The sequence below is a fragment of the Leopardus geoffroyi genome, chromosome B4 (genome assembly GCF_018350155.1).
Source record: "Leopardus geoffroyi isolate Oge1 chromosome B4, O.geoffroyi_Oge1_pat1.0, whole genome shotgun sequence".
In the NCBI taxonomy this organism is placed as follows: domain Eukaryota; kingdom Metazoa; phylum Chordata; class Mammalia; order Carnivora; family Felidae; genus Leopardus; species Leopardus geoffroyi.
The window spans coordinates 75,160,622-75,293,292 of NC_059341.1; the positions used below are offsets into that span (position 1 = coordinate 75,160,622).

At 49.6% G+C, this 132,671-nt stretch overlaps 2 protein-coding genes across 11 annotated transcripts; one reads left to right on the forward strand and one right to left on the reverse strand.

Moving 5' to 3' along the window:
- Positions 1-9,081: 9,081 nt before the first annotated feature.
- VDR (vitamin D receptor) lies at positions 9,082-67,083 on the reverse strand. 4 transcript variants are annotated; one of them, XM_045462625.1, is made up of 9 exons: positions 66,721-67,083; positions 42,204-42,351; positions 31,222-31,352; positions 23,127-23,311; positions 22,726-22,846; positions 19,830-20,001; positions 13,510-13,661; positions 13,176-13,292; positions 9,082-11,881 (listed from the first exon to the last, which is right to left on the reverse strand). In XM_045462625.1, exons 1-9 carry the CDS (start codon positions 66,758-66,760, stop codon positions 11,622-11,624), a joined length of 1,326 nt encoding a protein of 441 aa, XP_045318581.1. In that variant the 5' UTR covers positions 66,761-67,083; the 3' UTR covers positions 9,082-11,621. The 4 variants fall into 4 exon arrangements, with proteins under 4 accessions (XP_045318581.1, XP_045318583.1, XP_045318582.1 ...); XM_045462627.1 differs by lacking the exon at positions 66,721-67,083 and adding an exon at positions 66,569-66,672; XM_045462626.1 differs by lacking the exon at positions 66,721-67,083 and adding an exon at positions 66,558-66,645.
- Positions 67,084-113,978: 46,895 nt separating this feature from the next.
- On the forward strand, positions 113,979-119,427 carry TMEM106C (transmembrane protein 106C). Of its 7 annotated transcripts, none has more exons than XM_045463721.1 (8): positions 113,979-114,120; positions 114,706-114,917; positions 115,798-115,861; positions 116,352-116,511; positions 116,603-116,743; positions 117,196-117,245; positions 117,699-117,752; positions 118,693-119,427. In XM_045463721.1, the coding sequence occupies exons 2-8, from the start codon at positions 114,734-114,736 to the stop codon at positions 118,787-118,789; spliced, it is 750 nt and encodes a 249-aa protein (XP_045319677.1). In that variant the 5' UTR covers positions 113,979-114,120; positions 114,706-114,733; the 3' UTR covers positions 118,790-119,427. The 7 variants fall into 7 exon arrangements, with proteins under 7 accessions (XP_045319677.1, XP_045319681.1, XP_045319678.1 ...); XM_045463725.1 differs by having other exon boundaries at positions 114,051-114,120; positions 114,634-114,917; XM_045463722.1 differs by having other exon boundaries at positions 114,066-114,194.
- The last annotated feature ends 13,244 nt before the right edge of the window (positions 119,428-132,671 follow it).

The window sequence follows — 132,671 nt, forward strand, 5'->3', positions numbered from 1 at the left end:
CTACCAGCCCCTGCCCCACTGCCCCTGTGCCCCACTGCTCCCTCCCACTATGACTTACCTGCTCTCCCCGAGCCCCCACCCCAGCTGCTCCCTACTTGGCCTTTGTTGGGGGGGTGGTATGTGGGAGGCAGGGGCTGGGGCTGAGAATGGCCCAGATGGAAACTGCCGGCATCCCAGCCCAGAACCTGGCCTGAGGGAAGCCCTGCTGGGAAGGCCCCGTGGTGTTAGGACGAGAGGTGACCTCCCACAAACAGGAAGGCCTGGAAAAGGGAAGAAGTTTCTCTGGCTTAAAAGCTATAGAACCCCCAGCCCCCGAGGCAGCCCCTTTCTGCGACCCCCAACTCCACCCCCTCACTTCCTCAGACTGGATTTTCCTCATACCTCAAGGCTGAGTCCCTGCCCCCCACTCTGTTTCCTTCAGGGCACAGGGGTATAGAGTTTCCACCGTGTGTGTGTGTGTGTGTGTGTGTGTGTGTGTGTGTGTGATTGAGAGAGAGAAGGAGGGAGAGAGAGGGAAAGAGAGAATGTGGAGAGTGTATTAGGGGATAGAAAGAGTTGTCTTCTCACACCCTCATTACCCAGTAGGGCCATAAAGCTTTGTTGCCCCCACCCCAGAATCTAGGTGAGTCAGGAGCTACGATGTGGGGGAGGCAGGGGAGGAAGAGGTGGAGGAAGAGAGCAAGGGGCAAGGAGGGGGCTACTGGAAGCCGAGTAGGGGTGAGGGGAGCTGCTGTGGTTGGGTTATCTGATGTGAGGAGCCAGGTGTGCTCTGGGGGTGGGGGAAGAGCAACCAAGAGAGGCAGAAACTGCCAACGCAGCCCGGAGACACAGAGAGGCAGGGACAAGAAAGACAGAGCAGCCCTGAATCAAGAGGAGGACCCGAGGGAGACTTTAGATCTCTCCCCATGGGGGGGGAGCGGGGGCAGTCCCTGGGACATCTGCCCCCCCCCCCCCGCTCCCTAGCTCCCAGAGAACATGCAGCCTCCTCTCAACACCCCGTGATAGAGGTGGGGGTTGCCAGGGAGTGTGTGGAGTGGGGACAAGTGTCCAGCCCTTATCCCGGAATCAGAGCAGTTGGAGACAGTTGAGGGTCTATAATCTCGGTTGGGGGTTGATGGGTGGAGGAGGCTTTGCAGGAGGAGATAATGGGGTGGAGCAGAGCCCTGGTCTGGAACAGGGTGCCCTCGAGCCAGGCATGGTCAACCGGCTCTCCTGCATCTGCTCCTCCTGCCTTGGGGGAGGGAGGGGGCGCTCCGCTCAAGCAAAAGCTGCCCTGCCAGCAGGTGCTAGAGCCAGGGGGGAGAGCAGGACCGGGAGCACCGCTGGAGTGCCAGCCCGGTCCTTGGCAGGCCCACCTGTGAGTTCCAACTTCGGCCTACTCCAGCCACGACTTGGCCACGGATGCGCGGTGAAGGGAGGGTGCTCCTTCCAAGCAAGAGGATAGCGCCAGGCACTATTCTAAATGCTATGTATTCATTCACTCGGGCTTCATAGCACCTACGCGGTTAGTATCACTATTATCTTTGCTTACAGAAGAGGATGCTCTGCTTCACTAGCTTGGCTGCTTCCCTGCAGCCAGGAAGGCAGGAGAGAGGGCGGGAGAGCCCCTGAGCTCCCTGTGTCTATGCTGCCCTCTTAGCCTAATACTGTGCTGGTTTGGGGTAGGAGGACCTGGGTATGCATTTGCTCAAAGAATGAACCAACAAGCGAGCACGGGTCCCCTCCAAAGGCCACAGGTATCCTGCCTTTCCTCCCGTCCACTCCCCTGCCACCTGGAGGCCTGCCTGTACACAGGGCAGAAGGCAGGGAGCCCCTGGGGTGGGTCCTATCAGAGAGGAAGTGGGGCTGGTCCCTTTATCACTTCTCCCCATCCCCACTCTACCCACGGCTGGCTGTTCCACATTCCCCTCCCTGCAGCCCTCGCCCCAGGGCTCCATGGTGGGAGAGGGGAAGAAATTTAAATCCGAGGGACTGGGGGTGGGGCTGGGGGTAGCTGGAGGAAACTGAGGCGACACCCTCGGAAGGGGTTTCCCTGGCACTCTGAACCTGGTGCTCACGGTCCTCCGCACCCAGGCCGGGCTGACCTGGGCTGCCAAACCTTTCCTGATGGGCTGCTTGAGCTGCCCGGCCCATCCTGCCCGTCGAATGGACGAAGGGAGCCGGGCACAGACACAGAAGGGCAGCCCTCTCCTGACCCTCCTGCTGCCGCAGATGTCCACAGGCATGGGCAGGATTTTCAATGAGGTGGGGTTGGAGCAGAGTGGCCCGGGCCTTTCTAGGTGTCCTGTAGGATTCTGTGTGCGGGTGAAAAGGGCAGTGGGGTGGCCTCATGAAGCCAAATGAGGAATGTGGGACGGGGCTACTCGTGACTTCTCCACTCTCCACTGAGGTGTGGGTGCCGGAGGAGAATTCTGCCCACTGCCTCCAGCCTCCCCCTCCTCAGATGCAGCACCTGGGAGACGAGGCCTTTCTGCCTTGAGCCCAGCTCAGGCGGAATGTGCACAACAAACCAGCTGGGAATTTGATATATGATCCATCTCTGCATTCTCGATATCAGATATCCCGGGATCTCCGATCCAGGGCTCAGATCAGGTATGTTCAGGCTTGGGTGATAACGTTGGGTCCCAAAGAGGGGTGGACTGCGGAAGCACTGACGAGTTCCCCCAATTCCTGCGGGCGCCGGAGCCTTTCCAACCACTCCCGTCTCCCGTCTCCCGAGACACAATCTCTCGTTGTCTGCCCCCTCCCCTCGCTCCCGGTGAGCAACTGAACCGAAGCGTTCCTGGTCAGCGAGATAACGTCCACCGCAGCGGGGCGTAGTCTTCGCCTCTGCCTTGGTCAATTCGGCACATGGTCCGCCGACCTAAGCTTTGGAAGCTATAAGGCCAGGGGAGATGGTCGGAATATTGAATGACAAAATGAGGATTCAAAGGACTTGAGCAGGCTAAGATGTGGGATAAATCAAGTCAGATACCTATGGATAGAGGCAAGTACGAAGTTCTGCATTTTGGTTCAAAACCAAACTGTCCACACACAGAATGAGGGGGACGTGGCAGAGGCTTTAGGGAGAGGTGGTTAGTGAACGTATGGGTTCTGAAGCCACAGGGACTTAACTTCTCAGTTTCCAAAGTTCAAGGGAAGGTGTTTAAATTTGCATAAGTCCGTTTGCATTTCATTTTCCAGCAGGGACCCGAGCAGAATTTTTTTCACTTGACGTCTGTTGTGAAGATCAGATCTTTTAGATGCTAACAGAAGGTGGGCAGCACCTTGCCTCGGATGCATTCATTCATGTGTCCATTTATTCGGCTGCATTTTTGGAATCGCTCCCTTATTCCAGCCTGGTAGGGAGCCCCAAAGGCAAAACAGAAATTTAAAACCCACTACAAGAAACACTTCATTCTACAAAGTGGGGGTGGGAGGAGGTGCACCCTTCTACCCTCTGGGAAAAGAGGGTAAAACAGCATGGTGAAGTTCCAGAAGAACGTGTGAAAGACGTGAAGCCTGAGCTGGCAACGGAAGAAGTGGTAGGAATTTGCTCAGATGAGAAAACTGGGGGGATAAAGAATGAGAGGAGGGCATGGAGGGCATAGAAGAATGTACAGTGAGGGTCTCAAAGTATAGTCTGGGGATCCCTGTGTGCCGCTGAGCCCCATTTAGGGGCTTTGCGAGGTCAAAACTGCTTTCATAATAATACTAAGGCATTGTCTGCCTTGTTACTCTCATTCTTTCACTGGGTACACAGGAATTTTCTAGAGGTTCCATGATGTGTGATATCCTAACAGATGGAATGCAGAACCAGGTATGAGAATCTAGCTGCCTCCTATTGAGCCAGACATTAAAGAGATTTGCAAACCTGTAAAACAATACCTTCTCGCCACTAAATTTGTTTTCCTTTGGAAAAAGTTTATCATTTCATTTCATTTCATTTCATTTCATTTCATTTTTTAAGTAGGCTTCACGCCCAGCGCGGAGCCCGACGCGGAGCTTGAACTCACGACCCTGAGATCAAGACCTGAGCTGAGATGAAGAGTCGGACACTTTAAAAAAAAAAAAAAATTTTTTTTAACGTTTATTTATTTTTGAGACAGAGAGAGACAGAGCATGAACGGGGGAGGGTCAGAGAGAGAGGGAGACACAGAATCTGAAACAGGCTCCAGGCTCTGAGCGGTCAGCACAGAGCCTGACGCGGGGCTCGAACTCACGGACCGTGAGATCGTGACCTGAGCCGAAGTCGGACGCTCAACCGACTGAGCCACCCAGGCGCCCCAAGAGTCGGACACTTAACTAGCCGAGCCGCCCAGGCATCCATGGAAAAAGTTTATTTTTAATAAAAAAATGTATTATTTATGTTAACTTACATTCATTATTGTTATTTAACGTTTTTAAAAATTTAATACATAGTTTAAAATTTTCTCAGTTTAAATTTCCAACATGGCAAATATTGATAGGTATAACTCACATAAACAGAAGTTCCCTGGGGGTCCTCTTTTTTTTTAATATTTATTTATTTTGGGGAGAGCACAAGCCGGGAAGGGGCAGAGAGAGGGGGACATAGGATTCGAAGCAGGTTCTGTGCTGTGCTGAGAGGCTGACAGCAGCGAACCTTATGTGGGGCTCAAACTCATGAACCACGAGATCGTGTCCTGGGCCGAAGTCAGACACTCAACCGATTGAGCCACCCAGGTGCCCCAGGGTCCTTATTTTTAATAGGGTAAGGGGGTCCTAAGACCAAGACGTTGAGAGCCACTGGCGGGGAGGCAGACCACCGAGGCACATGGTCAGAGAGCGGCAAGTGGTTGGACCCAGTAGGAGCTTGAGTTTCAACATCTGGCCGGTGACACATGGGAGGCAGACAGGCTGGATCACCGTGGGCTTTGGACCTTGCCAAAGGAGCAAGTGTCTAACGGATACTGGTAAAGAAAGACCATAACGGAAAGAAGCTGGGGACGGTATAACTAGAGTTCCATGAGTTTCAGATTTACGTGCCTATCTTCCCGTCTCTTCCCCACACTTTTCTCTCCAGCACGACTGTGTAGGTAGGGGCTAGCTTTGGCTCATTAAATTGCACACCCGCCCTCTGGTGGCCAGATGGCGGTGATGCCTTCCCCTGGCTCTAACAGCTATTTGAGGAGCAGGTGCCCACAAGTCCAGAGGCTGAGATATGGAGGAGGGGTCAGAGAGTCCCTCTGGATGAGTGGCCAGAGGGTGGGAGCAATGTCAGCTCCTAATGAAAACTTATCTGACCATCCCTCCGCTCTGCAAAGTAGTAATGATGATGCCCGGCATTTCTGAGTCACGGCTGCATCCAGGTAGCGTGATAAGCTTTTTACCCAGATCATATCGCAACAACAAACCTAGAAGTAGACACCATTTCGTGGCCCTTCTATAGAGGAATATTCTGAAGCTCAAAACCATTAAGGAACTTGCCCAAGTTCCCACAGGTAGCAGGTGGCAGAGCCGGGACAGGGACCCAGCAGTTCATGACATCGAATGTTCTGCTTGACATCTCCTTGGTGGCTTCTGCTTGTGCCGCTGGGGGATGGTCTGTTTGTAGGTCTGTCTTCTCTGATTGGACTGTACCTCTCGTGGGGGCAGTGACTGTCATTCGTCTCTGTATCCCCAGCATTGAGCTCAGTGCTTGTGCTTGAAAGCACTAAAGGGGACTGCACAACCAGGCTGGATCTCAGAGGGAACCTGGAGCCAGCATCGAGCGTGTCCAGAGGACATAAGAGCTCAACCTTGGGGGGGCTCTTGGCTAAGGTGTGTCAGATTCTCCCCTGGCTGTGACTCCAGAGGCAGTCTGGGAAGCCAGATAGCAGGTCCCTGGTCCGTCCTGCTTAGTTCCTGGCATGAGGAGATGTAAACAGCACCAGGTGCCTCCAGCAGCAGGGAGCCAGAGCCTTGCTGGATCTCAGCCACCTTCACAGAGATAAAGGCCAGAGCAGGAGATAGAGGGAGGAGCAGTGGGGGTGGGGGTGGGGGTGGGTGGGGGGGTGGGTGGAGGAGAAGCCAAGCAAGTGGCTCAAACCTGTCCCTGTAGGGCAGTAGCACCACCTAGTGGTGAAGATCAAGATGATTTGGGAGAAAGCACGATTGTTTCTAGCTGGGGAGAGGCTGGGGACACCCTCCTCCCGGAGGGACCTCGGGGACTATCAGAGAGCCAAAAGGCAGGGCCTTTAAGCCTTCTGCCCCCCTCCCCCACTACCCCGAGGCAGAGCAGCCCGCTCTGAAAGGCCCTGCCTGGTTGTACAAAATGTGAAGAACCGCCCCCCCCCCCCCAACACCGACCCCGTCCTACCTGCCCTTGGCTGAAAAGAGCCACCTAGCTCAAGGTCCCGTTAAGGTCACGCTCCCTTCCTGGAGACCGCCTGCATCCAATGACTACCTAATGCAAGAATACGAGAGCCGGCTTCCTCACCCCAACTTGGGGCAACGTGAAGGGTCGTCCCAGTTTCAGAACTCCCCATAAGGGTCAGTTGAGGCTGTGACTGAGACCGCGCGGCAGCCAGACTTCTCCCTCTCCCCGATCCTATGGGCTTCCCTGCCGCCAAAGCCGGCGACCCTGAGGCCGCTCTTCAGGAAAGTCCCTGTACTTCGCGCCGCATTGCAGGGTCCGCTTCCCCCGGAATCTGACCAGTCCCACTCTCACATATCCTGTAAGACATGTCTGAATACGGAGATTCAAAGCAGTTGTCTGGAGCAGTGACCCCCACCGGCCACTGCCCCACATTCCCCCCCGGGGTTCTCGGTCACTTGGAGCACAGGCTCCTCCGGGAGCCTCCCAGGCTCCTTGCCTGTACCCGGCACCAATCCCCGAGAGGGCATCGGCAGAATGAGGCATCCCCTTGGCCACGCTGGGAGGTGGGCCCCAAGCTGCAGAGAAACTCCAAGGCACCCTGGCACATGAAGCAGGAGCCACCGACTGGTGGGTTCTGTCTGCCAGTCCAGCCGGGCCCGTTTGCTTACACCCCCCGGGGCCGAAGGAATCCATATTTCCCAGCACACCGCCGGCCTGTTTATGCCACGTAAAGCTCTGAGTTCTCGACCCCGTGGCCTGTGAGCGTTTTCCCTTTGTGTCTTTTTTAATGGGCAGACCTGTTCACAGCAGTCCGGTTACAGCCTTGCTCGATGTCAAGGGAAGCTTCTGTATAAAGCTGTGATTTAGAAGCCTATCACCCATGGCTGGTACCAGACGGGAATGCCCTGTGCAGACGAGCACTTGCCCAATGGGTTTTTGTGCCAAGAGGGAAGCGTCCTGAATCTGCACTGTCCGTTCCCGCAGCCCTGGGGCTATGGAGCGCTGGAAACGCGGCCAGTGCAACGGAAGAGCTAAACGTCTGCTTTTATTTTACTTTTTCATGAATTGGAATTTAAACAGTCACCTCTGGTGACGTTACTGAAGAGCACAGGTATAGAACCAAAGCTTGCACTGTGAGAACTTAAAATCGCTCTATCGTAACCGTAAGGTCTGAGGGAGGCACAGACCCCCGAAGCAGGCTCCAGGCTCCGAGCTGTCAGCACGGAGCCCGACGTGGGGCTCGATCCCACAAACTGTGAGATCATGACCTGAGCTGAAGTCAGACGCGTAACGGACTGAGCCACCCAGGCGCCCCTTCTCTTCACACTTCTCCAGCCAGAGGACGCCCTTGTATGTAGCTGGTGACTTCCTTCTCTAAGCCCGTTCGTCTTTCATGACAAAACAGCCTTCAAGCTCGATCCCTAATTCTTCTCCTACTATCCCATCTCATGGCGACACGCTTTAGCCTTTCACTTGACGTCTTGTCAGATACTTCTGAAAAATTAAAGTAAATCACGTCTACAGGTCCCCAGACTAGCAGACTTATCCTGAAATAAACACACGGATTGAGCACAATTTCCCCACTCACAGATCACAGCGCGGTGTCTTTGGTCGGTTATTTTTGCTTGCTGTGTTTGGGGGGTGCTGCCTGTATCATAAACCTCACTTCCTCGGGGAGTGGAGCGGGGTGCATGGGCTCCTCCGGGTCTCCTGGGAGTCCTGTGTAGGCACAGGACTCATTTGCAATTCCCCAAGTCACCGGCACCGCATGTCGAACGCGAGGCACATTTTTGTCAACAGTGGTTTTCACTCTTGAGGCTCTCAGGTTAGTGCCACACTTGTTCGGACTCAACGCATGTGACCACGTGCTCTCTGCGAGCGGAGCGCTGTTTGACCCACCGCCGCCCATTTCTCCTTGTCAGGACCTACTTGGGGAGTGGGAACCTCCCTTACATCCTCTCTAGTAGAGAGCTGGCAAGACTGTCTGTCATTTGTCGGGCTCCTCGACTCAGTGGGAAGCAGAATAGGGCAGCAGTTAGTTAATGGCTTCTGGAGCCAGCTGCCAAGGGTTCAGATCCCATCTCTGTCACTTACCATTAGTGTGGATTTGGGCAGTTACCCCCTCTGTCAGATGGGGCTCACAGTAACCCACCTCCTCCAGGGTCTGTGGAAGGATAAAGCAAGTTGGTTTGCATAAGGCATTTATTTACAGTGGTTCTTGCTGTAAAGTGGTATGTGAAGTATAAGCCAATTGCGTTCCCATAAGCAAAGCGCTCTTCATTGGTTTATTTGACAAATTTCTGGCAAATTGTTACTGTCTTGGAAATCGCTCAAGAGACACTCGTTAAAGTCTTCTTTTGCTCCTTTATTCCTTGCACCAGATCTGTCTTACATTCCAAGCTTCTCTGTTGGCCTCCCCTGGATTCTCCAACTTGCTTCTCGTTAGCCAGCAGGACTTTCCCACGTCCCAGGATCTTGTCTTTGGCATTCTGGTGCACACTTACCCGCATTTCCAATAATATACGTTAAAGGTTTTAGACTTATAAAAGTCTGCCTTCATCCTCATATTCTAAAACAATAGGTGATAATATTTTCTCCCAATTCAGTCCTGTGAAACCTCACTTTTCCTCCAGTCTTTTCGTCCCCTACTCCTAGACTTCCCTTTGGTAGTGAGCTGGTGCTGTGGGCCCCAGAGCTGAGCAGCTGGTGTTCCCAGGGTGGCCGGTCGGGTGCCCTCGAGAAGGCAGGGGGAGAGGGGGAACTGGGAAAGTAGAGACATTACAAACACAAATGCACTTTATTGATAAGGCAACAGCATGATACAGAGCTGAGGCAGAGACCCCGTTCGGCCAGGGCCACGTTAGGGGTGGGGGGTCTGATTCACATTGAGACACAGGCTGAGGTGTCCCTCCTCCTCCTCCTCCTGATGGGTCAGGAGGGTGACAACTCAAGGAAGGAAGGCAGGGGTCCAGGATCTAGGTTTGCTGTCTAAAATCCAGACCTTCCCCTAAGGGACCAGGTTAGCCTTCAGGGGCCCGAGCTTGAGCGTGGTTTGTGAAGAGAGCACTGGTCTGGGGGTTCACAGTCCAGGCCAGCTCTGGACCCCTCCTAACTAACTGTCTGAGCTTGGCCAGCCACACTTCCTTCTAAACGTCCGTTTTCCTTAGCAAGGGAGTTGAACTAGTGTAGCGATTTTTAAACCTTTTTTCCCACTGACTAGCCAGTGAGACCAAAGTCTTCTGCAGAATCCAACCAGGCTCTCGCCCTAATTTGTAAAAGAAAAGCAAGGACAATACCAATAACTGGCGTATGGGATTTTTACAAAGTAAGTGTTTCTCCCAGAAATATCTCCTCATCAGTGGCGTCTACCACCTGCTACATTCGAATGTAGTACAAAACGGAGTCTGATTCTGGAAACGACTCACGGCTGATAAATGTCAGACTTGGCCATACAGATGGTGTTGTGCGGTAAGAAACGTGGCTCTCAGGTGCTTCCCCACTGGAAGAAACACTGGGCCCCGTGGACACGGATGGTGCTCACAGTGTGAGTCTGATTGCTCCCGGGGCTTTGGGAGAACAGAGGAGGGTGGAGGCAGCATCGACTGACAGGGACTACCCACCCCCCCCCCCCACCATTGAGATCTTGAATGCGGCTGTGCTCCCCAAACTCAAGCAGCGATCCGAGGGACCCTCTCTGACTCCCGGAAGAGCCCCGTCTGCAGTGGTCCCACACACCTATGACTCACGTACCCGGGGACCCCACCCCAGAGTAAACAGAAAAAGAGCTCCCGCCTCCTGGGCTGGGCTAGCTCTGGAAGGGAAAATGGAGTCGGAAGTTAGGTCCCCCCCCCAACCCCTTCCAGATTTGGGGGTGGTGCTGGAGTGAGAATAAGACAGGAACCAGCCCCACGTGACTCCACCCCTAGGTCCTCTCTCTGCCTAGCCCCCAGCAGCCAGCCCGCTCTCCCTCCTCCCACAACGAGGTGTTGGAGCACTAGCTCCTGGGTCTCTGGGGGATGGCAGTCTGGGAACTACGCCCAGATGGGCGGGGGAGAGCATGGCCTGGGCTGTCGGGGTCTGTCTGAGGGTTCTTCTCTTCCATCATACCCTACCAAGTGGAAAAGAGGTAGCCTGCTGACACGCAGAGGGGCACTGCTTCTCCAGACCATGAAGTGTTTGGGAAGGTGCTCCCATCTCTGCATCACACTTGACCATCCTCGGGTGAGGCTCCTCCAGCACCCATGGCCACCGGTTCTCTCTCTCCTGGGTGGGAGGTAAGGCACTGGCAGGGCAAGGGTGAGGACGCTGCTGGGCACTTCTCTGCAACCTGGGGGCAACTCAGTCTTGCCACGTGGATCGTTGGAAGGAAAGCTCTCAGCTCGACCAACCTGTTAGATCCAGGTCAAGGAGCCCTGGGCTTGGACACCAGACAGCTGTGGCCACCACCCACCACCCTCCTGTGAGGCTGGGTTTGCCTGTCCCCTACCTCCTAGGCCCTGCTCTCTTCTCTCCTTGGGCCTCTCTGCAGGTGGGCTCTGGGCTAGCGGCCCCTGCCTAGAGGAGAAAGCCCATCCTCCCATAGCGACTTCCAGGGAGACTGTTACCGTAGCAATGAGATGAAGGTGGGCATTGAAGTGTCGGGCAAGTGCCCTTTGGCCAACAGAGAGTGGTGGGGGTTGTGACCTCTGTCACCTTGTTTTTGGTCATCCTTGGCAGTGAGTCTCCTGGACAGGCCAGGGTGGGAAGGCAAAGGGAGGAGCCCCGCAGGTGGCACACTGCCTGGGACAAGACAGCACAGACTGGCAGTAGGCTGAGATGGGGGTGGGGTGGGGGTGGTGGCTAGTCATGTACCATGGGCGGGGCAGGGGGAAGGAGATCCCCACTAGGCTCTGGACATGGGGGCCTGGAGTGGGGGGAGGTACAGGTATCTCTGTCCCTGAGGAATGGGTGCGTTGCTCCTGCCCGACTGTCCCCTCGGCATCGGCCAAGCAGTCACTTTTGGAGCGGTAGGGGCATCCCTGGGCAAGGCCCCACCTTCGGCCTCTGCCCTCTGCCCCCATTTGAGTTTCTTTGTCAAATAAACAGCAACTCCTCACGACTGAGGTCCCAAGGGCTTGGGGGCAGCCTGTGGTCGGCAGGAAAGGGAGACGTGGTGTTAGGTTGGGCAGGAGATGGGAGCGGCTGGGGAGGGACGGGCGGTAGGGGAGGAGGGGTTGAACTCCAGATGGGGTGGGAAGGGCTGCCAGGCAGCAGCCTGCCCCAGGCCAGGGCACAGGGCCCCAGAGGAGCAGCACCACCCGGGTGCCCCTGCCAGCCGCCCTGGTCAGGAAATCTCGTTGCCAAACACCTCCAGCACCAGCGGTGTGAGCTTCATGCTGCACTCAGGCTGGAAGGAGAGGCAGCGGTACTGCTTGGAGTGCTCCTCATTGAGGCTACGCAGGTCAGCTAGCTTCTGGATCATCTTGGCGTACAGCAGGTGGCTGCCGGGGGGTGGGTGGCGGCAGCGGATGTAGGTCTGCAATGTGTTGGACAGGCGGTCCTGGATGGCCTCGACCAGCGCAGCATCCTGCACGCCGGGACGGTCTGTGAGTACAGGGAGACGGGGAGAAGGCATGGGAGCTCTGAGCCAGGTCCTGTAATATTCAGTCTCTTCAGTACCCCTATGTCCAGACCAACGCCCAAGCTTAGCATCCTCCTAGGTCACCCCTGTATGGCTGCTGACCTGTGACACCATCATCCTCCCTAAAGCCTCTCAGCCACTTCCTGTTGCATTTAGGATCAAGTCCTAGGTCCCATCTGGCCCTGTCTTCAGCTCAACTCTCTCCCTCCATCTCTATGCTCCATCTTTCCATCAGTATCCTGATGTGTCAAGCTCTCTGGCCTCCAGACCTCACATTTGTGTTCCCTCTGCATGGAACTTAGCTCTTGTATCTTTGACTCTTACTGATTCTTCAGGTCTTCCTCAAGAAGGCCATTCCTGATGACCCCCTACCTCCATGGCCCAGACTAAATCAAGTTCTCTCCTTCTATTATACCCTGCTATAGTATCACTTCTTTATTTTTAAAACTTTCATCACATTAAAATTAGTCATTGAATAGTAATTAATGTCTCCTCCTACACTTTGTGGAAAAGAAGTCTGTGTCCTGTTGGCTGCTGAATCCCTATGCCCAGCACAATGCCTGGTACTTAGCAGGTGCTCAATAAATCATTGCTGAGTGTATGAATGAATGAACAAATGAATGAATGCTGCATGGGCAGGGGGAGGGTATCCCATGTCCATGGGTCCCCAGCCCATCCCTGATCAGAGGCCACTTTCTTGTTCCCTCAGCATAGTCCAGACTGAGGCAGCCTGGCCTCATCACCAGTATAACATCCCCAGGACCATGACTCCCTCTTCCTCAACCTCTCTCTCCACCAAACCCAATAGACAGAAGAGCTCAAGGACCACAGCACACTGCCTCCAAAATCAGTCAGGCAAGCTTTCTGGGCAGAATCATCTATAGGCCCCAAGTTTTTGTACCCAACCCCACAGGGGATCTCAGGTAGGTCTGCAAAGTTCAGTCCAATTCACACAAGAGCAGAACCTGCATATTGGGAATATCCAGACCTGTCTGTGACCTGAGAAAACCCATTTATCTCGTTCCTCAGAGTTCCACCTATGAATCACCTATGGTCTCAGGGTCCAGGGCAGTGAGGGACCCCTCAATATACACACATCGTATGGGCTGTGCAAACCCAGCAAAGTGGGAGCTTCCTCGTCTGTCTCTCCTTCTGCTCACTCCTCCCTCCAGACTGCCCTGCTGGCCCTCAGGAGGGCTCGGTGCCTTCTATTCCCCCTTCCCAGGTCACCAAGTTCCCCACTGTTGGGCCCCATACCTGGGGAGACAATGCAGATGGCCATGAGCAGGACATGCTCCTCCTCATGCAAGTTCAGCTTCTTCAGCCCCACCTGGAACTTGATGAGGGGCTCAATCAGGTCCAGGCTGTGTCCGGCTAGGAGAGAGATGGCCAGATGCTGTGGGCAGAGCTGAGGAGCCACACACCCAAACCACCCCACCCCGCCCCCAACCTAGACTGGGCCTGTGTCTCACCCTTGTCTCCCCATTGCTGTCTAGCGCCCTCCCATGTACCTGATCAGGGCTCATGACCCCAGGAAGGGTGGAGCCAGAGTCTGGGAGCTGGAGAGGGTGGAGGTGGAGCCCGAATGTACCTTTGGTCACATCACTGATGCGGTACTTATAGTCCTGGCTGCCACAGGTCCAGGACATGTCGTCCATGAGGAAGGACTGGTTAGAGCGCAACATGATGACCTCAATGGCACTTGACTTCAGCAGCACAATCTGGTCCTCAGAAGTGAGGTCTCTGCCAGGGAGGGCAGGGAGGAGTCAGGTTACTGGTCAAGGACTTCAAGTCAGGCAAATCAGTGTATGTTTTGACAGGTGCCTGCCAGGTGACCCGCATGTGCCCTGGGTCCTCCATTGAGGAGCTGGTGGCCTGACTGGAAAGGATAAAACTGTCTCTTGAGGCAGAACGACTCAAGCCTGTGTTTGTGCACCAATGCTGAAGGTAAATTAGCTCAGCGTCTAAGGCAGGAGGACCCAGGGACGTGCCAGTGCCTCCCAGGCCTAAGCAGCCAGAGCTATTAGGGAAGACGAGCCTGAGGAAGCTGTGAGGGTTAGAGCGTGAATGCGGAGGTCTGCAGGAGGTGTGGCCATGGTCATCTTCAACGCCCCTCATGTCCTCTGGTCCTTCTCAAAAGTACAGCTCAGCCAACTCTGTCTCCAGGACATCTCTTGAGCCTTTGACCTCCTTCCCACTACGATCAGGACTGCTCTGGTTCAGAGCTCCCTCATCTTTTTCAGTTGCCTCTTATTAGAACTCTGGAATCAAGTCTCTCTCCTCCGTGTTTCTTATTGCTGCTTCAGGGAGACGTCACCTGTGTGCGGAGGAACCTTACTGCCTCTCGACCCCCTCAGGATCAAGCCCTTCCACCATCACTTGGCTCCAACCCGTCTTTCCAGTACTCCTCCCTTCGCAAACTCCAACCCTCCACTCTAGCAACTTCAGACTATTCCACATTCAATGTTGTGTGTTCTCACACCACCTTGCCTTTGGGCATGGGACAGCTCCAGCCAAGAACGCATTTCTTTTACTGCTCCACCTTACCGTCCTGACTCTGAACCCAGTGAGGTCTCCCTCGGTGCCCTCCACCCCCTGGTTACCTTCAGAAGCATTAGTGCCATTTCTTCACAGCCTGTGGCTTATGCTCCTACTTTGCTCTTTCCACCTCACCCCTTCTCTTCATATGCTTGTGTGTGGCTCTCACCGCAAGCTACTTAAGGGCCAGCACCACTTCCCAATCACCTTAGAGTTGCCCACACAATGATTATTGAACCCTGAGCACGAGACGGTCACGTCTTTACGTGCTGATGAGTCAAGAGGCCAATGACTGGTTCCACTATTCTGAGTCACGAGCTGGGCTTGCCTGAACAATGACAAGGAAAAAGCAGCACCCGCAAACCAACTTGCTTCCAGTTTTCCTTTTCTCTTCCTGACGGTGTATTTCCACCCAGCTATCTTGTGGGAGGGCAGTCATCCTCTCCATGGCCACACTTTGGTATGTGGAAAGGTGGGAAGCAGATGTTAACTGATGAGAGGGCTGCATCAACAGGTGATAGATGGTGGTTAGGATGGCCGCAAAGGGTCTGCATTGAAAAAGAAATCTCAAAGTGCTAGAGTTGGAAGGCACTTCATGGAGGCTACATGCTCCAATTCCTTCTTCTGCATTCCTAACAGATGCAGGATCCTTCCGGGGTCAGGAAGCTCACGGTCTCTGGATACAGCCATAGGGTTGTTAGCTCCTGGGTTAATAGCTTCTTCTTCTATGGAGCTACACCCACAGGAGGACACCCTCATCTATCGCTTGTACTTCTGTCCTCTCAAGGAACACAGCACCAGACTTCTCCATTAGGCATGGGGCATCCTTTAACTATTGAAAGTTACCCTGGGCCCCTGTGTCTTCTCCAGGACAGACAGCCACAATGACATGGGGTCTAGGCATCTCACCATCCTTGTCACTTTTCCCTCGATGCTCAACTCACATTTTGAAAATATAAACTAATGTCCCATTTTGGTTTTAACTCATTAGACAATAAAAGATGCTCATTATTAAATCTTTGGAAAATACAGGAAAAATATCAAAGTGAGTAAAAATTGCTGTATAACCACAATGACCCTTTTGGTGTATTTCCTTCCTATCTTTTTTTTTTTTTTTAATGCAGATACCTCTTTTTATTTTTATTTTTTAAATTTTTATTTACATATTTTAAGAGAGAAAGAAATAGCATGCACGAGCTGGGGAGGGGCAGAGAGAGAGTGAGAGAGAGAATCCCAAGCAGGCACAGATCCCGACCCAGGGCTCAATCCCACCAACCGTGAGATCATGACCCGAGCGGAAATCAAGAGTCAGACGCTTAACTGACTGAGCCACCCACGTGCCCCTGAAATCTCTTTTTAAAACATACTTGAGTTCATAGTAGTTCTGTGTCCCACTTCCTACACCATGAGCATTTCTGTAGCCCAGTTCATAATGAGTTGCATAAGATTGTATTTCATCAACATACTGCGGTTTATGTAATCAGTCTCCCATCCACCTATTTTTTGGACATTTTTGTTGCTTCTAATTTTTGCTATTTTTAGTAATTCCGTGAGGCATATTTTTTGTACATAACCTTTAGTTCAATGGCCCACTCGAAATGGATGGCCAGAAGTGAACAAACATCCCACGTGAGCCTTGCCAGAGAGAGTTCAGTGGCACCCTGCCAATTGTGATCCAGGCACGCTGCTTCTATGAAAGCAAACCTAGAACGACCTCAAATTACAGCCCAGAAATCCAGGGACTTTTTAAGTGCAATTCACGGCCAGAAGTGGGGATGGTGGTGGGCAGGGTACAGGTGGAAATAAAGGGGATATCAGCAAGAGATCTCGTTCCTGCTGACAGGCACCAGCTCAGGCTCTGTGTCTCCTCTCTCTGACCTGTGTCATATTTATACCCGGGTCAGTTTCCACACCAGTAACTGGCCGCTTCTGGGCATCTGCAAGGTGCTCTGGAGACCCACTGTCTCGTCCCCCTACCCTGGCAGAGCCCTGCCCCTCCCCGCTTGCATTCCCACAGTATCTCCAGCAGGCCTCTCTTGGCTCTTATCTCTTTATAGCAGTTGTCTCAGTGTATATCTCTTCCATCAGACACTGAACCCTGGAGGCCAGGAACTATGTCCTAGTCAACTTGTAGCCCTCACAGGAAGAAAGCTATTTGTTACAGAAATGAACAAGAAATACAGAACAGAAGGCATAGGAAGAGGGATGCACTATGACCCCAGGCCTTTGACCCAGGAAGGAGCCCCTGGGAATAGAAATGGCAGTGAGGTCAAAGGCCTCACTTTTGCCCAGAAGGCTGGGCCCCAGTTGGTTTGGCCTAGTCCCTCTTATACCTCTTGGCAATGAAACCTGGGGGTCCTCGGTTCTCAGATCCAAGATGGCTCCCGGCCATTTGGATGCCGCTCCTGATGCCACTTCCTCCATGCCTTACTTTTGAAGTGCTGAGGGAGGGAGATTTGTGGGGTGCAGACTGAGAGGTTGAGGGAGGGGAGGTGGGAAGCAGGAGCAGGCCCAAGCCCACATCACCGTGCAGTTCACACCCTACACACTCATTCAGTCCCGCCCCACTCTGCTCCCAAGTATGCGCTGGAGTCTCAGCCTCTCCCCTCCATCCCCCTGCACTCACCCACACAGAAGTCTCACTCTGCCCTCCCCACACCCTCCACCCCTGCCTACAGGCAACAGGATCAAAGCCAGGATGCAGCCACTGTTCTCTCACTTCTTGGGAAACCAGCAGAGCTGGAGACCCACCTGGGTCCCACCAAAGCCTGGGGGTATCCACATCAGTGTCCTTTCCCCTCACCCTCAGAGCTCTTGCCAAGGCCGGCTCCATTTTTACTGGAACACCTTCCATTCCGAGATTTCTTTTTATTTTTTTAAGTTCATTTATTTTGAGAGGGGGAGGGAGAGGCAGACAGAGACAGAGAGCGAGAGAATCCCAAACGGGCTCCATGATCTCAGCACACAGCCCAACTCGGGGCTTGAACTCAGATGCCATGAGATCATGACCTGAGCGGAAATCAAGAATCGGATGCTCGGGGCGCCTGGGTGGCGCAGTCGGTTAAGCGTCCGACTTCAGCCAGGTCACGATCTCGCGGTCCGTGAGTTCGAGCCCCGCGTCAGGCTCTGGGCTGATGGCTCAGAGCCTGGAGCCTGTTTCCGATTCTGTGTCTCCCTCTCTCTCTGCCCCTCCCCCGTTCATGCTCTGTCTCTCTCTGTCCCAAAAATAAATAAACGTTGAAAAAAAAAAAAAAAAAGAATCGGATGCTCAACCACCTGGGCCACCCAGGTGCCCCTCATGCTGAGATTTCTTAAGTCAGGCTGAAGAGAGAAGCCAACCCAAGCATGTGCAGGATCAATGTAACTGATTTTGGATCAATAGCTGGAATGATTCAGTGTCTGCTGCTCTATACCTTATTGTGGCCATGAATGCAGGGCTAGACTAGGGAACTCTGGAAATGAGCCTGGATATGGAAGGAAGGGGAAGACTTCCACTCATTCTTGGAGAGAGACACCAAGGGGCGGGTCATGCTATTTGTGTCAGGGCATATGTGGCAAGGGTAAGGGATAGGGGCCAAGGGCATGGGAGAAAATTGGGGGCTTGGGTTGCTTACTGCAGGGGGCTGCCTTGGGGTCACCTGGTTCAACAGATGGCTTTTTTTTAGGACAGTTTCCGCATGTGTGCAATCCCAGCCACCACTCAGAATCAGCAAACGTGAGCATCTGGACAGAGCTTCAGGGGCGCTCTCCCCCAGCTCCCCACCAGCCCAGGAAAGAGGAGCACTGCACACACGGCTCCCTGGAACTAGGGTGGAAGCCGGGTGCTACTGTGTATCCATCGGCACCTTGAAGTGTTTTTGTCTCTAGCTGTTTACACAAAACAAGACTCTGGAACCGAGAGAGTTTGCAAACCCTAACTTGAAGAGTGTAGGAGGGAGCTGGAACTTGCGGGAAGTGGAATGTGTTGTCAGTTCCAAGGAAAGGCTCTGGAGGGTAGATCCCAGGCCCAGTGCACCACTCAGCTCACAGGTGACACTCCGCAGCTCATTCCTGCCGGATGCCACGGTGACCCTGGATTCTTTGGCAACCGAAACATGCAACGCAGTAAGAGCATCTCAAGGGTGTCTCATTGCAGTAAGGGCGTTTCATGCTTTTCTCTTCTTTACAATTTTCACGTTCATTCCCAGGGGAAGAGTATAGGAGGGCCCCTGGTATCTGAGTTGCTGACAGGCATAAAATAACACAGAGCTAGCCGTCTCAGGGCAGGTACACACTGGGCAGAACTGCGTTTGGCTCTGTGAGCTGTCACCATCTAGCTGGCGATGCAGTCATTTAGACAGTAGCCGATGGCACCCTTGCATGGCAGAGAGATTCCCAAAACAATAAATAGCATGTCACATTGATTTCCGTCCAGAGCTGGCCAATGTCAGGTCTTTCTAGGCTCCCAGAATTCCAGCACTGAATCTGAGCACCGGCCTCTAGAAAGCATCTGAGGCCCCTTCTGCTGCAATTGTAATTATTGTTCCCGAAATTGATGCTTTATAGTGCACGTTAGTGATTTCTTTCTTTCTCTCCACGACATTGTGTACGTATTGCATGGCAATGCTCCAAATGATATAAATCATATGTCAATATAGATATAACTAGCCCCCCACATTCTACTGAAAGTGTCAACGCTCTATTATTTTAAGAATATTTAACACTGCACGGCCATTTAAATATATGTGCCATTATTACCAAAACAATAAAACAGGTGAATGAATGAAATTTGTAGCAATGAATCCATAACAGAGGATCTTTACTCCAGTAGAACTCCTCATACCTGTCTGTTTTGGCAAAAGGTCTCAGTATGGTTAGGAAAAGGGCTTTTCATGGAAATTGGGGTGAAGGAGGCCCAGGTTTCGTGTGCCAGGAAAACTGTCTCCCCCTGGGATTTGAAATCACTTCACAAGTCTCCTTGCCCAACCCTTTCTCCTCTCTATCACTTCATTTGGGTGTCAGCATTGGGTGTGAGAGATTAATGGAGGTTTAATTTAAAGGATTAACATGAGGGTTAGACCCAAGCCAGCTGGAGGGGACGTGGCAGTGAACTTGGAATTCTAGACCTTGGCTCTGACACATACTGACTCTAACACTAGCAAATGATCCTGGCTGGCCACTGACCCTCTCTGGGCTTCTGTTCTGTCATCCAGAAACTGTGGGAGTATGGATAGCTCTCCAGTGCTGGCCTGCTGAGTGATGCTGGATGGGCTGTACTTCCCAGAGATCCTGCTGTAGGAGGTCTGGGGTAGGGTCTGCGTCTCTATTCTGGGAAGCGGTGGACTGACCTCCAGGCCTTCTTCTAGCTCAGTCTAGGATTCTGACTCTTCTTACCTGAACCCTGGAATCATCTTGGCAAAGCCGATGACCTTTTGGATGCTGTAACTGACCAGGTCAGCCAGGTGGGGCAGCATCGAGAGCTGGGACAGGTCCAGGGTCACAGAAGGGTCATCTGAATCTTCTTCCCTCGGATCCAGATTGGAGAAGCTGGTCGGCTCCATCACATCTGAGGAAGGATGAGGAAAGAGAAAGAACTTCTTGAGGATACATGAGCCAGACACCCTCCTTCTTGGCTCCGGGAGGACCTCCTGTGCCCTAGCAGCAGGTCTGGCCAGGAATCCCATAGTGACTGCCTCTCTCCAAGGTCACTCTTCAGTCCAGGCTTCCCTCTAGGATTCCCCGGGAATCCTAGAAACTTTGAAAAGAAACTTGAAAGAAAACTTTCAAGCAGAGCAAGGCAGTGAAATCAAAGATCAAAGATGCCCCAAGAAATGAGACTTCCTTGAGCCACGATGTTACAGACCATGTGTTTCTAATGACCAAATCAAACGTGAATTTGGAACCAATGAACTTATGGAAAAGATCGTTCTAAGTTGTAGACCTCACTAGTGATTCAAGATCTACAACTTAGAACATCTACAATTTTCCTCAATAAACTAGAAACAAATGTGTTTGGTGCCAGTGTTTGTAAAGGTGCAGGGAATTAGGCAACCCTTGTGACACGGGGTGCTAAAGGAAGCATAAATTCATGCAAGTAATCTAGAGAGCTATTGGACAGCAGGCGTCTGCAACCTACAATTACGTATGCCCTTTGACCAGTAATCTCACTTCCATAAATTCATCATAAGGAAAAAAGTCTGGAATAAATGCAATTCTTCAGCTACAAGCATATGATTATCTTAATGAAACACTGGGACACAATGTAGACCAGATATGTTATTGTATATTCATACCCCAGAATACTAACCAGCTTTAAACATAATATAGAGGTATATTGAGTAACAGGAAAATATGATATAATATACGGTAAAGAGAAAAAAGCAAGCTATGTATATTGTGTACAGCATAATCCCACTGCGTAAATATACATATGCATTTAAATTTTTAAAAAGATGGGAAAGAGACATATCACAGTGCTAATGGTGACTACCCTTGGGTAGTAGGCTTAAAGATTTTACATATATAAATATATATATTTATTGTGTATATATACATTATAATTTAGTTTATATTTTCTGAATGTCTCTAATGAACATGTATTACGTTTGCTTTAAAAATGTTAACTAGTTTGGGGCACCTGGGTGGCTCAGCTGGTTAAGCATCTGACTTCAACTCAGGTCATGATCTCACGATTCGTGAGTTCGAGCCCCATGTAGGGCTCTGTGCTGACAGCTCAGAGCCTGGAGCCTGCTTTGGATTCTGTGTCTCCCTCTCTCTCTGCCCCTCCCCTGCTCATGCTCTCTCTCTCAAAAATGAAGTAAATATTTAAAAGAAAGTTAAAAACGTTAACTAGTTTGATTTATTTATTTATTTATTTAATTTTTTTTTTATTAAGTAATCTCTATGCCCAACATGGGGCTCAAACTCACGACCCCAAGATCAAGAGTCACACACTCCTCCAACTAAGCCAGCCAGGCACCCCTTTAAATAAACACATGCTATACTGAACATACCATTGGTGGGGGTGAGCACCTCAAATCAATTAACCTCTGAGGGTATCAAAACTCCTAAATAGTATGGAATTATTCAAAGCTGAATGTATAACATGCAGACTGATCCTCATTGTGCAAAATATGCCATTAAGCGACAAGAGCAGCTAAGTGGGTAGAGAAAATTAACACACGGGAGGAACCCCTACAAGACAAGGGGCTCATAGGGTCAGTCAGTCTGTGAAATGGCCACTGCTTTTCTTTAGTCCCTCATCACCTCCCTCCTGTCACTCCTGGGTGGGTAGACACAATGGTCTGGTTCCATGGCTATCCTCATCCAGCTGCACTGAGACCCCTCCCAATGCTTTTGGATCTGGGCACAGAAGCACCATATCTGAGGGTTCTAGTTCCCCAGAGGGAAGGGGCTTTCCCATCCCTGTCATTTTGCAGGACTCACACAGAGGGCAGAAGGGTTGGGTGAGAGGCAGAGGGATGAAGGATGGGGAGGGGAGGGGCAGGACGATAAGGAAGAAGGCAGAAAAGGACCATAAGAGGAAAAGCAAGCAAGTGCCGGAGGTGACAGGTCCTCCAGCGCCTTGGTGGTTCCCCCAGAGCTCCGGGGGGGGGGGGGGAGGGGGGTGCGGGGGGGGGGAGGAGGGGAGGCTATGCTCGGACCCCCATGTTCTTCCCCTCGAGTACCACCCTCCAAGGCTCTGAGGACTATAGTGTCTCGTATATTTGGAAATTGCTAAGAGAGTCGCTCTTGGAAGTTCTCGCCACAAGGGAAAGAAAACTTTGTAACTCTGTGAGGGATGGAGAGGACCTAAACTTATTGCGGTAGTCATTTTGCCACACCTCCATGTATCCAATCATTACGTTGCATTCCTGAAACGAATATAACGGTACATGGCAATTATATCTCCACTAAACTGGAAAAAAAAACAAAAAACAGAACCCCCGAGAGGCCCAGGCTCAAAATACCATTTAAAGGAACCAGGTTAGCCCCAGGGAGGGAGGCAGGGGCAGAAGCTTTAATTGGAGGAAAGAACAGAGACTCTGCAGACAGACCCCGGCTTGGCCTCCCCCCAGCACCGGCCCTTGGGCTAGTTAGCCCTCTTTTGTTTAAGAAAAAAAAAAGAAAAAGAAAAACCCCAAAACGAAGCAGGGTGGGGGGTTGTTCCGAGGACACTGGCACACAGCTACCGTGCCATCCGCAGCCAAGGGCAGATGGGCTGCGGGAGCTCTGGGCCCTCCTCCCACGCTGGCCTCCCTGGGCTCCCTGGGGGCGGCAGTGGGCTCACCGAGCGAGGCCGCGTAGTGATCTGAGCAGGTGGAAGACGAGTCCCCGGAGAGGCTGGGCGTGTGTCTGGAGGAGGGCCTTGAGGGACGGCCGCCGCCGCACGCATCCCCACGAACCGGAGGCTGGAAGGGAAGGACGGGGGATCAGAAAGGCTCACATTTGGGGGCCACTTTCCCACCTTGCCCCTGATCTCTGGCAGGAGGGGCTCTGAGGAAGGCTGACGGGAGGGGGAGGCCTCCCCGGTGCCAGAGGGACGGAGCACCGCCCTCCCCCCCCCCCCACCGCTGCCCCGGTATGGGTGGCCGTGGTCCTCCGCGCCCACTCCCCACGCCCTGGCTCCCCCTGTGGCTCTTCACCACGCAGCTCATCCTTCCCGGCCGGCCAGCCGGCGAGCAGACGTACCCGGAACTGGGTAAAGTCGGCATAGGTGGGGTCGTAGGTCTTGTGGTGGGCATCCAGCAGGATGGCGATGATGCGCTGCTGCTCCTCCGAGAGCTTGGGCCGCAGACTGTCCTTCAAGGCTTCCTCCTCCTTCCGCTTCAGGATCATCTCCCGCTTCCGCTGCACTTCTTCGTCCGTCAGGATGACTGGGGGGGGGGGGGGGGGGGGAGGTCAGGAAGAGGGATGTGAAAGCTTCCTCCAGGTGCTAACGGCACAAGAGGGGAGGGGCTGCTACCCTCACCCTTGGAGCGCACAGGGCGGGCGTGCTTCCTGCCACAGGTCCACCCCACGGATGGAAAACTGGGTTTCCCATGGTGAAAAGGCAGGTGCATGAGAGAGGAGGAGAAAGGATTTGAGAGGTGGGATGCTCAGGCATTATTAGCGAGTCCGGGTTCTCAGGAATGAGTGATATGATTCTGGGCAAACCGTGTGAACTCTCTGGGCTTTCCTCTCATTAATCAGACCAAGAAGTTTGTTCCATCATGACTCTTCTAAGGTCCCTTTTGTTGCTCCTGCCTCCGAAAAGCGCGTGTATGTGGGGTGGCAGTGATAAACCCTACCTTGAAGGATGGGCTGTTTTGAGAACTGAATGCATGCCTAGCACAGAGCGGCTGCTCATTCCGGTCTCTTCTCCCCCACCTTCATTGTGCATGATCTCGAGGGAGACATTGGGGGGGGGAAAGGTGAGAGGCACTGTGCGGCCAGTCCCAGTGTTGGAAGCTGGGAGATGCTGAAAGGCCCCTCTTCGGAGCCATTCCCACACCCAAGTTTTCAGGCATGGGACTCGGGCCGGGCATCTGATCTACTCTGACCAACTTAGAAAGACTTTGCTCTTCGGTTCCTGCAGAACAATCCCTCCTCCGGCCTGTCTAGTCTTGAAACTTCTGCCCAAGGAAATTTTCGAGGCCTCTAGAAGTCCCAAAGATAACACTGTGAAGCTCTGATTTGCAGTTCTCTCCAGCTGCCAGTGAGGGTGTCTGACAAGGGGGAGACCCCACCATCAGGCTGTGCAGGGGCCCCAGGGCCGTGCGCACCTCGCCGCGCTGGGCAGCTGCCTGGGAGGGCGGGGCTGGGAGCAGGGACACCTGGCACAGCAGCCGGGCAAACAGACCTCCCGGCCGGGGCTTGCAGAGTGCTGGCGGCGGGAGTGGGCACTGGGGCCCTCGGCCTGTAGCTACTTGCTCTGTGCTGGTGTCGCCAGCGCTTCTGCCCACAGACCTGGGGAGTTTCACAACAGCAGGGAGAGGAAGTAGAACCCCAGGGTGGGTGGGTTCTGGGCTTTAAGAAAGGCCCACTAGCCCGGCCCCCTCAGGTGGGGGGAGAATGCATGAAGCTGGTGGGAGGGGAGGGAGAGCCTAGGAGGGTGGGGTGGGCACCCAGAGCCTCGGGCACGGCAGGAAAGGAAGCCCGTGGCAAAGGATGTTGAGTTCCCTCCACAGCTGAGGTAAGCCATACTAAGAGGACCGCAGGAGGCCACGCCCAGGTTATTGACTCACCTGCCCAAAGAGCTGCCAGGCCTCCTCCCACAGAGGGTGTCTGCTCAGACTCCAAGAGGTCAAGTGGGGTGAAAGGGGAAGGAGCAGGGAGCATTCCATTCAAGGCAAGGTGCAAGGCCCTAGCCTGGGGAATCCAAGATTAGTATCTGGTCTTTCCTGCTCCCCTGAGGGGGGGTGCTCTGCCTGTCACACCAGACACCCCAGAACGTGTTTCTCAGCCTGACTAGGCTTTGATATCCCCTTGCGATTCTATGACGTCCCTCTCCCGCTCAGAAACCTTTTCTGGGTCCTTCCTGCTTACCACGGTCCAAATTAAAGTCAAGATTCTCCATGCTTTTACATCTTCCTAACTTTGCAGCGTCACTTCCCAGGGCCTCTGGACACACTGCTTGTGCTCTGGTCATGTCAAGATTGCTGACCTGTGAACATGACCCGCTCACTCTTGCCACCTCATTTCCACTTACGCTGGATGCCTGTCCAGTTGGGTCTTCTCTCCCCTGTAGCGGTGCAAGCTCTGTCTGTTCTTCAGCCCCCAGTTTACAGTCCTCTTTTACCACGAAGCCTTTCTGGATTGCCCTGATCTGCACTGTGCATTCATTTCTCGTTTCTGGGGCATGTCTACTGTCTCCCACACACACTGGCACCAAAGTATCTTCCACTGTGTAATATTTATGGTTAATACAGGCTCCAGTAAATGCCTGCGCAGATAGAACCTAAGATGTTCAAGATCTCTTTCACTAGGGGCACCTGGGTGGCTCAGCCAGTTGGATGTCTGACTCTTTTTTTTTTTTTTTTTTAACTTTTTTTAACTTTTTTTTTTTTTTTTTTTGAGACAGAGAGACAGAGCATGAACGGGGGAGGGGCAGAGAGAGAGAGGGAGACACAGAATGGGAAGCAGGCTCCAGGCTCCGAGCCATCAGCCCAGAGCCCGACGCGGGGCTCGAACTCACGGGCCGCGAGATCGTGACCTGAGCTGAGGTCGGACGCTTAACCGACTGAGCCCCCCAGGCGCCCCTGATGTCTGGCTCTTGATCTCACTCAGGTCATGGTCTCACAGTTCCCGAGTCAGGCTCCATGCCAATAGCTGGAGACTGCTTGGGATTCTCTCTCTCCTGCTCTCTCTGCACCACCTCTCTCTCTCTCTTTCTCTCTCTCTCTCTCCAAATAAATAAATAAACTTAAAACATAAAGATCTTTTTCACTAGAACCATAGGATACCTAAGGGGGTGGCGAACATCTTACACTTCCTGTGGTTTCTGCATAAAGGCTAGCCCAGCGAGGCTTCCTGGCCATGGTGTTGACTCCATAGTCTGAAAGACTGCACACCCAACACATCTACGCTGATTGTACCTACCATGTGCTAGTCATTGTCCTTTGCTCAAGAAATGATAGTGAGACGTGCACCAGCACTGCATGTACCCTAAAATGGCAGGATGGCACACATTGAATGCCAATCCACTAGATAACTGAGCCCAGCTTGCCTTTTTAATTTCAATAATTGTGACTGAAACATTTCCAAGCCAGAATACCTTGTAACAGAACACCTGTAACACCATATTACCTTTTCTTGATGATTCAGAGGCATCATCATTCAGAACAATTACTGGACTTTGCAGGAACAAGGTTATAACCTCAGAATTGTATAGGGCTGTGTCCGTGCACTATCTGACTTAGCCTGCTATGGTTTGGAGTTCTTTTTCTTTTTTAATTGAAAAAAAAATTTTTTTAACCTTTATTTATTTTTGAGAGAGAGACAGAGACAGAGTACGAGTGGGGGGAGGGGTGCAGAGAGAGAGGGAGACACAGAATCCAAAGCAGGCTCCAGGCTCTGAGTTGTCAGCACAGAGCCCAACATGGGGCTTGAACCCACGGACCATGAGATCATGACCTAAGCTGAAGCTGGACACTTAGCCAACTGAATCACTCAGGTGCACCAAGGAGCTCTTTTTTTTTTTTTTTTTTTAATGTTTATTTATTTGAGAGAGAGAGAGAGAGAGTGAGTAGGGGAGGGGCAGAGAGATGGGGGACAGAGGATCCAAAGTGGACTCTGAGCTGACAGCAGAGAACCCGATGCAGGGCTCGGACCCACAGACTGCAAGGTCATGACCTGAGCTGAAGTTGGATGCTTAACCGACTGAGCTACCCAGGCACCCCTGATGTGGAGTTCCTGTGCTACCTCACACAGCTTTCAGTCGCCCCCTCTCTGGTAAGCTCTGTGTTGTCCCTTTGTATCAGTGCCTGCCTTTCTTCCCATAAACAGCTAACTTCTAGTCTGTTGGGGAGCTGGAAATCCTGGTAATCAAGTTTTATGAAGAAAAAAATACAGTGGTAATAAAAATGGATTAAAAATATAGAACTTTTTATGTGCTGGACGCCATTCTAAATGTTTCTTAAACATTAGCTCATATATTTCGTGCTCATAAAAACCTCTTAAGGCAGGTGCTATTATCCCCAGTTTGCAGATGAGGGAATGGAGGCCCAGAGGCTATGTACCTTGTTCAAAGTCATACAGCTAACACATGGTGAAGCTGGCACTCGGGCCTGGGCAATAAGACTCTAGAATCCGTAACTGTAACCACTACTCCCTACCGCCTGTGATTACAATTGGCTCTACTTGCTTAGTGGGACTCTTGTCCTCAGCCGTGGAACACACAGAGTGTTCCAATCCGTCTGAAGAGCGTGAAAAAGTAAATAAAGCAGCAAAGTGTGTAAATGATTTACTTTCAAAGGACAAAGTTAAGAAGATCCAAGGTTAACCTTATGCCATTGTTCTTCTCAATCACTGTATCAAATAGCTACTGCCTTCCTGTGTGCGGTGCTAGCGAAGGAAATGCCGAGACCTGCCATTTTCTAACGGGGGCTGCCAATCCCCGAGCCTCCCTCCAGGCAAAATTGTCTGGAGACCGCGTAAGTCACAAGTGTCTCACATGTGCAGATGCGCATTGTGATTTATCAAATAGGTCATTGTTTAAAGGGGTTGCTAATTTCACGGGGAATGGTGCGTTTTTTAAAAATCACTTTCTCAAGAAATTGCTACCGAAAATGCCGTTACCATGACGTAGGAGGACCCATGTTTTGGAGTTGAAAGCCATTGACCTAGAATAAGAGCGAACAGGTTCTGAAAGAACATTTGATGGGCTGTCCAGTGAATAAAGCACATGAGCTGTGTTTATAGGTTTTGTGAAACCCATATGGCTCCTCTGTAGCTTCTCTGCCTTCTGTCTAGGTTGCCTGCTGAGTGCTAAAATGGCTTTGCGCACGGTGCTCCCATGCAGGACGTTCCCTGTTTCATGAAGTCTAGAACTGCGTTTGGAAGTCAAGCTCTGGAAGCGTGATCAAGTGAATGACACGGACGATAGCAGATTTGGGAGACTTTTCTGATCTATAGACCCGTGGGAGATACAGAGGTACAAATGAGCATAATGGGGAGCTAATGTATTCAACACGTATTTATTGAGTACCTATGCTGTGCCAGGAGCTGTGCTAACTCTAGGTAGAAAAGACATACATCTGTAAAAACATGCAACAAACTAACATATAGGTGTTTCCACGCAGGATAGGTCAACCAGAAGTAAGAATTCAACCATGGAATTTCTTGGGCTCCAAGGAATAAAGTCAACTAGGACTTGAAGAAAGAGAAAGGGAGTCTTCGGTGGGAACAGTCTCTTAAGCCCATCCCTTTGGGCACCTGGAAGGTGCCTGGAAATGCACAGTGGGGGAGCTCTGGCCCACTGGGGGTACCTGACGGGCTACGCCAGGGTGGAGCCCACTCACCTGGCCCTTGGAAGCGAACAGACCTAGGTCAGAATGCCCATACCATACCAACTTATTAGCTTAAAAGCATGAAATTTTAATTCCTCTGCGCTTCCCCATCTATGAAAAAAACAACAGAAGTATGTACATCTTTAGGGATTCTTATGAGAATTTAACCAGAAACTGCATGTATCTTGCACTCAGTAGGACTTCCCACACCCAGCCCCTTCCCCTTCCTGAGCTGCCTCTAGGGAAGGGCCCCCTCTCTGCCCCTGCCAGAAGGGAGCCTGTGTTTGCAGCTCCCTTCGTAGCGAGCCTGCCCGGAGGTGTCCGGGGGTTTTACAAATGTTGATACAAAATTGTCTCTGGGAGGCTGAGCCTTAAGGCAATCACCAGCCCAGGTGATAAATGAGCGGCTCTCCTAGGTTTCTGAGTTGGGAGCTCTAGGCTCAGACACTCTGACAGACTTCTTTAAGCTGGGCTAGATTGACGCAGAGAACTACAGCTCTTCCTGAAGGACCCTCCCTTAGAGCAGTGGCAAGAACGCGCCTAGTGCTAGCTCAAACTTTCCATGTAACAGGAGCTCTGGGGCCCAGACTCCAAGAGCTCAGCTCTACCAGCCCACACCTCACTCACTGGAGCTCCCTGCGCGGGCATCCTGAGATTGGGGGACACAGGGCTGCCCTGGGCATACAGCAGAGTAGGGGTGTGGGCCTACAGTGGATATATAGCAGCGTGAGGACCCAGGACTGTCCTGGGCATATAGCAAGATGGGAGCACAGGGTTGCACACCGTAGGGCAAGGACACAAGTGCCCTGGGCATATAGCAGGGCAGGGGTGCGGGATTACTGTGGCTATATAACAGGGTGGGGACAGGGCTCTGTTGGGGAAGACCGAGGCTGTGTGTGGAATGGCTGAAGGGCAAAGCTGTTGGGAGTTGAGGGGTGGGCATCCATTTCTGGATTGCTGCCCCCCCCCCACCACCACCACACGGTGTTCTTGGGGGGAGGCACTTGGACGCACCCAAGACCTGTTCATCACCATGGATGCAGAGCTCTCTTTGCGGACCAGGAGGGATCTAGAAGCAGACATGGAGACTCGCTTTCTGACTCCAGTCCTGGTAGTCTTACTTTTCTGGGTCTCAGATATTTCCGAGCGTTCGCCCTATTCCAAATGGATGCAACACCTCCTTCCTCCTGAGATCTAGGAGAGGGGCTTCTGGAACAGCAGTGAGGCTGGCACCGACCAGAAGTTCTGGGGCAGAGCCTTACTGAATCCCAGACGTGCAACCATGGTGGTTCTTGGTTGGCAAAAGCCTGAGACCCAGGCTCCCTGCCCTGTGGAGGATGTGTGCTCCTTGGGGGCAGGAGCAGGGGCTCTAAGTACCGCATCTTGTTTGTGTCCACCCTCGTGCCTCGCACAGAGGAGGCCACACTAAGCCAGCGTGTGAGAAGCTGCATGAGGCACTCAGCCTTGGCCTGCTCTGCTCCAGGATAAACACGGGAGTCGGGTGGGGCAGGGGACTGGGCTAGGAGAGATCAGCATGTCCAGGCCTGCCCGCTCCCGTGGGGGCGAGGAGGAACAACAGCCTGGAAACTTCTTCCAGAACTGTCAGTGTTGACTGGGGAGCCGGGATCAGGAGTGGAGGGCTGTGATCCCCAGGGCCAAGGAGGAGGCTCCAGGTGAGGGCCTTCATGCTGTCTCTGTTCCCCAACAACAGAGAAGGGTTTTTTTTTCCCATCAAGGAAGAAACTTTCCATCCCCTAAGCCCTATCCCGTGACTCTTCCCTTGTTCCGGACACATCTTCCCTGTACCTGCCTCCCTCGCCCCCAAAATGATAGCCCCATAGCCAGGAGAGCCTCCCGGGGTACCTGCATCTGAGCACCCCTCCTTAGCCTCCCCAGGCCCACAGCTTAGCAGGGCACAGGCCTTGTCCCGGGGCCAAGGAGGGGATCAGCGTGCAGACTGCAGACAGGCAGGGCTGAATGTGCAGGGGGCACCCATGCCCAGGCTGGCCCAGTGCCCTGGTCTCCAGGCCGGGGAGGGCCAGGCTAGCCCCTCCCAGGGTCTGCTGAATTTTATGGCTACTCTAGTTACCAAATAACTGGTACCACAGCTCAGAAACAAAGTCCAGGGGCTGTTTTTAATCGAGAGTTAGAACAAACGAATTTGCTGTTGGTCCTCTCCTCCAACCCCAGAGCTGGACGGGAAGTCCTAGGACTGCTCCTCTCTCTCTATCTGGATCCAGAGGGTCATCCTAGAGTCCGGTGCTTCCCCTCACAGACTCTTTCCCCTGGTCTCCTCTAGGCTCCAGCCGGCAGATCCGCCCAAGGACCAGAGTGGCAGGAAGGCTGCAGAGGCAGAGGAGGGGGGACAGACCCTGGATGCCAACTGGGCTCTCAATATTCTCCCCACCATTCCTGTCCCTCCCCAAGCTCAGCTCAGCCTCCCAAAGTCCAAAGAACCCTGGGTCATTGAGCAGGTTGGTGAGTATAATGATGTGGTCTTGGAGGAGGACTGCTCTGGGCTCAGGAAGGCAGTGCCCCGCGCTGCCCTCCTCACAGGCCTCACTCTGGAGGGGCTGTCCCAGGCCTCTGAGACGCATATACAGACCCTAGAGAGGCTCGCAGTACCCTCTTGGTGCCTGGACCCTGTTGTTCTGGCCTCAGGGCCCCAGCTCCACATGCAGGGCGCCAGCAGCCCCAGGGGAAGGACCGCACACCTCTCGGGCCAAACCTGCATGAACAGCAGCACGAAACCTTCCCCTTCTAGTGCCGACCCCCCGCCCTGGCCCCCGAGCACTCACACTCCTTCATCATGCCGATGTCCACACAGCGCTTGAGCCGGCACGCCTGGCAGTGGCGGCGATTGTCCTTGGTGATGCGGCAGTCGCCGTTAAAGGGGCAGGTGAACAGCGCCTTCCGCTTCATGCTTCGCCTGCCGAGGGAGAAAGCACCTGCCACCTCTGTGCCACCCACCGGCCAGCCTCGGCCCTGGCTGCCAGCAGGGACCGTGACCACCCAGACCTGCCGGCAAGACCCCTGGGATCTCTGCGTCTCCCACAGAGGGTTTGGGGCCCGGCCCCGGCCGCTCTCAGTGACCACCGCTCCCTCCCCCCACACTCCAGGCTCCTCCTCCTTCTGTCATTGCCTACTCTGCTCCCATCATCGCTTTCATTTATTTATTTTATTTACTATTTGAAAGGATTTATTTATTTATTTATCTATTTATTTATTTATTTATTATTACTATGATTGCTTTTTTTAAAAAGTAGGCTCTACCCCCAGGGCTTGAACTCATGATCCAGAAATCAAGATCTGCCCACTTTACCCACTGAGCCAGCATAGCGCCCCTGATTTACTTTGATGGCACTCTACTTCTCACTCTATTATTATTATTATTATTATTATTATTATTATTATCACTACTACTACACAGGAAATACATGAATGAATTAGCCTAGTGAAATTTTTAAAAATACTGGGGAGTCTGGGTGGCTCAGTCAATTAAGCGTGGGATTTCAGCCCAGGTCACGATCTCCAAGTTCCTGAGTTCAAGCACCCCCATCAGCCCCTTGGGCTCTGTGCTGAGAGCCCAGAGCCTGGAGGCTGCTTTAGATTCTGTGTCTCCATCTCTCTCTGCCCCTCCCCTGCTGGAGCTCTGTCTCTGTCTTTCTCAAAAATAAATAAAGAAACATTTTTTTTTTACTAAAGAAACAAAAATCCTGAAATCTGTAGAACAGCCCTCACTGCTTTTAGTGAGCCATTATGAGAGGTGAGGGCACTAGTGGCCGCTTTAAGTCATCTAGAGCCTGGAGGTCTGTGATTAGAGCGTCCCTGGTCCAGGAACAGACACGCGCACGGGTGCATGGAGAAGGGAGAAAGGGCCCGAACCACAGCTTTAGGCATCCAGGTAACACGTCCAGAGAGAAAAGGCCAGATGAGCAGGCGGGAGCCCTGAGGTCTGGCCTTGGCTTTCCAAAAGGCAGAGGAAGCAAGGATTCTTCAAGGACAGAAAACTACCAAAGGTTCTTAGCTAGGAAGCTGGTCTCCCCGGCCGCTGGTGTTCTATGTAAAATTGTGTGTGTGCGTATGTGTGTGTGTGTGTGCGCGCGCGCCTATGCGTGCATGTGCAAGCTTGAGGGCTCATTTTCCTTAATCTGGCTTTCTCCCCTGCTGCCAGCCACACCACATGGGATTTGGGGAGGCTGCATCATCTGTGTCCTACAGGTTCCTCGTGCTCTTCCCAGCCCTAGCAGGGGCAGGCCCCCCTTGTTTGCCCCAGGACGGGTGACAGAGTTAGTTGGGGCGGGATGGTGGCAGAATCACTTTCTTTGTGAGCAGCAGCACCTTCCAAGGAGCTGTGGCGATAGATGCTCAAGCCTTGGAAGCAAAGGCCCGGGTCCAACCGTTTCTCTCTCTTAGAGAGGAGCTGGCCACACACTAGTTTTATTTCTTGGTGAAAAATGGCTCACTGTTCACATTCACTAGAAGACATACGGAGTTTAAGACAAACATACTCGTTGGCGGATAATGGACAGATGGTTAGGGGACCCAAGAGACTATTGGTGGACCTCCTCATTTCATAGATGGGACCACCGAGGGGAAGAAACTTTTCAGCGAGGTGATGTAGCAAGAAGTGAAGTCTCCCTGGTTGGCTGTTAGAGATGTGAGGCTCAGCTTTAGCTTCGTGTACAACCCCTCTCATCTCTAGAAACAAGGTGCTCGGTGAGGTGGAGCCCACAGGCAAAGAGCTCCAGGCGGCTGGCTCTTGAGAACAACTCAAGGCCAACGATGATCCAGTGGCTCACGAGGTAGCTGCTTTTGGTTTTGGACCTTGGCTGCCCGTACCCTCCTGTTATGCCTCTTCTGACCCAAGGGGGCCCAGGTAGACAGGGCTACACAGGGAGGTGGAGAAACATGAGGCTATGGGGGTCAAGTCCAGACCACTAAAGGCCACATCCACCCCTGCAGTGACTACCCAGGGAGGGACTGTACTTTAGGCTTTTGCCTGCCTTTAAGAAGGGCTTTAGAAAGCCCTTCTCCTTGAGCCTCCATCCATCTATTGTAGTTCTCCAGAGGGACAAGCAAATATGGAGGTACCCCGGCTACCCCGAAATGAGATACTGCCGTCACCACCGGATGTGAGATGGATTCACTCCTTTACTCCTCCCCCTCTTTCCCACTCGTGGCTCCTGTGGCTCTGCCTATTACCACAAAGGCTCAGGCCCCAGAATGCCTGTAATTCTCTAAACTTATTCAAGGGCCAGAAGTTTCTAATTCAGAGTAAACTCTCATTTCCTTTTTTTTTACAACTAGGCATTTTGCCCAGAAGTGGAGGGTCTGCTTTTTCCTTCCACCCACTGTCTTGTCTGGCTCAGAGCTCTTCCTGTTCATTCTCCAGGGTTTGGGGCACCAGGAAGAGCCTACATGTGGCACCTCCAGACACATAAGCCAAAGCCTCCCACCAGCCCTGTGCTGGGGGCTGAGAGCTCCCTGAGGCCCCCCACGAGAGGCAGCCTCACATCCCTCAGAGGCCTGTCCCTCCTTCCTCGGGCTCTAGTGCACCTGCCTCTGACTCTCACTGGTGGGCACCTCCCCCACCTGCAAGGTCACTCAGAAAGAGATGTGGACCATGACCATCTTTCTTTTATCTTCCTCATTGTAAATCTGAAGCCCCCCCCCCCACCAGGCTTCCACACACAGAGGACTTGGAGATAGCCACTCAGCCCAGGATTGCCTGACAACAGGAGTGGACTCTAAACAAGGCTGGGTTGGAATCCAAAAAAAAAAAAAAAAAAAGCAGATCTGGCTTAAAAGAAAACACTGGGGAGGGAGGACCCAGTATCCTTGCTTCCAGCTTTGTCTCTGTAGTAGGAAGTACTCTCATGAGTACTGAGAAACAAAGCAGGAGGAGGAGGAGGGAGAAATGGAGAAGAAGGAGGAAGAGGAGGGGGAGGAGAGGAAGGAAGGAAGGCAGGAGGGAGGGAAGGAAGGAAGAAAATGTTAAAAGCCTTCTGGCCAGGCACATTATCTCCCAGTAAGGCTCAGATCTGGGGTAAGAATGTCACTTGTGGGGGCACCTGGGTGGCTCAGTCGGTGAAGCATCTGACTTCAGCTCAGGTCATGAACTCACAGTTCGTGAGTTCAAGCCCCGTGTCGGGCTCTGTGTTGACAGCTCAGAGCCTGGAGCTTGCTTCAGATTCTGTGTCTCCCTCTCTCTCTGTCTCTCAAAAATAAACATAAAAAAATGAAAAGAATGCCGCTTGTGCTTTTCACCCTTTGCCACACCTTGTCCCAAAGCCCACCAACTTTGCTGCGTGTCTGCACATTAGTTGAACAACGCAGAAAGGAGCCCATAAATTCATGCAGCTCTTAAATTATTAGTATGCAAAATTATAGTAAGCAGCTCTGCCCTGGCTTCTCTAAAGACAGAATCAGAGGCAGGACCCTGGAATTGTAGCCAGGAAGATGGAGGTTAGCCATCACAAAGAACATTGTCACACTCTGGAGCGTGGGTCGGTGTTCAGGAGATGGAAACTCCCTCGCCGCCTCTGACGGCCAGACCCAGGTCCTCTTCTGAAATGGCTTTCAGGTACGCCCAGTCCAGCCCAGTTGCCGGGCCGTAGGTCCTGTGAGCTTGAGGCCTGGTTGTTCCCCGATCCCCTGCCTTCTAAGGGCACTTCCACACATGTGGCTGTCATCTAGCCTCTGCCCACAAGGAGTCGGAGCAGCCAGATTGGCCAGCCGTGGCTCTGTGCTTTGTCCTAAAGATCCATGCCCTGCCCTGTCTTCCTCCCAGTGCTAATTGCTTGTGAGCTGGTTCGGTTTTGAGAAACACGAGCTTCGAGTTTCCGTGGGAGCCCATCGCCTTAGCTCCTCTCTAAGCCTGGACCCTGTCATCCTCTGGATGGTTGGCAATTATACCCCAGCTGAGGAAGGAGGGGTAGGGGTGGTGCAGCCAGGCTAAATATAGACACAGTTTCTAGAAAGTCAGGGGTGAGAGAGGACATTGACCAATTCATCAAAACATGACAGGCAATTCACAGAAGCCTGAAGTGCCCGAGGCCAGCGTCTCGGGCTTGGGACAGTAGGGTCCTTCTCGGGTAGGTGGCCCTATCACCAGAGACACGCCTTGCGAAAACCCAAGCCCGGGGCCAAGTACCAGCTCTGGGCTCTGTCTCCACCGCAACGTTGAGTGTCACAGAAATCTCGGAGCCTGGAGCCTGTGTCTCCCTCTCTTTCTGCCCTCCCTTGCTTGTACTCTCTCTCTCTCTCAAAAATAAATAAAACATTAAAAAAAATTTTTTTTTAAAAAGAGAGAGAACTGGTCCAAGGGCGCCTGGGTGGCTGAGTCGGTCCAACACCTGACTCTTGATTTCGGCTCGGGTCACGATCTCGCGGTTTGTGAGTTCGAGCCCCGACTTGGGCTCCGTCCGCACTGACAGTACACAGAGTCTGCCTGGGATTCTCTCTCTTCCTCACTCTCCCTGCCCCTCCCCCACTCATGCTCCATCCCTCTCCAATACATTTTTTTTTTCAACGTTTATTTATTTTTGGGACAGAGAGAGAAAGAGCATGAACGGGGGAGGGGCAGAGAGAGAGGGAGACACAGAATGGGAAAGAGGCTCCAGGCTCTGAGCCATCAGCCCAGCGCCTGACGCGGGGCTCGAACTCACGGACTGCGAGATCGTGACCTGGCTGAAGTCGGACGCTTAACCGACTGCGCCACCCAGGCGCCCCTCCAATACATTTTTTAAAAAAAGAGCAAGAACTGGTCCATCACATCATAGTATATCCATGCAAGATGACGGGGTTGTGGAAAGGACAGAGGAAGAACGTGGAAACGGGAACCAGCTTGAAGAAATGCTCTGTGGTAGATAAAAGCAAGAGCGGGAGGGTGAGTTTAGTATATACGCCCACCTCCCCGTGCACGTGCGTGCCTGTGCACACACACATAAACCCGCACACGTGCTTTCATATAAAGAGTTTGGCAGCGAACACAGCGAGCTGGTGACAGCGACAGCTTCTGGAGAAGGTAGGGGCACGGGAACTGGGTAGGGAAGGAGACTTGCTTTTCACTTATATGCCCTTCCGGACCATTTGCTCTGCTGCTGCTGCTTCTTTTGAGCCGCGCACAGGAGTTATTTACACACACATTCCAGGTTCCGCGAGAGGAGAGGAAAGGGCTGTCTGTTCTCAGAGGCAACACACTACAAAAGGACGATGGTAATAGCCTCCGCTTCCCGAGAGCCTTCGATGCCAGTATTTTGCATATTATCTCCAAGGCTATCAACGACCTTTCAGGATGGGCATTATCCCTATTTTACAGGTGATATGAAAAGGACTGGAGGGTTAAATCACTTGCTTCACATCACGCGGCTAATAAGTGTGAAAGCAGGATCCGAATCAAGATCTGTTTGATTCCAAAGCTTCCAGTATTCTTACATAACATCGTCCTCCTTATGAATATACCGTACCTCAATCCAAGCCAGAGTAGCCATCAAAACGTGCCCCCTAGGGGTGCCTGGGTGGCTCGGTCGGTTAAGCGTCCGACTTCGGCTCAGGTCATGATCTCACGGTCCGTGAGTTCGAGCCCCGCGTCGGGCTCTGTGCTGACCGCTCAGAGCCTGGAGCCTGTTTCAGATTCTGTGTCTCCCTCTCTCTCTGCCCCTCCCCTGTTCATGCTCTGTCTCTCTCAGTTTCAAAAATAAATAAACGTTAAAAAAAAATTTAAAAAAAAAGTGCCTAAAGTCCAGGAACATGCAGCAGAGGCCGTTTGGGGGTCTCCTCTGGCACAAAGCCATTGGGAGAGACACAGTCCCTGAGAGGGGTGGTTTAGAAATGAGGGGTCACCGCTGGTGGTCCTCTCCACTGGCCCTATACTGCCATAGCACAGGGACAACCCCCGCGTGTGCCGAGAGTGACTTCCTGCCAATGAGCCTTGATGAGAGAGCTGAGTTCCCCCCCAAAACGTAAGATCTTCTTCACATGCCTGCAGCTGCCTTTCTTGACAACTCCAGTGACATTCCTTCTGCAAATAATCCGGCCTCCTCTACCCAAGCTTCCAAAACTACTCTTGACCCATCCGCGGACAACCTTCCTCGTTCTCTTTCAGCCACAGTCTCGAGCGGCCATGGAAGAAGCTGCCAGCTGCCAAGCTGAACTGGACAAAGTTTTCTCCGGCAGCCCCAATGTCGTGGGGACTCATTTACTGGCGCTCATAGAACGCCCTGCTCCTCTCTCCTCTCTGTTTACTCCAGTGCTCGTAAGCCCTTTGAGTTTTAAGTCGTTGGCCATCCGCCTCGTTTCTCTGCTCCCCTTCACATCACGGCTCTTGCAGTATGAGCCGGGGGGACTTCCCAAAAGCCAGAACATTCCTCGTGTTCCCAGATCCTCACCAGCCTGCCTTTTGCCCCCTGCACTCCACAGGACTCATAATTAACAAGGTCCCTGAGCACCTTGAGGCCCACAAACAAGAAGGCATTTCTCCACTCTGTGTTTGTTAGCTTGGCACTTGCAATGCACGCCTTCACAGTGTCTGGATTAAGGAGGCGTCAACAAGGAGGAAGAAGACAAGAGGAAGAGGCAGTGATCTGTTTCTCAACCCTGCATTCCAAGACCACCTTCTTTATTCCGCCTTTTTTATCTGTATTCTTTTTTCCCCTTATTTTATTTTATTGTATTTTGAGACAGAGAAAGAGAAAGCGAGCATAAGCAAGGGAGGGGCAGAGAGACAGAATCTCAAGCAGGCTCCCCGCCCAGGACAAAACCTGACATGGGGCTCGATCTCACTGCTGCCAGATCACGACCTGAGCCGAAATCAAGAGTCGGAGGCTTAACTGACTGAGTCACCCAGGCACCCCCCAGGACCACCTCTTAAACTTCACCATACTCTTAATTCTCTTCTTCAAAGAGGTCCCTCTGATTTTCTTCTGTCCTTTATACCTTTTCCTTTATTTTATATTAGAGTCTGAACTAAGCCACTCATGACCAGAGATTCATTCACATCCACAGATCATCCAATATATATATATCCTTTGTAGTAGACCTATGTATTTTTCCCCTCTGGCCCTTACTTATGCTCTGGCTGTTAACAGAGCCAAGACATATAACCTTTTACAAGCCTACCCATGCCATTTTATTCACACTGGAAATATCATTTTCCCCCCCAGGATGTCCATGTATTCCAGAGGAACATGAAGCAGAAACAGCATGAAATAACTTGTAGGACAAATTGGCCAACAGTGGTCTCTAATGGTCTCTATGGTCTGACCATAGATCAATAGAACTGTGGTCACTGTCCAACCTTCATAATCCCATTTTGGTTTGATTATGAATTTTGGACCTGCTGGGATGACCACAATGAGCTCCTATGGTAGGTTAGTTTGACTATCTTGGAAGTCAAACCAAAGACTGAATGGTCAGACTGGTCCCCAGGGCTTGGTAAATAGCCAGTGACTCAGCACGAAAGGGATCCTCTTTCCTTGAGAACACCATGAAAGGGTTGAGTGAACTCCCCGAAAGCAAGGACTTGGTTGCATTTATCTTTGTGTTCCTAAGGATGTGGAACCTGACACAGAGAAGGTACCCCCCCGCCCCCATATGTAGACCTTTCTTCCTGGGATCAGGATTTCACAAACAGACATAAGTGGCAAGGGGGTTCTATCTGAAATAGACTAAAAATAGAAAAATACCAAATAGAATTTGGATGAAGTAAAGGAGAAGCAAGGGGAAGGGGGAGAAAAGAGGAGCAATTATGTATATTTAATTGATTTTTCTTTTTGGCAACAGTTATGTTCTGTGAGGGCACCATGAGCACTGAATTAACACATACTGAACCACTGTTCCTAGGGTTAGCTTCCTGGGAGTCTCTGGTCACAACATTTTCATCAATCAATCAATACATAACCTTGTTTCACAGGTGCTATTTAAAGGGACCTTACTTAATATATATTGTTGATTCATTAAAACTGAACTCAGCCAACAGCACTGTAGCTCATGTCTGAATGAAGCTTCTTGAAACACTTGTTTTCTTGATAAGGCACATCGAAGCTTTCTTGTGCTTAGTTAGGACCACTTAATGGCACTTCAGCACTATGCTTGGGGCCATCCTAAACAGTGGAATCACCATTAAATAGCACAAAAATGCAAAAAAACTGTGGTACTAAGCAGCCCACAAAAAGGGCACTTGTTTGTAGCATGAGAGCTGAAACAAGAAGGCAGGATGTCACCTTGTTCCACCTTGGCTGGGAATGTGTGCGTCGTGGGTCTTGAAGTTTTCACCACTCTGACACCACCATGACCACAAAATTCTGCAAGTATTGATGTGGGGACTACAAGGAAGTTTTAACAAGTGGCCAAGTTTGCAAATACAGAATCTACAAATAACGAAGATTGACTGATTTTGTGTGTGTGTGTGTGTGTGTGTGTGTGTGTGGTGGGTAGGTGGGGGGTGGGTGGGTGGGTGTGTATTTTTATCAAACAAAATCAAGACAAACAACAAGAGGTGTTGGCTCTTCAGAAAGTGCATCCTGGCCCAGTCATCACGGCAGGGACAGTAAAGACACAAGGCAGACAAGGACAGGGTAACAGGACAAAAGCAGAATGCTGCCCGTAATACCAGCACTTCCACGCAGGGGTTGTTGGAAAGAGGGGCTCAGGGTGGGTGACATACAAATGTACCATCCCTGTCCATTTTGCCATTTCCCACACCTAGCCCTGGGCATCAGGGAACCTGTCCTCCCTCCACCCAGATGCCTACCTATCATGGTCCTGCCTCAAGGAGTAGTGGTGTGTCTGAGGGGAGGAAGCACAGGTGCATGGGAGTTGGAGCCACTCTGGCGAGGAATTGACCTCCAGTATGTCAGAACCCAATAAGCAGCCACCTAAGAGTCCCATCTCCCAGAGCTGAACCCCAGGGATAGGTGACCTAGAAAGAGAGGGGGTTGGGGACAGGGATCTAGGAATTAACCAAACAGCCCCAAGAGCTGTTGGAGACCTTTGGGTTGCAGATGGGTGACGTATGACCTTTGGTCAGAGTCCCCATATTGCCAGCTCTTAGCCCAGTGCCTTGATAACAGATGCTCATTAAAATCCATTGAGTGAGTGTGTCAAAGAAAAAAAAAACAAAAGGAAGGTGTGTGGCTGGAGAGATGTTTGTTTATTTCATGAGGGCAGCGTTCCATGAAGGACATAAGTATTGACCCATCAGGTTCCAAAATAACATATCATACTTTATGTTTTTTAAAGTACTTTTGTATATGTCATCGAATCAATCCCCAGACTAACACTATATACGAGAGGAGTCAGATGACAAGGTCTGGTGCGTGGTTGAGGTAACTGAAACAGAGAAGTCAAAAGATCTGAGCAAGGGAGGGCAACGGCACGGCCACCACTATAGCTCACGCACTTCTGGCTGCTTTTATGGTAGGAAGCAGCCCTGATGTGCACACACACCCTCCTTCCCCATTATTACTTCGAAGGCCGTGGCAGGAAAGGGTCCAGGTGGGGCTCTGGAAGGCCCACCCTGCAGGAAGTGCAGAGCAATGAGCCACATGGCAGCAGAGTCTGCAGCCAGCGATGCTGCTGGTCTGGTTCCCCAAGCTGGGGAGCAGCCTGCCAGGAAGCCAAGTGGGCAACCCGCGCCAGGCCAAACAGTCAATTAGCACCCACAGAAACCCCGCTGCCCAGCGACTGCTCAAGGCAGGGAAACTCCAGGCCAGCTGGTTCCCAGGACAGGGGGCAGGTGAGTTGGGAGCTGTGTTCACAGACGGCCCACGAGTCCTTGTGCTCGGTGGTGGTGGTGGGGGGGGGGGGGCAGGGCAGGCATCTCACAATGTCCCAGGCTCTGATTCACTCTGCCCTCAAAGCCAGTGGGTGGGCCCTTCAGTTCAGACAACCAGGCCGACCTCTGCGTTCTTGTTCTGGACCTGATTCACTCTTTCCTCTCTTGATGGCCAAAGCCTTGTCCTTTTCTTTACTCACCTCCAATTAAGACTCTTATACAGAAGCTCTTTTTTTCATGTTTTCTTCCAGGCTTCTCTCCTGCTTGCTCTCTCTCCAATATATGCCCAATGCTCATTCCTCATGTTTCTCAGTCCTATACTGCAATTCATCACCTTCCCATCCTTCCCTCCTGCCTTTGGATGGGAACACCTTTTATTCAGCCTTTCCAATACCTTCCCCATACTGTTTGCACTTGTGACACTGGGCTCGCTGGAGAAGAGAAGAGGCAGCGGGTAGAGAAACTGGCCCTGACTGAACAGGACGGCTGGCACGTTGCTGACATCGCCTGAGCTTTCCATCCTGGGACAGCCAACCATGGGTGAAGATATGGGCACAGATCAAGCACAGAGGTCCAACCAGGGTGCTATTTCCCTTGTTCCAAGGAATGGTTTCATGTGGATGGGAGGACAAGCTCTGAGGCCAAGTTCTAGGACTCCCCCAAGGGCACGCCTGTGGTCATCCATCTGTTAGGAGGCCCTGTCACTCCAGGACAGACATGTGGGTTAATAGAGGGGACTATGGGTCAAAGGGTAATGGGAAAGTGGGGACCTAGACAGAAACCTCAGGAAAACCATTTCTGAGAAGGTCAGAGGACGTAGCTGGAGCTGAAAGGAGGGGAGGAAGAAGGTACTCTCACCCAGACCCTGTTACTCCCGGTGGCTGTGAGAGCTCGCATGTTCCATGGCCATGGGAAGGACAGAGACAGGGAAGATGCAGGGGTTCTCTTCATGCGGGGAAATCTTGCTTCCTCTCCTTCCGCTGGCCCCTGGGGAGGACTCACCTGAAGAAGCCTTTGCAGCCTTCACAGGTCATAGCGTTGAAGTGAAAGCCGGTGGCTCGGTCTCCGCATACCCCACAGATTCGGGGCACATTCCGGTCAAAGTCGCCAGGGTCAGGCAGGGAAGTGCTGGCTGCCATCGCTTCCGTCCCTGCAAGAAGAGCAGGCAGGCCAAGGCCAGAGCCGGAGTCAGTGCCAGGGCTGGCTGGCATCCTTTGCACCCCTACCCCCGTCTGCCAGGAACTCGGCGAGGTCGGGCAGCTCCCCAGGCTGCAGGCCTGAGCAGGATTTCTTTGGCGCCCTCGTCTCGTGACGCGCCACACCACAGCTTACCCTCCGGACTCTCTGTGGAGCAGAAGACGGGCTCCCTCACCCAAGTCCGGAGCGATCTGCGGGGGGCGCTGTGGTGAGGCCGCTCAGAGCGTCGTTTGCGTTCAAAGGCTGCATCTGCGGCCTACTAGCCAGGCTGCTGTGGGTGAGGTGTTTAGCCTCTCTGTACCCTGCGACCCTCACCCGAAGAGTGGCGTTTTCCTTTACAGGCTGTGAGGCATCGACTCACCTCACGAGCAGCCCTGAAGCAGGCCAGAGGCCTCTATTCTACCCAGCAACCCCCCCAAGAGAAAAGGGGGCCCCTCCCCCCCTCAAGTGCAGATAGAAGCCCCTCTGTTTGGGGAACGGACTAGCTCACATGCCCGAATCAGACCTTGATATTCCAACCCCCGCTCCGCACAGCCACGTGGCTCGGAACTGACAGCCCCGTGTCCCTGCGCCGAGGTAATCAAAATCCTGTTCCCTCTTCTTTTCTCTTTTCTTTTTCTCCAGCAAAAACGTAACACATTGATTTGACCGAATCGTCTTTCCGAATACCGCGAGTCATATACAGTGAACTAATCCTGTTTTCAGAGATGGCTTTGATAAATGGGCATTATCATCTGGAGATGGATTTCACACTTGAGGAGCGGGGAGGACCGAGGGAACACAACCTACTAGCTTTTGGAAATCCTTCTCGGGAAGCGGTTGACTTAACTCTTCCATTAGGCAGATGGGCCCTTGGCTCCACGCGGCCAGACTCAGAGCTCCTCCGGCCTCCCTAAGATGCTTCAGACCTTGCTGCCTCCTATCTGAGTCTATCTGAGTTGTCACAAGGGCCATCGCATGGCCGCTTGGCCCCAGGGCAGGAGGGTCCCTCAGGGCAGAAGAAATAGAAGACAGAAAGCCAGTTATGAACAGTACCATGTTCTCCCACCCCGAAGTGAGAGAGGTAGCTTCCGGAGGACCTTTGGGAGTTTCTGAGCTTCTTTCCAATGGAATCTCGGAGCTACGACTTGGCATTTCAAAGCCCGTTTGAGTCTTACCCCATTTGCTCTTCAAATCACCCAACGGGAGGTAAGTGCTTTAATGTCACTCTTTGCAAATGAGGCCCAGAGAAGCCCAAATCTTACTTAAGTTTTGTTTTTTTTTTTAATACTTAAGGTTTTTTTTTTTTTTAATTTTCTAAAAACGAAGGAAGGAAGTGGGATGGATAAGGATCAGGGTGGAGGGGACCCTGATCACAGATGGATGTAGATCCCGTCTCTCTTAGCTTTTCTTTTCCTGGGAACTTTGATGTACTTATAGTGACACTATTGCCTGTCCCCATCACAGCTAGATTGACATTTGTTAAACTGCAATGTTTAGACACACACACACACACATACACACACACACACATACACGCACATGCACAGAAATAAAGACTCTAAAAAAAAAAAAAGAACAAAGGAATGATTAATAGAAACCTTTGAGGGACTGAGATCGGGGACAGGCATGCAGAGGCCTTACATAGGCACTATATCCTATTTCTTTGAGTAGTAGGTATAGGCGTCTTATTATTTTTATTGTTATGAATGGGGTTCCTGGGTGGTTCATTTGGTTAAGTGTCCGACACTTGATTTCAGCTCAGGTCATGATCTCATGGTTTGTGAGTTCCACCCCTCATTCGGGCTCCGTGCTGACCATGCAGAGCCGGCTTGGGACTCTCTCCCTCTCTCTCTCTGCCCCTCCCTTGCTTGCTCTCTCTGTCACTCTCAAAATAAATAAACTACAAAAATTATTAAAATAGGATTTTACGTTTAATATGCCCATCTGCATATATAAAACATTTCGCAATTTTCAAAGAATTAAAAAGCAAGGATAAAGCACCCGTGGGTTTGTCAACATTGTCCCTGTAGCCCATCCCAAGGCCAAGCCAACTCCCCAGGGCTTCTAGAGTGCTGCACACATCCAAGCTGTGGGCAGGGATCCCAGAGGCCCAACACCATTGTGGGGCAATAGGAGAAACTGTTTAGGATGCTTGTGGCTTAACCCCAGGTCAGCTGAGATGGTGCAACTCTCAGTCATCATGATGTTGCTACAGGGTCTGTGTCACCCAGGCGACTAAACATCTGGTGGCTTTGGTGGAAAAAGGAGAAATCAAATGTGGGCGTGGGGGGAATGCCAGACAAATCAGTCCAACAAGGGCTCATCATCACCCGGGCTCGCTGGTGACGTCATGATACAAGGGCATCAGGACAACAGCCTACCCCGGCATGACAACTGTGCCTTCCTGAAATGGGCTGAGCTACTACCTTGACATCAGGAAGGCTCCTGGCCAGGGGTTGGGGGGCCTGGGGCCCCAGTCCAGCCGGACAGAAGGCTGGACCCCTCAGCTGGAGGCCCACAGAAAATGGGACCATTTCAGGTGAGCTGAGAGAAAACTCAGCCGGCTTGAGGTTATTTGCTGCTACCGAGGAGGCAGGGCCCGGGACCGGAGTCCAGAGGTGCAAAAGAGACCCAGGCATACATGGCCAGAGAGCTGGCAGGAAGAGACTGTGGAGGCAGGAGAGGCAAAGAGCAGACTGGAGCTGAGTAGGAAATGTCACTATACTGGACAGCTGCCTGGTGTCCTGGCCTGAGAGGCAGCAGGCCTTCTCCCTTCTGAGCCCCTCTCTGAGCCCCTCCCCTGCCTCCGGCTGGCTCTGGGTCTGGGCTGCGGGCTGCTGCCGGTTCTGCTGACACAGGATCCGACCCGCATTTGTGAAGCCCGGGGTAGTATCCTCTTCCTTCCCTTGTCCCCCCTCCTTCCCATGGCCCGCACCTGCTCCTGGAAAACAGCCAGCCACAGAGGTTGTGGCTAATGAGGAAACACCCACCTGAAGGGGCAAGGGGGAGGGGATGCCCGTCTGTGACCTCACAGACACGTCCAACCAAAAGGACTCTGAAACGAAAAAGGGGAAACACTTCGTCTACAGCTTGGCACTGACCTCATAGCCAGTCCTCTGGCGAGTCCAATAAATGGTACAGGAGGTTCTCTCAAGAGACTTTAGTCCTGAGATTAGGGATTGAAAACTTGACAGAGTGATTTGTTGGGCACAGGCGTGCCATGTCATTGCTGGCAGGGGTGGGGGGGTGGAGCCTGGCAGCAGCAGCCAGGACCAGCCCTCCCTCGAGGCCGGGAGTAGCAAGAAGCAGTGGGGAGGGATGGTGGGGGGGGGGGGCAGCAACCAGCATGTAGGCAGATGGAAAGAGCCTCCCTATTTCTTCCACTGCAGAGGGTGTTGAGAGGGAGGGAGGGCTTTTATCTAGGGGAGCTCTGCTGCTCCTGCTGCTCCCATGGACCCCCCACCCACCCCAGATTTGAAGGATCCTCCCGGAGGGGGGAGCAGAGCCAGAGGATGGCCTAGCATACTGCTGATGGCAGGAAAGAGATCCCACCCCAGCTAGGGCTGCCGAGACCCCTCAGGCGCGCTGGGAAGGGTGCAGGCTGGGATTGCGGCACAGGGCCTGGCCTCTTGGGACGGCTTCACAGACAGGTGTTCGAGATCCTCATCTGTGCAGACAGTGTAGGCGGAGCGAGCGCTGCAGGGGTTAAATACAGCAACTCGCTGCTTTCAAACAGGATGTTTTCTGCCACTTTTAGCTCTTCCTGAGACATGCTCCACACCCCCGACCTCAGTAAGGGCTGAAGGCGGGCTGACTCTGGTGCCCAGAGTCTGTGTGCTACTGGCATGCTGGGTCACCAAGGTGGGGCTGGCAGAATTTCACCCGTCCCACTTCTACCCACATCCAGCCCTGCTTGTCTACCCATAGAGACAGACAGACAGACAGACCACACACACACATACACACACACACACACACACACACACACACACACACTTCCTCCCTTCCCTGATGCCAACAGAAGGTGCCTGACCCTGAAACCTGGCAAAAGCCTTCAATCTAATCCCCAGATGGGGAAGGTCCAGACCCCTAGCTTTTGTTCCTCTGCCTCCTAGAGGCCCAACTAGGCATGGAAGGGAAGAGCCCATGGGAATTATAAACTGTGGGCCCTGGGGCTGTCAGCTTCCCGAGCCTATTGACCATCCCCTTGGGCACTGCCAGCCCCCAGCAAACACCCAAGGAAAATGCCGGTGGATGGGGGAGCCTGGGTGACTCAGTCGGTTAAGTGCGTGACTTCGGCTCAGGTCATGATCTCACGGTTCGTGGGTTCGAGCCCCGTGTCAGGCTCTGTGCTGACAGTTCGGAGCCTGGAGCCTGCTTCGGATTCTGTGTCTCCCTCTCCCTCTGTCCCTCCCCCACTCACGCTCTGTCTCTCTCTCTCTCTCTCTCTCTCTCTCTCTCAAAAATAAATAAACATTAAAAAGAGAAAAGAAAGAAAAGAAAATGCCGGTGGGTGATGCGCTGAAATAACCTGAGCCAGGTCGGCCGGCTCCCAAGGGCTGTGGGTGGGACGAGGCACCGCTGCTGGGGACAGACATGCTGTCACTTACCCCCCAAGCCAGGCTCTCTTTTGCTCCCCGTGCTTGTACCGTCCATCGCCTCCGGCTGGCCACACTCTTCTGGATTCTACCCCATGGCCTTATCGATTTCCCAGAATCCCCGCTTGCTCCTCAGAGGCTGAGGTGAGGGCCAAGTCGGCACAGAAAGGACCACCGCTTCCTGTCCTCAACCCCCAAGGTTTTCAAAAGCCAGACTTGAGACCCAGGTAGACTACCACCCTTGAGCTTAAAAAAAAAAAAAAAAAAGAAAAAAGAAAAAGCAAAAAGAGTGTATGGAGTATCTACTATGTGCCAACCTGCCAGGCTCTAGCCGCATGACCTACATAAGCCTCATAACAGTCCCGTGAGGTGAGGAGCAGTCCCATTTTACAGATGGCAAAACCAAAGTCCAGGACGACTTGCCCAGGGTGCCAGGGCCAGGCAAGTGGGGGGCCAGGGGCCACACAAGGCAAACTTAGCGCCATGCCCGCGTGCTTCTGCTGTCTCCTGCTGACCCCTCCCATATCCCAGTGATAATCATCAGCGGGGACACGGCGGTCCGCTCTGAGCCCCGCTCCGGGTTCTCCAGTATGCTCTCTCATTCAGTCCTCACAACACCCTCATCAGGTGGGTCCCGTTATCATCCCTCTTCTAGCCATGGGAAAACTAAGGCTCAGGGAAGTTGTTTGTCTTTGGAGTCCAGATTTGAACTTAGACCCTTTTGCCTCGAGTCCCCCCTCTGCTTGCCTTTCCTAAGGGAGATATCTCAGTCATCTCATCAGCCCTAAATCCTGGAGGCCCTTCGCTTCCACCAAGTCCGGGGGCAAAGAAGAGAACAATCCCCACAGGTCATGATGGAAGAATGCCATGGCGCTTTTCCTTCCAAAGCTCCCATGGTCTCAGGGTGGCAGGCATTAGCCGGGATCCCCTTTCTGCCAGCCATCCCCTCTTACCGGGAAAACCTCGTTCAACATGCTGGCCGCTCCTCCCCATGCAACTGCGCACTACTGGATGGTCCTTTTAGAAGAGGTTAACCTAGATTTAGCCTAAAGTTCCAAGTGCGAGGAAAGTGGGTCAAGGATACAGGGTAGCAAAGGAGAAGTGGAAAAATAAGCGCTTAATACCACCCTCCTTTGCCACATCATACAGCTCCCCACCCCTGCCCGCAATTCATGTTCTGAGTACACAGGACATCCCATTGCTTCTACTGGGGCTGTCCCCAGAGCAACCCCCTCCTGCTCTTGGTATTAGAAATACCCAAGTCCCTGACACTGAGCCTCAGAGAAACAGGGTGGGAGCTCAAGTCTGCAGAAAGCCCCTGGCTTCCATTCCTCCGGGGACTGCATCCCACATCAAAACCCCTGCCTGAGCCTGACCCAGTCCTGACCTTGCCTTAGCAAGAAGTGAAGGGATAACATGTTTTGTTCCAGTCATCGAAGCCATAACCACTGCCTCTCCTATATGTCTGCCTGTCGGCGCACACAACACACGCCCCATCTTCCGGGGCTTCTGCTAAATGGGCATCACCGGGGCAGGCTGGCCTAGAACAGTCTCGTGATATGGTGGCTACAGAGTGTCCTGGGAAGAGCCTGGGAAGACAAAGATCAAAGTGCTGCTAGACTCACTTTAACCCCACCACACTCACTGAACCCTCCTCGGAGTCCTGAGGGCCGTAAAGCTATGGCCTGGAGGATAAGTGGTAGACAAGAGATCTGACTGCTAAGGTCTTTTCCACCTCTGAAAGTGTGCAACTCCAAAGCCAGATTTCCCATCATGATGAGGCCTTAAGACCACTCAGAAAGTGAGATTCCCTCACTGAGCTTTCTCTCGGACCCCCTCAGTTGAGCCCCGACACCATGCTAGTGCAAGGGAGGTTCACTCATCCTCAGATACCAAGGACCAGGAAGGACATGAGCAGTGTGGCCCCTAATGGGCCCCATGGAGGATGGGAGCCCAGGACAGGGGGCCACGCTCAGCTGGGCTGCGATTGGAATGACCGAAACTGAGCTTTCTAATTGTTGACATTGGCTCAGTGTTCCCCCTCCTTCTAGAAAGAAGCGGAAAGCTAAGTGATTTCCCAGAAAAGGGAGAGAAAAATTCTTCTGCCTGAAATTGGCACACACAGAATGAACCACGTGGGGGCCTCTCTCTGGAGTGTGTAGGCCAGCCATGCTGCACGTGAGCTTATGTGCGCACAGCCATTTCTCGTTGATTTTCACTTCATCATCCTTTCAACTCTGTCCACAGAGTGCTGAGCACTGTAGGATCTAACTTAGTGTTGGTCATCTCTTTATTCTAGTGTAACTCAGGCACAGCAATGTCACAGCCAGCTAAGGCGATGTCTTTTCTTCCTTCCCACCATCCCCAACATACATACACATTCTTTTTCCAGAACAGTCTCAGCATTACCTCCCAGAAGCAGCTGAGGAGGAACAGAGTGAAAAAGAGGGAAGGGGGAGAGGAAAGAATATTATATAAATAGAACTTGTCTAAATATTCCTTGCCTCATTGTCTCCCCAGCCCCTCCACACACACACATATTTTAAACATGGATGAGAATGGTTGGATTATTTTCTGCAGACTGTAATGTCCAAAGTAAAACCCACTAGCTAGTCAGTCATCTCAGACATCTCAGGATTGGAAGGAAACTCTACCTAATCCAACCATCTTAAATCCCCTCTATAATATTCTAACCTGTACATGAATATTTTTCCTAACGGAGCACTATCTCCCATGGCGATCTACTTTCCTTGGATGACTGTATGCTTAGAAAGTTCTTCACTCTGCAAGATGAAAGAGCCCCTGTAGCTTTCAATCACAGGTCCTAGACAAACTCCTTACAGCCATCTAAGATGGCTGGACATCTAAGAGGGACACAGAATGAAGCTACTAAGCGATTCCCACAGCGTCTCTGGAGGAAGGCTTGGCCAGACCACCACATGGCGCCATCGTGCAAATTAGAAAAGGGCCCATTCCTCATCTGCTAGAAAACTGTCGTAGAAAGTAGAAGAATCTATGAGGTTTATGATGTGAGTGAGACTGCAAGGGAAAAGCAGAAAAGATAACGGGGGCTGCATTTAATTTTGGCTTAGACCTCATAAACTTCCCGGGTATGATCGTGATTCCCACAAGGGCAGTAAATAAGGGGGTGAGTGCAGCGTCTGCCTCCATGGCCTTCACCTGGAGAGAAGAGTTTCCAGTCCAAGAAAAGGGCTCTGTGGGAGAGTGTGAGTAGCTGAATACACTCCCCCAAGCCTGCCTGCCCTCTTCTGTCTTTGGCTCAGCCATCTCCAGGGGAGGCTGGCCCCCAGCACTACAGCACTAAGAACGCAGGCAATGTGTCCCTAACTATCTAACTAAGTGACTGATGACTCAACAGTCGCAGGAAGGAGTTTATCCTGAAAGTGCTTCTAAATCAAACCTTTTGGGAATATATATATCACCTTTGAGAACCTGATAAAGGTCATGGACAGACATCCCACGCAATGCCAAGGGTTAGTGGGTTACTCCTTAGAAACCATGTTATCAGCTCCCATTCTATCAGCCATCCACTGAGACTCTTTCTTGGCTGATTGTCCTGTTATTCTTGGGAGTGCTGGCAGCTTCTAGGAGCTGAGCAGAACCCAGAGGCAGGAACACACAGGGCCCCAGAGAGTGGGGCTGGAGATACATAGCTTGCTGAGATATATTTCCACTTCTTATCGACAACAATTATTCCTGCAAGCTGCTTTTTTTCCAATGGAAACTCTGCCCTTAGCTTTGTCAACAAGATTTCTGGGTTGATTACGGTTCTCCAGGTAACAAGCAGGCCAGGCCCTGTCACTGCTGGAAAGCGTGGGCAGTGACAGTGTCTGCTGAAGCGTAGGGAGCTGCCCATTCATAATCTGCAGTCCAATCTCTCTGGTTTTAGAGGAAAGAAACTGGGGCCATCAGAGGGGGAGCGGCTTGTCCCAAGAGTACAAAGGAAAGAGAGTGTTTTTCCACCTCCACCCTGGGCAAGTCCCAAGACCTCTCATCACCAGCCCGAGCAGCTTCCAGGGGTCAGAGTGGTGTGGGAGAGAAATGGGCCATGGGAGGAGGCATGAATGTCATCTCTGGAGGAGGGGAGTTGTGGGAAGCCATGGGGGAGGCCCTGAAGTGCACTGCAGTGGGACCACCCAGCACCGATGCCATCCCAGACAAGCAACACAGAGGAACAGAGTGAGGGTAACCCAACCAGCTCTAGCTCCCGGCTCTGGCCTCCATGGCCTGAAGAAATGGACCCAGACCCAGAGAGGTAAGGGGAGATCTTAGACAGAAGTGGATGTGCCTGGTGTGCTCTCTCACTATTCTGGGAGCCTCTCCTGGACACTAGGATGGGGGTACTTCCCTGGGATATGTGCTCCAGGTCAAGGTTGATGGGACAAGGAGGCTCTTGGTCCAATTACTTGGAAACCAAAGAATAGAAATTGGAGCAGCCCAAATGGAGAACACCAAGAATACAGGGGAAGTGGTTCTAGCCCTCCTCTGGGGAGACCTCAACTCCTACTATTGCTAATGTAGGCGATGGCTAAACGGGATTTAAGACAACAACAATGGCCTCGGGACATCAGGAGAAAGCTGCTTCTTTCTCCCAAGAGATTCCCAAGCCCAGTTCCAGCGTCTCTGTGGCCCTCTACCCAGACTAAGCATCTTTCTTACTGCTGGGTCCCCGGCCCAGGTCCACATAGACCTGAGTCTGCCCCTGCCCAGACAGATAGCTTTGAGCCCACCGCCCGCCCCCAAACCCGTCCATCCCGGCCAGCCTTCTTCTCTTCATTTTCCTCTGGGACCAATGCAGTCTTTGTGTCACTCACACTCTTTCTGCACTGTGTCAGTACCCAAAGGGCCAGGTCCTGCCGGCACTGAGATACTCAGAATCCTGGGCGTCAGATCCCTTGCTTACCTCCACAACCGCCCTGGCCAGCCTGATGCACTTGGCAATGTGACTACCGTCCAGCGTCCCCTAAAGCCCACTCCTGCATCCTCCTCTACAAATGCGGACATGAGAGAGAGCCCGGGTCACAGGGCTGTTACAGGACCAACATCTCTGTCTAGCACTCAGCACGGTCCCTGGCACAGTGTGGTTGGATGTCAGCTGGAGCTCACTACTAAAGCTGTAACTGCTGTCAGTACAAGACCAGAGCCTGGGAAATCAGGAGACTTTCAGGCCCCACAGAGGGGCCATGGAGGGTAGCAGGCCTGCTCTCAGCCCCAAACATGCTACTCCAAACAAACGTTGCCCAGAAAGCCACATTTCCACTGAACTGGGAAAAAACTGACCACCCCACCCATTGGCTGTGGCTTCCAAAAATCTGGCTTCTCAGGGTGGGGAAATTTTCCCCAGCCAGATTTTTGGAAGCCACAGCCAATGGCTAATCTCTCCCCTATATGCAGAGAAGCTGAGCTACACATCTGGACTTTTCCTCTGCAAGAAGGATAAGACCCGTGGCTCCCGAGGTGCCACTGAGTACCAAGCCCTTGTGCCCATTGCCTTTCCCTTCCTTTCCCTCTGTCCCCCAATGCCATCTCTCTCCTACTTCTTCTGTCACCCGGGGCTTGTCATGCATCTGTCACATATCTGTTCTCCCCTAGTGGGACCTGAGGCTCAGCGGCCCCATGAGGCTGCCTGTGTGTCATCAGGGCAGTGGTACTTGCTACCACCGAAAGTGCAGAACGCAGGGAAGGCTGAGGTGGAGAGCCAAAGGCTGGAGCCCAGAGGCAGCAGTGAGGGCTGCAGCCGCCCTGGCAATAGGGAGGCCCACCGTGGCCCCTAACCCAGACACTGGGCTGGCTCTGGCTCAGGGGGCCTGGACTCCTGTTTGCCTCTGGCCCTCGGGGGGCCCTGGAAGACCTTTCACTTACACTATTAGACTGTTAGGCCTGTGTCAGAACCAGTGAAGGATCCTGGGTCTTCTGAGATACATAGGACGGCTCCAGTTCCAAAGGTACTGATCTACCCAAAGGCATCCTCTCTATCTTCTAGATTATTAGCGAGGGGGTGGACACTCCTCATGTATTCACGAAGCTTTTCAGGGCCTAGACCAAATAGGTTCCCATTCACTTTAGAGGGGCAGTGCAGTCACCCCAAGGGGACACCAGCTGCTCCTCAGTTTCTGATTAGAATGGTTTCCCCCTGGGGCGCCTGGGTGGCGCAGTCGGCTAAGCGTCCGACTTCAGCCAGGTCACGATCTCGCGGTCCGTGAGTTCGAGCCCCGCGTCGGGCTCTGGGCTGATGGCTCAGAGCCTGGAGCCTGCTTCCGATTCTGTGTCTCCCTCTCTCTCTGCCCCTCCCCCATTCATGCTGTGTCTCTCTCTGTCCCAAAAATAAATAAACATTGAAAAAAAAAAAATTAAAAAAAAAAAAAAGAATGGTTTCCCCCTAACGGTCTTTTCCAGAGCTTCTGTTTCGTCAGAGTTCCAGCTATCCTGCTGTGTAGATTTCTTCCTGGGGACCCCATCGGATGGCCAGGGAGCTGTAACATTCTTTCTTGGCCTCACACCGTGGTGGGCATTGGTTCTGGCCTTCGATGCCTTACTTTTGATGGTGACCCCTGGTTGGCTTTAAGCACTGAGACCATGGCAAGCCCTGTCCTGGAAGTCAGAGACACAATGGAGAGCCACACACAGACCCTGCCCTCTTGAAACTCCCAGTCCACTGAGGGGGACAGACAGGTAGGATCCATCCTACGATATAGGTAAGCACACGTGACCAGAGTGTGCAGGAGAGCTCCTGGCTTTGTGCCCGTAGGGTAAAGAAGGCTCTTCGGAGGAGGTCACTTCTTAGCCCGCTAACAGAGACAGGGAGGATCACAGGTCAACACAGCAGCGGTAAGAAGGGTAATGAGGGTTTCGGGCAGACAGCGCGTGTGCAAAGGCCAAGAGACCAAAGGGAAAGAGAGGTCTGGAGGCAGGAAAACTGGTTCTGCATGGCTGGAAAGAGAGAGAGCACCAGGAAGAGATGAACCAACTGACCACACTCATTGTAATAGAAAGTGGATTCCATTCTTTCCTCCACTGAGTACTTCTTCAACCCGTTGAGACTTGAATACCAGGAATTTTTAATTATTGTAATGATATTTGAACTGAAGACTTTCAGAGTCCAATCGGATTCCCATTCTGACCTGAATTGAGCTCCAGCCTTATACGGAAAGCAAAAGTAGGGCTCTGTCCCCTTGATTTATTGAGAAAGCGCCCCAAGGTCAGCAAAGCAGTGGGCCTCTTCTTTAGACAGTTGAGGTCCCAGCTGGTGCACACCCAGAGCCACCACCCTGCAGGGGAGCTCCTTTACCCGGGGGCGGGGGGGGGGCGGGGGGCAGGTAGGACCAGCATAACTGAGCTGAAAGGCAGAGACAAAGGAGACAGTTCTGGAAAACCCAGCCCGGCCGGCCAGGAAAATAAGTGTTCTGAGAGAAAACCAAAGAAAGAACAAAAGGCTCAACAAGGGCAGACGGAAGTGGGTGACCCACTCAGCTGCATGTCACCAGCTCAATCCTTCTTTAACGCATCAGTCTGTCCAGGGTGGCTGGATACGGTTGCTCGGCAAGGGGACTGCTGAGTTACACACAGCCGCCCAATCCCCGAACCTGCCTCCACTGTTCCACGTGGCTCACTGCTCTCTCCCGGTCAGCGAGGTCACTTCCTTGTTGCCAGGAATCGCTGTAAGGAAGGGCATCAGCCACAGACACACAATGTTCACAAACAGCTTGCACCACGGACACCTGTGGAAAGTCCCCGGCCTGTGTGGGCACACACCAGCCCGTACCCTGAGTCGGAATGTCCATGCTCACTGCTAGCAACAACACATGCCGGGCCTTCCCCTCAGAGCTATAACTGAAGATGACCTTGTTTCGAGGTTTCAGGCCCAAACGTCCGAGTCTGTCGGGAGGCTTCTTCCCCAGAGCCACCAAGTGGTAGGAAATAGCTGCCTTTGTCCTCACCCGTGAACCCTCTCCAAACTATAGTCCCCTCCCCCAGCCCTATCCACTGGCCATCTTCCTCTTCCTTGTTTTCCTCTGATACCCAGGGGCAAAGAGGGAGCAGATTTGCCACACAGAGCCCCTTTCGGTGGTGTCGCAGGGCACGCAGGGGCTATCCCGGGGTCTCAAGAGGAACCACCTCTTTCCCTCCTCAACAGTTAGCCGTGTGCGGCCCCCCTGTTGCCCTGGGGCAGGGCCTGCTGCCCACCTGGGCCTCTGCTCGGGGTAACAGAGTCACAGCTCCTTCACTCAGAGCTCTTTCCCACGGCAGCAAACATCCCTGGAGAAGGCACTTGAGGGACCAGCTCAAAGGAGGTGGGAAGGAGACCTCACTCCAGCTGGCTGGGCAGGCTCCACTCTGTCAGGCAGCCCGTGGGCAGCACGGAAGGGCAAGAGTCCAGGGGCCTGTGGCCCATCACGGCCCCCTCTTCCCACCGCCTCCCTTTTCCCACCCCCTACACCTTACTTTTGCCAGAGCTCCCCCTGACCTCAAAAACAACTCTGCAGCCAGGCTCTGCAGGAGCTCAAGATTGAAGTTTAACAGAGACAAAAATAATTCCCTGGAGTGAGCTATTTTCTGCCCAGCTTTGGGAACAATGGCTTGAGGTGGCAGGCAGGGGAGGCAGGCGTGGGGAGGAAGCTGGCCACGGGCCATCCACGGGTTTGGGGTCATCCCCATGCCCGCTCCATACTCCCCCTGGTGTGGGGTTTTCAGGGAAGGGGGACCTTCATCAGGGGCTGCGGCACCTTCCCCCACCTGTCAACCCCGGGTGAGGAGTGAGGACAGCGGGGATGAGGAGGCCTGTGGGGACCTTGTGCTGCCTGCACCCTGGGCTGCAGTGCTCCATGGCTACTCCTCTCTTGTGGAACAGAAGGAAGAAGGGAGAGAAAACAGTGCCACTTTACCAAGCCTCAGAAGGGGGATTCTACACCCATTTGTCTATCTCACAGCATAAACACCTCACGATATTTATCTGAGACAAAATATTTAAAGTGTTTTATAAAATCGTGATACTCCATAAAGCTGTTACTGGTTGACCATTATTGCCCCAGGTTTTAAGAGGAGGAGGAAATTCAGGCAGGAAAGTAGAAGGTGGTGAACACACACTTTGCAACAGTACAGGGAGCACGACCCTCACGGCACCATGAGGCCCTCACAGTCTGGGAGACCCCGAAGTGTAGCATAGGTGGGCTCGTCATTCATTGTCTACCAACCCCAATCCCCACATTCCACTATTCTTTCTTTTTTAAAAAAAAATTTAATGTTTATTTTTGAGAGAGAGATAGAGCACAAGCGGGGGAGGGTAGAGAGAAAGAGGGAGACACAGAATCCGAAGCAGGCTCCAGGCTGACACAGGGCTCGAACTCACAAGCCGTGAGATCATGACCTGAGCCACCCAGGCTCCCCATCCACTATTCTTTCTATTTTTTGTTTCCCTAGAGACCCTTTGCTTAACCGTTAGTTTCTTTTTTATTTCTCTACACAGAACTTTCCTGCTAACACCTCTGGAAAAACACCTAACTGGGAATATAGAGTTGGGGGGGGGGGGGCGGGCAGGGGAGTGGGGGAGGGAGGGGATTCACTCATGGAATATCTTTAGGCTGATTTCATTATAAGTCTCCAGAAAGAGACGGTCTGCATGATACAGTATTATCACGTGCTAGAAAGGGGACCCATGGAGGGTGATCATGCCTTTCGTGAGAAATTCTACATCAGCAAGGGCCTTACCGGTCCCACTCTGTCTAACGGTCCCGTGTTCAAAGAAAGAAACTACCCGAAGACATCCGGGGCCGGTGGGGGGCGGGGGGCAGGGCTGCAGGCTAAACCTAGCCATGACTGTGTTCACTCTGCCACCGCCCACCATCACCACCGGGTCGTCGTCAATTTTTTAGTTAGTGGTCAGTGTTTTTGAGAACTGGAGAGATTTCACTTTTGGAAAAACTCTGGATGTCCAGCTTCCTCGTAAAAAAAAAAAAGAAAAGAAAAAAAGGGCTAATGTGGCCACACCGGGCTGCAGTTCCCGGGGCAACCCTGCGGGCCTCAGGTGGAGCTAACCCTCCAGACCAGGCTGTGCCACTCCCCCCTCCCCCCCCCACCCTTGCACCCCACCAGGGTCTGCAGCCCTCCAGCCTCACTCATCACCTGGCCCTACCCCCCCCACCCGGCAGCCAGCCCTCAGCGACAGCCGAGCTCTGCGTGCAGGGAGACACAGGTAAGAGAAGAGGGTCTGGAGGCAGCCTGAGCAACAGCAGACCCTGCCTCCCCACACACCTCCTGCCCGCAGCTCTCTAAGCTTCCGTTCCCTTGCCTGCAAAATGAGAAAAAAACGACAAAACCTACCTCATTTGTCTGTGAGGGTCAAATGAGATAATGCAGGTCAAGGGCTCAGCACCGCGCCCGGCACCGGGTACCTGCTCAGGCAATGTTAGTGCTTGTTATTCGGCAGGATTGGCTTCAGTAATGGGAGAGAAGTCCTCTGAGTTGCAGCCCTGCTTTTTATAACGTTTTAGTCACACAAAGCTCCTGCCCTTCAACTCTCTTCAAAAGAGAAATTGTTTTAGCATTTGTTTATTTTTGAGGAGAGAGAGACAGAGACAGAGAGAGACAGTGCGAGTGGGGGAGGGGCGGAGAGAGAGGGAAATACAAGAATCCCAAGCAGGCTCCAGGCTCCGAGCGGTCAGCACAGAGCCCAACGCGGGGCTCGAACTCACGAACTGTGAGATCACGACCTGAGCCGAAGTCAGATGCTTAACCGACTGAGCCACCCAGGCACCTCAACTCTCTTTACATAGCTCAGGGGTCCCGGTCTACCTACAAACACATTTCCATTCAATAAACAGCCATTGAGCATATCTGTGATGAGTTAAGTATTGCGTGGAGTAAGGACACTTCAGATATAGGACCCAGCCCTGTTCTCAGGGCCTCGCAACCCAGCGGGTACATGGACAATCGAACAGACAGGCACAGCCCTGTCAGGTGGAGTCAAACACAAAGCTCTCCCGTCCGGGCCCTGCCCCAACCATCCGGGAGCTTGGCACTGAAGGAGGAACCAGGGGTGATTCTGACTCTCCTTCTCCTCCTAGGTTCCAAAACGTTCCAGAGCTTTACTAAAAGACACTTACTGGTAAATTAGCCCCACTTCCCCCTCTAGTTTCTCAGGTTCCACACCTGAGTTCCTCCACTGCACACTGGTTAACACAATTTCATCTCAACGAAGCCATTCGGATCTCAGATGGAGTTCATTACAGTGGAATTTTACCTGAGGCTGCCACCCCCCACTTCTTCACATCATGGCACCCAAGATGTCGGTGTACTTGCCAAATAGGCTGGGCAGAGGTACCTTCCCACCCCTGGCAGAAGTCCGGAAATGGAGAACTGTTTGGAACAAAGAACTCTGCCCCGAAGGTGTTTTCCAGCATCATCCTGGCCAGCCTGGAACTGTCCCATTCACCCTCGGCTGGCACCACCTACTGCCTCTTTTCCAGCCCTCCTCAGACAGGAAGAGGAGGGCAGAGAACAGAGCCGAACAACTGTGCAGGACAGGTCGTGGGCAGGTGAGGCAGGGGCAGACGGTCCAGGCTACAACAGATCCGAATTTAAGTTCTGGTTCTGACTTAGGAGCTCAATGACTTTGGGCAAGAAGTTGAACCTCTTAACTTCTTTCAACATCAATTTCCTCTTCTGTGAAACGGGGATAACAATATTGCCTACCTCATAGCATTATTGAGGGGCCTGGGTGAGAAAATGCATGAAAAAAATTAACACGGTGCCTGGAACGTATAAGTTAGAATAGCCATTGGTTTATTACGATTGTCAGCTTTCATATGATATATGATTATGTCAGCCTCACAAAGGTCAAAGGTTGGTGTACAGAGAGACACTGGGGCAGAGTTGGGCTGGGAGGTGATTGAAGAATGGGTGGGGCCCTACCACCGAGCCCAGCATGGGTCTAGTGACCAAGATGAGGCCCAGGGCAGAGGCACTCACCTGCCCCTGGAGCTGACAGGCACAGACTGGCTGGGTAATTACAGGATTGCGGCCTCGGGTGTCCCATGCAACTGCCCAGCAAGCCACATTCTTTTGTGGGCGGCTGGGTGAGTGGGCAGCTGGCTGTTTATGTGGCCGCCAGGACACTGGGTCTACCTAACACCTACTCAACCCAGCACCCCCAGGCAGAGTGTTCAACCTTGGAGGAGGAAGGGATTCTCTGTGGGCATTCTGCTCCTTTCCCCAAGGCGCCTCCTCTGTTCTCTCCACCGCGACCCTCTAGCACCCTCTGCTTCTCAGATTGGACAAGTCAGTGGGTCAGAGATCAAGGCCAGACTCTGAACAATTAGTCTTCAGTTTACTTCACCTGGAGCTTTCAGATGACCAAAAAGCCCTGGACAGATGTAAATCCCATCACTGCCCCCAGCACCCCGAACTCTGATTAGCTAATAAACACAAAGTTCCGATACTTCCACGTCCTGTTCTCAAAATCGATACCCAAGGAAAAGATACCGTCTCAATACCCTCAGCAAAAATGCAATCCAATGAGTATGTACTCAGCACTGACACTAGGCTCTTGGTTGAACTGAACAGGACGCCAAGTACCGAGATGGGCTTGGAGCCACGGGATCCCTCCCTCACTGTTGCTGGAAGGTTGCAAGGAAGGGCTTCAGCCGCACCCGGAGACCCTGAGCAGAGCTCACAGAGTCAGGCTGACACCTGTAGAGGACCACCTGTGCGTGTACCACACGTCAGACAGGGGTACACATATAACCGGCCGAGGATGATTCAACTATGAGAGCTGAAAGCGACTTTAGAAACTCGTCTAGTCGGACAACCGTTTCATTTTAGAAATAAAGGCTATGTCAGGTATTGAAAAGGATGGGGCACAAGGGGAGCTTTTAGCCACTGCCGAAAGGAATGCTTTTCAGTACAACCAGTGGAAAAGAGTTGGGCGCTGTGGAGCAATGCCAAACACAGAATCCCAGGTGCCCTGGCCCCAGGTATGTGCCCTGGAGAACCGCCTACGCGCACATCAGGAGACCAGCACAGTTACCGCCAGCAGTATGACCGTGATAACTCCAAACTGGAAACCACCCAAACGTCCATCACCAAGAGGGAGGACATACAAATTGTGGCACATCCTTACAGTGGACGTCACCCTGAGTGAAAACTAACGAACTACCTCTGGGTGTGTCAACACAGTGGGGGAGTCTCAGAGGCACGACACAAGGTGGAGGACGCACATCACGGGGAACATGCATATAGGTAAGCTCCGTAGACACGTGAAGGTAAACAATATATTGTTTTGTAAAACGCACGTAGACGATAACTTACAACGAAAAGGAAGGAAATAACTAACTAACATTCAAAATATGGGTGGGGTGGAGAACAAGGAAGGAGATGCAAATGGGAAGAGGAATGGGAGCTTTGAAGGCGCTGCAGACGTTCCATTCTGCACTTGGGTGATGTGTACAGAATATACTATATTATTCTTTAATCTATACATAAGCTTATGGTATACCCATGTGCGTATGATATATTTCACAGTCAAAAAAATAAGTAAATAAATAAAAAGAATTGAAGAACCTGAGTCTCAGAGAAGCTAACTAACTTTTCCAAGCTCATCAGCTAACAAATGGCTGGAAGAGAAATGTACCAAATCCGAGTTCAGCCAGGTGCGAAGACAGCCATTCTTGGATTCTAAAGGGATCTCTCACAACGATGAAGTTTCTGGTCTAGCAAATTTGGGAACAATTGCAAGAGTCTTTACTTTTCACTGTGAAGCTCCCAGCGTCTTGAATAATGCCTGTCACACCGTAGGTCCTCAATGCATATCTACTGAACAACCCACGCTTTTCGAAGGCTTACTGCCCGCCAGACACTTGACTTGGGTCATCTGGAATCCTCACACGGCTCTACAAGGGAGTTATTCTTATCCCACGTAACAGATAAGGACACTGAGATTCAGAGAGATTAAGAAACCTGCCCAAGGTCACAAGCTAGATAGTGACAAAGCTGGGATTTGAACCCAGGCGTGTCTAACTCCAACCCTGCGTTCTTCCTGTTCTTCGAGGCTGTTGGCAAAGCTTCCAACAGCACTACCTAACATTTCAAAGATATACCAAGGAACCCGGGGGGGGGGGCGCAGCTGAGGGGTAGGCTGAGCACTTTCTCTTCCTTCTAACCCCGTCTCCAGGCTCTGGCACGGAGAGTGGTTCGTGTGGCCAAGCCCAGCACTAGCAGCAGCGTAGCTCAGTGGTCCTGGGTTAATTCTACAGCATGGCAGGTTGCGACATCTCTTTAAACCTTGGTTTCCCATATCCACGCTGGGGAGAGTAATAGTAGCTTCCTCCAAGGAGAAGCTGTCAAGATGAAAGGAGAGAAGGGAATCACACTGCCTGGCAGAGGCTGTCAGATGTGGCTAGAGTCCATCTCCCCTTCCAGGCAGGCTAGGCTCACGAGTGCTCCTTAAGGGGTAGCTAGGAGGGGAAAGGGCAAACAGGATGAGATTAGCTCCAGTTGGCCAAAGGGACAATGGCCTTTCCTTGGTGCCCTTAGTCCAAAGTAGGTTATCAATGAAGTGGCTTGTTTGACATTGAAAGAGTATTTGTCATTTGCCTTCTAGACCATTCAAATCTTATCTGATCCCATGCAATCTCTTGGCACAGAACTCTCTCTCTCTCTCTCTCTCTCTCTCTCTCTCTCTCAGGTTCTTGTCTGCTGTTTTTACCCAAGTTAGGTACCCAGTAGTGCTGGAGAGGCACTGAGGCCTGAGGGTACTGGCAGAGGGAGCCTCCTTCTGAGAGGCCACTGTCCCCACAGTAACCTCTGGGCAAACCAAACTTGCTTCCAGGTCAACTTGTTCAAACCAGTTAGTAAATCTAACCCTGCCACTCACAAACATTTACTGCAGGCCTATTATGTCCAAGGCATGTCGCTAAATGCCCTGTGGGCTCCCATGAATGCAGAAGTGGTAGGGTTCTATGGAAGTTAAGACAGACCCAAGTGTGAGTCCTGACTGTCCCATTCATCAGCTGTGGCACCTTGGCACATGGCTCAACCTCACCAAGCCTCAGTTTCCCATTTGTGAAAGGAGCATAACAGTGGTTCCTATCCCACAAGGTTGTGGCAGATCTGGGAGGCCCTGCATGCAACGTACCTAGCACAGCACCTGGTGCAACTGAGCTGAGCACTCAGTGAATAGCTGTTCCTGGAGCTGCAACTCCAGTGCCAGCAGGTGGCACACACTGGATGTGTCACCAGCAAAGCCTAGGGGCTCACGGGTGCCTCATAGTGCCTGGAATGTCACACCTTGCGCCCCACAGTGCCTGGAATGTCACACCTTGCGTAACACCTCAAAGCTTCAACCTGTGGTCAGAAGGCCAGTGAGAAGCAGCAGCTTCCCAGGAACCGGCTTCTGGGTCCTTCCCAAACTCCACTTGCCCACTGGTGTAGCTGCCCACACCCTGCTCAGGACCAGGACTCTCCCCTGTGCAGAATGGGGACTTTGTGTGGCACCTGGTTCTGGAAACACTGCTTGGTCTATTCCTTGGCACAGGACTTGCAGGGCAGGTTTGCAAACGTATGACACACACTCAGACTCCCTTAGTGCCTACTGCTTCTGCCTCTCACTTTTGCCATCTACTGACAGGCCACCCCCCCCCTCCTCCCCCTGCCAGCCCAAGGAGTCTCTCCCCTTCCCTCTCCCCACAAGTCACTTCAAAGGGTGGGACTTCCCAAGAGGTCTTCACCTGCCCTTTTCATTTGTTGGCGATGAGAACAACTTCCTTCCTGCCAGAGTAAGACAGTCACTACACCATCATTAAGGAGGCTCCACCCCCACACCAGGCGCCCCGATCACTCTCATGCTGGACCTCTGCGGACTCTCCAGGGAGCCCGCCCTGAGCATCTCGACCACGAGGACCGCGGACGCAGAAGGGAGGGCAGTTTCTTTTCTACGTGTTACAGCGTCACGATGCAGTAGCTGCCACCAACGCCTATAGCTTGGGTTGAGCAAGAACAGCCTGTCTCCGCCCTGGACCATTTCCCCAATATTCAGACCTGATGAGACAGTCAAACTCCAGCATCTGGGGGAACCGACTCCCTCTCCTGCTAAGCAGTTTTTCTCTGGCTCTGCCCTCCAGCCTGCTCCCCATTTCCCCGGAACCTGACTGCAAATGACCTGTGCCCTTTATCCACATGAGCAAGGTTTGACTACCCTTCCCTTCTTGTTGTTTACCCAATTGAGAGCTGGACTTCCCTGCGGTATGGTGTGTCCCCCAGAGATCTGGGAAGCAGGAGAGACAAAATGAAGAGGCTGCAGATACGGGGGAAGAGGGAAGAGGAAGCATGAGGCTAAGTCTTGGCTCCATTATAAATCCCAATTCCCCCAGGGGCAGCGGAAGGGGAGTTGGCAGGCCTTCCTGTCCCCATCGGAGGTAGGGGTGGGGCAGGAAAGCCGAAGGTGAGGCCAGTCATAAGTCAAGGGTGAAGGGAAGTCACACGAGCGAGGGAGTGTGGTAGGTTGGGTTCTAGGAGAAGGTGGCTGGGAGCGGTGCTGCCCTCAGGGAAAACACTGGAATTGGGTGATAATACCAGGGAACAAGCTGGGGTGTTGGGGCTGCCCTGAGAATTAAGCTACTTCCATCCTCCCCTCGTCATTAGGCACCTTCCCCACCTTGTCTTCCTCATTAAACCCACTCCCACCCATCTTCCCCTCGTCAGTGTAACCTCAGATGGGTTCAGAGTGCTGTTCACCATAATGACTAAATGTTTCAGTTGGCCCTAGACAGTTGTGGTTTATGTCAATTGTCCTGACAGAACCTACTAACAGCACCCCTTTGCACTCTCAAAGCTTCCCAGTTTGGACAGGGAATTATACGCTCCCCCTCTCTGGCCCACCAAGAGGGCACTGACACAGGAGAGGGTGAAGAGGGAATTAGAGAAAAGCATGATTGGAAGCGAGGCCCTGAGGTCCAGAGCAATAGCCAGGCTAGCTTCTGGATCCTTTCAGAACTGGACCGACAGCAGCTGCCCGTCCTGGGGTTCAGACCATCTCAAGGAAGAGGGCTGATTTGGGGGGTTCTGTTCCTGTCATCCCTCAGAGGGTATAGCACCAAGCTGGGTACACAAGAGGCATTTAATCAAAACTTGTCATTTCCTTACTTCCCTCCACCTGCATCCAAAGCAGACCTGCAGCCGTGGCCAAACGGAAAGTTGGACCACTACAACTCCTCCTGTCCGGCAACGAACTGGAACATCATCCTGGCTCAGACTTCCAGATGCTCCTGACTCTGGCCCTCCAGCCACCAGCACCCAACGGCTAGACAAAGGCAACAGGGGGTTTCTAGCAGGAGTTCCAGAAGCAGATCTCGGCCGGGATGGCTGTCGCCTCCTGGGGATGCAGGGTGAAGAACTGAACAGTGGAGCTCCCTCTCCTGCTTGGATGACCGTCTGATCTGGCCCCCAAGCCACAAGTCAAGCATGGAAGACACTGGCTTTAGACACTGGCTATTTGGTCTGAGAGTGGAGTGTGAGGGTCCGGGAGGGCCTCTTGGTACTTCCTCTGGGACTTAGTCCCAAAAAAGATCAGTTCTGAGGGGGGATGGGAGAGAAGACGGAGAAACCATAAATACAAATAACCAGGGCACCCCAAACTATACCAGGCCTTCCACGATGTTTATACAAATGAAGTGTGATGGCCTTGACTGAGGAGCTGTGAGGGGTCAGGAAAGCTTCCTAAATCTCTTCCCTTCCTTCCTTATCTCACTCTCCTCTTTTCTTGCCCTTTTTCTCTTCCCTCCTTTCTTATTCTTTACCCTGGAAAGGGTCCAAGTCGTGCTTAATGAGGGACCAGCCAAACTGAAGCCATGGGGCCCAGCCGGAGTACAGTCTGTGAATCCCCAGCATTTTGCAGTTTGAGTCAGCCCCGCACCACAGCCTGGTCGTGGGCTTGTCTCATATGGCTCCAGAGAGGCCACTGAGTGGGGGGGCAATGGACTCTGGGGCTCCCATTTCTGCTCAAGGGTCTGAAGCACCCAAAAGAAAACCCAGAGAGAAATGTACAGTCTTACTACCTCCGGGTCTGTCTGTATACCGTTCCAGAAGGACCCTCAGTCCTCTCCAGCACTTCGACAAGGATGGGATAGGGAAGCCCTCCCCCCCCCCCCGATACACAATGCCCACAGTTCACTGAGTTGAGGTTCCAGTGTCCAGACAATCCATTTCCACCTCAACAAACCCCACTTCTTACCCTGGCTTAAAACTTTCTTTGACAACACCATGTCTTCCCTAGTCCCTGAACCTTCCTGACTTCTTGTGCACACCCACCTGGCTAACAGAGCCGGGCTGCTAACAAGACCACTAGGCAGAAATGGAATGAGAGGCTGGAAGTGTACCATGCTGGATGTACCTCCTGATCCTAGGAGAAGGATAAGAGATGCGGATTTACCGCAAATCCACAAGCTCTTCACCGTCAACCCTTCTGGAATCATACCACAACGATCCCATAATCATCCCTGTGTTGGGTGTTCCCTTCAGAGGAGTGGCCACCACTGGCCACGAGGAAGAGAGCCTTCCAGCAGGGAGCTAGAGTGGAGCTGACTCTGCCTAGGAGAGCTTCTGCAATGCTCAGAAAATGCCTGCCCAATTGCTTGCCTGGGCTCTGGCCCCTCTGGCTGCAACTGAGCCCAGACAGGAGGCTGACTCACTCACCGCAGGGAGGAGGAGGAAGAGGAGGAGGAGAAGGAGGAGGAGGAGATGCGGGAAGGGCCTGGGCTGGGAGACCTAGTGCCCTCCCAGACCGGGTAGCCTGGGTCTCAGCTTCAGTGGTCTGGGGGTGTGGGGGGGGTGAGAGGGGGTCAGGATCCACTGCTCCCTGCAGACCACATGCTGTTCCCTCCTAGATACTTCCCCTAAACTCTCCCCCACCACCCACAGACGAGGGACCCTTTACTCCCCAAACAGAAACTACTCCCTGAGCTCCCTCCCGGATTAGATGTTTGCCCCTGAGTTCCTCTGAACATCTATGGACAGGCTTTCCTGAAAAAAATAAATACAGTGCATTAGGGCCAACTAGGTCTAAAATCATTGGCGGTTTGAAAAGAAAAGAAAAAACTCTACTTAAAAGATCCAACTCCACCATGGCAGGTGACCGTACACAGGTACTAGAAGATGATAAAGCTTCACACACTCCGCCTCCAGCGGACCTTGGTACCATCGACAGTCGATCTCCCTTTCTTATTCCTTCACTCCGTGCCAAGGCTCCCCAACAGAGGAAGGAAACAAATGCTTCTCGTTGCCCAAGTGCTGAGCACTGTGTAGCAGAGCATTTGTGTGATAAACCGCCTGAGCACCGAGGTCGTTGCCCCTCTCGCCAACCTGGCACGAACTTTAGCTCTTTCTCAGACCTCAGTGTACCGTCAGTGCCTCAGCCTCATGGCACAGCCCGGATCTCAGCAGCCAAGTTTGCCCCTGCGATTTACCCTCTAGTGTTTGCACCCGGGCACTCAGGCCCGGTACCCCCCCGCCCCCCCCGCAGCCCTACCCCGGGCCCAATCCCGATTCTGGGACCCCCCTTCCCCGCTCCTACCGGTTCCGCACCTGGTCAGGCGGGTGGGCACGCAGCTCCGCGCTCCCGGCGCCTCCCGCTCGGCTGCTGCCTTTTGACAAGCAGAGACAACCCAGCACCTGGCCCCGCCCCTCTCGAGGCCCCGCCCCGGGCCCGCCCCTCCCTTTGGCCCCGCCCAGCGGACCTGCCTCGCTCCCCGAGAAGGCTGGCGGCTTCGCAACCATCTTGACTTGGAATCAACCACTGGGAGACTCTGCCCGGGGTAGTCTTGCACGGCTGCGGTCCACAGAGGAAGGCATGCTGCTTCTCTGTGCCTGAGAGTTTTCGAGAGTGATGTGTGTGCAGATCCACGCTCTGCCCGCGTTAATCTGTGATGCGTTCGCCCACCTCCCGCCGCCGTGGTTCCACCTAGCTGCTGCGCACGCCTCTTCCAGGTGCGTCACCCCCACCTGGGTTGACCCGACCCGGACTTCACGGTCTGCCGGGCTCTGGGGGCGTCTGCCGCGGAAACCGTCGGGCCTCCGCGCTCGTGGGAAATCCCGGGCGCCGCTCGCCGTCGCGTTGCTTCTGCAGAGCGCCTGGGAGCTCAGCCCGACCCCACTCGATAGGATAAAAGCGCAAAAGGAAAACGCGGCCAAAGTGGCTGGAGCTGCGTCATCGTCCCCCCTCGCCCGCGGCAGATCACGTTCTCGGCCTGTCGCGAACCTCATCCGAGCGAGCGAGCTTAGTGTCAGCTTCTCGGGACTAATCCCCAGTCTCCCGCCACCCGTTCTATACGACACTGGTGTGAAGAGAAGAGAGGAGTGAAAAAAAGTCTATCATGAGACCTGGAATTGTAGTAGATGGGGGGAAATACGCCATAGAAAATGTTGGCTAGAAATTATTCCGCCTCCTTGGCTATGTGCTAGGCACCGCATCTGGAGGAGAGAGAAAAAAAAGATGTGGTTCCCTCCTTCTTCGAGTTCACTGTCCGGTGGGAGAATGTATAAATAAATAGTAATTACAATATAATATTCTATAATAGAGATGCCCACGAAGCCATCCAGCAGTTGGTGAGCTCCTTTAGGCAGGGGAGGAAACCGTGGCTCAGAGGGACAAGCTGAACAGGTGGAAAGTCGAGGCATAGAGAGGTTAACCCAACATTACACAGCTGTTCAGTGAAGGACAGTAGTACAGCCCAGCAAATCTGCTGGTACAAGAGCCTCTGAACCATTTATGAAACAGGTTTGCTAGACTGTAGGATAACCAGCCCCTCTCAAACTCTCAATAAGGGGATCAGGAGAAATGAGCTGAGGCTAAACAGAAAGAAGAATCTTCAAACAGCAAAATTTGTTAGGCACTCAAACAGTTGATTAAGAGAATATCATGGAAACTTTCTCTCTGGAAAGGTTTAAAAAAAAATAGAAGAGACACAGACTGGTTGAATTGAGGAATGGCCCATCTATCCTGAGAAACAGATGAAAGGAAGTGCCCCTTTGGGGGCCCTGCCAGTCTGATGGATAGATTCCCCGCTTGTAATGAAAATAAAAGAAGCCCCTTGCCCAAGGCATCATGGGAAAGCCAGCAGTGATTCTCATGGGAAGAAAAATAGAACAGGAAATCTCAAATAACCAACACCTTGGGACATTCTCAGGGAGTTCCATGAGCCTCTGGAAGAAGTCACTTTTGTGGTGCTTAATTGGCCAGATGAGTGAACCTAACATCTTGAAAATAAACCTTATCATCGCAAAGGGGTAAAGGATGACTGCTGAGTATTCCTTAGCCATTGACCCTTAGTCTCTTCACAGCTCTCCGTCTGACATTCATCGCCGCCTTTTGAGTCAGGCAGAGTAGAAAATACTCCAGACCCTGTTCTCGTGAAGACGAGACAGTCAGCATTCCTGTGCTACAGAATAGCTTTGAACTCTTCTAGCTTGACTGCTATTTGACACGTGCTAGAACCTCTGCAGAAAACACGAATTTTCTCTTTCTTTTCCGTGACGTTAACATTTCTTGTGTTCTCATGGTGCCTGGGAGGGGTGGTGGTCCTTATAGGACGCTCATATTGTGTTTTTGTCAGTATTCATCTCTGCAAAGTTACATCAGGGAATATCTAGTAGGCACTTGCTGTGTGCACCTTGCCATGCTATAGTGCTGTAGACCCAAGGGGCTGTAGAGAAACAAAAGAGCCCTTCCAGGTGTGATTTGCCTCGGAGGAAAGATTCCAGGGCTGAGGCCACCCCTGTGTACTTCATTTTACAAAATCTGGGGAAAGGCACAGCCTGGCTTCTCAACCTCTCTACCAGGCTTCCGGCGTCTGTGGTGGTCTAGGCAGGCCTGTAGCCAATCCTCAGCTGATGGGCTCCCGTTTTCTGTTGGGCTCCCCTGTTCACTGTCCTTGAGGCTGCCTGGCCCTCTCTGAGCCTCTCATCATGGTACCAGAGCTGGAGTGGATCATGCAGTCCCCCCAAGTTTCTGCAGACCCTGTCCCTATAGACAGTTTATAAGCTGTCCAGAGGCAGCAGTCCAGGTAAAAATGTGCCCTTTGAGCTCTCTGGAGCATTCCCATCTGTTTGCTATTCCACTTTTTTTTTAGGGCTCTTTTCCCTCAAATATTTTATAGTTATGAGCCTAGTGGGAATGAAGGGAAGACTCTCAGCAAACTCCCAAAGAACATTCAGAGAGACACAAAGTCATGGGTTCCAAAGACAGAAGCCACCAGGCTTCCTTGCAGTTTCCTTGTTTTAGAGATTAAAAAACATTAGGTCCAGAAAGGTTAACTCATTTGTCTTCTAACCCATGATAGGAGTGTTCACTCTGTTTATGCTCCAGATGGTAAAAATGGAATGAATAAATGGAAGAAGCTGTAAGCAGTGAAAGCAACCCAAACAAAAGAGTCTCCCCAGGACAGTGTTTTTCATATTTTTAACTGCAACCCATAATAAGAAATAGGTATTAATTATGACCTAGTGTCCCCGTGCATACATATAAGTTTTATGAAACAAGAGATGCCCTGCAATATTTTCTATTCTTTTTTCCACCCTTCCTTCCTATCCTCCCTCCCTTCCTGCCTGCCTGCCTTCCTTCTGGGAAGGAGACCCATCAAATTGATTGTATGACTGACAATCAGTTAACCTGAAGTTTAAAAAGTCCCTCTCACCATGGGATCCCCTCATTTAGAGCCTGCATCATGAGATTCCCAGAAAGGCCTTTGAGAGACCAGGTTGGCTTATACACCGCACCCTCAGAATCCATGGTGGCTCCAAGGCTTTGGAGGATTCCCTCTCCAAGGCCACATGGTCAGGGTTAGGTCACTGAGACAGTATGTATCCCCTCAATTTTTGTGGCCTTAACTCAGCTATTTTACCATGCTTACCATCTTTCCCAGCTTTGAGGGGGTTCTTTTAGGCTTAGGAAGTTTCATGGCATCTCAGAAATCCTGATTTCTCCCAAACAGGACAGCTCTGGAGGAGTTGTGTACCCTGGCATAGTGAGTGTCCGTGGAGAGTCTGCTCAGAAAGAGTAGGGCACTGATCATTATTCAGTCCAAATCCATCTGGCTCCAGGGCTCCATTCCCAGTAGCCCAGCTCATGTCTCCATCCCTGGGGCTTTTGGCACTTGTTTTTCTCACCTGCTCCCACATCCTTGAGCCCTAGGCTGCCAGCCTGCTGGCCCACACACAGCGTCTGCTGGCATGGTAAAGCAGAGCCTAGGGGCCGGATGAATGAAGGTATAGACTCCCACCTGCACCTCCAAATAGAGGCAGCTCCAGAGCTCTCCCAAGCTCCCAGGTATTTGCTGGGCTCCCATCCAAACCCCAGCAGACAGTGATGACTCTTCGAGCCCCGACTCCAACCACAGAGACCAGCAGAATAAACTAGAAGCTCGGGATCCTTTCCCCTCTACGACTGCTTGTGGCTATAAGTTTTGCAACAACTACAATCACTCTAGTAGGAGATGAAGAGACCCCTAGCCCCTAGTCTTTGGATAACTCTTATTTTGCTCTTCTATGGAAGAGTGTCTTATGGGAAAACCTAGTAGGGGATGTAAATGGAGGGCCCAATGGCATAGAGAAGGTGTCTTGGGAGCAGGTGAAAGCATGGGCACTGTCATATCACTGCTGCAAAGGTCCACAGGGGAAAGCTGACTGTTCTCAAAAGAAGCCCCCTTCCGCAGAGGGGAGTGTCCAAAGGCAATTAGGCAATGAGTTCCTTTCCTTCATACCAATGAGCAGAAGCCCCACAAGCCTCATCCTGGGCAAGCCTGCTTCTTTCTCCAGAACAGGAAGGACATTCCATAAGCAGTCCAGGAATGCATTAAACAACTCTCCCCTGGGGCCCCAACTCCAGATAGATGTGGCTGTTGACAGCTCCTCTCCTTTGCCTTTGGCCTCTGGCCTAGGACAAACACTGCATAGCATGGATGCCCCTTTGTTGTATGTGCCTCATTGTCCTTTGTCATTAAAAATGCCACCATTGTTGAAACTGTTGTTTCTGGTGTCCACCTCCACTTCCAATAGACTTTTGATAGTGGGCTCATGTTGGTTTGTATCATCCACATGTCCTACAACCAAAAAGTGGCCTCTAAACATTTTTATTACAAAAACCTATTGGCAAAAAATGTTGCCATCCCCATACATGAATATGGTTTTTAGAGTTCTATCATTACCTCATATCTCAAGCCACACTACACAGGGGGAGATTCTTTATCAACATTAACAAATGTAAGTATTTCAAATCATAATTTCATATTTCAATTGATGTTCTTGATACTTTTGAAACTTTTTACTCACTTCCCTGACACTCCTTCTTTGCATTCATATACCTCATCCAATATACCTGACATGTGGCCAAATGAAAGAAGGACCAAGTGAGGGTGCTGGTGTCAATCTGTATATTAAATGATTAAAGCTTAATTTAAAAAAAAAAAAAAAAAGAAAGCCTCTAACACTGTCCCCCTGTATCCAGTAGATGATGTAGCACATCCTCCCCTGGAGACTTCTGCACTAGATAACAGAGAGGTAGGATATAGACCATGAGGGCTCAGCAAGTTTAGGTTACCCATCCAAGTTGACAACTGGTGAGTCGCAAAGCAGAACTAGAGGCCAAATCTACTGCCTTGAAATCCAGGTCTTGCTCTCTGTATCACCCTGTGCCTCCTTTCTTCTCTGCTTTGTGAAGAAATGGAGGCACACTGAGTATGAGAGAGAGAAGCTCTTGAAGGCTAAGAAGCTGAATTCTTTGATCCGCTTGGCTTATTGAAGCAAAACCTGAGGCCAGATCCATGTAGGATCCACTGTAGACTGTGTCTGGGACCACAGCTGCCAAAAGTCAGATGCCACAGGCCCCCAAGAGATTAAACCAGAGAGGCAAACAGGACAAGTTCTCCCGGCACTGGCTACTAGCAGGGAAGGCTGTGGTGGCCTCTTGTGTGTATTTAGTAGCACAAGAGTAGCCCTTACGTTCTTAGCTTGGCCACCACCAAAGACCTGACTTCAACCCACATTCTCAAGGAGAGTTGTCGCTCAGTTAGGTTTCATAGAATCTGGCTGTCCAGCTTGACTAACCTCTGAGTGGTAGTTGCCAAGCCCAGAAAGAACATGGTGAAGAGGCCTGAACCACCAGGGGGTTCAATCTTTTCTTCACACGCAAGCCTCACCTCGGTGGACTTTTTACCCCAAACCTTCTCCTCCCCACCCTTCTCTGTCCAGACAGGCCAACTACGCCTTCTTAGAACTTTCATTCCTGACCTCCCTCTGCTCCCAGCTTACCTCATGTATCTTTGTGCCTTATTCATCACCAGGCTTCTCGTCTGTCAACTGGTGAGGAACTTAAAAGCTGATGGTCAGTGAGTCTATGACAAGGACCTGTTGAAATAGAATAATATTCCAGTTGCCAACACTTCCCCACATTCTCTGTGCCTTTCCCTCTAGTGAAACCCAAAACATGGGTGAGGATTGGGTCAAAAGAAAACATTTAAGCAAGTAGTTCAGGGCTCAGTCATGAAAATGCCTGCTATTGGCTCCTCACTGGGTTGGAATAGAGGTTCTGAACAGGATGCTGGACCCAGAACAATGAATTACTACAACTGAGTTTGTGTTCTATGTCCTCAAAGTAATCTCAGTATCTCAGTTTCCTGTCCTCTTTTCCTCCTCCCAAGAACCTAATGCTTGGTCTTGACAGGAATTAGAAGTGAATCTCAAAGGCAAATGTCAAAATCTCCACTGTTGGTTCCTAGACATCATTAAAGTAATTCAACCCCTTCCGCCATGTTGGGAGCTGGAACTCTAGAGAAACACATGCCGTTACATCACCTTCCCCTCCCCCAACTCTTCCCCCATTCCATAAGACTTAAACTTTGGACTGATATGGTATACCCTGTCAGTTGTGACAACGCAATCTGCCTGATAGAGAGGCTGATTTGGTGCCTGCAGCTGGTTTACTTCCTTTTCAAAGCCCTGAATGTGAGTAGACACAATCCCTGCTTTGTGATTAATAATAGTTTCTCCTCTTGTTATCTTACTGCATTAGACTATCCGTTGACATTTGATCTGCAGTCATTAAAGATTTATTGCCATGTTTCTTTCTCCCAAACAACGCACACCCTTCAAATAGAGGGCATTTGAGGACAAGTGGTGTTGGAACCAGAACAATCGACAAAGAATTGTATGTGTCAAGGTTGTGTTACCTTCATCTCAACCCCAGCCTTGAAAAAGATGTTTCATTTCTTTTTCTTTTTTAAGTATTTAAAAAAAGTGTTTATTTATTTATTTTGAAAGAAAGAGAACGCGTGCACACAGGGGAGGGGCAGAGAGGGAGAGAGAGAATCCCAAACAGGCTCTGCATGAGTAGGCTCCACACTGTCAGCACAGAGCCTGACTCAGGGCTCCGTCTCATGAATGGTGAGATCATGACCTGAGCCGAAATCGAAAGTCGGACGCTTAACCGACTGAGCCACCCAGGTGCCCCAAAGAGGTTTCATTTCTACCAGTGCAATGAATCAGATACCCTCAATGACCCTCTCAGTTGAAATAACAATTTTAACGTTAATTAAATAACGTTAAATAATCTTAATTAATTAAGATTAAATCTTAAATGTATCACCACACTGAGAAAAAAAGAAAGAAATCCAAAGAACTCAAAATGAAGTGAAAGTAGGAGCAGAGATTGGTAAGCAAGGACCAAAACTGGTCTTCAACCTGAAAGTGTCTTTAGAATCTTGGAAACTTTGAGTTTTGGTGGTGGCTTCACAGCGTGTGGAGACAAAAGATACAGTCAAGGGATTATCTTGCATAAACTTGGGCTCTCAGAAGGTACACTCCAAAACTCTTTATGTAGGGAGAATGAGAAACCTTCACATAGAAAGAGATAGTAAGGAAATTGGCCTAAGTTACTCCAGATGACAGGAAAAATCATAAATATTTCCTTAGAATTCACAACCACAAACCCAGGCTTGTAGTCCAAATTCATATCCTGGGTGATCCAAAACAAAAACAAAAACAACCCTCAAGGAGAAATTTTAAACTGATCCTAGGTTGGTAATAACTCAGGTAACTGGCTGAATCAAATTTAATCCTCTCCATGTAAACTTGTCCTCATCCCAGTACTCAAGGATTTGCCACAGGTGAAATTTCAAGGAAAACTACAGTCCGTGGTCAAAGTCACAAAATGGAAACAAAGCACACTGAGTGGGAATCAGCAGAACTAACCCACAAAGTCCTCAGATGTTTAAATTCTTAATAACAAGGCATAAGATAGCTAAGTCTAATAGATTTAAAAAAATGAAAAAGAAGCTCAAAAAAGTTACCAGGGAATAAGAGACTATAAATAACTAATCAGACTTGGAAAAAAAATAATAATTTCTAGAAATAAAAAGCATTGAATCTTAAAATTCAGTGAGTAGATTGAATAGCAGATGAGACATGGCTGAAGGAAAACTTAGTAAGCTGGAAACTAGGACTGAAAAATTATCTAGAATGTAGCCCAGTAAGACAAAGACATGGACAATAATTAAGAAGCTAAAATAATTCCAAATGCAAATGCATTTGCCTCAAAATATAGCCACATAGCCTCAAAGATATGGAACAAAATAGGATGAAAAGTAAATGATAAATCAACTACCATAATGGGAGATTTTAACATATCTCTCTCAGGAAGGGATAGATTAAGGACATAAAAAATCGGTGAGGATAGAGAAGACAGTTAACAAACTTGATCTAATGTTCATTAAAGGAATACTGCACACAACAGTCAGAGAACAAATACTCTCTTTAAGCCTACATGGAATGTTTATGGAAATCTGCCACACGTTAGGTCGTAAGGCTAGTCTCAACAACTTTAAAGGATCACTTTCAGACAGATTTGTATTCTTTGACCATAATTAAATTAAAATAGAAATATCTGGGACACCTGAGTGGCTCAGTCTGTTAAGCATCTTGTTCTTGATTTTGGCGCAGGTCATGATCCCAGGGTCATGCCGGAGCCCCCCACTGGGCTCTACACTAAGATTCTCTCTCTCCTACTGCCGCTTTTCCCTACTTATGCTCTCACTATATAAAATAACATAAAAGAAAAGAAATGAAATTAGAAGAAAAGAAAAGAATAAAATAAAATAAAATAAAATAAAATAAAATAAAAATAAAATCAGATAGAATAGTATAGATCATGCTATAGAAACAGCATCAAATGTACTAACAACATCTCATATGTTTCCCCAAGCCCTGGGGAACTGAGCTCAGAGAAAGGGAGAGAACACAGAGAATTGCAAGCTGCTTTCGTAAATGCTTCTAGTCACATTTCATTGACCAAAGTAAGTCACTTGGCTGTGCCTAACGTCAGGGGTCAGTGAAGTGTAATCCTCCCAAAGGTCCATGAAGACAGGCACGCTGGAAATACTGATGAATATGGTAGTTAATACCAAAACGTTCAGGGGAAAAAACCTTTTACAACTGGAAATTTTGAAACATACTTCTTAAGAGTAAATTCTAACATAAAGGAGAAAACACATAGAACTTAATAATTATTAACAACACTGTATCCAAAATTACAGAAGCAGGTAAAATAGTACTTAGAAGCAATATACAATACTAGCATTTTCTTACCATTTACTATGACAGGCATTGTTTTATGTGCTCTACATATTTTACTCATTCAATTCTCATAACAACACTTGAGGCAGGTGTCAGTGAGGAACGGAGGCACAGAGGAGCAACCTGAAGCCACACAGCAAGCAAGCAGCAAGAGCCAGGAATTGGACTCAGACAGTCAGGCTGCAGGGTCCATGTGTTATGATTGCAAATGCTTACATTAGAAAAAATTTTAAGGTTCAGAATTAATGCATTAAGAATCTTATTTAAGGGGCGCCTGGGTGGCGCAGTCGGTTAAGCGTCCGACTTCAGCCAGGTCACGATCTCGTGGTCCGTGAGTTTGAGCCCCGGCGTCAGGCTCTGGGCTGATGGCTCAGAGCCTGGAGTCTGTTTCCGGTTCTGTGTCTCCCTCTCTCTCTGCCCCTCCCCCGTTCATGCTCTGTCTCTCTCTGTCCCAAAAATAAATAAACGTTGAAAAAAAAAAATCTTATTTAAGAAGTTAGGAGGGAATGGGCACCTGGGTGGCTCAGTCAGTTAAGTGTTCGACTTTGGCTCAGGTCATGATCTCGTGGTTTGTGGGTTCGAGACCCACGCTGGGCTCTGTGCTGACAGCTCGGGGCCTGGAACCTGCTTCGGATTCTGTGTCTTCCTCTCTCTGCCCCTCCTGGCTCATGCTCTGTCTCTGTCTCTCTCTCTCTCAAAAATAAATTAAAAAACATTAAAAAAAGAAAGAAAGAAACATAAAAGGGTTCCAGTTGCTCTACATCTTCAACAACACTTAGGAATGAGTCTTCTTGGAGCACCCGGGTTGACTCTCTGACTTTGGCTCAGGTCACGATCTTGTAGTTCATGAGTACAAGCCCAGCATCGGGCTCTGTGCTGACAGCTCAGAGCCTGGAGTCTGCTTTGGATTCTGTGTCTCCCTCTCTCTCTGCCCCTCCCCCGCTCATGCTCTGTCTCCTCTCTCAAAAATAAATAAACATTAGGGGCGCCTGGGTGGCGCAGTCGGTTAAGTGTCCGACTTCAGCCAGGTCACGATCTCGCGGTCCGGGAGTTCGAGCCCCGCGTCGGGCTCTGGGCTGATGGCTCGGAGCCTGGAGCCTGTTTCCGATTCTGTGTCTCCCTCTCTCTCTGCCCCTCCCCCGTTCATGCTCTGTCTCTCTCTGTCCCAAAAATGAATAAACGTTGAAAAAAAAATTTTTAAAAATAAATAAATAAATAAATAAACATTAAAAAAAAAAAAAAGTTCAGAGGGAAAAAGCAAAACAACCCAAAAAGCAGTATATAAGAAAAGAAAAAATAAAAAGAGGAAAAACTAAGTTGAAAAAGATATAAAAGAGAAAAATCAATGAAATCACAAACTGGGTCTTAAAAACAACTAAAAATATAGACAAATAATATAGATAAGATGCAAGAGAAAAATATGAGGGACTAAAGGGGCAACTAGAGATGCTGTGGAAATGAAACAGTTGAGAAAATACTATAAATAGTTTTATGCCAATAAATTTGAAGTTGTGGAAGTGAATAAAGCCTAGACAAATACAGTTTGCAAAAACTGACTTCAGAAGACATAGAAACCTGGATAGCTATATAAGTATTGGTTATAATCCAATAGTGCATCGTTTATTTTGTTGCTCCAATTGTTCTGGCTTTGGCCATGGAGAGCTCTGAAGGTTTCTGTGTCCCTTTGACATACCCCCCAATGATGGGGGGTGGCGGGGCGGCGTTTGAGCACATCCTTACGTTTTTGGCATTGTAAGACACTCCAGGCTCATCTTGCATATTTCCTGCCCAGTCCTAGAATCAGCCATTTCTCCAAAGATTCTTGGATCTGAGCACTGGATGTGCCCATTGCTATTGGGGTATTGTAGGGCCTCTCAACAGACAGAGTTAGGAAAGACATATATGTATGCTATATATGTATATACAGTCATCTATACGTATTTCTATTTCTATCCACCAGTATTTATGCTAAGCGAGACATGAGTTCATGTTAACCTCTCCAGCTCTCATCCAGAGCCACGTTCCCTTGCTTGTCCTTAACCTCCCTCTCCAATAGTGAGAAATTTGTCTCCCACAATCCATGTTCTCTAAACAAATATCTATAATAAATATTAATTAGTGCTTGAATAAGTAAATAACTGAGGGAGAATAGACAACTATCCTCGACAGAAAAATTCCAAATGCCTTATAGATACTCCTTCCTCAAGGAGGTAGAGCATAAATCCCTACTCACTAAGTATATGGTACACACAGTATGCCTTCTTTTTAGAGTACAGGATGGAAAGGGGTGAGAAATGTAACTTTGCAGTGGAGAAACCTGACGAACACTACCTCAGCCAGGTGATCAAGGTTGACATTATCAGTGATAAGTAATGCTAATAGCATACACTTTTTTTTTCAATATATGAAATTTATTGTCAAATTGGCTTCCATACAACACCCAGTGCTCATCCCAAAAGGTGCCCTCCTCAATACCCATCACCCATAGCATACACTTTTAATGTCATACGATGAAAATGGCATTTTACCTCTGTGGTCCTCTTCCTGAAAACTCATAACTCCTGTCTAACATGAAAAAACAAACAAACAAACATTAGACAAACGCAGTCGAAGGACATATTACAAAATACTTGACCAGTACCCCTTAAAACTGTCAATGTCATCAAAAACAAGGAATGTCTGAGGAACTGTTATGGTCTAGAGGAGCCCAAGGAGATTTGATGGCGAAGCATAATGTTGTATCCTGGATGGGATCTCAAAACATAAAAACTAAGGCAAACTGAATAAAATACGGACTTTAGATAGTAACAATGTGCTAATATTAGTTTATCAGTTGTGACAAATGTCCTGTAGTAATGTAAAATGTTTCTAGGAGAAACTGGGCATGGGATACATAAGAACTGTTTCTGATACTCTTACAACGTTTCTATAAATCTAAAACTACTCAAAAATAAAAGCTTCATTGGGGTGCTGGGGTAGCTCAGTCAGTTAAGTGTCCGACTTTGACTCAGGTCATGATCTCGTGGTTCGTGGGTTCAAGCCCTGCATTGGGCTCTGTGCTGACAGCTCAGAGCCTGGAGCCTGCTTCGGATTCTGTATTTCCCTCTCACTCTGCCCCTCCCCTGCTCACACTCTGTGTCTCTCTCTCTAAAAATAAATAAACTTAAAAAAAATGTTAAGTTCATTGAATGTTTAAAAGGGGGTATTTATTTAAAAAAGAGTAAAAGAAAAAAACTAAAAAAGAAAAAACTACTAATTTTGACTGTATTAGAACAGAGAACTTCTTTTTATAAAAAGACACCATCAGAAGAGTAAAAAGACAGGCCAAAGAGCAGAACAAGATATTTGCCACACACACAACCCAAACAGGATCATTATCAAGGATATATAAAGAACAGCCACGAATCAATGATAAAAATACAAACAACAGCATACAAAGACGATCAGAAGACTTGAATAGGCATTTCACAGTAAACACAAATGGTCCATAAACATATGGGGAGACAAAGTCCAACTTCCTCAGTAATCAGGGAAATGCAAATTAAAACCGGAATAGAACACCACTTCGTATCTCCCAAATTAAAAAGTCTGTCAACTCAAGTTTGAGTATAACCGTGGGGCAATCAGAACTCTTATTCACTGCTGAAGGCAGGGCCAATTGGAACTACCATAAGGGAGAGTTTACTTCTACCTAGTGAGGCTTAACATGCTCAAGCTTTATAAGCCAGCAAAGGCACCCCTAGCTAGGTAGTTTCCAGAGAAACTCTTGTTCGTGTGCACCAGGATAAAGGTACAAAAACGTTCACTTAAAAAAATTATTTACAGGGGCGCCTGGGTGGCGCAGTCGGTTAAGCGTCCGACTTCAGCCAGGTCACGATCTCGCGGTCCGTGAGTTCGAGCCCCGCGTCGGGCTCTGGGCTGATGGCTCAGAGCCTGGAGCCTGTTTCCGATTCTGTGTCTCCCCCTCTCTCTGCCCCTCCCCCGTTCATGCTCTGTCTCTCTCTGTCCCAAAAATAAATAAACGTTAAAAAAAAAAAAATTAAAAAAAAAATTATTTACAATAGCAAAAAGCAAACAAACAAAAAATCACTGGAGGAAAACATCTCCATCAATGGCATAGTCAATACGTAAATTGTGGTATGTCCAAAAAAATGGAACACCATACGGCAGTAAAAAATGAAGACACCCCAACAGCACATATACACATGGGTGAATTTCAAAAATAGGATATTGAGCAAAAGAGGCAAGTGACAGAAGAATATGTCCAGAACGGTTTCATTTATTTAATGTCCCCAAACATGCAAAATTATATCATCTAATAGTCAGAGTTAAAAACACAGGTGGCAAGGGGCGCTGGGTGGCTCAGTCGGTTGAGCGTCTGACTTCGGCTCAGGTCACGAGCTCGCGGTTCGTGAGTTTGAGCCCTGCGTCCGGCTCTGTGCTGACAGCTCAGAGCCTGGAGCCTGCTTCAGATTCTGTGTCTCCCTCTCTCTGCCCCTTCCCCACTCATGCTCCATCTCTCTCTGTCTCTCAAAAATGAATAAACATTAAAAAAATTAAAAAAAAAACACACAGATGGCAAAACTATAAAGACAAAGAAATTATTGAAACAAAGTTTAGAATGATGGTGACCTGTCAGGGGAGGAGTATTCAGGGGGCTTTTGATGTACTTATACTATCCTCTTCCTTTTTTTTTTTTTTTTTTTTGGTTTTTTAAAAATTTTAGTTTGTTTATTTTTGAGGGAGAGCAAGCAGGGGAGGGGCAGAGAGACAAGAAGAGAGAGAAAATCCCAAGCAGGCTCCTCACTGTCAGCACAGAGCCTGATGTGGGGCTCGAACCCTGGAACCGTAAGATCGTGACCTGAGCCGAAACCAAGAGTTGGACGCTTAACTGACTGAGCCCCCCAGGCGTCCCCTGTCCTCCTTCTTAATCTCGGTATACGGGTATTCATTGTAATGGTAGTACTGGTATTTAACTGTGCATACAATAATACATTCTTGTACCCATTATACATGTAACCATTAGTCAATAACAACTAACTAGCTTCATGAAAGACGTGCTGATGAGCAAGCTACGTAGACGCATTGCTGGCGGTGGGAGTGAGCTGGGAGCATTTAGTCGGTAGAATCTCTGCATTCTCTCACTAGGACTGACTCCATTATCCAATATACCCAATTTCTCATTTAAAAAACTGTTTTTAACGTTTATTTATTTATTTATTTATTTTTTTTTTAAAGTTTATTTATCTTTGGGACAGAGAGAGACAGAGCATGAACGGGGGAGGGGCAGAGAGAGAGGGAGACACAGAATCGGAAACAGGCTGCAGTCTCTGAGCCATCAGCCCAGAGCCTGATGCGGGGCTCGAACTCACGGACCGCAAGATCGTGACCTGGCTGAAGTCGGACGCTTAACCGACTGCGCCACCCAGGCGCCCCAACGTTTATTTATTTTTGAGAGAGAGAGACAGAGCGCGAGAGGGGCAGAGAGAGAGAGACACAGAATCTGAAACAGGCTCCAGGCTCTGAGCTGTCAGCACAGAGCCCAACGAGGGACTTGAACTCAGGAACAGCGAGATCATGACCTGAGCCAAAGTCGGACGCTTAACCGACTGAACCACTCAGGCGCCCCCTCAATTTCTCATTTTACATGTGTGTTTAAAAGTCTTCATTTTCCATCTGGTCATTCCAGGTGAGTGTCAGTGTCACCTTCCCCAACGTTTCTGGGCACATGCTTCCTCCTGAGGCTGCACGATCAGATCTGCTCTATACCATTCCCATCAGGACTGGGCTTGTTGATGCCTGGACCTGTCTCCACATTCCCAGGCTGCAGGCTCTGCTTTCCAGATCTGTCCTGTTACCCACGGCTGAAGGCCTCCTTGTTTCATGTGAACTTCTAGTCGCCTTCTTCTGTAGGAATCTTGCCCGCTCACGACATCCCAGCCTTCTTTTTGTTCTGCTGTTTGTATTCTTTCCCTCTCAAGACAAGAAAAAAGTTTGGTTTAGTTTTAACCTGAGATTCCTTTTCCCCACCTTAACTTCAAATTCAAAAGTTAATGATCAATGTTTTGCCTCCCTGTTTTGCAGATATAGCGTTGTGATTAAGTATTATGATTCTGGACTCAAAGTGATCTAAGTTTGAATCTTAGACCTGCCATTTAACAATTGCCACCTTGAGCTATTAATTTGACCACCTGCTTGCCCAGCTTCTTCATTTATATAATAGGGATAATGGGTTTTTCCCACTTCAAACTGTGCCATGAACATTAAATTAAAAATGCACACTGGGGTGCCCTGCTGGCTCAGTCAGTTAAGCATCTGACTCTTGGTTTCAGCTCAGGCCATGATCTCACAATTCGTGGGTTCAAGCCCTGCGTTGGAATCCCTGCTTGGCATTCTCTCTCTCCCTCTCTCTCTCTCTCTGCCCCTCCCCCACTCACACTGTCTCTGTCTCTCTCAAAATAAATAAACTTTAAAAAATGCACACAAAGCACTTAGCAGGTTGTCTGAAATGTAGCAAGCACTCAATAAATGTCAGATATTATCCCTTTGTTTTTATCTTAATATCACTGATCTGTTTTGACAGCTGTCTTCTTCATGGTAAAATTATTTTTTGTTTGCCTTTCTGGACTCTGAAACAGTCTTTTCCCCTAAATTTCTTACCTTCCTGCAGTCACTTCCACTACCTTGGCATCACAATGAGATTCCAGGAAGTTAAACTGAAATCTACCCAGATAGGTGGGGAGCCTGCCCAGGTCCTAACAGGCCCTTGAGTGCCCAGAACATTCTATACTACTTTTCAATAATTCCCTGCAGTGCCACATCCTTCTGCTAGTTTCTTTCTTTCTTTTTTTTTAACGTTTATTTCTTTTTGAGAGACAGAGAGGGATAGAGCATGAGCAGCGGTGGGGGGGGGGGGGCAGGGGGGGAGGGCCCCTCCCCCAGAGAGGGAGACACAGAATCCAAAGCAGGCTCCAGGCTCCGAGCTGTCAGCACAGAGCCCGATGCGGGGCTCGAACTCACCTACTGTGAGATCATGACCTGAGCCGAAGTCCAAGGCTTAACTGACTGAGCCCCCCCCCAGGCGTCCCCCTTCTGCTAGTCTTGAGCTCCTTTCTGATCTCTGACTTCAATCCCTTTTACTGGGGTCATGGCCATTTGCTTATTCTTTCCTCAGTGGCCTTAATCTTTACCTCTCTGGGACTAGCTGAAAATTCTCCATCCGCCTTGCTCTTCTCTCATCCATACAGACGAATCATAATTGGCTTGTCTCTCCCTTCCCTTTTTCTGTCATCCAATGACACGGATTTCAAAACCTTTTTAGGATGTAATAAAAAAGAGCCAACATTCAAGAAGCTTTGGCACTAACATATTTAAAACTTACAAAAATAAGAATAACACACATTAATACATTACATAAATAACCTTTCATAAACTTTTAAAATAACCTCTGACAACCAGGACTTGTTTTATCATTAAAATAAACATCAAAAGAGGAAAGAAAAGAACGTACTCTCCCATGTGCTAGCGGAATTCTACGGTTTCACTTTTGAGCTTTATTCTGTTGGAATAAATCCCTGTTAGAACGCAAATTCCTCCAAGAGGATGCAAATATTCTGAGAGAGATCATGCTTCAGGCTGGGTTTTCAGACTATGATCCCCAGCTTTCTAGTTCTATGGGAAGTTAATACATGTTTTTAGACTGGAAAAGTCTTCTATGGTCAAATAAGGTGGGAAACGCTGGGTAAATACCTAGCTATAGATGACAAGGTCCTGAATGATGTGGCCCCTCCCTACCTCAGATCTCACCTTGTACTGGTCCTGGATCTCTCTATTCCAGGTGCACCTGCCCCTCATCTTTCAGACCCCCAACATGGAAAGGCTCAGTCCAACCTGAGAATTGTTGCATTTGCTAACCCCCCTGCCAGGGACACTCTCCCCAGATCTTCGCAGAGCTGCTTTCTTCTGGTCAATTCAGGTCTCAGTTCAAATGTCACGTCCGCAGAGGGGGTCTTTCCTGACCATACCATTTAAAGTAGATACCTCACCACCACCACATCACTCTTCACAGCAGTCTTTAACTGTTTTACTTGTGTGTTATCTGCTCCCCCAATTAAAACAGAAAACCATACGTGTTCTATTTATTGCCAGAGCTCTGGTGACTAGAATAACATCTAGTACACTGTAGACACTCAACAAATATTTGAATGAATGAATGAATGAATGAATGAGTCAATCAATCAGTATTACATAGATTTCTTCAATACAGGACTTCTCAGGGCCTTTCATATGTGAATCCACGTTAGAACTCTTCACGCAGAAGATGTAGTATGCAGAGTTTTCCAAACCTCAGTGCTCCCCCAGAGCATCTAACGGAAAACTTTTTCATTGTTTGTGATTTGGAGACACTGCCTCGTTTATAAACGACTTTATACCCAGATGAATTTTAATTTCTGTCTCTTTGCTAATTTAGAGGATTAGAGAATCCAGACGATCCATGAGGCTGTAAACAGAGGGAAGGTGTATGGACAATGGCAGCGGGGGTGGAAGAGATCCCAGAAGTAGCAGGTAGAGACCTTTGCCCCACGTTGACCCCAACATCTAGATCATTAGATCTGTCTTAAGATGTATCTTTGAACTGAGGTCTTGCTCAGCCCAACCCTATCTAGTGTTGGACGCACTTACTTCTGCTGAAGCTTTATTTATAAACAGGAAGGTTGCCACCCTCAATAAAAACAGAGTCACACACACCTAACATACACAACTTCAATAAATGCTCCAAATTACCTCCTGCCGGTGAATTAGAATATAACTAGCAAGGATGTTATTTTGTAACTAACGAGGATTCCTGCCTCACTGACATTATGGCTCTTCCTTATCTGAATGTCTCAGCAATTTCCTTCTTGCTGCATCCACCAAGGACTGACATCAGGGCAGACTGGGATAATGCCAGGGAGATAGTTTTCTCCACTTTCAATCTGCTGGAGAGAGAATACTGAAATGTTCTCGAAAAGGTCTTCCCGAACTTCTTGACTGCTGCCAGAGGAGCTGGGGAACGAGAAGGGCATGGGGGTAGCTGAAGAGAGGACGCTGCTTGCTGGGGGGGTTAAAATAACACCTCATTCTCCATCTTGGATGAACTGTAAACAGGTTCGATATTTTAATTTGCTTGAAAAATGCTTTTGCAAAACACTTCTAAATTGGCTTAATGGCTCAGAGGAGAGAAATTGATTGTTACAGAAATCAAGCCCCAATTAAACCAGGTACTAGCTGCAGAAGTACTATAATTGAACTTAAAATGCAGGTATTATGATTTTTTTTCTGGAAGAAGCTATCAAAAACTGTCAACAGTGGGTGAGGGATGTATGAAGGGAACTTTTTACTTTCTGGCTTTCTGTTCCACCTGAGTTTTACCATATACACATATTACATTTATTATTCTCTTATTTTTTATTTTTATTTATTTATTTTAATGTTTATTTATTTTGAGAAAGAGAGAGTGGTGGAGGGGCAGAGAGAGAGGGGGACAGCGGATCTGAAGTGGGCTCCATGCCGAGAGCAGAGAACCCAACGTGGGGCTCAAACTCATGAGCCGTGAGATCATGACCTGAAGTCGGACGCTCAACCGACTGAGCCACCCAGGTGCCCCTATTATTTTTTTTAATGTCGATACATAAAAAGGATGACTTCTCTTACCTGGGTGGCCTCTCTCCATTTTAGTACTCAGATCTGGGGTAAGAAGAAGGAAGAAACGGGAACTCGTAGGAAGAACCAGAAAGGACCACCTTTCCCACAGGAACTCCTGCGGGAGTTGGGACCTAGCGAAGCCCTGGGTTTGGTGTCACTTGCCTTATGTGAAGTGTGTGGCAATCCATACTTTATTACTGAAAAAGAGAAGGACTGTATTAATGGGATCATTGCTAGCCCCCTCCCCCCTCCTCGCCTGGTAGAATACAAGGAAGAACTCATATACCCTAGTGTTGAAAAGGATGATTCTCCAGATAGAAAACGATTGGGTTTTTCTCATTTCCCTCAGAACCCTGATGCTAAACTCAGAGGCCTTGCCTGGTTTACATCTATCTGATACGGGAAAAACGCCCACACCTCCCAGACTGTGTCCTTTGTGGCCTGTCCTCCTGGTCCCTGCCCTGTAAGGGTGGGAATGACCACTGGGCTTACACAATTTGGGATCAACTTCTTGAATTGGTTCTTTTGATGAATAGACGGTGCACTTTGCTAGGAAACAAAGGTATAAAAACATTAGTCCTTGCCTCCTGGGGTAGTTAAGAGGTGTGGAATCTAAAACTTTTCCAAATCAAGTTTGAAGAGGAAGAAGGAGAAGGAGGAGGAGAAGGGGTTGAAGAAGGAAAAAAAAAAAAAAAAAAAAAAACTTAAAAAAAATGAAGCCGTCCTAGTATCCTTGATATCTTTATAGGAGTGTATCCTTTAAACCAGGTGACCTTTCACATACTTGTCACTATGTCTTTATAGCGTCTACCTAGTCCAACCTCCCTCTCTCCCTTCCTTCCTTTCTTTCTACAAATGTTTATTGAACACCTACTAAGTGATATGCATTGGTGTAACAGAAGGTACAAAGATGAATAAGACAGGTTCCCATTCTCAAATTGCTCGTTAAGACGATGTGATAAGTCTAATGGAGTGCCAGTACAGTGCTAGGAGAGCAGTTAGGTCTGAGGAAGGCTTTACAGCTGTGATAACATTTGAACTCAGGAAAGAAGGTATGGTGAGCAGAATTTTAAGATGGTCCCCACGACCTTTAACCCTTGGTGTTACTCCCAAGATGATATCTGGCCAAAGGGAAATTATCCATGTGTGCCTAATCTAATCACAGGGGCCCTTGGAGAGCCGAGGCTTTTGTCCAGCTGGCAGCAGAAGAATAAATCAGAGAGATCTGAAGCACGAGCAAGACTTGACATGCCACCACCGTCTCGAATGTGGAGGGACCCCCTGAGAACGAATGTGGGTAGATTTAAGGAGCTGTGAGACACCCCGCTGACAGCCAGCAAGGAAATGGGAACCTCGGTCCTGCAGCCACAAGGACATGAATTCCAAAAGCCTGAAGGAGCCTGGAAACAGATTTTCGCCTAGAACATCCAGATAAGAGCCCACTGTGACCAAAGCCTTGATTTTGGCCTTGTGAGGCTCTAACTAGAGAATCCAATGAAGCCCACCTGGACTTCTGACCTAAAGAACAGGGAGATCCCAAGTGGGTGTTGTTTTAAGCCGTAACATACATGATACTTACTACACAGCAAAAAGAGTCTCTCTATTCAGAGGGAACAGCAGGAGCAGGATGATATGTGAGTGCTCTGAGCCTTTGGGGGAGAGCAAGTAGCTCTGAAACTCAGGGTGGAAGGATGCACAGAGAGGGGCATGGGAGGTCTACCAAGTTGAGTTTGAGCCAGATTGGCAAAGTCATTGCATTTCATGCATGTCAAGGAGCGTGGGCTTTATTATTTTTTTTTAAGTTTAGGTATTTATTTTGAGAGAGAAAGAGAGAGCATGGAGGAGGGGCAGACAAAGAAAGAGAATCGCAAGCAGGCTCCACGCTCAGCATGGAGCCTGACGCAGGGGCTCGATCTCACAATGGTGAGATCACGACCTGAGCCGAAATCAAGAGTCAGATGCTTAACCGCCGGAGCCACCGAGGCGCCCCTGGACTTTATTCTTGAGCACTGCTTCTGCCTCCCCTTTCCACCCCAGCTACTTCACCTCCTGCCCAGCATGGAGATACTCCTCTTATTTGACTAATGTCTGGGATGTCCATACAGTTTTTTATGCTTCTCTCTTTCTTTTCTGCTTAATACCCACCTGCTCATCATTTCTAGTGTTATTCCTTTTCAGGCGGGTGATGCCCAGTCCTGCCTGATGATATGATGGGAAAAAAAGATATAACTATGTGGCCAGAGCCTTGGCGATGTCCTTCTGCCCAACTCCACCAATGTCCACCACCAGGTCCTTTTGAAGGGGACTGGTTGATGGTGAGAGGGAGTGAAACCAGCTTCCCTAAATGGAAGGAACAGCGTGGACCGGAACCTGGGGTCTCATTTGGGCAGTATCAGAAAACGTACAGGCTGCAAGGCTCTGACCAGTGACTCAAGGGCCCTATTAGAGAAGTGCTATCTGTTCAGAAAATGGGGGAGGTGAGATGCATTAGCCAGGGCCCTAACAGGAAAGTAATTCACCCCCACAGGGTCAAATGAAGAGACTTTGAAGAAAGGTCAGTTAACAGATGTGTGGGCAAGGTTAAGGGAACAAAAATGGCATGTGGAAATGGCAGGAAATTATTACCACCTCGACTTCTGGGGCCCAAGGGATAAGGGAAGAAATAGTAATCAGAGCCCAATGAGAGCTGGAATCTCAAAGAGTGGGCTACCTGGTGGGAACTGAAAGCCACAAAGGCATGGGACTATTGCCAGAGAATTACTTTGAAGTAGGAAGAAGTAGGGGGAAATACCCAGCCTCTTTCTCCTCCCCCTGATCCTTTGAAAGTGCCTCTCCTGGCTGGACCCAATCAGAAGCCAGTAGGCGAGGGGGCCCAGGGAGATGTGGTCCAGAGGGGTCAGCCTCCTGGGGCATATAAGAGAGCAAAGAAAGATGGATAATGGATCTGAGGGACAGTAAGAGTGAGGAACAGAGAATGATCAGCGTATAGGGGGACCAAGAAGCTCATTGGCCTTGCCACAACATTGACTTTGCCATGACCTGGGCCATGTATGGGCTCAATCATGACCACTTTGAACCCTTGAATCCTCTCTATGGCTACCCTGTTGCTGGTGGGGCCCAGAGGAGAGACAATCTGAAAGGGGGAAAGATCCCATGACAACAAACCTCACATCTTGGCCCTCCAGTCCAGAGACCCTCTGTGAGTGCAATCACCTCCCATAACAGGAGAGGGTTTGGGAGAACAAACACAGGGGTATCATATGTCATTGTGAAAGCTTCTAACCCAAGGACATTAGGGGCTTCCCAGAGATGGCAGCCTGAACTATTTAGGGTTTACATACTCAGAGTGGTGGGAAACCATGTGTAGAGCTGTGGACTGTACTGACAGTTTCTGCCGGGGCTGTTAAGGCTGCGTTTTGGAAGGAGAGGGGCAGCAAAGAGATCACATAGGGGAAGGATGTGGTTAAGTCCTTCTTTCGGGGCACGGCTTATTATCTTTTGGGTCGAGAAAATTACAGGGCATTGATAAATTTACTAGGGCAGCAAGAATCACACTATTTTTTTTTTCCAGCTTTACATAAGGACATTCTTTTCCCAAAATATTCTCGTTGGGCTTAGAATGAGCCTAGGAAAGTTTCTAACCAATTAGAGATTTAAAACTTAATTCTGATGAAGAGCCACGGTCACTACTATTAGGACGGATGGAGTCTTTGGGCAACCCAAATCCCACTACACATACCACCAGGCTTCCTTGTCCAGTTTAGACAACCCCCTGCTCCCTCGCAACATTGGGCTCAGGAAGGTTAAGTATTCTGTCTCCCGTCTGGCCCAGTGCCCTGGGCTCACTGAGGCAAGCTTCTCTGGCCCAGTGGGGACTTTAAGGACCAGGTTAGCGACCGTGAGCAAAGACAAGCCCAGATGAAGGGCCAGGGAAGGTGTCAGGCACGAGAGAGGACTCACCCTCTGGCTGAGTGCAGTCTTCCCTCCCTCCAGATGGTGCTGAGTGGCCTGGCCCACCGGCCCTGGGCCTGGACACTGGGCTCTCTCCCTCAACCTCAAGCAACTGGCCAGGGCTGTCCTTCCCAGGAACGCAGACTGTTTACCCCCATGGCCCAAATTCCCTCTTGAGCCCAAAGAAAGCCCCGACAGCAAGGTCTGGCCCCAAACTTACGCAATCAGGCCCTCTTCTCTGGGTCCCCAGACACAGGGGAGACCAGGCCAAGACAGGCGTGGGAGGCCCGGGTCAGCGTGGCCAGTGGGGAGGGTGAAAGATGACCCCCCAGACCACGCTGCCCTGTGGTATCTGCAGCCTGCCTGAGACCGCAGGCGAGACACACACAGAGGCGTCACGGCCCCTGCCATCCGGCCCTCCATGGCTCCCCAGGGACTCCTGGAGCCAATGGACTTGGCGTGAAGCCTTCAGCCAGACTCTGTATTCATTAAATGCAGGCTGGGAAGATGGGTGGGGGGACAGAGGCTGGGCAGGGATGACAGCCATCATCAGACCTTCGCTGCTCTGATGCTGAAAGATAAACTAAGGGCCAGACGCGGCTTAGAGTTTAATAGCTTCACTCTAAGTGAGAGAACCCCCCGCTGTGAACAAAGTCGGAGATCTCTGGGTACCATCAGCGCCTCCATCCTTGCCCTAACCCCCAACTCCAGCTCCTAAGTTTCCCGAAGAACAGATGCTTTCTCCTGGAGGCACCTGGTGCTGGGGTGCTCTCCTTGCCAACAAGCCAGCTTTCAATTTCCTAACCTCACTTTGTTAAGTTCAGGCCCCCCCACCACGCACACCTCCGCCCGATTACACACGTCACCTGCCGTGGCGGGAATCAGTAATCGGGCAATTACTCTAACTGCCAGGTGCCGGGTTGAAGGGACCCACCCACGCACCCGCTGCTGAGATACTTTCTTCCAGAGCTCTGAGTGGGGCTGATGCCTGGGTGCTTTGGGGGAACTTGGTGTGCCCTCTGCCCCCAGTGACTTCCCTCCCCACCCCACGGGAGAAGATAGGGCTCAAGGCAAGTCAAGGGAAGCAGAGGGCACTTCCCTGTGTCCAAGATGCTATAGACAAACTTTGAGTCTGTCTCAGCGAGCAAGTGGGCAGCACGGGGGTGATGTCTTCACAGAGTCCACCCAAAGATCTGGGTTTGTGCTGAGCTGCCCGAGACACATATCACTGTATGCTGTGGGCTGCTGCCCCCAGCCCGGTGTTCTTGCTGCCCTGTTCCCAGGGCCAAGAATGCTATCCGGATCTAGCTGTGTCCATCCAGGTCAGTCTGGACCAACTGATGCTCAGTAGCTTTATTATATCTGCACATGCCTGGGGATGAACAGAAGTAGAGGAGGAAGTTACCAAGTGAGTATATGCCCCCGCTCCTGTTGTAGATAAGAGCCAAAAAGCTCACTTAGGATTAGCACCTGTGGAAGCTTTGATCTCTTAGCTCAATTAGTGGAAGGTGTTGTATGGATGGGTCCGCTCACATAGTTACTGCCTTTTATCCCATCCTGGAGTACTGAAAAATTGGTTTATTGGCCATAAGTCATTGTTTAGAAATTGTTTCGGTGTACCCAAAGGTCACTGATTTATGTGCACATATATTTTTAATGGGGTTGTTTGGTTCCTAAGCATAGATTATAGTTTCTGAGAACCCTCTTTTACCAAGAAAACCTGGCCCCTTTGATTGTTTCCTCCCACACCCAGCAGGAAGGCTTTCAAGCAATGACGACCATCCCCTGCCCCACCCCCCCAAGCAGGGTCTCTGCCGAGCTGGTCTTCAGATCCTGCAAGTTCAATACCGATTGGACAGTGGCCATGGCCCTGATGATACTCATATGTAAAGTCCCCTTTATGACTCCTACCCCAGAGTCTGTCACTCTGTTGTCCCTGTACTTCACCTGGCACCTGATCAGGCTCTAAGAGAGGCCCCTTTTGCCTAGCCAGGGGGTAGTGTGCCACGGTGGAAAGGTTAGGTGCTCTTTTGCTCACCAGGTCTCCTGGGCCCCCTTTGACTTGCCCACACTGCACCACCACCACCTGCAGGCTCCTGACCTGCTGCATGCACACCCGGGCCCCTGCCTGGGCTTTTCCCAGACCACAGACATGGCCTCCAGTTTCCAACTCCTAAGCCACTAGGGTGGGACTTTCAGAAATGATACCACCTCCCGACTCAAGCTCAGCTCAGTCTTATGAGGTCGAACCTCAGGTTGGATGGGGAGAGAGCCTGGACACCTCAAGCCCAACCCCTTGTGGGTGGGAAATATGGGACTCACAAAGAAGCAAATATGGCTTCATGAATCTCTCACACGGACACCATTTGGACACTGGATCAGTATTGCTACCTGCCCTTTGCCTCTCTTCACCCTCACCCCAAACATCAGAGCAAAATTCTCTGCAATCAGTTTATGCTGGAGCCAGCATAGAAACTTGTGGGCGTGTGTGTGTGTGTGTGTGTGTGAGCATCTGTGCGTGCAAGAAGGGGGGTTGTGGAGGCAAATATCATATGGGAAAAGCCACAGTGACACAGGTCAGGAGGACAGAGGAAAGTCCAAAGCCTGGGAGAACAGAGGGTTTGGTTCAGACTTGAAGGTGTCAGTGCTGAAACAGGTCCACACATTTGTGGGTCCCTCCTACGTGCTGAAGGAAATGGACGCACGAGTCCAGTGCCCTTCTGTGGATTGTGGGAGCCAAGCAGTGGGGGATGGAGCCACACAGGACAGATCCAGGGTCAACAGATGCAGGTGGCAGTGAGGATGACTGCATCTTACACAGCAGATAAAGAGAACATAAGTGCAGGTAAAGTAACTTCCGGGGCCAGGACTCAGGAAAATTGTGAGAGAGTAATTCGTGTTGGCTTTCCTGGGACTGGCAACGTCATTCCCAGTTCCTCTGGGCACCTCTGCGAGGCACGCTAGAAAAGTGAATGTGGACAATGCTGACAGACACATCATATCTGCTAAAGGACAGAGACTGTCAGAGTTCAAAAGTCAATCTATAGTTTGTTCATAATTCACGGTAACACAAACATGTTGTAAGTGAAGTGATATAAAAAGAAAGTTGGGGTAGCAATATTAACGTCAGCGATAATAATATTAATTAATAATTAATATCAAATGGATTTTACAGCAAGAAAAAATACAAGCATTGCAGGGATCAAGAGGATCATTACTTAAAGAAGGCTATACCTGGGAAGATACACTAGGAACTAAATCTTCATGCATTGAGCAAGATGGTCTTGACATACATGAAGCAAAAATTGACAGAATTATAAGAAGTTAAAATATCCAAAATGAGGAGCACCTGGCTGGCTCAGTCGGTAGAGCATGCAACTCTTGATCTCAGGGTTGTGAGTTCAAGCCCCACGTTGGGTATAGAGACTGCTTAAAGATAAATTTTTTTTATCAAAAAATATTTTGGGGACACCTGGGTGGCTCAGTCGTTTGAACATCCGACTTCGGCTCAGGTCATGATCTCACAGTTCATGGGTTTGAGCCATGTGTTGGGCTCTGGGCTGATGGTTCAGAGCCTGGAGCCGCCTTCAGATTCTGTATCTCCCTCTCTCTCTGCCCCTCCTCTGCTCGCACTCTGTCTCTGTGTCTCAAAAATGAATAAACATTAAAAAATTTTTTTTTAATTTTTAAGTTTATTTATTTTGAGAGAGGGGATGGTGGGGGGTGGGGGGTAGACGGGCAGAGAGAGAGAGGGGGAGAGAGAATCTCAAGCAGGCCCCACACTGTCAACACAGAGCCTGATGCAGGGCTTGATCTCACAACTGTGAGATCATGACCTGAGCTGAAATCAAGAGTCAGATGCTTAACTGACTGAGCCACCCAGGCACTCCAAAAATAAAATCTTAAAAAAAAAAAAAATACCACCTTAAAACATCCAAAATGAGAATGGGAGATTTCCATTTATCTTTTCCAGAAACTCAAAGCTCAAAAAGTCAAAACTTGAATAATAACATAGATCAGAAATCATAAAAATAGAAATTTAAATCTTGATCTGAAGGACATATTTAAAGCCTTGCATCCCCAAACTGGAGAATACATGTTCTTTTCAAGAACATATGACAAAATATTTACAAAAATGGACCATAAAGCCACTCTCAAAAAAAAGACCCCCAATTTTTTTTCTATATTCTGTGACCACAGTGATGTAAAAGACAAACTCAATCTCAAAAGGATAAGTAAAATCTTATTTGGCGAACTTCAAGTACTCTCCTAAATAATTTATAGGTCAAAGAAAAATAATTACAGTTATGAAAATTATGACCAAATAATAACAAAAACAATACACATCAAACTTCGTGGATGCAGCGAAAATAGTCTTTACTGGAAAATGTACAGTTTAAGATACATTGATAATAGCATACGATTGAATGTTAATGAGCTACATATTCAATTAAAGACTCAAAAGGACATTCAGAGAAAGCAGAAACAGAAATAAAAGCAAAGATAAATGAACCAGGAGACAAACTCAAAAGCTGGTGTCTGAGATTACTGAAACTGACACACTTAATATGAAAAATAAAGTGGCAAGATTCATCAGGACAGAAAAAAGAAAGAGGTGGTGGAAACAGCCTTCAGGTCACCTAGAGATGGTGCAGATAGATATAAGCTGAGGGACTCTGATGGCCTTGGAAGAAACACATCTCCCGCTCCCCTCCCATCTGGCCATGTGTCGCCCATGTTTTTATTTATCTTCGTATCTTCGTTGGCTAGCTGTCTCATACATGATAGATATTCAGTGGGTCTGTTGTCTGAAATCAAATTCCCTTCTTGAGCAGACAGTGCCTGGCCCCAGTGTTGGACCAAACAGTCCGTGGACAGAGCCGTCAAGAGATCACACGTCGCTGGTTGTTCGTAACGTTAAATAAACCACCTAAGTTTTGGAACACCATACTTTAAAAATAAAAATTAAAAAAAAATAATGTAAACAAATCAAGGTTATCGTTATAGTAATATTCTTCTCCCTTATTTAGATGAGCCTGGCCTGAATAAGGGAGAGAAGTATAGAGTCTAGCTGGGGCAGAGGCAGGGGAGAGAATGATATTCGTTGCCCAGGACGCTCAGAGACTGTGTTCTACATGTGAGCCCCAACTGCCAAGCTGTTGAGGGGTCAAGGAGGTCGAGAACCCCTGGTTGATAATGACGGCTGTGCCCAAGCTCTATATGGCCAGGCAACCCGGATGTGCCAGATTTTCACATCAGTCTTTAAAATCAGAGGGTTGGTCTCAGCTTTCACAAACATCCAGCATGGGTCAGGAACAAGAGCCAGAAGGCTCACGGCAAGGAAGGAATATTTCTGGCTGGAAATGGAAAATGGCAAGGCATATAGAGGCAGGACACTGATGTCTAGGACTTCAGAGGTAGTAGAGAGGCCTCCTAACCCCTTCCAAAAACACCACCCTCTCCAGGCCCTGAGGCTTAAACCACTCCTCTGTGGTTCTACCCCCCCAACCTTGGCTTTGTCCCCTGAAGAGAGGTCACCCCTAAGCCTTATCAGCCATTGCTAACTCTGTGGATTCGAGGGTCAGATGCTTTCCCCACTTGAGGTTTGACGGGGGTGGGTTGGGTGGAGTGAGTTGAGGGCAGGAGGGCGTGAGGACACTGGCTGCCTGAGGGAAAAACAGGGAGTCAAAACCGCCTAGTGCCGAGTTCTGCCCAGGGCCAGCCCTGAGTTTGTGGTGAGCTAAAGGGAGAGCCCACAGGCTGGGAGCCAGATGCCTTCCGGATGCCCCAGCGCAGCTGGAAGCCATGTGGCCTCTGTGGGTCAAGGGCCAGGAGCGCAAGCAAAACAGCAATCAAAGGGCGGAGGGAGACACACACAGAACATCTGGCTCTGCAAATAACAGCTTCCCGGGAAGCGGCTTCACGTGAGTGCACAGTGGACCCGCGGCGAGGATGCGCACAGCAATCATTCCATCATCTACCTGCCAGGTCAGCAGCAGCGGGGAGTCTTTGAAGGCAAAACCCGGCAACCCCAAAACAGTAATAACACACGTTTGTAAGGCACTTTACAACACGGACAGGGCTTTCAGATGTGTTATCTTCTATAGCTTCACAACATCCTCTGGGAGTATGTATTTAAGACTGTTTTTATTTTGCAAAAGAGGAAACTGAGGCTCAGCAAAGATAAGAAACTGCGGCAGAGCCGGGACTTCTCGCTCAGCCCCATATAGTTTATGCCTTTGCTTCTCAAAGTGTGGTCCACAGACCAGCAGGATCAGCCTACCCTGGGAGCTTGCTAGAACTAAGGAAACTCAAACCCAGACCTTAGTGAATTGGAATCTGTATTTTAACAAGATTCCCGGATAGTCACATTTAATATGCACATGAAAATGTGAACAATAGCATTTCCACCACATCAGACCATTCCTCATAAACATCCGATGATCTGCTCGAGTTATACACTCTTGGGAAGTCTCAGTAGTTTTGAACTGGAAGGAGCTTCTCTTTTAATTTTTTAAATTATTTTGGAAGGAGCTTCTCAAAAGCACTTGCACCTACTCCATCATGGTAAATCTGATGACACTGACAAATTTTCAAAAACCAGTTTCTAGCGAAACTGAGGTGAAAACCCAAATCTCCTCTCTTTTGGCTCAAAAGGCTTCCATTACACCTGCTACCCTCTTCCTATCTATTTATCTTTTAAATTTTCATATTTGGTAGTTTCCATTTGGGGTTCTGTTTTATTTATTCATTCATTCATTCATTCATTCATTCATTTATTTATAAGTGGGGTCCACACCCAGTGCAGAGCTTGAACTCATGACCGTGAGATCAAGACCCTAGGACCAAGACCTGGGCTGAGATCAAGAGTCAGATGCTTAACCAACTGAGCAAACCAGATACCCCTGGGGGTCTGTTTTAAAGACAGGCTTTCTTTGCCAATTACGTGCAATTTAGGCTAATAGTAAACTTCACTGCATTGTCTTTCTTTTTCCTTTTCTTAAAGTTTATCCATTTACTTTTAAGAGAGACAGCACGAGTGGGGGAGGGGCAGAAAGAGAGAGAGAACCCCAAGAGAATCTGTCAGCACAGAGCCCAATGTGGGGCTCGAGCTCAAGAACAGTGAGATCATGACCTGAGCCGAAACCAAGAGTCAGACGCTTAACTGACTGAGCCACTCAGGCACCCCACCATTGCATTTTCTGAGCACACATTCTTAGAGAATAAAAACAAGAACAAGAACAGAAGCAATGGTGGCATTCTTTTTGTTTAGTATGTGCTACTTTTATCAGTTTTTATACCTATGGTTCCATCACATGATAGGCAGCCGTAGGAACCAGCCTGGTATGAAAGATTGATCCTGGGTAATCTGGGACAATCACTGGGTTGGTTGCAAACAAACATTAGATGTAATAACATGCCGAGAGAGATACTTAATAATAATGTGTGAAGAGATATCTATGGATCTGCAAGGATGCAGGCCACCCTAAAACTCGTGTCTGTCCAGCACAAGTACAGGACTTCGGCAATTTTCTGGTTAATGTGCTAAGTCTAGATGGCCAAACCAGATAATTCAGGCCAGTGGTAGATTTTTGAACCTAAATATTCTGGTTTGGCTGTCTTCATTTATAAAGTTAACCTGATACTTGCCAAATCACTGAGTGTGAGCTCTATCAAGGGGAAAGGAATGCTCATGTGAGTGGGAACGCACATTGGGTTTTCACGTGTACATTTACATGTAATTCCACTTGGGCCATTTTGCTCTTTGAGAGGATATAATGTCGACTTCAAAAGTCATCCCACAGGTGGTGGGAAATCCAGAGTCCCTCTCCGTATTGCCAGGAATGTTTGGGGTGGGATTAGGGTTGGCTGTATTCTCCCCCTCCCCACCCATCCAGTCACTTCTGGCTCCTGGTACCTGCTTCCATAAGTTTCTCTCCTTCTTACGTCTTGTCTCCTACGCACATTTTCATGCCCCACTTGCATTGAATCAAATATCTAATTCAATCCATTTACCATGATTTCTCCAAAACATCACTCATCGAGACCAGTGGATACAGGAGACTTTCCCTGCAGACCTGGAAGCAATTGAGGGGCTGTTCTTTGCTGCACAATAGAATGGAGCATAATGTTGATTACTAGAATCTTTGTCCTTAAAAGTCTTTCAGCTGTTCCCTTTCCCCACATTGCCACCGTAGGGAATTGTCTTCTCGGGCTCAAGCCTCCTTCCATGTTGTGCTTCATTCTTCATCCAAGTTCCCTCTAAGCGAAACAGCTCCCTCCCACACATCCCTATTCGGGCATCTCTTTGTCTCAGTCCAAGCCACCCCATTCAGCGACTGCCTCCACAACCCAAGTGGCCTGTCATGACGTTCGTGCAGCAAATGGCCCAAGGATGAATTCTCCCGCAGATGGTCAGTGACAGTGGGCCCCTTCCTGACACACCAATGCCCTTCTGTTACAGGACAGATAGATGGATGGCATCCAGGTGCTGGTGTGTGTGTGAATGTATGTGCAAATGTGGGTGAGAGAAGGTATACGTGCGTGTGTGCACATGTGTGATTGTGTGTGCACGCACACATAAGAAGCAGCCCTGGGAATTAGACCACGTGTCGTTAGAAAAATGTGTAAAGTGTATGTCTAGATCCATTCATGAGGTGTTGGATCCAGTTCTGGGGAATCCCACGTGTCAGTCCCATAAAGGACTCAAGGATGGGATCCCCCACTCCCAAGCGACATTTCCTTGGAACAACATAGACACGAAGGAAAATAAAGAGGTAGAGCCATGGGGAACTGGAAAGACAAAAAGAATTAGGTGAACAGCAAGTTCTAAGGTCATGTTGGTTCTCAGAGACCTGAGCTCAAGCCTCCTACTATGTACCACACACCTACCATGTACCATGGCAACCTGCCACAAGCACCAGTGGGAAGGAAAAAGCTGGGTAGAAGTTTCTACTCCTTAGGCATAGAAGGCCCTGGGGAGGGTGAGCAAGATAGGCTGTGAAGCCTCTCCTTCCCAGGAACCTCTGATGCCCCAGGAGCCCACTTGTCAAAGCAGGGGAAGGGCCCGGCCTCCCCAGAGGGACAAAGGCAAGAACGCCCTGGGGGAACCCAACCTGACCCAAGAGTCTATGACACATGGGTTTCAAGGAAAGGAATGTGAGCCCAGCTATGGCCCAAGTTAGAAGGGACAAGTGCCCTTGGAGTGGAAGGGGGGGCAGAGTGGGGTTAGCGTTTCACCAGCCCCTTCTCCCACACTGCTTCTACTCCTCAGGGCTTAGTTACCTCCGGAGGGCTGAGGTCACGAGACGGTATGTTTAATGTCACTGGGAGAGGCTGCGAGACCAGGATGCCAGTGGCCGTGTGTGGATGGCCTGCCCCATCATGTGTCCAGGCAGCTCTATTGGGCCTGGCTGTAAAGAAGCTGTTAGGAAGTCTGTGCCCTAACCCCTGCTGCAGGGCAGCATTGTCTGGGGGATTCCTCTCTCTCGATTACTTCCTCTTTCCCCACAAGCCTTTGACCTGGTCCTGACAGCTGAGATCCTCCAAGAGGAATGAGTTCTTCTCCAAGGGATTAAAACACCAAGTTTGCATCCAGCCCCATCACTTACTTCCTCTGTGACCTTTGCTACGTTACAGAATGGCTTGAACATGTACTTCCTTCTTTATGAAATGGCAGCAAGAATGCTTTGCTTTGTGGGGGTGTCTGGAGGATTAAATGAGATAAATCAAGGAAGGCTTCCAGCCCTGTTTCTGGGAACAGTGGATTCTGGTGATGGCTTTCCTCCCAGGGCCAGATCATGTTGTCCGGTGCTCAGGGACAAGTCTTACTCATCTTTTATGCCCTCAATACCTGGCCCCATGCCCAGCAATCCCTAGGGTATCCAGTAAGCATGTGTTGAAATTAACAAAATTTGAGGACAAGTCAGAAGGTCATGGAAAAGGAAGGTTCTGCCTGTGACTTTAGAAAGGCGAGGACCTGAATCCCCATGGCCACCTCAGGGCAGAGCTCCCCCAGGTCTCAGCCAATGTCTCCAGATCTTCCTCTTTACCAATCCGCCACCCCCCGCAGGGTGCTGCACACCCAGCTTCAGCTGACCAGAGGCTCTGCATACCGTCCCTCCGCCCCATGATATGATCAGGCTCCGAACCTTCTCCCATCCCACCCTCCTCCCTCACCGGGCTGCGAGGTAAAATGCAGGATGGCCAATTAAATTTAACTTCAGACATACTTATACTGAAAAATGATTTGGTGTATATCTGAAATGCAAATCTAACTGGGTGTCTCGTGTTTTTATTTGCTAAATCTGGCAACCCTGCACAGGAAGTATCATTCTACCAACGATAGGCTTCCCTTCCTCCATACCTTCCTTCCAGCCCCACCAGAACCTAACTGACCGAAGCCGCCGACACCACTCATTCATTTATTCACTCACTCATTCAACACACTTTACTGTCTGTCTACCAAGCCCCAAGCCCTCTGCCAAGTGCTGGAGGTACAGCGGTGACAACGTCATAGCTCCTGCCTTTATGGAGCTTATATTCTAGATTAAACAAAGAAATAACATGATGACGAGTGTAGTAAGGCAAGGATTATGAAAATAAACTGAATAGAGGGCTGAAGGTGAAATGAAAGGAGGAGGGCTGGTTTGGACAGGATGACAGGAAAATCTCTCTCGGGAGACACTCCAGCTAACCTGAAGGCTGAGAATGGGGTTGGCTGTGTGGGGGTGTGCGGGTGGGGAGGGATTCTAGGGCCCGAGGCAGGAAAAGAACTTTGACCATCAGGGACTAAAAGAAGACCCAGATGCCAGCCAGAGGGGAGGGCATAAGACAAAGCGAAGCAGGAAATGAGAAGAAAACAAAACAAAACACTTAAGGCTATGGTCATGTTCTGAACACACACGCACACACACACACACACACGAATATTGAAAGGCTCATGGGGAAAGGGTTTATGGTCAGAACGATCATTCTTTTTTTAACAAAAGTTTATTTATTTATTCTGAGAGATAGAATGAGTGGGGCAGGGACAGAGAGAGAGAGGAGATGCAGGGCTCAAACCCATGAACTGGAGATCGTGACCTGAGCCGAAGTTGTCCACTTAGCTGACTGAGCCACCTGAATGATGATTCTTAATGCCTCATTGAGACTGAAATGGAGGAGGCTCAGTTGGAAGCAGGTAAGAGTCCAGGTAAGAGAGGAAGGTGGTTTAAAAGAAAACAGGGTGGTGGTGGCAATCAAGAGAAATGTTGGGACTAGACGTGGTGGAATCTACTTTGGAGGTAGGGTTTCTTGGACTTGATGGTAAATTGGATGTAAAAGGTGAGGAGGAATTGAGGACCACAGTCGTTAGTGACTAGGAAGGCGGAGGTGATACAGGCAAGACCGGGGTGAGAATCAAGCATTCTCGCTGGGACAGGTCACGCTGAAACATCTGGGAGACTTCAGGTGGAAATGTCAAGTCTGCTTGTAGGAGTCAGAGCTCAAAGAGGAGGCATGGGCTGGTCAGAAGCATGGACTTGCCACCACACGGGGGTGCCTGCAGCAACAGACACATGGAGAGAGGAGCTCAGGACAAAGCCCAAGGGCACTGGCGTTAGAGCCACTTTTGAGAGGAACCTGCAGGAAGAACCCCAGGAGACCACTGTGCGGGGAAACCCAGAGAGCGGAGCACATCAGGGCAGAGGCCAGCTGAGTTCAGGCTGCAGAGAGAGGGGGTGAGTGAGGCCAACAAGTGGGCACTGGGTTTGATGAGCTTCATATGAGTGGCTGTGGTGGGGTGGGTGGTGGGGCAGAAGCCAGAGGTCGGGGTAGGGGTGAAGAGGGAATGGCAGCGGGGGAGATAGAAGCAGCCAGTGGCACCCATTCCCGTAAGGAGTGGGGCCGTGAAAGCAGCAGGGCAATGGGTCTTGGATGAGGGATACAGCATGTTCACAGGCTGATGGAACATTCTGGCAGGAAATGGGAGAGTAAAGACGTGAAGTAGAGAGGGGTTAACCCACCCTCAGATGGCCCTGGCTTCCCCAACAGAGATGAGGGTGACCTTGCCCCAGGCACCTGGCCCCTCCCTGGGCTGGATGGAGGGGAAATGCCCACAGCCTGGGGTACAGGAGGCCAGGAGGAGAGGGCCCGCCTTGCCCTGGAAATGGAAAACCGACACCGGTAACTGAGTAACTCCTGGAGAGGGGGCAAAGGCACTGGCCGACTCTGAAGGAGCCAAAATAATCTGTCCCGCTTGGGCAGTGAGGCGGATCCAATGTGGGGTGGAGAGGCCTGGCCCCCAGCAGCCCTCCTTGGCCCACCGGGACAAGTACTGTTCTCAGTCTTGCTCTGGCTTCCCGGGAGCGATGGTGCCCAGGAGGCAGAGCATCAAGTAAAGGTCATGCACTCAGCGACCAGGCAGCCAGCTCAGTTCCCTCTGCCCCACAGCCACCGCCTACTCCGCACTTCAGGCAAGCGCACCACCCAGACAGACAGACAGACAGACAGACGGGGCAGAGCACCACCGAGCCCCAGCCAGGCAGAGGAGCCTGAGCACAGGGTTCCGGAGAGGCTGCCCACATCCTCAACCCCACCGGGCACTCCCTCTCCAACCACCCGAGCTGGTCAAGTCTTAATTTGCCATCCACCGCCCCCCTTCCCCTTCTGAAGCCCCAAAGCTTGTGCCACACACCTCCCCCCACAGCTAGATTGCAGGGTCCTGGGGGGGGGGGGGGCGCTGCTGATCGTCTCACAGCATCTGTGAGTGGACTGAGTGATGGGCTGGTTTGGGATGCAGAAGCTACTGACGGGATCTGGGCCTTCTCCCTGTTTGTTTCGGCACCTCTGTCCTCACCTTGAGGCGAAGGCTGCCCAGGCTCACCTCTAAGATCACAGGAAGCCAGAGCGCAACTCCTGGGCCGACAGCGCTGGGAGATGAGTGAGGCCGAGGAGGAACTTCTGCCCTGGATCCAGCTCCCAGGCCTGCCCCTCCTCCTCCACAGCGCATCCCGTCCGCCTTGTCCAAGGAGAGCAGGGCTTTGAGGGAAAGAAGGTGCCAGGTTCCAGAGAAGGGGGTGGGGCCCCTCTCTGCTGAGGAGGAAAGGAAGGTGAGAATCACTGACCTGAGAAGTTTTCCACGAACCTTGGCTAAGGGGGAGAAGGGAAGGGAGAGGGCAGCAGGAGCCCGGCCAGGCGTGGGGGGAGGGAGGCAACCTCACAAAGTGGTTTCCTTACCATAAACTTCTAATTGGATCCCGTGGTAAACAGACACGCTGTACCTGCCCTGAGGAATAAGGGCTGGGCACGGCTTGTCACCGAGACACGGGAAGAGTTAGAGGTGTTTGGAGCAAGGGGAATCATGGACCTGGACAACTGGGGGGGGGGGGTCCATCCTGGGGGAGGGGGAACAGCTGGCCCAGGACAGGCACAAAGGCTGCGCCCACCATCCCTGCACCCTCTGCCTCCCAGCTGGGAAGTGTGGTCTGTTTATCGGTGAACTACGGGCGTGAGTGAGAGAGAAGGGCTTGTGGCTGCTCCTTGCAAGCACCGAGTTCTATACCCCCAGCCGCTGACTCAGCCACTTCCCCCCCACCTCCCCCCACCTCTCTCCCAAGCGGATGGGAACAAAGTGGCTGCAACTTTCCAGTTGTAAAAATCGGGGAGGAGCAATCAAGAACAAAGATCAAGGCTTTGGATTTTCCATGACACTTGGGCACAGTTCCCATCGCCCATGCCCTCTGGGAAACAGGAAGCTGCCATGTGGGCACGGGGCAGTGCCTCACCATCCGCATGGCACCCTCTCCTGGGGCGGCCTTGGCAGGAGGTGAGCTTACTACCTTGCACGTTGTCTACACAGAGTCTTCTGAACTCTGGGTTCCCCTGGCCCCAATTCCTCCCAGCTCTCTGAGATCAGACAGCCTCAGAGGCCAGGAGCTCACCCAGCAGCCCCCAAACCTGCAGCACTAGGCAGAGGTCAAGGGTCAGAAGGGAGAAGGGGAAGGGGGCCAAAGACAGAGGACAGGAGAAGGAAGTGTGGACATTGGGGTGGGTGGGGTCGTCAGTTGCTTAGGAGGTCAGAAGGCAGCCGGGCCTGGGCTGCCTCCCAGGGTAAGGACAGTCCCCTTGTCCTAACCCTCCCCTCGCAAAGTACTCTCTCCACTTCAGGAAGACTGGGGGAGCTGGGACACAGAGGGACCCACCCAGCCAGACACATGATGGTACATCTGTTTAATGGAGGTCTCTTCAGCTCTAATGAAGAAGTGAAATAAATCCATACGTACTGACAGGGAAGATGACCAAGGTATACAGTAAGTGAAAAAAAGTTGACAAACGGTATGTAGATTCGGAAACTATCTTGTAATGGAACTTACAACTATTGCCTTTAGATATGTATATCTAAACTACTTGAATGTGCTTGGAAAGAAGTACAGAAAGATACCTGCCAAATTGTTCAAAGAAATTATGTCTGGGATCAGTCGGGTTAGAATTAGAGAAAAGGAGCCCTTGTACTTGAAATTTTGAGAAGCATGTATAATTTTATAACGAAAACCAAGAAGATGAGGGTGGGGGGAATGGTTCCAAGCAGTCCAAGTGTGTAGATAGAGCTGGGCCAACGGACATGCCAGCTGCATGCACACTCACGCATGCTCACACCGACCACACCTGGCCCACCAAGGAGGGCACACCTGGAAAGTCTGGCAAAAACTTGGGTATATACCCAGCTCAGGCATATCCTCACGGTCCCGGGCTCCCCTGGCATGGGTCAGGCAGAGCCCTTTCTAGGTGTCCACCCCTCCCAGATCGGCTTGTAGCTCCTTCTAGCTTCCTTAACCTCCAGCTGCTCTCCCCTGGGCCTCTATCCCTTCTTACCAGGTACTCATACAGCAGGAGCCTGGGGAGTCCGGAGAGTCAGCACATCCGGGAGGGGAGCACCTGGCTGGCTTCGAAAATGGCCTCTCCCTTCTCCGAGCACTGGGAGCACTGGGACCCAGCCATTCTCCAACTCCGGAAAAGCCCCAGGCTTTCCTGGGGATTCTGATTTGACTAAGAAACCACCCGGGGGCGTCAGCTGATCCAAAGATGCTCTTGGTTCTCTGCTTACTTGTTAGGTGGCCTTGGCCTTGTTATCTAACCTTTCTGAACCTCAGTATCCTCATCTGTAAAGTGGGAATAATGAGGTTGCTGTGAAACTCAAAGATGATAATATCTAAGAGACTAAATGCTTTGGAATAGAAACAAGGAAATGATGATCACAAAACGCAGGATGCAGTTCCCTCCAGGGCAGAGGGGTGGGGCTGACTAGGGAGCCCCGAAGCAGGGCTTCTGGGGTGCTGACGGTATTCTGTTTCTTGACCTGGGCTGTGGAAACATGGGTGAATGATTTGAATTATTTATTAAACTGTACGTAGATATTTAACATAACTATATTATGTTTCATAATAAGAAAAAAAATGCTTTGCAAAGCTTTAGGTTCAGCATACATGTATTAGGAAGTACAAATTCCCATTCTCATACCCCCTGAAATCCTCCCCGACTCTAACTGTTGCTGGGGTCCGAGTTAGCCAGTGGCAAGGACCACCATTATTAATAAGCAGCGATTTCAGTTACAGATTTAGACTCGCATTGTCTGCCTTGCCGGGGGAGACCTAGGAGGGCAGGTGTGCCTAGGGGTGTGTGTGACCTTACGAGGGAGGCCTTGAAGACCGCTGTCAGTCCACTCACCATCCTGAGTCTGTTCTTCCCCCTTCCCCATGGCGCCTCCCCACTGCAGACTGCTGAGCTTCACAGACAGACCCTCCCACCCAGACTTCCCGGCTGGAGTAATCCTCACCCAGCAAAGAGCAAAGCACTCTGAAACCCAAATCGCCTCCTTTCCACCCGCACGCACCACTCCTGATTCTTTAATAGCACTTCCTTGGTCCTCTCGCCCAGTGATTTCCTGCTTGGCTGGCACCCCACCTCGTGCCCGAAAGGTCAACCTCTCAATTCCCAGACTTTCCTACTCCTGCTACCGGCCCTCTGAGACTGCCAGGCACTCTGACCCCTACAGCTCCTCAAGGCCCCAGAGCTCAGTCTGCGTGGAGGTGTCACCCCCCCCCCCTTACTGGCTCTGACTCCAATGGAGGGAGGCCTCAGGAGAGCCTGGCATGGAGGGCAGGAGTTCCCTCTCCACCCAGGCCTGAGACCCCATGCCGTCCCCCCCTGCTCCCCCCCGCCCACCACTCACCCGATGGCACCAGGCAGCCCTCAGGGCTGAGCCCACCCTGCCATCAGAGGCCACAGGAATTTCCATGTGGGCCTGGCCAGGGGCACTGCCTAGTGGCTGTCCCTACCCCCACATCTGACTTGCTCCCTGTTTTCTGACTCGGCTTCTGTTCGACTCTATGATTTACTTTCTCTCCCATCCCTGAATTTCTGTGGGTCTCTGTCTCAGCCTTCCTCTGGGGCCGGCACAGGGGCAGTGTGAACCTTCCATCTGCGTGTGGGCCGGCCGGCCGGTGGCCCCTGCTCCTGGCCCTTGGCCTGGGCCTCTGCCAGCTTGGGTGGTCTCCCTGGCTGAGGCCCCACCCCAGTGGGGAGGTGACTAAGGTGACAGTTTTGGAAAAGAGCCTACAGGCCTCAAAGGCAGAGCAGAGCTGAGAGGGAAGAGGGCACTGATGAAGCCAGGGTTGCGGGAGGATGGCACACTGCTCTTTCAAGTTCAGGAGCAGGGGGTGCTGTTGGGGGACAAGAAGAGCGACTGGGGTGCACCGGGGGGCTCTCTGAGCTATTATATAATAAAGGCTGAGAAGGAAGTCAAGTTCTGGAGAGAAACAGGTCTTGGGTGAAATAAAGGTGGGTTTCAGGGATAGGTTGTGATAGAAAGTTCTTTTCAGTGTCTAACCTCAATCCCACCTGCTGCAGACCCAACTCTTTCCATCTGTTTATTTCTTGCCTCTTCAGAATTCATGCGAGGCCTAAAGCGAAAGCGAGTGCAAGAGGTGCTTGTGAGGGGCAGAGAGGCTCTCTCCTCAGCCGGTGAGGCCACCAGAGTGTCCCCCCGCCACCCCAATCACCTGATAGCTCCCCAGTCCTTGGCAAGTCCCAGAGACCAAGCTGCCGGCAGTGGCAGCTTCAGGCCATTTAGACAATCTTCCTTTCACAGGTTTATTTATTATTCTTTTCCCACCTCTCCACCCCTTCCCCACCAGCTGCTTAAAATATTTTTTCAAACAGAAAAATGCAACCACAGCTGGAAACCAACCCTAAAGTTAGTGGAGAACGTGGGAGCTGCCAGGGAAAATTGCTGGAGTTCAGGCGGGGCTGTGAGAGGAAGGGCCCCAGCCACGGAGACGGCCAGCTCTGCCGGGGCCCCAGCGGTGGGGCTGCGGACGAGGGGAGAGGGCAGTCGGGTCCCATCATCGTTCCACAGCCTGCGAGGACCCGCTGTGGGGGGGACCCTCCCCTCAAGGAGTTGTGGGAGGAGGTTCGCCCAGACACAAACATGTCGGTGACGACAACAGCATCCGCTGAGTGTTTCCTACACAAGGTCCCAGCCTAAGCACTTCACATGCATCACCTCGTTCAAAGCCCTATCAGCCCTGCAAGGAAGGTACTACTGTGACCTCCAGCTTGCAGAGGAGGAAACTGAGGCACACAGAAGTTAAGAAACTTGCATACCGCCATACGACTCGTAAACGGTGGAGTTGGGCTCTGTGCCCAGGCAGTCCAGAATCCAAGCTCTCAGCCACCGCGCTAGGCCGCCTCCATAGGATCACGCAAGGGGTGAGGCAACCCCCCCCACCCACCCCACCAAACCCGGAGAGAAGTATAAACAAATTAACATGAGAATTCACAGAAGAGAGAGAGGGTCCCTGGCAGAGGGTCAGGAGAGAAGTGCTTCATGGAGGAAGTAAAATTAGCACTGTTTCTGGAAGGAGAATGGGAATTGAGGGCCCGTGCTCTGTGGCTGGGACAGAACCGTAATAGAGAAAACTGAGGCACGAGCAGAGGCGGAAATAGAACCCAAGAGGCCCCGCTCCCAACGTCTGGCCCCCACCACTTGAGAGACTGTCTTCACAGCGGCCCAGTGCTCAGAGGGAGGGATGCGCAGGCAGGCCAGGCAGCCATTGTGGACGGTGACTCAGATCCACGCTCCATTTCTCCAGCACCTTCTGCTGCTTCTCACCTCCTCTGACACCTCCCTTGCCTTCCCAGTTCTCTCACTCCTACTGTTTGTACTGCCCCCTACAAACCTGCCCATAAGGAGGAGTGAAAGACCAAACAACAACACTCTAAAAACCCTTTATAATATAAACCTTTGGTGCCGTTTAATTTGGACAAAAATCACAAAGCTGTCTCGGTTGGGATGGACGGCCCACTAGAGTGGCCACACAGCCATGTGGCCCAAAGACCCCAAGAGATAGGGTGGCGGGTCACTGGACTGGCCCCTGCTCCATGCCCCGCCTCTATTTGTCACTGTGACCTTTACCAGGTCACTTGGCATCTCCGGGCCTCAGTTCTCTCTCTGGATCCGTCTGGTGTGCTGTCTTTCAGATCCGAAAGCCCCATGAGCTCAGAGTACTGGGTACTCTCCTCTACGCCTAAGGACTCTCCATGGAATGACCAGCTGGGTGGAGGCTCAAAGCCAACCCAGAGATGGTGACAGTGCTGCCAGGACACAGGTCCGGCTATTCTCCTATATGCCTTCAACCACAAGCTTCGAAGGACCAGTTGATAGAGAATCATCATCACGGTGATAGCTGTGATTTGTCGAATGCTTACTACCTGACAGGCACTCTTCCAAGAGGCTTTCGTGGAATAACTTATTCTATTATTTTAACAGCATTACGTGTGAGGAAACTGAGGGACAGAAGTGGTTGAGGTCGGTGCCCAAGGTCACATAGCTAATGAGAGCCTGAGCCAGGATTCCCATGCAGACGGTCTGGCTCCAGAAGCCACTGGAAGGATGCCGGTGCAGGGCTTCCGTGGAGGAGAGAGGAGCAGCTGGAGGGCAGGGACTATGTCCTGTTCATCACTGTCTCCCAGGGCCCTGACTCCCTGAAAGATTGGGTTGGATTTGGCTGGCCTGGGGTAGAGCAGGAAGGCAAAGGCGTGAGTTCTAACGAGTTGCTGATGTCCAGGAGTTTGTGCCAACTATCTCGCCCCACGCCTGTGATATGAAGGGCTCTGAGCCCATTCCCAGCTCTGAACCAATTCGATCCCATCCATAGCTGCCTGCTGCAAGCACCAAGGTGGGCCTTTAAGGCTGAGCTTCAGGGAGAAGAGAACTTCCAGTGTGGAAGCCCCACGTCCTGGGCCTCCCACGCCCCCTGGCGGAAGGAACAGAGCTGGGCACAGGCCTGGGCTGCCACCTAAGTCCAGCCTTCCCTCCTCTCTACTCCCCTTCTGTCCTCTCTCCTCTTGCCTCTAGTCATTCATCCTGACTGCATGTCTAGTGGGCACCGCGCACATGACATGAGATGGGGGCACAGAATGTATCCTGTGGCTGTGACACTATCCCTGCCCTGAGGTGCCCCCCCCCATTCATTCAGTCAACTCACTCAACAAAATATTTGTGGAGCTCCTACTCCCTGCCAGGCTTTCTTCTAGGCTCCAGGGACGCCAACCCCGCCCTCAGGGAAAGCACGGGTGCTAGAGAAGAGTCCCCCAGACAGATGTGGCAACAGCTGTCCTGACACTGGGCAGTGTGTGTAGGGGAATGGCAGGAGATAGGTTTTCAGGGAAGATCTCAGAGTGACATCTGGGCTGGGCTTGGAGGGTTGTGTACGATCTCTCTGGGTGCAGGAAATGGGGTGTGGAGTGGGGTGGGGCAGGGAGAAAGGAATATCCTATACAGAGAGGGCAGAACGAGCAAGCACGTAAAGTGCCAGCATGTTTAGGAAGCTGCAAATAGTCTTCTGCGGTCAGAGTGTGTGGTTAGTGGCAAGAGAGCAGCAGGAGAGGAGAAAGGGCCTTGCGAGATGTGGAAGGGTTTGGGTCTTTTCCTGCAGCCTGGGAGGAGCCTCTGAAGCTTTTAAGAAACAGGATGATATGACTCCATTTGCATTTGATTAAAGGACCGCGAGGCTAGACCGCTGCCCCAACGGAGTGTGGATGAAGAGCTGGAAGGTCAAGCGGCCAGAGATGGTGTGGTGTGCATATGCCAGCTGTGCGACATGAGGCAAATCACTTCACTACTCTGAGCCACAGATGCCCCATCCGTCAACTGATGATGTTGAAACCCAGCCTGACACATAACAGATACTCAATAAGTTACTTTTTTTAAGCCAGGAAACCTCCTAAGAAGGCCATCGCATTGCCTAGGCAAAGGGTGCAGAGGACCTGAATTCAACCGCTGACTATCGATGGAGGGAAGACACCTATTTCAGACAGTTGACTTCTGGGATGGGATTGAGAATGGATTCAGCTTTTCTAACATTCTCTTGGAGTTTACCTCCGCCATCTGTCCTCAGGCTCGGCCCCGTGGCTCCCCCATTCCTATCATCCCCTGCCCGTGGTTTTCGCTGCCTGCTTTGTAAAGGGTGTCGGTTCATTCACTGCCTGTCCTTCTTCCATTCGTCTGGCTGGGTCTCAGACAGAGGCCGCTGAGGCCAGAGGCTCTGCTGGCTGAGGCCCCAGGCACGGTGCCCAGCACAGCAGCACACGCAGACAAGAGTTTAATGGCAGTTTCTGACAACAGTCAGGTGTGAATCTGTTTGGCCGCCAGGTTTGTCCCTGCGGCTGGCACAGGAGGTGGCAGTGCTAGGGGAGGTCGACCAGGAAGACTGGCTGACTGCTGCCGGGTTTCATCGAACACTCATTGAGGAGTTAAAATGCAGCAAGCCCACCCTTGGCCTACCCCTTAGGCAGATTTCCCAGCCTAGGCAACTTCTCCCATGGCCTGAGGGTGCCAGCTCCCGACACAGTTCCCATTCAGGGGCCCAGAACTTCTAGGCGAGGGTACCTAGGGGTGGCAATTCCTGGACGGGGTGGAGGCCATGTGGTTTACATTACATGTGCATTGCACGCACACTGACATGACCCAGAGTGTGTGTTCCTCTGAGGTTGCCAGCAGTAGAGGGGGACTTTGGGCATCTACTAAGGCCCAAGGCCCTCACGGCCATCACATGGACCTTGGGGACAGTGGCTAACAGTGTTCAGGGGCCAGGTATTCATCTCCCCAATCTGTAAGTCCCGCTACGAGAGAGTCTGGTTCTCGTGTTTGTTTTAAGATGTTAGTTGGTGTTTTGGTTTGCCTTGTATTTCCATCCCGCATTCCAAGGAGATAACAGTCCTTTGGGTTTCTTTGATTTCTGTGGGGTAGAAATATTCTTCAAAGATCGTTTTAAGAAAACTCCCTGAACTGTCTTCATTCAATGGCTCAGCTCCTCAGAGAGATAATCCCAGGTATTCCTGAAGTGCCATTGAGGAGAGAGGGGAAAACACGGGGACAGCAGGGAGAGATGCAGCCCACAGCAGGCAGGGAAGGGGGCCTCCGACGGGCCAGCCTGCTGGCAGGTACAAGAGGATTTGAGACCTCTGCCCTGGCATCGCTGTGGGGAATGGCTGCGTTGTGTACTGGGCATGCCCGCCCCTGGGACCCAGCTCTGCCAGCCCAGGCAACGATTCCCAGGCCCCAGGAAAGCTGTCACATCACCCAAACCGGGGGCCTGTGGCTCTCTGCACAAGGAAGAGAGAACGTGACACGGGGCTCTAAGAAACAAGGGCCGATTCTTTCACTTACTGGGTGTCACTTAACCTCAAGCAAGTTCTCCCAAGCGTGGAATAGATAAAGGGAACAGAATCAAGACCTTGCAGAGCACTTCCAGCTCTAAACCCTCAGCCTCCACGTCAGCGCAGAGGGAGGTTAACATAGTCTTAAAACACTGCCCTGCACAGTCCTGTCCCCGCGTGTGAGGGGGAAGGTGTGCAGCCTAGCAGAGCCGGCTCAGGTCTCTACTGCCCTCGGCCTGTGAGGCCAGGGGTACCTAGTGCACATGGAGAAATTGAGGAGCCTGGGAGTACAGGGATCCCCGGATGGCCCCACTCTGCCCTGGCCCACCCGGAGAGCCCCAGTGAGCTCATGTCTGCAGTAACCTCACTGCTCATAACCGGGATGGTGAGACAAACCTGGAATCCAGGCAAAGGTGAGAAGTGATGGGTGTCTCCTCAGGAATGTGCTGCCCAATTAAACCTGCCTCCCGGATGGTGCAGGCGGATGCTTGGACTACTCCCCCAGGCAGCGCTGGCCAGCCTCCAGGCTGAGCCATTCTGCAAGCATTTGTTGAGCGCCTACTATGCACCAGGTGTCGAGCTGGGCGCGAGACAAGGAGATGGAACAGCCATACCGGAGAGTGTAGATTATCCGTCCCAAACACACTTTCGGAAGCAGACTGCCAGAAAGCCTCAGGGGTTCTGCTGGTTAAGTTCCAAGGCCCCCTTCACAGTCCCCACCAATCCAAAGCCCTTTTTTTCCTCACTACAGGCCCAAGCGCTTAGCCTGTTCCCTTTCCTTTTCAGAGCATCCACAGCCCTCCACCATCCTCTGGCCTCCACTTCTTCTTAAGCGGGTATGAACCAGGCCGCTGCCTCTTCACCTTCCTGGCGCCCCGGACAAGCCTGGACCCTCTGAAACATCCATCTGTAGTGTGGACGTTAGTCCTTGGCAGGGATCCAACAGAGGCCTCAAGGTGAGGCAACACCCATGTGACTAAAGGATGGGCTCATGCCCCAGATTCCCCAGGTGAATTCTCTGTCAGAAGTGGGTCCTCGGACAAGAAAGCTGAACTTGGAAGAGAGGCCTCAGACAGGAAAGAGGTCTCCCTCTAAGAGCAGACTTTGTTATTTTTTTTTAAATTTTTTTTTAATGCTTATTTATTTTTGAGACAGAGAGAGACAGAGCTTGAACGGGGGAGGGTCAGAGAGAGGAAGACACAGAATCCGAAGCAGGCTCCAGGCTCCGAGCTGTCAGCACAGAGCCCGACGCGGGGCTCCAACTCACAGACCGTGAGATCATGACCTGAGCCAAAGTCGGACGTCCAACCAACTGAGCCACCCAGGCGCCCCTAAGAGCAGACTTTAGAACTAGAGGCTAGAAACCTAAGTGTGGCCTACATAATGTGTGATTAAAGCAGTCAGACTGCTTGTGTTAAAATCCAGGCTTTATCTGTCTGTATCTTTATTTTTTAGGATTGTATCCCACTGTGAGAAGCACCCCCCGAAAACACAATTTTGGTGGGGAGTGGTTATTTTTCTCATGTAACAAGAAGTCAAAGATAGGTAGTCCAGGGCCTGAGTGTGGCTCCAAATGCCATAGGAACCCAGGTTCCTCTTATGCTTCTACCCAGCCTTCCGTAGCATGCATTTCTTGCCTCACGGTCACAAGATGGCTGCCCCATCTCCGACATCAAATCCAAATTGCAGACTGGAAGAAGAAGGTCAAAGGACCAGTTAAGTCTCCATCCCTTATCAGGAGCTTTCTAGCAAGTGCCACACAACCCTTGCCTATATCTCATTGGCTCAAGCTGTGTCACGTGGCGAGACAGGTGGGGAGATGTATTTTTTAATTGAGCATATTGTTGCCCCAAACAAAATCAGATTTGTATAAAGAATATAAATTGGTATAGAGATTGCAAAGAGAGAGATGATGACCAGATTTCAGGAAGGAGAAGGTATGGGCTAGAGGTAGAAAAGAGTAACAATGCCTCCTTGCTGAGATTAAGGTTCTGATTAAGATTCTTTGTTTGACCAAACTTTAGTCAGGCTCCTAAAACTTCTCCTAGGCCCTTCTGTGTGCTTATCGTAGAATGCAGTATGAGCAAGAACTCTGGACCCTGGATACCTGATCATTCTCCACCATCCCCCAGGTGACATCTGATCATCCTGGCCTGTCTTCAGCAAGAATCCTGTTAGGTCGGTTTAGCCAGAATTCTCCCTACCCCTGATGTTTCCTCTTAGTAATTTTCCATCTGCTGACCACCCACCCTGCTCCTTGCCTATGAATTCCTACTTGCCCATGTTGTATTCAGAGCTGCACCCGATCTCTTCCCCACCCCCTCAATGCAAGTCCCCACTGCAGCCGTCCCTACACCCATAGCCATGGCCCCCCTTTAGTAAAGTCTGCCTCACTGTCTTTAACAAGTGTCATTTACTATTTCCTTCTTTAGCACTTCTTACTCTAAAGGCTCAGTGGATCGGCTGTGACCAGCAGTTGAGCAGGTAGCTGGACAGCAGAAGGGGCACCAGCGTTCCCTAGAGCATAAAGGAAGAGTTACTGAGGTGGCAGAGACTTTGGAGGTCGCCAGCTTCACTCTCCATTGCCAAGCAGGCCCTTCATCTGTCGGGTTCACAATCTCTCCTCTCCCCCAGCAGCGTCGTAAGCAACGTCACTTAATGTCTGTCCTCACTTTCTTCTGCTGCAGGCTAAGAGTATGTGCAAAGAAACCCACTCGTTAAAAAGCGTTCTCTCACCCCTTCTGCGTATGCCTTTTTGTGTACTGATGACTAGGTAAGGGGAGGACTAAGCCGGAATGGGGGCAAGTTCCGTGTCTTCTGCATCTCTGCACCCTCTGCGTCCACACAGCCCTCGGACCCAAACGATAGTTGAGAATGGCTTTGGCCGCCGCCGGCTCCTTCCTCGTCCCTCGGCAGAGGCACGCGGCTCCGGAAACTTGACTCAGGCCCTTCCTGGCGTTTCTGGGAAACTCGAGTATCGCCTGCTCTCCCGGGCCGCCTCGCGTCGGCCCGAGCGGGGCACCGCTCTCTGCCGCCCTCTGCCGGCGCCACAGTTGGGTTGGGAAGAGCGCACGCGCGAGCGCACGCCAGCGTCCCTCCCCCCCCCCCCCCCCCCCCCCCCGCGGCTTGCCCTTCGGCGCGTGCGCGGCGAGTGCTGGCAGTACGGAGGACGGAAGAGGCAGGTAAACCTGCTGGAGCGGGCAGGTGGCCGTGGGTGCGGCCCAGAGAGGAGCTGCCGGGAGTCGGCGCGCTGCAGGTCCGGGGACGCCGGCGTTCGCTCGCGTCTGGGCGACCCTGGTGGGCTCGCAGCGTCACTCAGCCGGGGGGCGTGACCTGAGCCCGCCTCCCGGGGCTGGGAGTGGAGGGGGATGGGGATCTCTAAGGCCTGTTACTGATTTGGTGCCTGTTGTTTGTCTGGGAAGGTTTTCTCGAGGAGAGCGCAGAGTTTGCGAATAGCGGGCAGGAAGGGGCGAGGCTGGGACCAGGTGGGAGCTGGGGTGCCCCGAGTCCACAGGCAGTGAGGAGCTGGGCAGGTTGGTGGAGGGAGCTCTTGTTTCTCTGGCTTTATGGGGCGGGTGGCAGCGGTTGAGGAACATTGCTACAACATGACGATCCTGGTAGAAATCGTGCAGGTGTTTGAAATCCCAGGACGGCAATTTGGTCTCTTTTTTTGCGTGTTTTCACTTTTCTGACAGAAAGAGGCAATTCCTTCTCTCCGGGCTCGGCGTGGCCACTAACATGCGCTCATTTGCCTCTTTACGTCTCAGGACATGATACAAGTGGCACATCCGGGCCATGGGGTCCCAGCATTCCACCTCTGCTCGCCCCTCTCACTGCAAGCGAAAGAAAGATGACAGGGAGGATTTGCTGGCCAAAAGGGAGCAGGAAGAAGCCATTGCTCAGTTCCCATATGTGGAGTTCACAGGTCGAGATAGCATCACCTGTCTCACGTGCCAGGGGACAGGCTACATTCCAACAGGTGAGCATCTTTGGCAATCGGGGGAAGGATTCCCAAGGTACCCACAGGGCTGCTTCTGCCGCCCAGACAGAGCTTCTCTTCTGGGCAGTGGTGCCATAGTCATAGTGCCCTGAATAGAAGCCAATTTGATAAATTTGGGTAGGTTGCACAACTTCTGTTGGTCTCCTTATATTTGAAACCTTCTCTTGACTTCCACTCTTTTGTTCTTTGTGTCCTTGGTTTGGAACATGCAGTTGGCTCTACGTTGTGGGATTGTTGACAGGCACGTTTCTTTATTGCTCTCACTTGTGAGGCCTGGCACAGCTTTTCAGGGGAGCCATTTTGGAAGCGTCTTTTCAAGGAAGTAGATAGTAAATCATTAACGGCCTAAGGTCTGGAAAGTATTTCAAGTGGGGAGAGAAAAACACATGCTCAGGAGGGGAGCCTTGATTAAGTGCAGGATCATCTGTCAGTAAATTGGTCCTCAGAAGGTCTTCGCAATTTAGGTGGAGAGTCACGGATGTTTACAGCTGGTAAGAACCTTAGAAACCATCTACTCCAAAGCCTTCATGTGACACATGAGGAGACAGCAGCCTAGAGAGGAAATGACTTCCCCAGGGCCATTCGCCAGCTCAAGGCCATGCAGTAAAACTAGAACAAGATCTAGATGTCTCAACCTCCATGTCACTGCCCTGGTAGGATCAATAGATGTTTTGTAATTTGTGGCACAGTCTGTGGATTTACTGGTTTCTTGTTCCTTAGACCCAAAATGTGGAACTAGTATAGAAATGTGTAATTCCAGGCAAACCTCTGTTGTGACAGGTTCGTTTGTGACGTAAAGGAGAGTATCACGAGCGCATGGGATTTATTTTACCAAAATAATTGTTGGGTTCTTTCCTAGAACAAGTAAACGAGTTGGTGGCTTTGATCCCACACAGTGATCAGAGATTGCGCCCTCAGAGAACGTGAGTCACATGTCTCTCCTATTAATACCTACTTCTGTCCTTCTGTCCCTAGTCCCATATATGTATGAGTGCCAGCTACTTTTTGAAAAATTTTATCTGTTCTTGTAAATTCCCCATTTCCTTTAATACTATCTGCTCAAGCAAGATATCTCTGCCCCGTCACAATCTGGGGAAGGACCACTGCTAGAAACATTCTGAGGGCCAAGTGAAAGAGTTGACCTGGAAGGCATTGGAGAACAGGGGTATCCTGGGAGGTGAGGAACTGTTTCTGTCCTCTGAGCTCCTCCCTTCAGCTTCTGTTTCCAGATGACGGATGGCATGCAAATGAGTTTTTAAAGGCTTCTCCCACTGCACTCATTCTTGCCTGGTTTGTTGTTCCTGGCTCTTTGTACTTTCCTTTTCCCCTCATCCCCAGTTTTGCATTTAATCTTGACTAATTGGACCTTGATATCTGACTGCCCAGGCTGATCATGTGCTGTGTCATTTGCAGTAAGCAGTACGTCCTCCTGTCTGTCCTGCTCTGTCTCCTGGCATCTGGTTTGGTGGTTTTCTTCCTGTTTCCACATTCAGTCCTTGTCGATGATGACGGCATCAAAGTGGTGAAAGTCACCTTTAATAAGCAGGACTCCCTTGTAATCCTCGCCATCACGGTAAGACTTAGGGCCTTGCTTCCCAGATTGTGCACCTACAAGTCTTGGACCCAAGACGCTCATACTTGTTTCCTCCCTCACCCTGATGCAGGCCACCCTGAAAATCAGGAATTCCAATTTCTACTCTGTGGCAGTAACCAGCCTGTCCAGCCAGGTTCAGTACATGAACACAGTGGTTGGCACATACGTGACCACTAACGTCTCCCTCATTCCACCTCGGAGCGAGCAACTGGTATGCTGTTCTTTTAGGACCCTTGCTTCACAGGCTTCAGGAAATAGTAGGGGCCGTGGGGTGCTGTAGCCTCAGGACTTTGCTTTCCGTCTTCTCATTTCCACTGGCAGCGACTGGTTGATGAGGAAAATTTGATGTGCTCTGTAATTATGAGAAATAGGAAAAAAAATCAGCTGGCATTTGAGTGTTAGGAGAACAAAAGAATTTCTAAGAGCAAGCAGTTCGCTACAAATCGAGAAGAGGCAGTCTTATAGTCTGAAGTCTGTTGGCCTCTCGCAAGGGAAGAGGTTGCAGGCGTTGTTAGAGGGTCATGGTCTGTGTCAGGGACAATCTCGGGGAAGTATTTTGTATGTGATGGATGAATGCTCTCAAGTCTGTGGATTGCTGGTAACAGTGCTGTTCTGTGTCGAGCCTGCCTGGGCCACAGACTGACTCTGGTGTCTTATTTTCAGGTGAATTTTACTGCGAAGGCTGAGATGGGAGGACCGTTTTCCTATGTGTAGTAAGGACAGCGTTGTCTATATGTGTGCTCTCTGCTGGATGGAAGGGATTCAGAATGTACTCAGTTGATTGGGGCTGGTCCTACCTTAAGTCCCAGCCTTTGGCCTGTAGGTTCCCTAAGCTTTGGCCATCTTGGGGTTTGTTTGGAGGATGTGTTGTTGGCCTTCGACCGAAGTGCTGGGATTTCTAAGATCATTAAGCCACTAGAAACATTTACAGGCTCCGGCATTTATATGGTGGGTTTGAAAAAACAAGTATCATGACATGGGAGGATGTGTGGACTCTGTGGGGACTCAGAGCTAGTGAGCCCTGGAAGCACTTAGGTCAGAAGGGTGGGGGAGCAGAGGAGCCCCAAGCAGGGCTGACCGTGGTGTCACTCAGCGCTCTTCTGCTAATTCTTTTTTTTTTTTTTCTTCAAACCAATCTAACTGTTTTCGTATTTGCTGTTTGGTAGCTTCTTCTGCACATTACCCGGTATCGTGGTGCACAACATAGTGATCTTCATGCGGTACGTTGCTCTTCTCCCTGTCCCCGTGGCCTTTGCGTCTGCACCTGGACCGTCAAGCTGTGTGACCTCACCACCTTTGCTCGGGAGATGCTGTGTGACCCACAAAGCAAAGGCACCTAACCAAAGAGGGGACACATGATGTCTTACAGGCACAAATACAGTGGACCCTTGGGTGTTCTCTAGATGCAGCGTCCAATTCCCTTCACAAATCACCAGATTCACAGTGATCAGGTAGACATAAAGTTTTCTCCATGAAGTAGGGTCTGGTTCTGTGATCCCTTTAGAATCCAAGTGAGACTAGTAAAGAACAGAAGAACTTCTCAAGGCGTAGTAAGTACTAGGCATTTGATCAGACTTACTTTCTGTCCACATAAATTACCATATGTCATGGGTCTTATTTTCTATAAATAGAGTTGGTCCTAGAACCCTGACTGTTCAATTTGCGGATGACAAGCATCTTCTAGACATTTGAAATAGGAGGGTCTAGAGCAGAGCTTCTCAGCCTTGGCACCGTTGACATTTTGAATATTGGGACATTTTGGACACCGTTAACAGTTCTTTGTTGTGGGGGGCTGTCTGGTGCATTGCAAGTTGTTTAACCGCATCCCTAGCCTCTACCCGCTAAACGCTAGTAAGTCACCACCTCCCCGCCCCTCAGTTGTAATACCCCGGAATGTCTTCAGACATTGTGGAAAGTTTCCTATAGGGTAAAATTGTCCTGGGTTGAGAACCACTTATTTAGAACCACTTCTTCATGCCATAGGCTTTCTGTGAATGTAGAAAGATCCTCTGGCCTCCTGGTTATGTAATCGTGAAGATATGCATCTGGGACCCATGGATATTGTTGCTTGAGCTTGCTAGAAATTATTTAGGCAACTTTTCTTCATCTCAAAAACAGAACTTACTCTTCTTGTTTTTTTTTTTTTTTCCCTCCCCCTAGAACTTCAGTGAAGATTTCATACATTGGCCACATGACACAGAGCTCCTTGGAGACACATCACTATGTGGACTGTGGAGCAAATTCCACAGCTGTTTAGAAACTGCTCTTGGTTCTTCCATGGCAGCACCTGCCAGAAGAGACACAGCACCTGTTCCCAGGGCCTGAGTTTCATACCATGTCGCAGGTGGTAGAAAGAGAGGAGAAATTGGTTCTCTTGATCGCCAGCAAACACCCTCCTGCCGCTTGGTGGGGAGCGCTCCTCTTGGTAGCGCCATCTGTGTTTCTCAGAACCAGCAGACTCACTGCCCGGTGCCTACCCTGTGCCCAGCAAATAGTAGGCACTCGGAAAGTTTGGAGAATTGAATCCTGATCTTTTCGGCTGTTCTTGGGGCATTACAAATAGAAAATCATACCGTGGTTCTAGGTTATCATTGCACAGAGTGACGTGGAGATTGGACTGTTAGTGCAGCTGCAGGACTGTCCTACTCGTCTGCACAGAAGAGGCAGAGGGTGGGAACATTTGAATACATAAGGAAGCACAGACCCTTTAATATGGGAAATTTTTTCATCTGTTCACAAATGCCTAGGAACTTAAAAACAAAAAACCTTTTTTTCCTGTAGAAAGCTCAATTGTTTTTAGCAAGAGTCTATGTGAGGCTTGCTTTACCCTTCATCCATTGGCTGGAACATGGATTGGGGATTTGGTAGAAAAATAAACCCTGCTTTTTTGATTCACCTACGTTTCCTCTGATTGCCTGGATGTCTTAGGAGCCACCTCTGGGGGACTGTAGAATAGTTGCCTGCTAAGTGGGTCAGCACAGGATGGGGGAGGGGAGAGGAAAAGGAGTCTCCACTGTACTGTCCCCGTGAGCTCCCATCACTGAAAGCAGCCTCCTGCCACAGCAGCCTGGCTCCTCCCCATCTGGCGCCCCCCTGTGGTGACAGGCTGCCCTACTGCTCTTGGAGAACAGACCACTTAGTGCCCCCTGGAGGTTGCTAGAGGTAGGGCAGATGCCTGAGGAGTGAGCAGCTGCTTTCCTAAGGAGGAATAACGTCCCCCACCAGTTGACTGTAGTACTGATTAAGAGTACCTGGTTTGAAGCTGAAAGTTTTGTCCACCCTCTTGGCGTCCAAAGAATGGGCTACATACAGCCCCACGATGGCAGGGAATCTAGTCGGGTAACTTGAATAGTTAGGTTTCAGGATTCGGCTGAGGTGGACTCCAGCTCCTTCACTGGTGGCCTCGGGAAACCCTAACAGAGCAACAGGTGGTGGCAGGGAGTCAGTATTAGCTTTTGTCCCCATTCCTATAGGTTGATTATATTTGTTTAATGATTTTTGCACTCAGAGTCTTCAAACTCAGGTTAAATTTTATGATTCTTTGGCTGCTGTTGACCATGATGGAGTAACCCAAAGCTCAGGGTCGAAAGCCGAGTTACAGTGTTCTACTGGATCCTTTAATGGTCTGTACTGTGTGTCGGTGAGGGAACACCACCACTTGTGCCGGAGCAAATCCCCTTTTCTGAGAACACTATCCTAAACAGAACGTGCCCTGAACAAATGAAGATGTTCACAATTACACATTTTCTCTTTAGTTTTACCATTTTCCAACTAGTCTCTAGCACCTGTTTTCATGTTACTCATTAGTACTTCAGTGTGGAGTCCCATTTTGTGGCCGTGTACCTCCACAGCATTTCTTATACATATTACCTTAGAATTCAGCTATGATCTTCAAGTGAGAGCACTTAAAATTTTTACACAGGTCTGACTGCATAATGCTATGAATTCTCCTACCTAATTATATCCTAGCATCCCAAGCTACACTGTGGGGTGTTCTGCGTGGTTTAATCATGCTCTCCGTCAGTTACTGATTCAATGCATACAATTTGCTGTCAGCAACACCAGAATAGAAAGGGCAAGCGGTTGGCTTGGGTGTCCTCGCTATCACTGTGGTTTTCCTAGTGCGTTGAGATTTGGAGAGTATGTTTCTTGGACACGGGGCTTCACTAGAGATCATTTCTCTGCAGGTTCTGGTGTGGCCTATGTTGGGACCTTTCTTGCTCTCATACTACTTTCACCGTGTCACCAGGTTGAAATCTCCATTTGTTCATTTACTCATGCCGGGAAAGTGTTTATTGAGCACCTGCTGTATGCAAAGGATTGCATTTTCTGATGCATTTTGTTCAGAACCATAGCAGAAGTTCGTCTACCGCAAGCTTTTGATATTTGCCAGGCCCCATATAGGCCACAGTTTGCCGAGTCACTTTTTGGTTTGTCTCTTTTTCTTTGTTCATTTATTTTTCTTCAGCTCCGCATATGAGTGAAGTCGTATGGTATTTGTCTTTCTCTGACTTATTTTGCTTAACCTAATACACTCTAGCTCTAGACACGTCGGTGCAAATGGCAAGATTTTATTTTTTTCACAGCTAATACTCCCGTTTTGTGTGTGTGTGTGTGTGTGTGTGTGTACACACACACACACACCACTTCTTTATCTGTTGATGAGTTGATGGACACTTGGGCTGCTTCCATAATTTGGCTTTTATAAATAATGCTGCAGTAAACCTAGGGGTGCATGTTTCCCTTCGAATTAGTGTTTTTTTATTTTGGCGATAAGTATTCACTCATGAGTTTACTGGATCGTATGGTAATTCCATTTTTAATTTTTGAGGAACATTCATATTGTCTTCCACTGTGGCTGCCATGGTTTATGTTCCCACCAGTAGTGCAAGAGGGTTCCTTTTTCTCTATATTCTCGCCGACACTTGTTGTTTTTTCTCTTTTTGATTTTAGCCATTCTCACAGGTGTGAGATGATGTCTCATTGTAATTTTGATTTGCATTTCTATGATGATGAGTGATGTTGAGCATCTTTCCATGTGTCTGTTGGCCATCTGTATGTCATCTTGGGGGAAATGTCTGTTCATGTCTTCTGCCCATTTTTTAATTGGATTATTTGTTTTTTGGGTGTTGAGTTCTATCTGCTCTTTATTTTGGACACTAACCCTTTATTGGATATGTCATTTGCAAATATCTTCTTCCATTCAGTAAGTTGTATTTTAGTTTTGTTGATTGTTTCCTTCACTGTGTAGAAGCTTTTTATTTTTGTTTAGTCCCAATAGTTTATTTTTGCTTTTGTTTGTCTTGCCTCAGGAGACCTCTCTAGAAAAATGTTGTTATGACCAATGTCAGAGAAATTACTGCCTGTGCTCTCTTCAAGGATTATTATGGTTTCAGGTCTCACATTTAGGTCTTTAATCCATTTTGAGTTTATTTTTGTGTATGGTATAAGAAAGTGGTCCAGTTTTCATTCTTTTGCATGTGGCTGTGCAGTTTTCCCAAAACCATTTGTTGAAGAGACTGTCTTTTCCCCGTTGTATGTTCCTTCCCCATTTGTCAAAGATTAATTTTGCCATATAATTGTGAGTTTATTTCTGGGTTTTCTATTCTCTTCCATTGATCTTTGTATCTGTTTTTGAGCTAGTACCATACTGGTTTGATGATTACAAGCTTTATCATATAAGTTGAAATCTGAAATTGTGATGCCTCCAGTTTTGTTTTTCTTTTTCAGGATTACTTTGGCTATTCAGGGTCTTTGGCGGTTCTGTACAAATTTTAGGATTGTTTGTTCTATCTCTGTGAAAGATGGTGTTGGTATTTTAATGGAGATTGCATTAAATCTATAGATTGCTTTGGGTAGTACAGAGGTTTTTTAAATATATGTGTAGGTATATGTATATTTTTAATTTACATCCATGTTAGTATATAGCGCAGTAGTGATTTCATGGGTAGTACAGACATTTTAACAATATTTACGCTTCCTTTCCGTGAGCATGGGATATCTTTCTCTATTTTTGTATCATCTTCAATTTCTTTCATCAGTGTTTTATACTTTTCAGAATACAGGTATTTCACATCTTTGGTTAAGTTTATTGCTAGATATTTATTTTTTCGGTGCAATTGTAAATGGGATTGTTTTCTTAATTTCACTTTTTGCTACTTCATTATTAGTGTATGGAACCGCAACAGATTTCTGCACATTGATTTTGTGTCCTGTGATTTCCCTGAATTCATTTACCAGTTCTTGTAGTTTTTCAGTGGAATCTTTAAGGTTTTCCATATATAGCATCATGTCATCTGCAAATAGAATTTTACTTCTTCCTTGCCAATTTGGATGCCTTTTATTTCTTTATGTTGTCTAATTGCTATGGCCAGGACTTCCACTACTACTGTCGAATGAAAGTGACGAGAGTGGACATCCTTCTCTTATTTATGATCTTAGGGGAAGAGCTCTCAGTTTTTCACCATTGAGTATGATGTTGGCTGTGGGATTTGCATATAAGCCCTTTATTATGCTGAGGTATGTTCCCTCTAGCCCTATTTTGCAGAGGACTTTTTCTTTATAAAACTTTTTTTTAGTTTATTGTCAAATTGGCTAACATACAGTGTGTACAGTGTGCTCTTGGTTTTTGGGGTAGATCCCCGTGGTTCATACAACACCCTTACATACAACACCCAGTGCTCATCCCAACAAGTGCCTTCCTCAATGCACATCACTCCCTTTCCCCTCTCCTCCACCCCCCATCAACCCTCAATTTGTTCTCTGTATTTAAGAGTCTCTCATGGCTTGCCTCCATCCCTCTCTGTTTGTAACTATTTTTCCCCCTTTCCCTTCCCCCTTGGTCTTCTGTTAAGTTTCTCAAGAGCCAAATATGAGTGAAAACATACGATATCTGTCTTTCTCTGACTGACTTATTTCACTCAGCATTATACCTTCCCATTCCATCCACGTTGCTGCAAATGCCATGATTTCATTCTTTCTCATTGCCAAGTAGTATTTCATGGTATATATAAACCACATCTTCTTTATCCATTCATCAGTTGATAGACATTTAGGCTCTTTCCGTAATTTGGCTATTGTTGAAAGCACTGCTATAAACATTGGGGTACATGTGCCCCTATGAATCAGTCCTCTTGTATCCTTTGGATAAATTCCTAGTAGCGCTATTGCTGGGTCATAAGGTAGTTCTATTTTTAATTTTTTAAGGAACCTCCATGCTTTTTTCCAGAGCGGCTGCACCAGTTTGCATTCCCACCAACAGTGTGAGAGGGTTCCCGTTTCTCCACATCTTTGCCAGCAGCTGTTGTTGCCCGAGTTGTTCATTTTAGCCACTCTGACAGTGTGAGGTGATATGCAGTGTGGTTTTGATTTGTATTTCCTTGATAATGAGTGACGTTGAGCATCTTTTCATGTGTCTGTTGGCCATCTGGATGCCTTCTTTGGAAAAGTGTCTATTCATGTCTTCTGCCCATTTCTTTACTGGATTACTGGCTTTTCTGGTGTTGAGTTTGGTAAGTTCTTTATAGATTTTGGATACTAACCCTTATCTGATATGTCATTTGCAAATATCTTTTCTCATTCTGTCGGTTGCCTTTTAGTTTTGTTGATTGTTTCCTTTACAGTGCAGAAGCTTTTTATCTTGATTAGGTCCCAATAGTTCATTTGTGCTTTTAATTCCCTTGCCTTTGGAGATGTGTCTAGCAAGAAATTACTGCGGCTGAGGTCAAAGAGGTTGTTGCCTGCTTTCTCCTCTAGGGTTTTGATGGTTTCCTGTCTCATATTTAGGTTTTTCATCCATTTTGAGTTTATTTTTGTGTATGGTGTAAGAAAGTGGTCTAGTTTCATTCATTAGCATGTTGCTGTCTAGTTCTCCCAGCACCATTTGCTAGAGACTGTCTTTTTTCCAGTGGATACTCTTTGTCAAAGATTAGTTGGCCATACATTTGTGGGTCCAATTCGGGGTTCTCTATTCCATTGGTCTTTGTGTCTGTTTTTGTGCGAATACCATATGGTCTTGATGATTACAGCTTTGTACTAGAGGCCAAAGTCTGGGATTGTGATGCCTCTGCTTTGGTTTTCTTCTTCAATGTTACTTTGTCTATTCGGGGTCTTCTGTGGTTCCATGCAAATTTTAGGATTGTTTGTTTTAGCTTTGGGAAGAATCTCAGTGCAAGTTTGATTGAAATTGCATTGAATGTGTAGATTGATTTGGGTAGTATTGACATTTTAACAATATTTATTCTTCCAATCCACAAGCATGCAATGTTTTTCCGTTTTTTTGTGTCTTCTTCAATTTACTTCATAAGTTTTCTATAGTTTTCAGCTTACAGATCTTTTACGTCTTTGGTTTGGTTTATTCCTAAGTATTTTATGGTTCTTGGTGCAGTTGTAAATGGGATCAGTTTCTTTATTTCTCTTTCTGTTGCTTCATTATTGGTGTATAGAAATACAACCGATTTCTATACATTGATTTTGTACCCTGCAACTTTGCTGAATTCACGTATCAGTTCTAGGAGTCTTTTGGTGGAGTCTTTTCAGGTTTTCCATGTAGAGTATCATGTCGTCTACAAAAAGTGAAAGTTTGACTTCTTCATTGCCAGTTTTGATGCCTTTTATTTCATTTTGTTGTCTGATGGCTGATGCTAGGACTTCCAACACTGTGTTAACAGTGGTGAGAGTGGACATCTCTGTGTGTTCTCAATCTCAGGGGGGAGGCTCTCAGTTTTTCCCCATTGAGGATAATATTAGCTGTGGACTTTTCATATATGGCTTTTATGATGTTTAAATATGTTCCTTCTATCCCGACTTTCTTGAGGGTTTTTATTAAGAAAGAATGCTGTATTTTGTCAAATGCTTTTTTTTGCATCTATTGACAGGATCATATGGTTCTTATCCTTTCTTTTATTAATGTGATGTATCACATTGATTGATTTGTGGGTACTGAACCAGCCCTGCAGCCCAGGCATGAATCCCACTTGAACATGGTGAATAATTCTTTTTATATGCTGTTGAATTCAGTTTGCTAGTATCTTGTTGAGAATTTTTGCATCCATGTTCATCAGGGATATTGGCCTCTAGTGCTCCTTTTTTGCGGGGTGTCTGTCTGGTTTGGGAATCAAGGTAATGCTGGCTTCATAGAATGAGTCTGGAAGTTTTCCTTCTGTTTCTGTTTTTTGGAACAGCTTGAGAAGGATAGGTTTAACTCTGCTTTAAATGTCTGGTAGAATTCCCCTGGGAAGCCATCTGACCCAGGACTCTTATTTGTTGGGAGATTTTTAATAACTGATTCAATTTCTTCATGGGTCTGTTCAAATTTTCTATTTCTTCCCATTTGAGTTTTGGTAATGTGTGGGTGTCTAGGAATTTGTCCATTTCTTCCAGGTTGTCCAGTTTGTTGGCATATAATTTTTCATAGTATTCTCTGATAATTGCTTGTATTTCTGAGGGATTGGTTGTGATAAATCCATTTTCATTTGTGATTTTATCTATTTGGGTCCTCTCTTTGAGAAGTCTGGCTGGGGTTATCGATTTTGTTTATTTCTTCAAAAAACCAACTCTTAGTTTCTTTGATCTGCTGTACTGTTTTTTTTGGATTCTGTATTGCTTATTTCTGCTCTGATCTTTATTATTTCTCTTCTTCTGCTGGGTTTGGGGTTTCTTTGTTGTTCTACTTCTAGTTCCTTTAGGTGTGCTGTTAGATTTTGTATTTGGGATTTTTCTTGTTTCTTGAGATAGGCCTGAATTGCAATGTATTTTCCTCTCAGGACTACCTTTGCTGCATCCCAAAGGGTTTGGACTGTTGTGTTTTCATTTTAATTTGTTTCCATATATTTTTAAATTTCTTCTTTAATTGCCTGGTTGACCCATTCATTCTTTAGTAGGATGTTTTTTAATTTCCATGCATTTGGAGGTTTTCCAAACTTTTTCCTGTGGTTGGTTTCAAGTTTCATAGCATTGTGATCTGAAAGTGTGTGGTATGATCTCAATTCTTTTATATTTATGGAGGGTTGTTTTGTGACCCAGTATGTGATCTGTCTTGGAGAATGTTCCGTGTACACTTGAGAAGAATGTGTTTTCTGCTTTAGGGTGAGAAGTTCTGAATATATCTGTCAAGTCCATCTGGCCCAGTGTATCATTCAGGGCCATTGTTTCTTTATTGAATTTCTTTCTGGATGATCTGTCCATTGTTGTAAGTGGAGTATTAAAGTCCCCTGCAATTACCACATTCTTTCCAATAAGATTGCTTATATTTGTGATTAATTGGTTTATATATTTGGGGGCCTCTGAATTTGGTGCATAAACATTTATAATTAGCTCTTCTTGATGGATAGACCTCGTAATTATGATATAATGTCCTTCTTCATCTCGTTACAGCTTTTAGTTTAAAATCTAGTTTGTCTGATATAAATATGGCTACTCCAGTTTTCTTTTGAGTTCCAGTAGCATGATAGATGGTTCTCCATCCTCTCACTTTCAATCTGAAGGTGTCCTCAGGTCTAAAATGGGTCTCTTGTAGACAGCAAATAGATGGGTATTGTGTTTTTATCCATTCTGATACCCTGTGTCTTTTGATTGGAGCATTTAGTCCATTTACATTCAGTGTTGTTATTGAAAGATGTAGATTTAGAGTCATTGTGTTATCTGTAGGTTTCATGCTTGTAGTGATGTCTCTGGTCCTTTGTGATCTTTGTAGCATTCCACTCACAGAGTCCTCCTTAGGATCTCTTGTAGGGCTGGTTTAGTGGTGATGAATTCCTTCAGTTTTTGTTTGTCTGAGAAAACCTTTATCTCTCCTTCTATTCTGAATGACAGGCTTGCTGGATAAAGGATTCTTGGCTGCATATTTTTCCTATTCAGAACATTGAAAATTTCCTGCCACTCCTTTCTGGCCTGCCACGTTTCAGTAGATAGGTCTGCTACTACCCTTATGTGTCTACCCTTGTAGGTTAAGGCCCATTTATCCCTAGCTGCTTTCAGAATTCTCTCTTTATCTTTGTATTTTGCCAGTTTCACTATGATACGTCATCAGAAGATTGATTCAAGTTATGTCTGAAGGGAGTTCTCTGTGCCTCCTGGATTTCAGTGTCTGTTTTGTTCAGCTATGATTTGTTCAAGTACACCTTCCACCCCTGTCTGTCTGTCTGTCTCTCTCTCCTCCTCCTCCTCCTCCTCCTCCTCGAACTCCTATGATATAGATATTATTCTGTTTCATTGAATCACTTAGTTATCTAATTCTCCCATCGTGGTCCAAAATATTTTTCTCTTTTTCTCAGCTTCATCTTTTTCCATAATTTTATCTTCTATTTCATTTAATCTCCTCTCTGCCTCTTCAGTCCTCACTGTTACCACCTCTAGTTTATTTTGCACCTCATTTACAGCATTTTTTAATTCATCGTGATTATAAGTTCCTTGATCTCTACAGCAATAGATTATCTGCTTTTATTGAAGCCCAGCGATTAATCTTATGACTATTACTCTAAATTCTTGTTCAGTTACATTGTTTATATCTGTTTTGATCAGTTCTTTAGCTGTCATGTCTTCCTGGAGTTTCTTTTGAGGAGAATTCTTCCATTTCATAATTTTGGCTAGTTTTCTGTCTCTTATGTGTTTTAAAAGGTTGTTATATGTCCTGTACCTGCGAGCACTACTATATTAAAGAGGGTCATACACTGTCCAGGGCCTGGCCCTTCAGGAGGGAGGTGTTTTTTGGAGAGTATTACTTGCTCTCTCTTGTTGTGAGTTTGGTTATCTCCCTACTCATAGTGATATTTTGGACCCTCCACCAAGTGTGCTTTGATTTGTTCCTTGAAGTAGCCCTGGAAAGGAAAACAAACAAACAAACAAAAACAAAAAACAAAAAATACCAGCTACAAGTAAACAACAGGGTGGAGGTGGTGCTGATGGAAGAGACCTTATCCCATACTAGGAGAGAAATGACGGGGGGGGGGGGGTGGTGAAGAAAAGAAAATTGACCAGAGAAATTAAATGGCTTAATCCAGAGAGAGAGAGGAAGGAAAATAAGGAGGTATAGAACATGTATAAAGAGAATAGATTAAATATGTCTGTTTAAACAAACCAACAACCAGAGTAACCAGACTAGAGGCATGAGATGAGAAAAGGAAGAATGAATATATATATATATGTGTGTGTATGTGTGTATGTATGTATATATATGTGTGTGTGTGTGTGTGTGTATATGTATGTGTTTATGTGTGTGTATATATATGTGTATATGTATATATATGTATGTACATGTATATATACATATACATATGCATATGTATATATACATATATGTATGTGTGTGTGTATGTATATATATATGTGTATGTATACACACACACACACACACACACACACACACACACACACACAATTGTCCAAGAATTAAATCAGGCAATGCAGCAGCGCTGGGGTCTGGAGGAGGCCTGTCTGGTTCGTCAGCATCAATCCCACTCGTGTAGATGTGCAGTTACCAGGCACGGAGGGGTGTGGTTTGGTGTAGGCGGCTCCCACCTCCACTGCGAGCCCTGCTGTCCTTTCCTGAATCCCCCACCTTGTTGGTGATGGGGAGAAGAATGGCAACATGCCAGTCGCTCCTCCATGGACCAGGTGTCCCAAACCACTCTGTTTGAGCCATCCTCACTGTGCCGTGGGCACGAACGAGGCGGTTTGTCCTGCTCCGACGACTCCCTTGCCTCCCTGGCGCTCAGCTGGGACTTAAACCCCGATGTCTTTAAGGTTCCCACTCCATACACCCTGGTTTCAGGGAAGTGCCGCTCCACCGGATATATGGCCTCTGGCTGGCAGGTGCAAGCAGTCTTGTCCTTTGAACGGTCATATACCTTCTTCCCACAGCACTCCAATGAGGGGATTGCTTTCTCCCACTTCAGACTGTGCCTCTGAACTAGTTACTGTGCTGGGGCTGGCTCCCTTCCTCCCCAGGTGCTGGATCCGGGCAGCTGGACTCAGTCCGGAGAAAGCCCCACAGTTAGAGATTGGATCTTGCTCCATCCTCGTCCGTGTTTTTTCTTTTGTCCAGATACAGTCCTACGGTTCCCCAGCCTCTCTTTCTCTTCCCTTTGTCCCTCCGCAGAAGGGGGTCCCCCCCTCCATTCCTCTGCCGCCTGTTTTATCTCTCCCAGTTTGCAGTCACACAACTATGGCCCTTCAGGTTGTCCCGGTGGGTCCCTGGAGGCGTCTCTGTCACTTTGCCACCTGGACTTTTGCAGTTCAAGGTCCCTTGGCCGTTTCAACACTGCTGTGTTTGAGAGATGAGGGAACTTAGGATCCCCCTACTTCTCCACCATGTGGGCCCTTCCTCCCCGTAGAGGATTTTTTTTCATGACGGATGTTGTACTTTCAAATGCTTTTTCTGGGTCAACTTAAAAGATTATATGGGTTTATCCTTTTTCTTATTGTTGTATCACATTGATTGATTTGTGAATATTGAACCATCCTTGCATCCTGAGAATAAATCCCACTTGATAGTGGCATATGATTTTTTTAATGTATTGTTGGATTTAGTTTGCTAATATTTTGTCGAGGATTTTTGCATTTATATTCATGAGAGATCTTGGCCTATAACTAACTAACTAACTCTCTCTCTCTCTCTCTCTCTCTCTCTCTCTCTCTCTTTTGCAGTGTCTTTAGCTGGTTTGGTATCATGGTAGCCTTATAGAATGAATTTGGAATATTTCCTTCCTATTCTAGTTTCTAGAATAGTTTGAGAAGAATATTAAATATTTTTTAAGGTTTTTTTGTTTCTTGGTTTTTTTTTTTGTTTGGTTTTTGTTTGTTTGTTTTTGTAGAATTCACCTGTGAAGCCATCTGATCCTGGACTTTTGTTTGTTAGGAGTAGTTTTTGATTACTGAGTCAATTCATTGCTGGTAATTAGTGTATTCAAGTTTTTTTATTTCTTTCTGCTTCAGTTTTGGTGGGTTATATGTATCTAGGAATTTATCCATTTCTTCTACATTGTCCAATTTTTTGGCATATAGGTTTTCATAATATTCTGTTACAATCGTTTGTATTTCTGTGGTGTTGGTCATTATTTCTCCCCTTTCATTAGTGATTTTGTTTAATTAAGTGTTCCCCTCCCTCTCTTTTTGATGAGTCTAGCTGGAGGTTTATCAGTTGTTTTGATCTTTTCAAAGAATGAGTTCCTGGATTTATTGATCTGTTCCTTTTTTTTTTTTAGTTTTGATATCATTTATTTCTGTTCTATTCATTATTTCCTTCCTTTTGCTGTTTTGGGTTTTGTTGTTCTTTTTCCAGGTCCTTTATTTTTTTTAAGTTTGTTTATTTATTTTGAGAGAGAAAGAACGCACATGCATGGGGGAGGGTCTGAGAGGGAGAGAGGGAATCCCAAGCAGGCTCTGTCTGGTCAGCACAGGGCCTGACACAGGTCTCGATCCTACAAACTGCGAGATCATGACCTGAGCTGAAATCAAGAATTGGACACTTAACTGGCTAAGCCACCCAGGTACGCCTCTAGCTCCTTTAAGATGCAAAGCTAAGTTGTTTATTTGAGAGTTTTCTTCTTGAGGTAGCTCTGTATTGCTATAAACTTCCCTCTGGAGTAGCTTTTGCTACATTCCAACGATTTTGGACCATTGTGTTTTGATTGTCTCCATGTATTTAAATTAAATTGCTTTAAATTATCTATTAGTTACCTCCATTTAGTTTAACTGTCTTGCTGTGATTCTGTCCTGTTCTTTCATTTGGGACATATTCCTCTGTCCCCTCATTTTGTCTGCCTTTCTGTTTCCATGTGTTAGGAAAGTCAGCTATGCCTCCTGCTCTTGAAAATAGTGGCCGTATGAAGAAGAGACCCTGTAGTGCCCCGCAGCATAATGTCCTCTGTCCACCAGAACCTGGGGCTGCAGGGTGTCCCCTGTGTGTCTTGCATGAGCCCTACTGTTGTGGCTGAGCCACTTTTGCCTTCAGTCCAGTCATCTGTAATGGCTTTCTTTGCCTGCTATGGGCAGGGTTTGGTCCCTGTGTTGTTAGTGGGCCAGTCCGGGGTCACCTTGGGCCTGACTTGAGTCAGACCAGACATTTGCCAGAGATGCAATAGCACCGAAAGGCAGGGTGCTTTCCTCGTGTTGTCTCCTGAGGAGCTTTTGTTGGTGGGTGGGGTCCGCAATCACATCAGCTGTCTGCCTCCAGTGCACTGTTGGGGCTGCAGTAGGACTGGTGTGCATAGTTATCTTCCCCTCTCCCTAGGGCGAGAGTCACTTTGGAGTGGCACTTGCCCCTTTTGGGGCTGTTTGCATACTGCCAGGCTTGTGGCACCACTTTGGATAGGCTTCAGCCAAGGGCATATTGGAGGGGACAGGTCCACAGGAGAGCATGGGGGCAGGGCTCATGGCCAGTAAGTTTTGCACCCATCCACTATGGGAAGGGAAGTACCTGCCCAAAACTCTGGCCAAGGCTGGCCACAGCAGAACGCCAGGGTGGGCACTTTGTAAGCAAGCTAGGTGGAGAGCGTTGATGTCATACTGGTTCCCAACGCAGGTGTCCTTGTTTCTGGGCTGGGATGCAGGGGGCGGAAATGCTGCCTGCCAGCTCCTTTGTTCCTGGAAAAGTCTCCCAAAGATTCCTGTTCCTCCAGCGCAGCTCTGAGATTAGCAAACAAATCTCTGTCCATATACCCCAGGCACTTTCAAACTACTGCTTCTGTGCTGTATGTCTGAAGGACTGTTGGTTGTGCCGTCTCTTTACGGGTGGGGACTTTTTCCCTCTTGCCACGCCAGTTCTCCCAGAGCTGAGCCTGATAATTTTTAAAATTCCACATATAAGCCCCTGCTGATTGTAAGAACTACAATGTTATGTCCCTGTAGTTTTCAAAGCCAAATATTATGCCTGGGATTTCTGGTGTGAGGGTCTGTTTCTCTCTCCCCTCTTCATGCCTCTGGTGTCCCTTCCTCCCTTGGACAGTCCTGTAGGTCCTTTAGCTCTAGACCACATCTTGGCCCTTCCTACCCTCTCTGATGCGGCCACTTCTCTACATTTAGTTGTGGAGAGTCTGTTCTGCTAGCATTCGGGTCATTTTCTGGGTTATTTACAGTGATGTGGGTTTCTAGATGTATCTGTGGGATGGGGTGAGCTTAGGGTCCTCCTACTCTGCAGTCTT

Bases quoted from the DNA above. Each gene is read 5' to 3' on its own strand.
- VDR (XM_045462625.1), bottom strand. From the start codon at position 66,760: ATGGTTGCGAAGCCGCCAGCCTTCTCGGGGAGCGAGGCAG. The intron at 31,353-42,203 runs GTGAGTCCTCCC...CTCCCTCGGCAG, and splicing joins GGCTGCAAAGGCTTCTTCAG to GCGAAGCATGAAGCGGAAGG. The intron at 13,662-19,829 runs GTAAGAAGAGTC...CCTCCCTGGCAG, and splicing joins AAGATGATTCCAGGGTTCAG to AGACCTCACTTCTGAGGACC.
- TMEM106C (XM_045463721.1), top strand. From the start codon at position 114,734: ATGGGGTCCCAGCATTCCACCTCTGCTCGCCCCTCTCACTGCAAGCGA. The intron at 114,918-115,797 runs GTGAGCATCTTT...GTTCTTTCCTAG, and splicing joins GACAGGCTACATTCCAACAG to AACAAGTAAACGAGTTGGTG. The intron at 116,512-116,602 runs GTAAGACTTAGG...ACCCTGATGCAG, and splicing joins TTGTAATCCTCGCCATCACG to GCCACCCTGAAAATCAGGAA.